Source organism: Patagioenas fasciata, chromosome 1 (genome assembly GCF_037038585.1).
Source record: "Patagioenas fasciata isolate bPatFas1 chromosome 1, bPatFas1.hap1, whole genome shotgun sequence".
Taxonomy (NCBI): Eukaryota; Metazoa; Chordata; class Aves; order Columbiformes; family Columbidae; genus Patagioenas; species Patagioenas fasciata.
In genome coordinates this window covers 207,104,856-207,249,034 of record NC_092520.1, presented here as the reverse complement: position 1 = coordinate 207,249,034, position 144,179 = coordinate 207,104,856, and the positions used below count along the sequence as shown (strand labels likewise).

At 43.2% G+C, this 144,179-nt stretch overlaps 1 protein-coding gene and 1 long non-coding RNA gene across 3 annotated transcripts; one reads left to right on the top strand and one right to left on the bottom strand.

Moving 5' to 3' along the window:
* Nucleotides 1-12,517: 12,517 nt before the first annotated feature.
* LOC139827109 (uncharacterized) lies at nt 12,518-13,579 on the bottom strand. Its single transcript, XR_011737305.1, has 2 exons — nt 13,332-13,579; nt 12,518-12,796 (listed from the first exon to the last, which is right to left on the bottom strand). It is a non-coding gene; the product is annotated as an uncharacterized lncRNA (long non-coding RNA).
* A 21,336-nt stretch (nt 13,580-34,915) lies between these two features.
* Nucleotides 34,916-143,483, top strand: ELAPOR2 (endosome-lysosome associated apoptosis and autophagy regulator family member 2). Of its 2 annotated transcripts, XM_065857093.2 has the most exons (22): nt 34,916-35,249; nt 91,000-91,120; nt 107,961-108,156; nt 108,838-108,985; nt 111,760-111,846; nt 114,937-115,042; nt 115,688-115,840; nt 116,916-117,004; nt 120,180-120,360; nt 121,104-121,232; nt 122,303-122,393; nt 123,507-123,609; nt 124,817-124,954; nt 125,755-126,018; nt 126,911-127,084; nt 128,560-128,749; nt 132,611-132,707; nt 133,936-134,037; nt 136,290-136,416; nt 137,124-137,302; nt 138,300-138,465; nt 141,416-143,483. In XM_065857093.2, exons 1-22 carry the CDS (start codon nt 35,127-35,129, stop codon nt 141,473-141,475), a joined length of 3,024 nt encoding a protein of 1,007 aa, XP_065713165.1. In that variant the 5' UTR covers nt 34,916-35,126; the 3' UTR covers nt 141,476-143,483. The 2 variants fall into 2 exon arrangements, with proteins under 2 accessions (XP_065713165.1, XP_071659606.1); XM_071803505.1 differs by lacking the exons at nt 34,916-35,249; nt 91,000-91,120 and adding an exon at nt 102,362-102,426.
* The last annotated feature ends 696 nt before the right edge of the window (nt 143,484-144,179 follow it).

Below are 144,179 nucleotides of genomic sequence, written 5' to 3'. Positions count from 1 at the left end.
TTGAGGTTGTCCTGTGCAGGGACAGGAGTTGGACTCGATCCTTGTGGATCCCTTCCAACTCAGGACATTCCATGATTCTATAGTTCTATGAAAACATTAATTGCAGAAAGATGTACTAATTTCAGTGGACTGGATCTCACCAGGGAGGTTTTCATTTTTATGTCTCTGCCCTGACATCAGAAGGAGCTTTGGTGCTCACAGGGGAACGGTCCTTCTGCTCTGCCTTGGTATGTAAGATGTGTCTTCCTTAATGCAGTCTGGTGCACTGGTTCCAGTTTGGACCCTGGACTGGTTTACTCTTGTCTGCAGTTTCACAGAAAGATGCTGTCACAAGTTGTGCCTGTTCCCCCGGCTTGTTGCAATCTACAGCTCTGGTGGTTCTCTTCATTTAGATGCTTTTATTTATCTGTTGTGCGCACTTAGGATGAGATGCTCCCTCTCTCACTTTGGGCTGGTACAGTTGAACCACTGATTTGACCCACCAACCATCTGATGCTCTAATTTCATCCATTCCCAATGGCACTGACAGGTGTCAGGTTAGTGAGCAGCGGTTTTGGATTCACATTCCAAAAAGGCATCTTCATGTCAGCCATAAAAATATTCCTCCAAGCAAAAGGCAAGTCCACAGAGAAGAGCTGGAGAATCTCCTGACTAAGCGTTTGTACGTGGGTTTTTCCATCCTTTCCCAAGGAACTGTATCTTGCTGTTGTAGACATGGAGATGTTACTCTCTAGGGCAAGGAATTTCTGAGTGGGGGTAGTAGTTGGCACAAGCTGGAGGGAACAAACCTGGAGGGAAATACACCTCTCCTCACTGCACCATCCTGCAAACAGTCTGATTCCTGTTTTTTTATGAGATTATTCATATTTACATAGATTTCTGTGTATGTATATATGTATCTGATTATGTATGAGTATAGCAAATATATTCATTACTTATTTATATAAAAATATCTTTTTCTATATAAACAATCTCATATTTGTATAACACATGCTCATTTATATGCTCACAGTTTGGTAGGTGCTGGCTCTGGAGGATTGCTCAGGCTCTGAAGAGCTGCCATAGAAGAGATGCCAGAGAAGGAGTAACAGAGCAGAGTGTGAGCTTGTGTGGCTTCCCCATGGCAGAGTGAATCTCCTGTAAGAAAAATTATTACCTGGCAGCCTGGCCTAAGAAGAATCCTGTACAGAGCAGCCACTCATTTTGAGACATTGTCTTTGGTGACAATCTCATACATGTCCTCACTTGCACCTGAGTGAGGCTGTAATGGACTGACCCACCTTGAAAGCCTCTGGTGATGTTTTGAGTGGCTGCTGTGCCACTTACCTACTGTCAGAGTTCTGGAAAATATTAGAGAATGTCAGTGTATGCAGGAGCCTCGATACACAGTCTGGAACTGGACAGGAGGGCATTTTCCTTTCTTTTTCTTTCCTGAAACCCCTACTGTGGCACCTGAATGGGGATCACAGACTGGGCCACACGGGCAAGTGCAGTTACCACCTGGGTTACCATCAAGAGGTACCCAGCTCTCCTCACAGACTGGGGCCATAGCAGTAGTGATCCCACTGAACCTAACCCAAGCCTGGCAATATTTGTGTTGATACAGCTAAATACAAAGAAGAAAAAGGAACAGAGTCCCAGAGATAGTCAGAAGAGGGCAAGCTACCAATCAAGGTCTACATGGGGCTGAGCTGCCAGTGGCATCACGATGATGGAGTGGGTCTAGCAGAAAGGGAGCTGCACAGTTCACTGTAAACATAAAGAATTTGTTGACTGGAGGGAACATCCAGGAGAACAGGATGGAGGAACCAGTTTCTGTAAGATGGGTGTATATGGGCAGTAAGAGAAGAAAAGGAATGAGGCTTCACAGAATCCCTGGTGGAAGAAAAGAGAGAGAAAAGGACAGAGCAGATGGGAGGAGCAGATGGATCCCGGTTGGGAAGTGACTGACTGTGTGCCACCGAAATCAAAGGCGCTGATAGCAGGAGAAGGCATGAGGAGAGGGTGGCAAAATTTAGTCCTTGCTGTAGGAGGGACGGGCAGAAGCGGACAGATGCTTTCTGCGTGGCATCCCACACTGACTGTGCGCAGGGGCGGTGGGTGGGCAGGGGACCAGCAGCTGTGCAGGGGAGGGAGGGACAACGTAGGGGACAAGAGCTGGTCCCTTGGCCTATGTAATCCATAAAATTTCAATAATCGGAGATATATCACCATGGTCTTGAACTCTCGGAGGAGACTGATGTATTCCACTCTGGAAAAACGCATCCTGTTCTGGAGTTGCAGGTTGATTTAGCTTTCATGTGGGTTCAGCTTTTTGGCAGTGCTTGCCAAATGCTGGTTACCATGAATGCAATAACAAAGCTCCTGTGCATTTGAAGGGGACAAAGTCTTCAGGCAAAATGTACCACTGATCATGTAATTCTGCTCATTGCTGGCAGATGGTGCTGTGACATATCCAGGAACCTGGAACCAGCTTCTTCAGCCCTTAGATGAGAGCAAGCAGCATCTACTTTGTATTTTCATTCGCGTTTCTTCCTAAATTTGTTTTACTACAACACCTCTTTGTTGTTCTGCTTCCAACTTCAACTATCAAAGCATGTCAGCGAGTGTTATTTTTATCACTTTGGATTAGCACAGAACTGGCAGGCAGAACTCAACTCCAAACCTAAATCTTTCCATTGGAAGAAAAGTGATTCGTGGCATTATTCCCCTCGATGCAGGATTTTTTTGTGTTTGTGAAACCTGTCCTTTGGGCTGATGTTGGTCTTGCAGCCTCCCTTCAATAGCCGTCTGGAACTTCTGTTAGTAGATACACCAGAGACACAACCTAAACAACCTCTGAGGGCCACTTCTGCCCCAGTTTTTAATGTTTCTTTTTATCTCGCTTGATACTGTGGCCCATTGCTGATTGTTTTTCTTGTAACGTACAGTGTGATTCAAAGTTTCTCTCAGCGCTTTCTTTCTGAGAAACAAAACCAAAAAAAAAAACAACACCAAAGCTTTTTTTATTGAAAAAAAAGAATATTTGAAGGAATTAGTGAAGGATGGGATCAGTCTATTTAATCTCTAACTTGTAAGGTCTATAAAGCTACCGAAGAATCATTGATAGACCTCATCTGCTTTTTGGAACTGCTGTCCAAGAGGTGCTTAAACTCTTCACATGTCTCCTTGCTTTGCTTGAGATGTCCTTGCAGCGCTGCACTCATGTTCTTGGGGAGCGGCTGAAAATACTAGAGCTGAATACCAGAAACACCAAGAAAGAGAAAGATCCTGTTCCAGCAGACTTGGAACCAAACAAGGATTTTTGTCACTGGCCTCAGGTTTCTCTAATACGAGTTTAATGTAAAAGCCCCACACGTTCCAGGGAGCTGGGTGGGAGACCGCAATTTTGTCTTGCCCAGCTGAGCATCAGGCTTCCTACCTCAGGCTCATCATCTGGTTCCACATCAAGAGAGAGGGAGCATCTATGTCCCCCCCAGCCTTCATCGCCCTTGCCAGAATGCAACATGGCTGAAAGGATCTAGGATAAGAAAAAAAGTCTAGAATAGGTGTTTTGCTGTTTTTCTGCTTTTCCCTGCATCTTGTCAGTGACCCAGTTTTCAGCACAAACCCACAAAGCTGTTACAAAGCCACAGGAGAGGGGCTGCAGGACATGCAAGCAGAAGCAGTTGCAGGAGGAGTAGCTTAGAAACCTCTTTAGGTGGCTTCATTGTTGATGAGAACATGTCCATGGACCTACATCCCATGTTGAGGAGGTGCCCGGACACAAGCCTGCCAACTGGGACAGGAATTGTGGCAGCAACTCTCACGCAAAAAGAAGTGAGCACCAGTGCTCCTCTCACATGCTTCCCTTTTAATAAGAAACCAGTCCATCAGGGACCTGTTATGAGGTGATGACCAGGTGGATGGGACCTCTTAGGATGTAGGTGCCTGACACTTCCTGTGGATGCCTCGCACTCAGGAGACAGAGACCAACTTAGGCAGACAGGAACATCCTCCAAATATCTTCACAGGCATTTTCTCTCTCCTCCAACATCTTGAGAAACATCTGCATTTACACCAGAGGGACCATGGAGAGGCCTCTGACGTTTAAGTACATCTGGGCCTCAGGTAGTAGTTTTCACACTTAACCCTTCATAAATAACATCAATAATGTCAGTCAAATCCCGCAGGACCAAGTTCTTCACATACATTTGTCATCTTGCTGATTGTAATTCCACCTGAAGTCACAGCTGACCGAGGAGGCTCAGTGCAAGTCCCAGGGCCAGTGCCCAACTTTAGTGCTGATTTGAAGTGCCCATGTCCATCATTTGGGGCTCCCTGATGTGTTCAGAGCAAAGCTTGGACATGCCAGGTGCTCTAGAGAGTGGACTTCTGTGCCCATATGCCGATGTGCTGATGCCGGGGAGGTTGGATACAGGTGCAAAAAGTTTATGTCTTGGGAAATTCATTGCAGGGTAGGGCTTGGAACCCAAGCCCCAATCAATCCACTTTTTCCTGTCGGAGATCACAGGATAATTTGGGTTGGAAGGGACCTTCAAAGCTCATCCAGTGTCACTCCTGCCATAAGCAGGGACATCTTCACCCAGATCAGGTTGCTCAGAGCCCCATCCAGCCTGGCCTGGGATGTCTCCAGGGATGGGGCATCCACCACCTCTCTGGGCAACCTGGGACAGGGTTTCACCACCCTCAGTGTAAAAAATTTCTTCCTCATGTCATGATGTGTAAAACCCGGTGAGAACAATTTTCAGAAGCAATCAAAGCAGTAAATGAAATTTGGCAATTTACAGTGCAGTGGCCAGGACATCATTATCCATTTCCAGAAGTGACAGAGTGATATGTTTCCAGACCTTAAAAAGGCCTGTATTTTCATGCAGTTTAGCAGAAATATATTTCACATTCTAATCTGATTTCCTAGGCTAGAGAAAAAGTGACTAAATGAGCTGATAATACTACCTGGCAGCTGTCAAATGACGTTTTGCTGTCTAGAGAGAAAACGGAAGAACATATGTTCTGAACTCCTGCTCCTTAACTTAGAGGATGAAAGAAGTAGACGGGGTTTAAGCTGGAAATGAGATCATGCATTATGCCCTTTGGACAGCATGTAATCTGGCTAATGGCATCAAGGAGCTATATAAATAACTTCATTAAAATGAACTTGTTTCAAATGAGCTAAATAAATCAGACTCATTTGTCAAGGGCCTGGGGTGAAATAATCAGGTTAATTTAAAGCTGCTCACTGTGGGGGATGATTCCTGAATTTGTTCCACCAGTGACGTTGCCATCAGTAACTTCAGTCACCAGTGGGAGCCCTGAGCCCAGTGTGAAAATGCAGACTGGGCTTCCACATCTGCATTTGCAGGAGCCTCTCTCTTGTGTCTGTGTCTCAATCTCCACAGTCCCACAGTTGGCAGAATGTGTTCCAGGGCACTTAAAGGATTACTCAAGACCCATCAGGTCTAAATCCTTCAGTGGTGGTTGTGAACCCTTCAGTCCCTTAGTCCGCACTCGGCTGTCAGCTCTCTGCCTCTGAAATAAAGGTGGAATGAATTTGCTGGAAAATTTATGGCTTTTGGTACCTATTGCTGCCTTGGTGGGGGAACTACATGATGCAACAATCTTGTCCCCACACTTACTCCAGTCCTTTGTGTCTATATTTTCCCTTATTTTTCATTAAGCCCTTTGGTTTAGCACTTTCTGCAGAAGGAGAAATTGAGTTCTTCAGGCTACAGATGGACTTGCTCCCCCATGGTCCCAACAACCCTCACATTTCTTGGGACAAAAAAAAAAAATTAACTGTAAACCCAATCCACTCCAGTGGAATTGGTCGAGATGTGCAAATTTAGATGAACTAAAGATGTGACTCCATAGGGACTGAATGAGTTGGAAGTTTGTCCCATCCACATGCAGCGTATCTGTCTGTCTGCATATTCTTTTCTGGTTTATTGCAAATGTCATCTCTGACATTTCTGACATGGAGCAAGAACTGCCCATGTACCATCATCATGCACTGTACATCCCACCTTTACCATATGATTGGTTTTGCCTTCTGTTGCACTTTGGATACTTTTACATAGTGGAAGGAAGGGATGGGGACATGAATCTCATGGAAAATGAGTTTACAATCAGCATTTACGCACAGCCACGTTTCCAACAAAGGAGTGAGAAACTGATTCTTCACATTTATATCTGCCAAGATCAGAGTTGGAAGTACAGCACATTGTGCTTTTACGCAATGAACCTGCCCTGAAATATCTGTTGCTGAGAGCTATGGATTTATCAAATGAGAAACTGCACTGCAAATTCAACTTCCAGCAATAAAAAGCCTTTCAGATTTTTAATATATCTCGGTCCTGCCCTTTGGTTGTGCTCCAGCAATGATCTCCCAGCTCAGGTAGAGGGTTGTGCAAATCACTTTAGACTGCAAGAGAAATTCCTTATTCCCAGAGCACTGATTTATCCAGCTGGGTTGCTGATAAGAACCTCTGGGCTGCTCTAGCCCTGTGAGATGATAACAGCTCTAGGGATCTGTTGACATAAGGGACAGTGGATTCTTCAGCTCACTCCCTCCTACTGTCTCCATCAGCTCGGTGACATACTGCCCAAGGACTGTCCCAGTCGTAGAATAGTTTGGGTTGAAAGGGACCTTCAAAGCTCATCCAGTGCCACCCCTGCCATGAGCAGGGACATCTTCACCCAGATCAGGTTGCTCAGAGCCCCGTCCAGCCTGGCCTGGGATGTCTCCAGGGATGGGGCATCCACCACCTCTCTGGGCAACCTGGGCCAGGGTTTCACCACCCAGTCACAGTTTCTCCTCTAGTTCCCAACCCAGTCTGTACCTGGAGACACATACATAGCTCTGCTTTCCTGTGGAGCACTCTGGCCCTGTAAGGTTTGATTAGTTTCTTTTTTTTTTTTTTTTTAAGCCCAGAAATGTATGCTTTTAGCAATTTAGGAACTCATGGTTACGATGAAAGACGTGCACTCACCACCCACCTCTCAGTGGGGTCAGCTCAGGACCAAGCATTGGGCAGAAGTTATTAATAAAATGCCTTCCCAGAGTCTGGGGTACAGGGAGCATGGCAAAGAGATCCCCAGCTAAGAGCTGCAGGACTCAGCTCACAACCAGCTCAAAAAGGGATAAATTCACAGCTGCAGAATTCATGCAAGTCCCATTGCTATCGAATAGCAACCATATGTGTGGGGCCAGAGGTTGTGCTGCCACGGTATATTTGATGGGATGCCGAATGATGTGCTAATCCATTAGTAAATGTCAGCGTGCTGTCTGCAGTGGAAACCAAATCACAGCCAAGCAGAAAACTTTGCTTCAAGTATGAAAATGATTTGTGTTATTATGAGTTTCCTAGTTACAATAATTTTGATAGTGGCAGTTTCTCTCTGAAGGACTGAAACACATTATTCTCTCACTTTAATGAGCAGTAAGGAGTGATCCTCTAAGGGAGTTGGATGCATCTGGAAGATCTTTTCATTATGTGCTCTTTTTATTTTTCATGCCAGGTGGGTCATATCCTCCTGATTTACACTGCTGTAAGTCTGGGTTTATCCCACCTGGCTGATTCTTGTCAGAGTCTTTCCAGTGCATTCTAACAGATTTTTAGTTTAAACTGCTGGATTTAGCTAGTAGGACCACTCTTACTAGTTAAATGAGTAGGATTTATGTTTCAGATATCAGACTCATTCCTTCAACTAATTTGTAAAAGCTTTCTAATCATCTTGAACCAACCAGAATTAAAATAAAACACAAAATATTACACTTGCAAACATATGGCTGATTTCCTGTCTTGTAGCAGTGACTTCTATACTGCAACCTGCATCCTGGTTCCCATTATAATTTTTCTTTTCATTTGCTTACTGGATTTTGAGATGAATTTGTTCTCAAATTAAAACATCACAAACCTTAACTATGGTACGTGGCTGCTGGCAGGGCACTTTTCAGTGCAACTCGTTATCTAGGAGTGGGACACAGGAGAAGGAGGTGCTGGTGGTGACAGAGGTCAGTCGGTAACACCAAGGAATTCGGAAGTGACATTTCAGCTAGAAGCAAAATTTGTATTTCCATCTCCTTCTCTCACCAAATCCAAAATGCTTCTGAATCTCAGAAACACAGCCTTTTCAAATATTGATAACAAGGCAAAGCTACTGGCAGAAAAATGAAGCATTATGTCATTATAAAACCAGTTTTAGCCATCAATCTAATGAACAGTGAAAGGATACCTGTCCTGCCTCTAACAGGTGATTCTGAGTTATCTGTGTAGCAAATTCTTCTTTATCTCTATGTCTGATGAGCCATGTCACTGGGCATCAGAAAAATCTATATTTGCAGAAAAAAAAGCATCTTTACTTACAGAACTGACAAGAAAAAGGCAACACAAAATCACTCTTTATTCCTTCTAAATGAACAATATGCCAATTAAAATATTGTGTCATCAATCAGCTAGTTTGTAAAGAAAGTCAAAAGTCATCGATGTTAAGATCATAGCCTTGAGGTTGAATTCTTGCACGTTCTTCCATTTAAGACAATGTGAGCGTCATGCACCTGGGTCGGGACAATCCCGAACACAGATACAGGCTGGGGATGAAGGGATTGAGAGCAGCCTGGCTGAGAAAGACTTCGGGGTGCTGGTGGATGAGAGATCGGACATGAGCCAGCAATGTGCGCTTGCAGCCCAGAAGCCAATGGTGTCCTGGGCTGCATCACAAGGAGCGTGGGCAGCAGGTCAGGGAGGTGATTCTGCCCCTCTGCTCCGCTCTGGTGAGACCCCACCTGCAGTGCTGGTCCAGCTCTGGGGTCCTCAGCACAGGACACACATGGACCTGTTGGAGAGGGGCCAGAGGAGCCACAGAAATGGTCCGAGGCTGGAACAGCTCTGCTGGGAGGACAGGCTGAGAGAGTTGGGGTGTTCAGCTGGAGAAGAGAAGGCTCCAGGGGGACCTTATTGCGGCTTTTCAGTGCTTAAAAGGAAAGATGGGGAGGGGCTGTAGTGATGAAATGAGAGGCAATGGTTTTAAACTGAAAGATTTGAGGTTTAGATTTGACATGAGGAAGAAATGTTTACCATGAGGATGGTGAGGGGCTGGCACAGGCTGCCCAGAGAAGCTGTGGATGCCCCATTCCTGGAGGTGCTCAAAACCAGGCTGGACGGGGCTCTGAACGACCTGGTCCAGTGGAAGGTGTCCCTGCCCATGGCAAAGGGGATGGAACTGGATGATGTTTAAGGTCCTTTCAAACCCAAACCAGTCTATGATTCTGTGAACAGGAGGAAATATGTGCATTCAGCATCTGTAGGATTTTCACCTTTTTCAGCACAGTCCTGCTGAGAAAAATATCAGCCTTCAGGATTCTCAGCATGTAAATACTGAGTTACGTTCTTAACTTCAGTCATAACTGTTTCTATGAATATACATCAGGAACATGCATGTTGGGAGCCAATACTATACAATGTTTTTAACTGATATTTGGGAATTGAGGACCCTTTTCAGAATGGCTGGAATCCAGGGAGTCATAGAATGTAAAAAGCCTGAAATTGAGGTCCTTGCACAAGTATTACAAATCCCTTTTAGGCTTTTATTTGCAAATTCCTGTTGAGATATATTGTCTTTTGTGTCTCAGACAGCTGTGGCAAACAACCCTACAATTAGAAAGCTGAGCAACTCCTAATTCTTTCAGAAAAAAATTCAGTTCTGGTTACATACATGAAAACATCTAGGAAAACACTGAATGCATGGTTGAAAGAATGTCTGTTGTAACACTGTCCCTTTCAGGTATTTCATAGCACCTCAGCCCTCTTGAAAAGATAGCTTTTAATAATTCACATATGCCTGTGGTGTGTATGGACGTCACTGCCATTGTGAAGAGTAAGTGGAAAAATATGGAGACAAAACCAAGAGATAGACGTTTAAATAGACGGTAAATATTGAAGTTTTTCATTCAATAAAAGAACAATGAAATAATGGTGATATAAATGCAGTGATGTGGCTGAGATCAGTGTGGGTTTTTTTCGTTTATTTGTTTTTATCTGCATTTTACTTTTCCGTACTGTGCCTTTAATCTCAGAGCTGTTTGCTGCCCGCTGCGGCAGCTGTTGTGAGTCAGGCCAGTCCGTCCACCAGGTCTGATGCGGGATGCTGCACATCAGCTTTTTCCTCTCTGCTTCCCTTTCTAACGATGATTTTCTACAGAAGCCCTTCTAATTGACATTAGAGAGGATCCAGCCTTTTACATCCTGCTCTTTCAGGCTGATGGAATTGCCTTAGCTCTCAGACACTGTTTGTTGGCAGGAAGGAATTTAGATTCTAGCATTAAAAAGTAGGATTTGGTTGCAGATTTCCTGTGTGCTCCAAACGCAGTTCTGAATATTTCCTAATTTGGAGCTGCTTATATCCAAAGTCAAGGCTGAGAGCTGGCAAAGGCCACTTGGAGAGATTGTATCTGCATCTAGCCTTCTCCTTCTTTTGGTAGGATTCAGAGGAAGGGATTTGCATGTGGACATCTGTCAAAATTCAGTAGGATAAGAGTACTTGAGTACTCTGAGTACTCAGAGTACCCTGAGTACTCTGTGAAATTGTGTGAAGTCCCTCTTGCTCTGTGACCTTCATGGAATCTGCCGGTCAAGTTCAGTTGTTTTCTGTGCAACTCTCTTTAAACCTTACAGTGTGTAACAGCTTCATAATGTCCATAAAGAGCTGAGATGTGAACATTGCATGAATGAATTAATAAAAGCATGATTTGTTTTCCCAAAAATTATTTTTATGCAATGTCATTATCACAGTATCACAGTATCACAGTATGTTTGGGATTGGAAGGGACCTCAAAAGATCATCCAGTCCAATCCCCCTGCTGGAGCAGGAACGCCTAGGTGAGGTCGCACAGGAAGGTGTCCAGGCGGGCTTTGAGTGTCTCCAGGGAAGGAGACTCCACAACCTCCCTGGGCAGCCTGGTCCAGTGTCTGTCACCCTCACTGAGAAGAAGTTCTTTCTCAAATTTAAGTGGAACCTCTTGTGTTCCAGCTTGATCCCATTGCCCCTTCTCCTACCATTGTTTGCCACTGAGAAGAGCCTGGCTCCATCCTCATGGCACTCAGCCTTAATATATTTATAAACATTAATAAGGTCACCCCTCAGTCTCCTCTTCTCCAAACTAAAGAGACCCAGCTCCCTCAGCCTTTCTTCATAAGGGAGGTGCTCCACTCCCTTCAGCATCTTTGTTGCCCTGCGCTGGACCCTCTCCAGCAGTTCCCTGCCCTTCTTGAACTGAGGGGCCCAGAATTGGACACAATATTCCAGATGGGGTCTCACCATGGCAGAGTAGAGGGGAAGGAGAACCTCTCTCGATCTACTGACCACCCCCCTTCTAATACACCCCAGAATGCCATTGGCCTTCCTGGCCACAAGGGCCCAGTGCTGGCTCATGGTCATCCTGCTGTCCACCAGGACCCCCAGCTCCCTTTCCCCTGCACTGCTCTCTAATGTGTAATTTCCCAACCTATACTGCAACCTGGGGTTGTTCCTGCCCAGATGCAGGACTCTACACTTTCCCTTGTTAAATTTCATCAGGTTATTCCCCACCCAACTCTAAAAAATTGCAAAGAGAATTAACTTATTAGTAAATTAAAAAATATATCTATTTTATGCTTTGGCATTAGGGAAAAAGGTGAGTCAAGTTTATCACAGCGGCAAATATGAGAGACAGATTCCTTTAGAAATTTCTCTGTTTTCTGTTTGCTCATTGCAGGTAATCATTACTTTTTGACTTGAACAGCTCTGTGCAAATTCACTTAATCCCATGTAGGAAATCCCTGGCTATTGTAAATATATGGAAAGAAGCGCAGTATAGGGGTAGGGCCACACACACAGCATGGACCCAGGAGTTGTGTCTCCTCACTTCACTCCTGCCTTGCTGCTTAACCTTGCATGAAGTACTTATGCCTTGTCCTGGTTGAAAATTAGAACTATTCACTTTTCAATTCACCCTTTTTCCAAATGTGAGGCTTTTCTCTCAAAAAAGTTGTTGATTAAACTGTTATGGGTATCATTTTTTTTTTTTTATTTGATCACCAAAAAAAAAAAAGGTTTTAAGCTTTATTTTCAGTAAGAAAACCCAAACCAAAATATCCTTTAAAATAATACATATTATTATTTTCCTTTCTCTCAGAGTGAAAAGGCTGAGCTGTCATTTTAAAATACATCAGCCTGTGGGGTGTCATCTCTTAACACAGCTGTTCTCGTGGTGTGACATATCCCAGTTTGAGCTCCTATACAGGTTTTCACAGTTTCATAACATGGTTATAGCCGAGTTTAGTTCCACTGAAAGGTACAAGAGCAATTTAAATTCCAGTCCAGGCACTGCTATATTATAGTGTGTTTTAGCATCTTTTTCCTTCTCTCTCATCATTGTGAGCCTGACAGGTTTTCCATTTTTGAGATAAGGAGAATGTTATTTACTATTTAAAAATGCCATGAAGTTTGATCAACATTGATGCAATATCCACAAACTAAATAATTAGCAAACATTTTTATTCATTTATTTCTTGAATTTGAAATTGACTCATTAATTTTGCCTTCTAACGTGGCCACTTAGGTAGCCATTGCTGGGTTGAAGTCATTTCCAGGGCTGAATAACGTGTGGGTTATACTGCGTGGAGGTTGTTTGACTGCCGTTCACTCATTCACCCATCACAATTTGGGAACCACAATCCTCATTAGAGCACAGGAAGCTGGAGAAAAGCTCCTTTACCTCCGGCTGCCTTTGCCTCCCAGTTTCAAAAGTAAAATTTCCCTGTGGAAGAAACAGGACAAAAATGGTAGAGGAAGGAATAGATGTGTGACAGCACCGGGCTGGAGTCCTGACCCAGGGTGGTGATCTGGACCTCAGCCGAGCTCCTGCACACCATGGCACCACAGCTCTGGGCTCCCTGCATGATCCTCGGTTTCTCCTGTGGGATCCTTTATGCTTTTTCTGATCAATTAATTAATCCTTGGGTCAGCCAGAGATTTCTGTGCCTTGGTTTTGAGATGGTTTTGACTCAGAGATACATTTTTCCAGCCCAAGTGAACACATTTAATACAAGGTTCTTGGCTATGCTGATGGTTTTCTTTTCCTCCACCTTTTTTCTGCCACTGTGCAGAAAGCAAGCTGACAACAGACCCCAAATGTCACATGATGGAAAAATATATTTCCTTGGCCATCTGTGTTCAGATTACTGCACTGGCAAACAAAGAAATAAATAATGGGACAAATTGTTTATAGAGCTATTAAGACGATGATGGGACTTCTCTTGTGATAAACACGATATCTGATTATTATTACTTACAGCTATCTGAGGGCTAATGCTTCTCATAGGAGCTGAGAGTCTGGATCAGTATCGACATCCCCGTGGCTCAGCATCCTGCCCCCGGTGTGTCTGCACAGCTGCATCCGAAACCTCACACGAGCGGATGGGGAAGAAATAAACTCCAGCAATAACCTCACCGAGACCGACCTTCCCTGGGTTTTGACCTGCAATAGATGAATATCCTCAGTATCTCTCTAGCTGCTGAATCTCTTCCCTAAACTTCAAAGCCAGGATACCAGTGTGAGTTGTTCTGTTTATTTCCAGGGGCTCTGCACGCATTAGTAGTTAAGGATGAAATATTATCGATTACTGTTACGGCTGCTTCCATAGATTCAAAGTGTCAAAGGCAAGACCAGAACCCCCTTGTGTGACCCACCACACAAAGAAAGATGAAAAGAGATGGTTTTGCTCTGAACAGTTTGCAGTCTGTTTATCAGAGAAGAGATAGCAGGCAGATGTGAATCAACAGATCGAAAAATGCTACGAAACAGGGAGCTTGGTCAGCAGAATTGGCAGCAATTTCAGTCTCCCAGGTGCCTTTTTGTTGCCAGTTTGTTTGGAGGCACCGCTCCTGTACATGCTACGAATAGGAGGACTGCAGGGATAAAGGGCTCTTTTCGCTACTCACAGTATCAAATGCTTTTTTTTTTATTTTTTGTGGACCAAACTTTCATTTTATTTGTTGTTTTGAACCAATCCCTGTTGTTAAAAAGCAGGGATTGATCTTTGCTCTCACTTTATTAGCATCCACAGCTCTAGCCTGTTGTTTATGACCATTACCCGAAATTCATATTTGTTGAACCAGCTGGTATTTACTTTGGCTCTTGTTTGCTCTTTTTCTGTTATAGTTTCAGTGGAGGTTTTATCGACCTCCCCTTTTCACAGTGCTCAGAGAGAGGGGCAGAGAGAATTTCTTGACTTATAAAGTGGAGGTAGGCAAACAGTCACCATAACATACAGTATCCAGTGTGCTGAAAATAACCTTTGCTGGCAGGTTTCTTGTTTTCCCCATCAAGCCTTTTGCTTCTGGAGGGATGAATGCTGCACCGAGTGTCATCTTCTGATGGATGAGAGTTTATGAATTAGACTTTGAGACCTCACGTGCCTGTTGTTAGCAGTATCATTTTACATTCACATGTACTTTTCAGCAGTGTTGCAAAATCAGGTTTTAGCTACAAGGGTCTGTTGTTGCCTCCAACTCACATCTTGCACAGCACAAACTTCTGAGTCCCACTTCGTAATTTCTGCATGGAGCGGGAAATTCTGCTTCAGCTGTAGCAGACCTTTCAGAATAACATCTGGCCGTGATTTAAAGATTTCTGATAATATGCAACCAGCACAACCCTATGCATATTGTTCCATGACTCACCTTTCCTGTCACCTTTCTGTGCTTTATCTTATTTTTAATGTGAAATTATTTAGCATCAGCTTCCAGCTGGAGCTGGTTCTCATTATGTCTTTTTTGGGGGGGAAGAAACTGCCTAGAATCCAAAACACATTTATTGAACAGGCTGTGACCAAGGCATCTGTGCACAAAGCACATTTTAACTTTCTTTGAATAAATGAGGAAAAAGATATATTTTTCCCTCTTGCTGCAAGACCTGCTTTCCAGACTTATTTAGATTATTTCCTTGTCTATTTTTTTTCAATTTCAGATAGGATTTGGTGTCTTAGATACCTGAATTTTGGCTCCACAATTTCACAGCCTCAGAAAATATCTGTCTATGGATGACAGAACAGTCTCACCCTATAAATATTCTGTGGAAAGGTCCATCCATTACATCTACATCTACATCTATTACAGCCACGAAGAATCAGGGACACCTAGCACTGCAGCTCCCATGTGTTGCTATAATTTTGATTAAGTACGTAATCGCCATGCTGAATCAGAATTAATTTGAAGAGCTGTGATTTCAGGAGCTGCAGAAATCCACTTCTTTTTTATCAGAGTTTTGTCAGTTGTATATGGAGAAATCAATCTCATCAGGAATATACTTGCCAGAATGTAATTGCACATTTCCATTTTCTTCAACAGATCTCAAGACACCTGCAGGACCTCTTTTTGTTCCAAACAGCCCATGGTTTGACTTGAGACCATGAAAGAGCTTCCTCCAAAATGCAGATTATCTAGAACATGTTAATACATTTGTCAAGTGAATAAATAGTAGCTAATGTAGGCTTTCAGAAAAGCATTAAAGAATCAAGAAAGAGAAACGGGAAACAAGGAGTCAGAATGCTTCTTTAGTGATTTGTCTATAATCTGATAAATTCTGCTCTGACAATCCTTCATGCAGAGTTACCTCTGTTGCCTTTACCAGTCACAGTCTGTCCTGACCTGACGCAGTCCTACCTGCTGGCTGAAGGACAGTGGTTTGGTTTCTGTTTCCAGGGCACATATCTTAGAATCATAGAATAGTTTGGGTTGGAAGGGACCTTCAAAGCTCATCCAGTGCCACCCCTGCCATGAGCAGGGACATCTTCACCCAGATCAGGTTGCTCAGAGCCCCGTCCAGCCTGGCCTGGGATGTCTCCAGGGATGGGGCATCCGTCACCTCTCTGGGCAACCTGGGCCAGTGTTCCACCACCCTCAGTGTAAAACATTTCTTCCTCACGTCTAATGTGAATCTCCCCTCCTTTAGTTTAAAACCATCACCCCTTTTCCTATCACAACAGGCCCTGCTAAAAAGTCTGTCCCCATCTTCTTTATTGGCCCCTTTTAAGCACTGAAAGGCCTCAGTAAGGTCTCCCCGGAGCCTTCTCTTCTCCAGGCTGAACACCCCAGCTCTCTCAGCCTGTCCTCCCAGCAGAGCTGTTCCAGCCTCGGATCATTTCTGTGGCTCCTCTGGCCCCTCTCCAACAGGTCCATGTGTGTCCTGTGCTGAGGACCCCAGAGCTGGACCAGCACTGCAGGTGGGGTCTCACCAGAGCGGAGCAGAGGGGCAGAATCACCTCCCTGACCTGCTGCCCACGCTCCTTGTGATGCAGCCCAGGACACCATTGGCCTCTGGGCTGCAAGCGCACATTGCCGGCTCATGTCCGATCTCTCATCCACCAGCACCCCCAAGTCCTTCTCAGCAGGGCTGCTCTCAATCCCTGCATCCCTAGCCTGGATTGACACCGGGGGTTGCCCCGATCCAGGTGCAGGACCTTGAACTTGGTCTTGTTGAACCTCATGAGGTTTGCATGGCCCCACTTCTTGAGCTTAATCCAGCAACAGATTTATATTGAAAATTTACTAAGTCTTTCTCTCCTCCCCTTCCCGTCCTCTTCTTTGTGCTGTAGCTGCTGGCTGGATCAGACAGAGCTGCCAGAGGAGCACCTGGTTCAGAGGGAGGGAGATGGGGTCAGTCCCCAGCAGTGGTAAAAATTTTTGCAAAAATGTCTGGATTGTCACTCTATTGCTAGGAGACAAAATAATAGCTTAATTCTCTGGTAAACCCTGGAGTGAACACTCACTTACAGTCCAGGCATTTATATCCTATTTAGAGTATTAGCGATTTAGAGGAGGATTTAGGGAGGAAGGAAGGGAAGGGAAGGGAAGGGAAGGGAAGGGAAGGGAAGGGAAGGGAAGGGAAGGGAAGGGAAGGGAAGGGAAGGGAAGGGAAGGGAAGGGAAGGGAAGGGAAGGGAAGGGAAGGGAAGGGAAGGGAAGGGAAGGGAAGGGAAGGGAAGGGAAGGGAAGGGAAGGGAAGGGAAGGGAAGGGAAAGAAGGAGAAAGAAAAAGTCAGGTTTGTGATTGAACCCAACCTGGATCCTGCAAGAGCCCTGACATACATGAAGGGACAGTACTCACTCACTAGTTGTGTTTAAGTTTGATGAGTGTTTTAATGCCATAGAGACGTTTTACAGGGTCAAAATACTAATAAAATCTCAGTATCTAGCCTTCACAAAATCACAGAGAACCTGAGCTGGCACGAAAAGCCCTGTGATACTTCAGCTCTGTAAAACGAGAGATGTAAAATCAGCCCTGAATAAAAGCACATATGCTTGTTTTACCATTGCATTCTTTTAATTTTTAATGAGGAAGTTTCCAATGCAACACATAAGACTACGTAAGAGCAAGAGGGAAACAGGTGAGGGTTTCAGAATGGTTGCACCAGAGGGTGATTTTCAGTATTGTGCATCTCCACTATCTCAATAGGATTGCAGAAGAGCTGGAAGCTGCAGGTTGTCTACAGAGCTTAAGGAAACTGTAGATTATCTATAGAGCCAGCACTCTGCTGGAGACCTCATCTGCAATGGACTGAATCACCCAACTCACATCGTCAATACTCCAATGAGCAGAGATGGGCAGAATCACTTTTTTGAACAGATGCTCCCTCTACACAAATTAGCTTTCGTACCAAAGAGAAATTTCATGCTTGGTGTGCAGCTATTTCAGTCCTGGTGTTCAGCTTTGTGCTTTATTCCCTAAGGAGAAAATGACTCAGGCTTTATTTTGCCAAATGGGGGAAAGCTTGCACAGCCAGGAGTGCCAGAATGACACACAAAAAGGCCAGGGATGACAGTGCAACTCTGCCTGCTTCCAGACTTTGCCTGCATTGATATTTGAGAACCTCCAAAAGGAAAGATAAAAAGCAATGAGGAACTGAAGAGGGAGTTCCCCTCTAACCTTTTCTCTCTCTCATATCAAAGCTTTCACTTGTGTCTTTCTTAGCAACACTCTCTGCAAACTTCAAGTTTCACTGCTTGACAATATTCTTCTGAATTCCTATAGGCAATTCCAACAAGTGCCTTAAAGATATGTGATAATTAAATAGGAACCGGCTATTTCTGTGCAAACTTTGCCACTAATTTAGCAACCTACAAATTATAATTGCAAACCATCACCATGAATATTCATCTGTTAATAAAAAAAATAAGGTGATGTGAATGATTTATTAGATTCTAGGCAGATTTGGAAGCAATTCTGCAGCCAGCACAGATTATAAGAGTGAGTTTGTCTTCATGAGGCTACAGTCATTTACAGACTGAAATAACCTCAGCAGATTCTATTTGTTCCCTGAGGCTTTTATAGGAAGGCATTCAGCGTTTCGGGAACCCCAGACAGAGGTGTATTTCACAGGAATTAAAGATGACATTCTTAAAAATTTCCTTATGATTGCATCTGATCAGCTTATTTGTCTTGGCAAGGGTACATGCTTTTCCAATCCAGGCGCATCACTTCACTGATATGCACACCTCGTCTAATTTTTTCCTGTACAAATTGGGCAATACTGAGAGAGTGCCAAGTGTACAAATTAAATGGAGAAGACAGAAAGAATTGGAATAAACCTATGCTGGTCTGATCTGTGATATTTTGATATCTAAGTATTAAATGCTGTAGCAGCTGGATGGTTCAGGGAGTGGGTTTTTGGGGGTTTTTCCTAGCTTATGAGCATCACAACAGATATGACAGAAAATGTCTGGTTTTGGGGTGGAAATGGTACTGGAGATGAGATTTGAAGGTAGGAGCTGGGCATCTCATTTCCACTGTAATCTAAAGAAGTGGCTGTTTCTTCCTCATCATGCACATCAAGCGTAGATGAAAGGGGAGGATTGCTGATATCTTCAAGATTTAAAATGTACTTGTGTCCACGTGCCTTTAAAATAACGTAACCTGAATAATCTAAAAGTAATCCGATTTCAATTAGCACTTAATATAGGTTAACAAATCCTAGGGAAAACCATATGGCATTTGCTTTTTACTGTAACGCCTCTAGAAAATGAATTTCGTTTACCTTTTCCTTAACTGGGTAAAGAGAATAAATGCATTAATTACTCTTTTCCTGTGAAAGGTTTATTTGTCCCAGAATTGGGTAGGGCACAAATGTTTGATTTTAAGTCCTTATTTTCTAGACAATTGCAGAAAAATACATAAAATCCAAATAGTAATGTTTTGGGAGCCTGGCATTTTAGTAATTTAGAGTATGTTTTCTAAACTCTTCTTGAATTTCAAATAATAAATACTGACACAGCCATAATTTACATAGTTTACTGAAGAAAAGCAACTGTTTTCAACAATAATAGAGAGGAACTCATTGTTTTTACCAAAACTGACAGGGAAGTTGCCAGCTTCTATGTTACAGAACAGTTTTGGACTTGTTTTTATATATACAGGGAAACACACGAACACATACAAATCTTGCATTTTTAAGTGGGTATTTTTAAGGGCACATAGGTATCTTACAGTAGATTTGAGATAAGCAAGGTTACAAGGAACATGTGCCATGACTTGCTCTGGAATTCTTTTTGCTATTTTGCAATTTTGTTGTTACAGCTTTTTGCTCCATTGCTCTCTTCTTTTTGGGGTACAAGTAATGGGTTTCGTCACTGTACTGTGTCTTATTTCCTTATAAATCTTAGGGAAGAGCAAATATTTCTGCCACAATGCGAATTCTAAGTCAAACACTCCATGCTGTCAGGAAGAAGCTAAAGAAACCAACAGTCCCGAGTGCAGAGTTTCTGGTGCTCTCTCCTGGATCCCTCACCACCCCTGCCCAAGTAAGAACAGCCACGGGCCACTCTCATCTACCCAACCCAGCCCATGTTTCACAAGCTTTGGAAAGTTTGCTGTGACCTCCAGAGATGACCATGAGGTACTGACCATGGAATATTTAAAGACAAGAATATCTGTGTTTTTCCTATGAAAGGGCTGTTCCTCTCTACCAAAATGGTCAAGGAAATCTGTGTGTGTCAAAACCCTCCCTCTACTCTGCTCTGGTGCAACCTTGCCTGCAGTGCTGGACCTGCTTGAGAGGGTCCAGAGGAGACCCATGATCAGAGGGTTGGAGCACCTTCCCTATGAAAACAGGCTGAGAGAGTTGGGGTTTTTTAGCCTGGAGAACAGAAGGCTCCAGGGAGACCTTATTGTGGCCTTTCAGTACCTAAAGGGGACCTACAGGAAAGATGGAGAGGGACTTTTTACAAGGGCACATAGGGACAGGACAAGGGGAAATGGCTTTAAAGTGAAAGAGGGTAGATTTAGATTAGATATAAGGAAGAAATGCTTTATTGTGAAGGTAGTGAGGTACTGGCACAGGCTGCCCAGAGAAGTTGTGGATGCCTCATCTCTGGAAGAGTTCAAGGCCAGGTTCAGGCAACCTGGTCTAGTGGGGGCTGTCCCTGCCCATGGCAGGGGGATGGAACTAGACGATCTTGAAGTCCCTTTCAATCCAATCCAAACCATTCTTTGATTCTATGATTCTAAATGCCTGCCCACACTGTGTATTGATTTCCCATCTTGAAGACTGGTAGAAGCTTAGACACCTCCCATAAATTGCTTTACAGAAGGGCAAGGCTGGGCCATACCACCACCCCAAGGGCAACAGGATGTGCTGGTGATGCTGGAGAAGACGGGCTTCACCCAAAACAAGGCTCTGCTTAGTCTGTGGCTAAGGACGATGTCTTCTTAAGGTGGCTCCTCTTCCCTACCTTTGCCACAAACCAGTATCAGCCCTACCAGTGTGACCTTGCCTTGGCCTTTTGTTGCAGCTCTCTCAGCCTGTTGGTCTCTGAAGTCGCTTCACTCCTAATTCAGGTCCTTCATGTTGAGCTGCCTCACCTGCCTGCCTCTGATCGAGTCCTGAGCCCTTTCTGAGTTGTTCCTGAGCGTGTCTGGTGTCCTGATCCAGACTAAAACAATACCAGATTTTGTTGTCCTTTCCCCTGGCCATGTCCTACCATGGTTGAAAAAAATCCCTGCAAGGTCATAGTGATGCCTCTGCAGCCATTTATTTTGAAATGCATTAAATTGTATCTGAGATTCTAATATTTTTTGGGGGGTTAGAGAGACATCCTTCTGCCATTTTAATTTTCTACTCAATCTTCATTTTGTGGCGTATTCATTTTGCGGTCTTACTATGCTGGGATGTTAAATTCCAATTTACAGTCTATAGGAAGAGACTCTTAAATTCTCCTTAAGTGGGTGATTCAGAGTAAGAGCCCTTTCATTTGGTCTGACCCAAATCTGCTGTTTATAACTGTGTACATGTCAGAGTTTTCTTCTGTGTTTGTAACAAACTCATCCATTTGTGGGGAAGTATTTTTTTAATTGTTCTCAGAGAATGAAATATTGTGTTTTTCTTTCTCGGTTGCCACGGGAAGGAGCTGAGAAGCAATTTTGGTGCCGACAACTTTTTGCAAGGCTGATCTGGAATACTAATTCAAAACTTTTAAAGTCTCATTAAACATCTGATCAAAGTGTTTCGGGTTCCATTATCGTGGATTTCTTAAATAGAAGCAGATGGTGTTTTAGTGTGTGAAAGCACTGAAATTTCTTTCCTTTCAGTTTTATCTAGGGGGAATCCTATTCATATGAAATCTTGTGTAATTCCTAAAAAAACCCAAAAACAAACACAAAAAACTAACCCAAAAGAAAAGAAAAGAAATGAAATGAAAAAACTAGCTTGATTCACATCACTCTTCTTAATGAGGTAACTTGTCCATCTCTGTACCACTCTATTACATCTTCCAAAAGAGAGTTTGGAAGGTCTCAATCCCGTGATTAGCACTAGCATGTAAAAAGGTTTCACGTGATTTACATCTTTTGATTCATCCACATTCCCCTTAGAATAAAATTTGAGCAGGAAACCATGACCGTCTATTAAGCACCACTATAGACAGGGCTTAGCTAGGAAGCAAATCCCAGTTAGCAGGGTCACACTGGAGTCCTTTCTCTTATAATTTTAATAATAACCTGAAATTATGTGTAAGCTGAATTGTCCCATGTAAATGACAGTGGGGCTCCACCCAAAATTAAAGCTCTGCCCATGTAATGAGTTGGCTGTGAAGGGGCAAAAGATCAGTGTTTCTGTATTTTTCTCCTAGATAACACTATTTTATCGAACAAACAGAGCAGGAACATTGCTCCCTCCCCTTCAGCTTTGCTTCTGCTTTATTTATTCTTTGCCTCAGAATTACAACTCAGTAACTTTGCCTCTGTTTTATGAAGAAATGTTGTTATTATGCTCCAGGGTTACAATGAAGACTCAGAGAGCAGTTTATGCTGTTTTCTGTCCAAAGCCGCTCTCTGAGGCAACCCAGAGCAGTTCTGCGTTACAGCGGATCTGACGGGTGATTCTCCTAATGACCTGATTAAAGGCAGAATGTCTTTGGGTAACAAAAGTGGGTTCTCAGGGGATGATTTTATGAATTAAGCAGGCAGGACTGGTTCTGAAAACCAGGATTTGTCTTCTTTGGTCTAAATCAAAATGAAAACTGGATGCATATATTTTTATTCGCTGTATGGAATAATAAGGACTTCAGGAGCGTCAGACTATTACCATGAGTGGTATAAAGTGAATCCTGGCTCTGAGCGCTCTCCTTTCCTATGAATTTTGCATAGAGGTTAAAAAAGATAATGATCTTCCTAAAAGCAGCTCCCAGAATGGCTGCACGAGGCCGGGTGTTTCAGTGCCTGGAATGTGGATGAGGTATCCCCTGCCCTGGAGATTGCTTCCAGACCTACGCTTCTAAGATTAGCAAGGGCTCTGCTTTCAGTTATTCTGCATAATGGTACCATGTCAATGGGGCACGTTCGTTTAATATAAATCGTACATGATAGCTTTGCATTTCTGCTGAAAAAAAACATACCTTTTTTCTTGGTCAAAAATCAAAGCAGTGTTGAAACTTGTAAAGCTGTTCAAATTCAGTTTTATTATGTAGAAAACTGCACGTTTTTACACTTTTGGAGAAGAGGAATTCCACCCAGAGCTGGGCCCAGGGCACCTTGGTTTCGCCAGCATCACCCTGCTGTGACTTGTGGACCGTCACTTGGACAAATAACCTTGTGTTTGGATACAAGCTGGGTGAAAACAACAATCCTGATTTGGGCTAAATCATTTAAATACTTTGTGGGAGCTTTGTAGGGTCGCATTTAATCCTTATTGTAACAAGTGGAAATATTCTTAGCAATGTCAGCGATTTTTAATTATCTTCTGAAGCTAGCACTGGTTTGGAATGCCCCTGAGCAAGTGTGTTTCTACAGCACAGGCACCTGCATTTCAACAAGCTGCCCAGACCCTTCTAGCCAGTGGAGAGAAACAGGTATCTGTTGGATGTCATTCATCCTATTTTAGTGCAGATGTCTGAAATAAGCCATGTGAATCCAAATGTGCAACAGATGGCTCTGAAATGTTTGATATTCCGGCTGCTGCTCCACCTTAAAAATCAGAGAGCGCTTTAATCTGTTTTTAGCAAATCAGTGTAACAGGACAAAATCCTTCGATAACTTAATGCATAACAATCATCCCATGATCTTCTTCAATCAAAACTGCGGTTGGTACAAAACACTCATACTCTTACCTCACTTACTAAATATGTCTTATAAATTCAGTCCTACAATTGCATGGAGACCCCACGATCTCTCCCCTCGCAATTGCTGAATGTTACAGCAGCTTTGGTTGACATTTGCTGGTGAGAGTCCCTTCTCCATAAGCTCAGTCGCCAGCTTTGCAGCAGCCCCGCAGTTGCCAGCTTTGGGGACTCCTGCCACCGTTTTGGGATGTTTGGCAGAGCAAGCTGGGTTTGTTTTAATATTGCTCTTCCTTAGGTGACACTCTGCCAAGAATGTTGCAAATTTCCCAAGCAATTAAGGAATATTTAAGGTAAGAGTAAAATGAGCATCACTGACTAACATGCAAAATAAGAAATCAGTTTTAGAGTGACATATCAAAAGATAAACAATAATATACCTTACAGTTACCTCTGCACTGGCAATGGGATGTCTGAAAATCAGGGGTGTATTACAGATGGAGATGTATTACAGATGGAGAAGGTCCTGGCCAGCTGGCCTGGTCCAAGATTACAGTCCATTAGCACAAAAACTCAAGTGTGCTGGGTGGCAAAAAGTGGAATCAGGCTTCACAGCAGCTGTGCAACTTTTAAACCTTCAGGATTTGGAGGATTTTTGACCCCATTGTACTTCCACTGCCACCAGGTTACCGGCTTTAGGCTGATAATTTATTTGTGAAATCCCATTTACCTGTGTTTACTGGGGACATGCAAAGGGGTACCTGTGGAGCTGGATCTTACTGTAGGCAGAGGACAACTGCAACTGGAGCAGGATGAAACACCCAGTTCATCTTACACAAGTGCCAAAAAAATGGCTATATTTTACCTCACTATTGGAGACACAAGCCTCTGGTTGGTTCTCCTTGTTTTCTTCCAAATGGGGGATTGAATGTTTTCCTGTGATTTCCTGGGGAGAGGAAAAGAAAGTCCTTGGCAGTATGACTAGTATGCATTGACTAAGCAGGGAAATGTTGCATTTGGAAAGAAATTATGATTTACTCATTTGATATTTTTGACATAGGACTTCTTTGCAGTTTGGCTTCACCAGTTTTTGTCTTCTCTATTTGTATTGTGCTCAGCAAATTAAAGACCTATTGTCATCGGCCTCAGGCATTAATGGATTATCTATACAACAGCAGCCTGCACATTCAGCCGGCCAAATCATCGCCTGTGCCCGCGCGTGGGGAGGTGACGTCTGTCTCTGTTCAGCCGCTTGTGACACAGCGGGAAGAGGGCTGAGTCACCTCTGTTATCCCTCCTGCTTAAAGCATCTTTGTCTGCCGGGTTGTCTGGGACGTTTGGGGGTCAGCTGGGCTACCTCTGTCAGGCCACTTCAGTCACCAGAAATATATATAGGTATATGTTATATATTAAATACAAATATAAAATAAATATATGTATATTTAATTAACACTGAAGTCTAGCAGAAATATGCTGTGAAATAAGAATTAGCAGGCTGAAGGATTTCCCTATGTGGAAAAGTGGTAGAGAAATGAGTTGTCCAGCTATGGCAAAAACACCTGGTTATTATGATGGGTGAGCGGGATACAACCTCTCATCAGCTTTTGAAAAGGCTTGTAGTATTTTCATTACCTTGATAAATATCAAGGGTCACTTTGAGTCTTAAAACAGAGATTGCTTCGACAAAGCTTTTAACTTCAGGCTGACATTTTGCCTTACCTCCATGGTAAAGCACATTTTCAGACATTAATTCAAACACACTATTCAGTTTGCAAGGTTAAGTTCAAATTCTCCCAGGCTGATCTCTTGCATGTCTGTGGGTTTCTAATGACAGTCATGTTTGTATGTTTTAAAGCTGGAGGTACTAAAGATTCACCTTGCTGTCACCTTCACTATTTCTTGGTAATATCTAGTCGTGAGTTAATACAGAGCCTCACCAGGGGTTTAAAAAATAATCTTTCCAGCCCTCAGTGGGTAATGAAACACAGGTAAAACAGAAACACTGCTCTTTTTGATCTGGGTTTGTGCTGTCTGTTTTGATTCCATCCTGAGATGCCTGATGCTCCTCTGGAGCCCTGTGGAGCTTATGCCAGGACCAGGCTCCTCATGGGTCATCCTGTATCTCTCCTTGGGCATGTCTAGGCAGGAATGAGCATCCATGTACCAAGAAGAAGCAACGAAGTGCTCTGGCATGAGCGTCTGTGTTCCTATAAGAAGCCTGGATCAAGGAGACTTGCATTACATCTTAATTTGCTAGATACTGCACTTTTTTGGCCATAATCAGCTGGCAGATAAACCACTCCTGTCCTGCTGTAAGTCCTTCTTACCCAAGCATCTCAAAGGCTGAGTAAATACTGATTTACAGAGAAAAAAAATGAAATAAAGAAACCTAAAGTGGCTTCCCTGAGAAAGCAGAAGCTACAGTTCAGTCTGGGGCGGAAGAAAAGTAAAATCATCATTCAGTTCTATTGAAATCCCACCTTGAACCTTTAACTATAGCCCAAATAAGGTCTAAGTTTCGAGCTGATATTCTGCAGAAGAATAAACTGTACCTGGAATGAGTCAGTGGCAGTGACGAGAGTGGAAAACACGTCCCTGGAGAGCTCGTTTTACCCACCAGTCGCATGTCTCTTGCAGGGACCCGTCCTCGCTGCTCTGCTCTACATCTTCATAACCAGCGGGGCTGGCACGTGAGCTGAATCTCTGTTCAGAAAGTAGGGTTTAAAATGAGCCAAAGTGTCTCACAGACTTTTAATTCAAAATATTTTCTTTCAAGTGCGCTTGTAGGGAGAGGGGGCATTGGGAATGACGTTGGGGAAATGGCACCTTTGGGTAAGGTAATAAGTTAAGCAGCAGTTTAAAAAGGGGGAATAAACCTGACACCCAGAGAAGTGGTAAAGAGGAAAGCAAATCCACGAGGGAACAATTAATAAAGCATCAAAATTACCTTTACAAGTATTCTACTTATCCTAGTGCCACTTGAGCACTCTTATGTTAATGTGGCAGGCTATTTATAGTGCAATAAATCACTTCGCCCCCTAAACTGTAAATTTACATTTGTGTATTTTGAAGGCTGTGGTGTGTTACCCAATTTAAAGGTGCTGACAGAGCAATCGGTATTTTCTGGAGCAAATCAAACCGAGACTTTATGTCAAAACAACATCACTCTGAGGGAGCTGGGGAAGTGAACACGTGTAGCCAAAGGTATAATCCCTGTTCAAATACTGCCATATTCCCTGTGAGTGAAACAGCTGGTACTCCTAAAGACATCGTAATACTCTTTAATCTATAGGACCCAGAGCATCTGCTTCAGAGACAATTCACCCCAAAACCACTTGTGGAGCAACCAAGGCTGAGTCTGAGGCATCTCCTGAAGGTGGGGACAGGGTTGCTATGGTACACAGACATCTGCTCCCTCCTCCTGCGACCCCAGCCATCATCCAGATCTGTATATCCGTTCCCCCAAATGAGTGTTCCTCTCTCTGGGGAAGGGGTGAAAGCTCCCAAGCTTGGGGGCTGCTCTTCTGTGGGGTTTGGCCCCAAACCTCCCTCTTTCCCCGAAGATCAATAAAGAGAGTTTGGTCTAATGAATGAAAAAGTGTCGGAGTCTCAGGAGAGGAAGGCTGGAAACTCAACAAGACAGGCAAAGGGTTTATGTGATCTTTGTTTTTGAGCATGCAGGAAATTGTTTTCAGAAATTAAACATAACCGAGCCCAGTGTGCTGGGTAAATACTCTGTGACTCATACAGAGCTGAACTACAGAAAATCCAGATAGTGACTGTCGCAGTGTTGGGACAAAATAACTTCTGAAATACATGACAAATGTGGCAGTTAGATGTGCTCATCTAATTGCAATAAGCGACAGAGGGAAGAAAAGGTCGTTATGAAGGTTTTGCATTAGTGCAGATGTTTGATGGTATTTATTGCTTCAGTGACTGGTGATGATGGAGGTGAAAGCCTCCCCAGATATCGAGAGCGCTTCTAACAGCACTGTGCATCTTAAACTTTCCCTCTCATAGCTGCAAAATCATCTAACACCACATGCTCTGCTTTAACTCAGATTCTTACCCACAGGAACACGCTTTCACAGCATTTGAGTCAGGTGTAATATGAGTGGCTGTAGCCTCCTTACAGCTGAAGCCCCACAAATATAGGTGGGACTATACACTGACCTGTAGATCACCCTGTCAGCATAGGTCAGGCTGCTTGGTCACAGCATCACCTTGGAGCCACCTTGAAAAGACCTATTTCAGCTGTGTGGTCATGTAGGGTCATTGCAATTTCACACCTGCATATGTGGGATCAGAGTCAGTCTTCTCACATGACAAATTACATCTCTGCCTTCTACTGAAATGACTTCGTTACAGTCTCTGACATTTGCTTGGGTGCTTTTTATTTGGAAAAACTGGGTTTTGAAAGTTTACAAAGGCTCTCCTGGGAGCAGAAAATCAATACTGTTGTTAACACTGAGTTAGAGTTGTTTGCTGCCATTGCGTGTGTCAACGCTATTGGCAATGTCAGCTCAATTAATTTTGCTGCCAACCTTAGCAACAATACGGCAATAGAATATGTCATATCTACAAAAGTTCCTGTTTATCAAACAGGTGGGACATTCAAAGCATTTTAATCTTGGCTCAATGTGGCTCCCACCAGTTTGCCTGGGAGAGCCCAGCATTGCTTGCTTTGAAGATCATGAAGAGTAAGGAGATGTTGTCATTGATTCAGGGGGAGCAGAAACACCTTTGAGAAGACCTTTGAAAATGCAGCCTTTTAATCACAAAAGCCTTCATCAAGATCAAACTGGTCAATAGAAAATATGAGACCCTTTTGCCTCCAGGGTACACTGTAAGTCATAGAATCATTTTGGTTGGAAGAGACTCTCAAGATCATTGAGTCCACCCATAACCTGACACTGTCACTAAATCATGTCCCTAAGAACCTCACCTCCACATCTTTTAAACCCCATCCAGGGATGGTGACTCCACCACTGCCCTGGGCAGCCTGTTCCAATGCCTGACAACCCTTTCTGAAATAATTTTTTCCTAATATCCAATCTAAACCTCCCCTGGCACTACTTGAGGCATAGAATGGTTTGGGTTGGGAGGGATGTTAAAGGTCACCTAGTCCAACTATGTGAAAGCCTTGCGACATTTTGACTTCTGTTTTTCTGGAGGAGTAAGATGCTTCTGGTGGGGTGGATGGGAGAGGGAGTTCTCTCCACCACACCATGGGATAGTGGTGATGGTGCAAAAACCAAATTGTGGCTGGAGAAGTTGGATAATGTGGGGACCCTTTGGGCAGGGATACAGCACTGTGTGGAAGCCACTCTAGCTTTTGCTCTTTCCCAGGGCCAAGCATGTGCATCTGCAGAGCCCTTGCTAACCTACAATGCTGGTCATGAGCCTCAATATTCCTGATATTCCCATAAAAATGGATACAGGATGAGCCCAAACAACCTTTCTTTACTGCGGAGAACTATTTATTCAGTGTCATTCATCCTAACTTAGTTCACACACCAAATCGTCACAGCCAGAACATATAGATTTAGCGGTCTAAGAGTTTGCACTTGGTGCTCTATAGATAGAGTTACGTTAAATTCTCACCTAACCGCCCCCACCCAGACTGTGTGTCCTCTTTGGATGTAACCATGTTGTGATGGGTCCCTGACAGTCATCTAACGAGGCTCAGTTTTGCACACCAAGTCAAGAGAATCATCATTACTCAACACATTCCTGCTACATGATAGCAGATAAGTAAGTCTGCTGGGAAAATGCATCTGTGGATGAATGGCTAAGAAACTAACAGCAACAGTAAAGGGCTTCGGATGCTGATCCTGCTGTTTATCATCAGTTATCTTTGAAATATTTACCACTGCTGTTTCTCCTTACTCAAAACAAACATGCTGATTTTAATGCAGTGAACGCTGCTTTTTATTATGGATGCACTGGGGAAAAAAATCAGCAGGGCTATACATTTTAAAACTGAAAATGCCTATTTTCCCCTTAGTCTGGAAAGCAAAGAAGGAACTGTGAAATCATGTGGCTACCTCAAAAGCAGAGAAATTCTTCTCTTATGGTTGAATGTCTTGTGATTCAGATTGAAGCAAGACAGCTGAGCTCTCTAACCTCTTCTCCAGGACCATAAGATTAAAAAGATGCTTTGGATCTTTTATGTCTAACCTTTGCACGGCCAATATGAAATTGTATGTATTCAAGGAGCTCCTCTAATGTTAAGCCACAAGCAAGATTTATAGGAAAATTCAACTAAAGTCACAACTAGAGAAAGGATGAACAAAGAGATCACAACTGGAAGGCTCCCAGAGGCTTTAAGGGGACGCAAAAGATGAAGTTTGGCACAAAAGCAAAATACAGGCACTCTAAGCATCTTCAGGGAGAAGATGCGAAAATACAGCGCTCAGAAACAAGGATATTAAGAAAGGAGGGGAAAGAATAAATCCTGAGTGTTACATATAGGAGTGAGAATTACAAAAAGGCAGTACAATCTGATCCTGGCTTTTCTCTAGCCAGAAAGCCTTTTCCCAGGGTTTTGCAGGTGTGGGTTTACATAAGGACGTGTATCACTTAATACACACCTAAAGCTGGAGAACATGAACCTCATCTAAAGAGGACACCAGGCAGCAGAAAACTATCTGAGGTGGGTTTTATTTGACCATGTGTAGGTGTCCATATCTGGGCTGCCCATGCAGTCAATGGAGAGAAAAGACATTGAGCTCCTCCTAAAATAGGTGATTAAAACAGGTTGGATGAGTGCTACCATCACTTTCAGCTCAGAACACTTTAAGGTATCCTTTAAAATGTGTATCTGACATGTTTATAACTTCTTCTGGGAATTCAAAACTAAGAATGTTTGCATGAGCAAGAATGTATCTTGAACAAATAGAGCACCAGGATGACCAGATGTCTTGAACATTAATTTTTATCTCAGATAATGTATACCATGGTGCAGGGTGCACAGATGAGCAGGTTATAGCGGAAAGTATATGGTCCATAAGAAAAAGGAGATGTCTGAGCAAAACACACTGTGGTAAAGCCCACAGATGGATGTGTTCGCAAATTAAAAGAACATGCTATCTTCTGTGGAAAAATCAGTTACTCTTGTAGAGTGAGCGTGTTATTTAACCACATGGAGAGTCACCAGTGTTGGAAAATGAGTTCCAATGAATAAATTCCAAGAAATTGCTTTATATTGCCTCCCTTTTCCAAAAGTTGCAGTGAAATGTAGGCAAAGTCTTTAAAGAGCTTTCATCACGAGCAGGCAGAGCAAAAAAGGGTTAATAGTTTAATTTATCCTATGATGTATTCCCACGCAAGCCAATGTCAGCCTACAGGCCTGACTAATCCCGGGTGTAGTTACTAATTGCTGTCATCCAAACAGTAGCTGGCAGCCATTTAATTTTCCCTTTCACTTGTTGTCATTAACATTAGCGACATATGGCTGCTTCCCAGCCACGGCTAAATGGCAACTGAGGAAACCTATGGCTGGAGCTCTGCAAACATGAACGTCCATGATTAACTTCAAACATCTCACTGATGCCAGGAAGAAGCATCTACAGACCTGGATCCTAAATGCCTGAAAGCTGTTGGTTTTTTCTGGGTACAGCTTACAACAATAGTACGAAGATACACTTTTAAGGGCATCTTTAACTTATTCAAGAGTGATGGAGAGGCACAATAAAGCACAGGATATTCTGGAGATGTGGCTTGAAACACATCTCACAGTTGTTGCAGTATAAATTATTACTTACATTCTTTCCTTTTCTTTTGTACTTTAACATAGTAGAGCAGGGCAATTGTCTTTAACTCAGCTTGAATGAATCTTCTGAATTATTTTTGCATCCTCTCACTTGAATCCAAATACTAGGTCAAGATTTCAGATAGAGCTCTCAAACCTGACAAGTTAACTGACTGTCATCTGCTTTTACTAGATTTAAAAATCCTTTAACTCTGCTGCCTTATATATAGGTGTTACTTTTTGTTTTGTTTTGTTTTTTAGTGCTAGTTACATGATGCTCCTCAAATTCAGCACCACTTTCCTCTACCTCATTAGTTCATGTCTATCTAAACTGATTAATTTTTTAAATAGTATATCCTTTTTTATTTCGTTTTCTGGCCTCATGCTTACTACGCACTGCAGAATTTTTGCCATGCTGCCTTCAGGTAAGCTTTGCAGGATTTAATATCACCGGGATTTCAGATCCTGTTCAAATAGCACAGCAACCAAAGTGACAATATTGCTTTTAAAGCTCAAGAAATTTCTGGGCCTTCTGTCATTTGGAAACATGAAGCAAGACAAAAATAATCTCAGATCATAGTGATTTTTCTTGCTAGGAAGACAGCAAGTCCCACAGAGGACAGTAAATAATTTTGGGTAATATACAGCGAGCACTGAAGATGAGTATCCAGCCTTTTATTTGTAAATTGAGTTCTTCCCATTCTGACTTTTAAAATAAATTAATTTAGTGAAAAAAAAGGGTGTCAGAACAGCTGACAAAGCACACTCTGGTACTCCCTTTCCTGGCCATCCCTGTGCCATATGGGAGATCTGCTCCCTTGGACCACGTGCTGTTGCTGTGTTAGTGGCCCCATTGCCTCCTTGAGAGTGCCTGGGATCAGTAGAGCACTGGGGCAGTAAACCTAATATTGCAGGAAACAATTCTGCAAGCAGCCCCTGCCTCTTCTACTTCCCAGTCTCAATTCTAATTCAAGGCCAACAGCTGCAGAAAACAGTGCACTTTTCTGGAAGCTGACCTTGTACCCATATTCCTTGTATGAAAGACATGCTGAATCCAACCAATATAATTCTTTCTCTATGTATTTGCAGGTTGAGTCCCTTGCTGCCTGTCTAGGAGTGCCTGCAGCTTTGTGTGCTTTATTTTAGCAGATGTAAAGAAAACTGCTGCTCCAGCTGAAATCAGTGTTCCTCAAACACTGGATTTTATCCCACAGTTAATATCAGCAATGAATCCTTGGGAGTGACTTTGTGATCTAACTGCTCCAGGAGCACAAAACATGAGGAAGCACCACAGTTTCCACCCTGTTCTTCACTTTTTCTGGCAAGATAGGTCAACATTTTTTTTGTTTAACAGTTGACACAAGCTGCTTCATTTGGCAGCCTGGTGAGGAATGGGGACCATCACTGGAAGATCCGATAACCCATTTTCCTTCCTCCAGCTGGAGCTAAAAGCAGAGCAAGGCTTGGTATGAGAACAAAGGGAAATTTCAAATTTGTCTCTGTTAGCGGAGGATTGCAGAAGTCCCTCCAGACTGTTCCACCAAGGTCCTTAAATGACATAAAATGAGAGAATTAATCAATTTTTGTGTTAGCATACAGTCACAGTGATGACACCAGCCAGGGATGGCAAGAGGGCTTACATGATGCAGGCAAAGATCTGATTCTACCTTTATACTCCTCGTCTCTTTTCCAGAGATGAATAAAGGCTGAGTCAAACCTGGATCACGATGAGCAGGAATCGCAGTAAATTGCCAAAAAACAGTCACTCGACAAATTAGAAGTACCAAAAAAAAGTGCAATGTGTTGGAGTTCGAAAAGGTAGATCAATAGGGAGAGGAACATGCTGTGCTAGCGATGGGGAGTGCTGTGTCTGTGCTGGGTTTTGCTGGTTAGAAAAGAGGAGGCAGAAGGGAGGGAAGAGATGGGGAGCCGGAAAGTGAGCAGGTTTGGCAGAGATGACAGGGAGGCAGAGCACCGTCAGCGCCGCAGGCGGTAAAACGCTTCATGAGGAATGAGTAACTGGACATTGCTGGGGAAGGGGAGACAAAATCCGAACTGAAAGGCAACCACTGAGGGAGAAATCTACATCATTGTTCAGCCTGGAGATGCGAAGGCTCCGCGGAAACCTTCACAGTTAAAAGGGGGTCTATAAGAATAATAGGGACAGACTTTTTAGCAGGGCCTGTTATGACAGGACAAGGGGAGATGGTTTTAAACTAAATAGAGGGGAGATTCAGGCTGGACATGAGGAATAAATGTTTTTACAATGAGGGCGGTGAGACACTGCCCCAGGTTGGCCAGAGAGGTGGTGGATGCCCCATCCCTGGAGACATCCCAGGCCAGGCTGGATGGGGCTCTGAGCAACCTGAGCTGGTAAAGATGTCCCTGCCCATGGCAGGGGTGGGACTGGATGAGCTTTGAAGGTCCCTTCCAACCCAAACTATTCTATGATTCTATGATCATTCTGGGATAATAATAATTTGGGTCAGGCCACAAAGAAACTGCTGTCCCATGCCATGGAGGAGGGTCGCTGTCATGGTCTGGTGAGGAGGCGAGTGGTCCACCACACATCCCAAATGGTGGGATCCCACCTTAAGGGAGGACATGGACATCCCAAGCACTGGAGGAGCAGGGAGATGGGTGCAAGGTCCCCTCATTGCCTGGCGTTGCCATGCCCAGGGATGGGGAGCGAAGGTCCTCGCAGCCAAGCGGGGACTGTTGGGGGCTGCACACCAGTGTCCCGCAGCAGGGCCAGGGCTTGGGGATTTCACCCCCCAGAACCAGAGAATCGTAGAATGTTAAGGATTGGAAGTGACCTCAAAAGCTCATCCAGTCCAATCCCCCTGCCGGAGCAGGAACACCCAGATGAGGTTACACAGGAAGGTGTCCAGGCGGGTTTGAATGTCTGCAGAGAAGGAGACTCCACAACCCCCCTGGGCAGCCTGGGCCAGACTCTGGCACCCTCACTGAGAAGAAGTTTCTTCTCATATTTAAGTGGAACCTCCTGTGTTCCAGTTTGTATCTATTGCCTCTTGTCCAACCGTTGGTTGTCACTGAGAAGAGCCTGGCTCCATCCTCGTGACATTCACCCTTTACATATTTATAGACATTAATAAGGTCACCCCTCAGTCTCCTCTTCTCCAAGCTCCAGAGCCCCAGCTCCCTCAGCCTTTCTTCATAAGGGAGATGCTCCACTCCCTTCAGCATCTTTGTTGCCTTGCACTGGACTCTCTCCAGCAGTTCCCTGTCCTTCTGGAACTGAGGGGCCCAGAACTGGACACAATATTCCAGAAGTGATACCAGATGCCATTCCCACCTCAGACGCTTTCGGGGCCGGGGGTCCAACCTGCGCTGCTGTCGTACTCCCCGAGCTTGGCCGGGGCTGCCTGCAGGATTTCACCCCTCGCTGCTTCTCCCACCCCAGCGCCTTTGGGGTCGTGGGGGTGCAACCGCTGGGTGCTGCTGCTGCTGCCCCGCTTGCCACACCGGGGCTGGACGAGCCTCGGCAGCATGCGCCTGCGCTGCCTGCCTTCCCCCCTCCTCCTCCTCCCCCTCCGGCCCCTCCTCCCGGCTTTAGCGGTACCGGCAGCCGGAGCGGGCGGCCGGCGGGGCCGCTGCGGTCCGTGCCAGCCCCCGGGGTTATGCTCGGCTGCAGGCGGGGCGCAGGGCCAGGGGCAGCCCGACCCGCCGGCCGCAGCCGGGGCAGGGAGGTCTCCGGCAGGGCCAGGGGGCGGTGATCCCACCCCCCCGGCCCCTGAGGGCGGCGGGGAAAGGGGTGCGCGGCGGAGGATGAAGATGAGGATGAGGATGCGGCGACACGGAGCGGAGCGGGGGTACCCGGGAACAGCCTGGGTGTGCTGCTGGCTGCTGGGCTGGCAAGCGGCCGCCCTGCAGCTGCCGCCCTGCGAAGAGGTGAGATTTTTCCTCCTCCTCCGGGGGTTTCCCCATCCTTAGGGGCGGGAGGTGGGTCGGGGGGGATGCACCAGCTTGGTTGAGGGGTGGCAACTCAGGAGGGGGCTATTGCTGGGTGTTGCTGGCCCCCTCAGGGCTGTTCGTGGGACGATAGAGGGGTCGGAGCCGCGGAGAAGGAGCCTCCACCGCGGTGCTGCTCGGGGCTCTGAGCCCGCCCCTCATCGCGCGTGGATCGGCCCCTTTAGCCGTGGGTCGCGAATTGTCCCCCGCACCCTCGGGTTGTTGCTGCTCCCTCCAGTGCAATGGAATAGAAGAGCCCCCCCCAAACGAGGGGGACTCGGCTGACCTCGCTGGTTTTCTAAATACCGCGGTAAATCCGTGCAAAAAAGGGACAGCAAGGAGGGCCGGTGGTGAAGCTGTCCCGACCCCCCGTGTCAGCCTGGGGTGTCCTAGGCTTGAGCTGTGTGTTTGACAGGGGGAGAGAAACTTTCTGTCTTCCTTCTACTGTAAAATACCTGAAACACGAGGGATTCGGTGTTTTGGGATCAGGGACCGATCTGCAGGGCTGTGCGGGATGCAGGAGCTGAGGCTGCTGGACGGGGATGCCCAGCCCTGGGCTGGCTCCAGGTGGCCAAGAAGGAGCCCTGATGGAGGAGACCAAGGCTGACACTCCTCTCCAGGGTTTCTATCCTCACTCCTAACTGCAGGGTGATCCTCTCTGCTACTTTTAAAGAGAAAGTGGACCTATCCTGTGTTTCAGATCCAGGTGTAGGGATGGTGAGGCTAATACCACCTACCCAAACAGATCTTGGTGGCCAAGGCAGTGCTCTAGCAAGCAGAAGCCTCAAGTGTTTTGGCAGTAGCTGATCTCCTTTCTCCTACCCCTCAATAATGGTCCTGGTACAGGGCTTCATTATCTCTCCTACTGCAGTTGCACCATTTAGCAAGAAATAATTTGTATATTTTCACTCTGAATTGGAGGTAAATGGCTGCAGCCAGATCACAGCACTCATTTGTTAAGGGCTCCTGATCCATGCTTGGAAGCTATTGCAGTGTGGGACCTCCTCAGCTGGAGCTGTAGAAAACCATGTCTCCTGCCTGTGGTGAAAGAGGGCATCCCTGACCTGGGGAATATTTCCTTTTTGCCTATTGAATCTACTTCTTGTCTTCCAAGTAGCAGAGCCTCAGCACCAGAGCTCAGTGTTGGTGTTGCAATAGAGGGATACCAAATTCAGTGGCTGTTTGGGGTGTGTTTCTCCTAAATGTTGGTCATCCACAGAGGGGAGGATTTATGTAGCCACCTGCTTTGAATTACCCATCTCTTTTTTTATCTAGTGAAGGGAAAGAGACCGTTCTATTATAGAGCTGGTCCTAAACTCTTTGCTTAAAAAAATGGACCTTTGCAGACAGTTAAAGGTGACAGCTGAATCTCAGCAGAGATACCAAAGATGTAGAGCTGGTATTTTGAGCATTAATACTGTGCTTTAGGTGTGCAAATTCTTTCCTGAGCTCTGCTTCTGTGTGCCTTTGGATCTGAACCTGAGTGCTTTTGGTTTCATTTCAGAATGATGGACAATGTTGTTTTACTTTATTTTCCCTTGAATATTCTTTTAGACAGAGGTAATTCTCACTCACGTGGTTAAAAAGCTGTATGTAACTCGTGCTGTTGTGTGTGTGCGCATCCATGCAACCATATGTCCCAGGGAATATAATTACAAACATGTCTGGATGGAGAGAAGAAAAAAAAAGAGCTTGAAAAGAGCCAGGATATCAGATCAGCTGATTTGAAAAAGGAAAGAACAGAATAGTTCATGTAAAACATGGCTAATACCTGACTATTATGTGTTGGTCTCAAAACTTTGCCATTTGCCCTAATTCAGCCTCATTCAAGTGATCTGGGTGTATTGCCATTGAAATCACAACAGCTCTCACTGCTTTGAGCAGATTCAGACAGGGATGAAGTTGATAAATGAAAAGTACAACCTGTGCGAGGGTATTACAGTCCTTTGAAGACTTAGAATCGTAGAATCATTTCGGTTGGAAGAGACTCTCCTTGGTGAAGGTCTTATTGTTTTTGACTTAAAAAGCTTGAGAAGCACAAGGCTTAATGCACTGGCAGGTAGTTCATTTTGAATCGATAGGGGATCTTTCCTTTAGCTGCGCTTCTTGTTTTCCTTCTTCCTTCACAGCTTGTTTTTCTGTTTCCTCACTGTTATGAGAAATATGGTTATCTGCCAGTTCGTGAGATTTCTGTGCTGGTACAGCGTTTGGAGCAGTGGGATCTCTGACTATGCCTGAGGCTCCATGGTGCTCTTATAACATAGATAGTAAAAATAATAATTCATAGCAATGTCACTTTTCAGGAACCTTTTTCTCATTGGTTTCTTTCATCAGGGACTGCAGTTGGATTTAGGAAAGGTGTGTTTGTGCTGCAAACCAAATGTACAAGCAGCTTGAATGAATGTTCCCATGGGTTTTTGGAGTAAATTGACACAGGTATAAGCTTCTGACATAATAGTGTTCAGTTCGGGGTGCGATGCCCATTCACATCATGAGCTTTTGCTGAGCTCTGCAATGCCAGCAGCTGGTTTGAAGGTGAGTTAGGTGCAGCTCCAAGAGATGGAGAAGGCTCTGGGCTTGGGTGGCTGTGGTACCTCTGGGATGCAGAAGCTGGGGAGACCCACTGCTGTATCCTGTGCTTCTGATGACTTGACAACTCAATTAGGATGGTGGGAGCAGAATAACTGCTTGGTGAACTCTGCTTATGCCATTGATGAATGGGATACTAATGCAAATGTTTCGTGTGTTGCATAAATTTTGACTTCGAGTGGAGTTGATGACACACATGCTTTTCACTGTTCTTAATTGCACATTCAGCAATTATGATGGAAATGATGAGATATTCACGCTCACCCCACTGCCACTGGAGACAGCATCTTTGCTACACCCTATTTTCCAGTGTTTGGTGCTGTTTCTAAACTTTCCAACTGAACAAATCTTCTTTGTCTTTGCCTTACAGATTCTTCCATATATGAACAGATTTTGCTTTTAGGGGGTTTTAACTGATACTCAGTCTAAATGGATCTTTTCTTCATTTCATTATTCCTTTCTCTCTGTTGTTTTTGAAACCATAAAAATATATCACAGTGACACAGTGACTCTTCTGTTATTTCCCATTCAGTCAAATTATTTGCAAAGAGAGAGATGGAATATCCAAGCTGCTGTCAAAAATGTTTTCTTTCATATACCCTGTTTGACTCTCAGTTACTAAGCAGATTGCAAGCGAACACATATGTTTTTGATACAGATAATAAATGTGATTCTCCTACACTAGATGGTTTACCTGGCATTCCAGTAGGCAGGTAAACCCAAAATAGAATTATAAAGTGACTAAGTGAATAGTAAGAGTAATGCTAAATGCCTTCTATAAGGGAAAGTATTGTTATACTAGTCTGCTGGAATATTTCTGGAGAAGATAAAAGTGATAGAAGAAATTTATTTGGACAATGAAAAAGTCTTTTATAAAATCACATGCAAGACAAAGCCAAGGAAGTCTTAAGGAGAGTGGAGAAGCATGAACTTGAAAGTAGGTCAGTGGATTAAGTATATTGAAATAATGTCAATTTTCATTATGAGAAAAGGTTTGAAAAATGGGGTGTGTCTACGTTAAGTGCAAGGTATTTTAGGTATATTAGTATATTAAATCAAGATAGTATGTATTAAGCCAAGCAGCCTGGGAAGCAAGGTGAAGTTGTGTCTTTCCATGTAAAGGATGGAGAGGAGATACATGTCAGTCGTGGAAGGGCATTGCATGGGTGATTAAAAAAACCAGACACAAAACCAAAATCCAAACATGTAAGAATGTTTTTTGTGCCTAATTATTAATACTCAGGAACTGCGAATGTTGTGTTTGAGCTCTAACTGGTCAATAAGCACACGGTGATCACAGCAGAGGGTTGTGCTGCCTGAATAAGAAGGGAATAACTTGAGGAAGAGAAAGAAGAACGTGTGTTAATGCATGGGGTAGAGAAAATTAATGAGATGCAAATCTTTAGGACAAGGTAGAAATAAAAAGGCTTATTGTGCTCTTGAAAGGCTAAATGTTACTACTCTTAAAAGGTAATACTTTTTTGTTTTCATGTAATTGTAAACAGCCTCTGGGACATCTTGATGTCTGGGATTCATTTAGTCTCTGATGCCCTTAAAATCTCTGCAGAGATTAGCTCATTGCTAAACATTTAGGAGGGAATTCTCCTTCTAAATTGGTTCCCTCACTGTCCCTTATTTGTACGCTTGTCCTGTTCTCTGAAGCATCTGCACTGGCTATTTTGGCAACAACACAGCCACTATCTGCATCAGCTGCTGGGTGATTCAGTGTTGTATTCCCTGATTTCTAAACACCCTAAAAGATCTTGAACTCTTAATTTATGGATGGTTCATAGTCAGCAGAAGAGGCTGCAGAAAGATTCCTAGACAGACCGTATTATTTTTATCACCTCTTGCTGTGCTATGTGTCTTTGAGGCGAAAAGAGAAATGTGCAGCTTCCATTTGCTACCGTGATGGACGGTCAGAAAGACGAGGAGAGAAGCACAAAACCCTGTGCTATAAAACTGCTGACAATAAAGTTGATGGAGTGGAAACAGGTGCACAAAAGGTGAGAAGACAGATGCCGAGACACAGGCACCGCAGCAGAAAGCATCACCACTGAAACACGTAGGCAAACCAAGGCGGGAGGTGGGGGTAAGCACGGGAGAAACTCGTGAGGTGTCAGAATTTGGAACCTGAGAAGGAGGCAGGTGCTGGTATAAAAAATGGAAAGTGAGCCATGGTCATAATGATTCAAGAATAAGTAAATGAGGCACGGTGGAAACTGCTATAACAGACCATCAATTCGAAAGTGTAGTAGACATTAAGCCAAGATGGGGTTACATTTCTTCCACCATCAACCACCACTTGATCATTCAGGGTGAGTATTTATTATCTATAAAAAAGCCCATGGTTTTATTTTCTTCTTTTTTTCCCCCGCCCTTTTTTCACAGAATCACAGAATGCCAGGGATTGGAAGGGACCTCGAAAGCTCATCCAGTGCAATCTCCCTGCCGGAGCAGGAACACCCAGATGAGGTTACACAGGAAGATGTCCAGGCGGGTTTGAATGTCTGCAGAGGAGGAGATTCTGCAGACTTCCTCATAGCTTGTGTAGATTTAGAGAGGGTGAGTGAGGACAGGAGCTCTGCTGGGGTTCCTGACACATCTGCCCCATCTCTGTGGGCAATGGAGAGATGCCATCATGGCAGGCTTCCCCTATGTCATATATGTAGTTGCTATTGACACCTACTGAAGGAAGTGGTAAGCACCAGTTACATAGGAAAAAAATTAAAAAGTGGAGAATAGGTAATGGTTGGTAACAAGAAAGGCAGCCTTGAACTCCCCGTGCCTGAGATAGGAATGAGAGTGTTTGGGAACAGGTCCTGTGTTATCTCCCAAACATTGCCAAGGTGTTTCTAGGGACTTCTACTGCAAAGGTCTTGTGCTGGTATCCAGAATGGCCATGTCTTTCCTAATTCATACACCTACTTGAAAAAGTGTCCCTCCCACTCCCCCTTGATAATATTTTAGCTGTTATCCCAGACCTGAAAATCTCTTTAGGTTTTGGTTGCTGGTAGAGGAAACATTTTGTTCTTCAGTCTTCTGAAAATCTCTGGTTTTGAAGAAGAGGAATAGTTAAAAACCTTCTTCTCGATAACCTGTTTAAAAAAAAACCAACCAGAACTTTCAATACAAAACATTAGCCAAATCTAATAGTGATCTTATTTCACAAGTGTTGTGATGCTCACTTTTATAAATAGTGCCAGACAATAAGTTCTATGTACTTGGGGCATGGGCTCTCAGCTGATTGAAGGTGATCTGGGAGGACACATGGAGTTGAGCTGCTGGCTCCCCTGCCTTGGTGCTGGTGTGAGATAATGGCAAGAGGGTTTTATTTCCTGATGTAAGGAGAATAAGAGCTGTATGTGTTAAAGGTGTGAGAGAACTGGATTGTTGCTCTCCGTTGTGGAGGTCTGTGCTCTGGTTCCAGAGATACAAATGCTCTCTCTGCAAGGAAAGGGGTGTTCGCTGGCTGTAAGACAGATTTTCAATGAAAGAAAAATAAATCAGATGAAGGGCTATTCCCTATTAGAAAATTTCTTTGACAGGGAATTTTTACTGCTACAAAGAGAGGGCAGATCACTCATCCCATTTTCCCTTGCCAATACGGCAATAACCTCTCTTATCTGTTAGTGTTTTATGGTCAAGAAATACGACATGTAACAGAGAGGGTAGTATTTGAAGATTATTGGAAAGTACCTACGAAAAATGATAGGACCTTTGTTATTTGGTAGTGAAAATGATGGGAAGCTCAATTTTCATTTAGATTTTGTTCCACCTTATAGGTACAAATATTTTCCAGGGATAATCCGCAGAAAAGTGGCTCAGGGTGCTTGAGGTTGGTTAAAAGGATATGCCTGTCCTACCGAGTACAGGAGCATCAGGAGAAGAGGTTCGTGTAAGGAGGGGGAGATGATCCACGACACTGCACAGATCCGTGGCCCTCTTCTAGTTACCAAAAGCTATTTCTGTATATTATAATAATTGCCACTGTGGTTACTGATGCTAATCTTATAATCCATTTGATGAAAAAGCCCTGCTTGGGGAAAAGGGTGAAATTTCCCTCTGAGGTTGGAACGGACCTGAACCTGCTTAACCTGCTTATAGGTCTTTTTGATGTAATGAATATGGTCAGAAAATTGAAAAGCATCAGATAATGAAGCTAGAGAAAGATGCTATGGGGAGTGCAAAACCTGAAGATGCCATTAACATAATGGCTGCTGGCTTGATTAAGTACAGTATACAATTAATAGTAGAGAAATCAGTGTCTAAATTGTTCGTTCTGTCCCAGAAAACTAAAGTGCATTGAAGTAGTGACTTTTAGCAGCAAACTCGAGGGTAAAGGTGATTTAGACCTCAACTGTTGACGCTTAAAGTGTTAATTTCGGATAGTGTTTCTTGTGGTGTGTGAAATACTTCTGGTTTTGTACTTGCTCTCTGAAGTTTCTCAAAGGAAGATCTTCACACAGGCCATCCGTGTTTAATAAAAACATCGGGCTGGTGCCGCGTCTTTTGGGAGATGTACATCAGAAACGGATCGCTGGTGATTTTATTCCGAGGCTTTTACATCCGTGGCTCCCTCCTGCTGGCAGGTCAACAGTGCTGATCAAATGCTGCTTGTTTCTGGTTAGCTGCTTTTTATCTCCCGCTCTGTGGTTCCTTAAAGCAAATGAAGAAAAAGTGCTATTTCCCAAGACGGTTCTTTTCTTCTCTCTTTTGTTTGGTCTTATTCAATCCTTTTTTTTTTTTTTTTTAAATCTGACTTATCTTGAAAGGGGCCCTAGCCAGCAGGATTATGCTTGCGTGGAAGGAATCTGAGCTGACGTGGATCGTAGGGATGCTGGGGGAAGGCTGCTCACAGAATCACAGAATGTCAGGGGTTGGAAGGGACCTCGAAAGCTCATCCAGTCCAATCCCCCTGCTGGAGCAGGAACACCCAGATGAGGTTACACAGGAAGGTGTTCAGGCGGGTTTGAATGTCTGCAGAGAAGGAGACTCCACAACCTCCCTGGGCAGCCTGGGCCAGGCTCTGCCACCCTCACTGAGAAGAAGTTTCTTCTCAAATTTAAGTGGAACTTCCTGTGTTCCAGTTTGTACCCATTACCCCTCGTCCTATCATTGGTTGTCACTGAGAAGAGCCTGGCTCCATCCTCGTGACGCTCACCCTTTATATATCTGTAAACATTAAAGAGATCACCCCTCAGTCTCCTCTTCTCCAAGCTCAAGAGCCCCAGCTCCCTCAGCCTTTCCTCACACGGGAGATGCTCCACTCCCTTCAGCATCTTTGTTGCCCTACGCTGGACTCTCTCCAGCAGTTCCCTGTCCTTCTGGAACTGAGGGGCCAGAACTGGACACAATATTCCAGATGTGGTCTCACCAGGGCAGAGTAGAGGGGCAGGAGAACCTCTCTGACCTACTGACCACCCCCCTTCTAATCCACCCCAGGATGCCATTGGCCTTCCTGGCCACAAGGGCACAGTGCTGGCTCATGGTCATCCTGCTGTCCCCAGGACCCCCAGCTCCCTTTCCCCTACACTGCTCTCTAATAGGTCATTCCCCAACTTATACTGGAACCTGGGGCTCCTCAGTAGAACTGTAGCGGAGAAACCATTCAGCTCTTCACACCGCACCTCTCTTGGCAAGTACCTGACCTGCAGACCTGCTGATGAGCAGCTCACCTGGCCTTGTGATGAATGTCAAGTGTCCTGGTTAGTAGGTAATGACCGTATCCCCCAGAGGTGCTCAAGTAACAGCTGAACCCAGGCCAACTGTCTTCTCTTCCAGAAGAGCAGACAGGGTGACTCTGTTGATTAGCGTCTGTTTCTGATGCTGAATAAGGATTCACCAGGATTCTCCTTTGTTTTTTTGGCTGGAAGCTGACTGTGCTCTGTGTTAGCTTCTGCACGGCGAGAGGAAGGGGACCCAGAGGAGCTGCTCAGTCCTGCACTGAAGCATCATGTCCTGTTAGTGTCACAGCATCCTTCTAGGGACACACAGACCCGGCATCACAAATAGTTCAGCACCGAGCCCTGCACTGCTACTGAAATAGCTGTGATCGATGACCCAGTTCCCATTCACCCTAGCTAAGAGGGACCATAATGTAAAAAAGAATCAATTCCCATATCTTTTTTGTTTTGCAGTATTTTTAACTGCACTTAAAGCCAGCCCTACGTAAATGTTTGCTGGTTTTTCTGAAGAGTCATCGCTTTTTAGTTCCAGCTTTTAAATTAAAAATAAAAAGCTGTTTTTCAGCATTGCCCACGGCAATACTGACCTGCTAATCTCTTGAACTTCTTTGCTAAACTAGGGAAAAGATTTCCTTAAACCCTCATCATGTGGTTATGCAGGAATCACAGCTTTCATTGAAAAAAAAAAAGGGAAAAGAAAAATAATTCAGCTCTTCAGTATTGCAGAGAAGAGTTCGAAAATGTGAACCTTGGAAACAAAAATCTGGAAAGTTAAATGAACCAGAGGTAAGTTTTGTAGTGTTTTAAGGTCCTGTAGCACTTAAATAAGTCGTATGAATTTGATGGGGCGGAAGCAAGGATGCCTGACTCAAGGTTTTGGGAGTCTTTATGTCACTGTTACTGAAAGTACAGTTCAATTAACAAACTTTGCCATTATTCAGCTTTGGCATCTACACTGTAGATGGTTTGATGGGGAGACCCAGTGGCACCACACATGCTGGAAATAAAAGTATTGGGGCGATATTACTGGGGTGATATCCTGCTTTCATAGGCAGTCTCTAGCCTGCTAAGCATGACAGACCTGAAGAGCTCTGGTCCTCAAACTGTCCAGATCACCTCAGGGTTTATTAGTGGCGTCCCTAGCGTGGGTTTGCCCATGAAAACTGGCATGAGATGAGATGTTGCAGTAGAAGCTGTGGATAAGCTCCCTCAGTCATCCTCTGGTTAGACAATAAAGGTGAGCGGAGGCAGTTTTGCCATGGGATGACAACTGGGTACAGTTACTCAAACAGCACCATGTTAGGAGGACTACCCTGTAGTCCTCCAGGTCAGCAGAAGATCAATTTGAGCTGAAAACTTGCTCCAGTGATCCGTGCATAGTCCAAGCATCAGATCCTGGTGGTATGGAAGTAGCTGAGCACTGGGCAGAACCAGCCTTTCATACCATGAAAGGACTTTTCTCACTTTTAGCTGTACAAGTTAGGCATCTAGTCTGACCTAAATGTCTTCTTGTTAAGATAGAGACTAATTATTCCCATCCTGAAAGGGTGGTGTGATTTTTCTACTGGATGTATCAATATTTTTCTATTGACTACAGAGGGACTCTGGCTTATATCAGGTAGGTGTTCAACTTTTAGTAAAATAAAATGAATCTGGACCCATCAGTGGAATTAATCTTACTATAATAACTGGTTAAATTAGATGTTACACAAACTGCAAGGTTGAAGGTATTTTGATAAGGCTGGGACATGGCAGTGGAGGAGCGAGGTCTCTGCAATGACCTAACTACACTGGAGAAGGGACCTAAATCTTTGCCTCTGGACTGCTGTATTGAAATGGAAACGCAGCAGGAGCACAGCCTTGGTCCTTAGCTCTGGAGAGCTATTTCTATTGTCTATTGTCTATTTGGTTAAGAGACAATTGTCTATTGTTTTGCCTTGTAGCAGCTTCCTACCAAAGGTGCATTATCACACAGCAGAGACCCTGCCTATCTAGGAAATAATCAACACCACACTCATGCCAGTGTAAATTTTTGTCTATGACATATGCAGGATTAAACCTAACATGTAAGCTTGCATGTAACGGTCAGCTTGTAATTTATAGCAACTGTTTGTCAAGTGTGCTAGACGTTGTATTTGGATTTAATTTCCAAAGGCGGGTGGTCAGCTTATGATTGCTGACAATATGCATGATTCCAGACTGACTGCAGGAAAACCAGGAATGAATGCGTTTCTTTCTTCGTGTTGTAGACTGGACGGTATCTCGCGGGTGCAATCAGTAACAAGGAACAGTGCCTGAGCAAAACGCTCTTCCCTGTCCTGTCCTTCCCCTGCTCTGTGGGCTGATGAGTCGCTGCTGATTTATTTGACTGACACAGCCCTTGTGATTACACATTACGCTGCCCCCCGGACAGGGTTTAATGGAGCTGCAGCCAAAGCTCTGCCTACCACTCTCACCCCCAGCTCACACCTCAACCCAGCCTTGGTCCTGCATGACAGAGAAGCTTGTAGCTCCAGGCACCGTCTGGCTGCTAGAAATGCTAATAAATTTGGATTTGTAGCTACCTAAAAAGCTGCCTTAGCTGTGTGGGTAGATCTGGGCTTGAGAAGAAGTGTGCACTGGGCAGGGCTTGGTTAGACCCTGATGCTGGAGATCATTTTGAATGGGATTAGCAGCATGCGTACAGAGAAGAGTCTAGGAGCTGAACGCAGCTGATGGCTGAGTTAAATCTAAGATGCGTTTTCTCCATCATTTGCTTAGCTCAGGCTGCCTTGGGCTACTAGCTTGTCCTTGCTTTTATGTATTAGTTATTCTTGCAATGGAAATGGACTCTGTGGGCTTGGAGGCAACCCAAGAGGGCAATATTGGATGAGGCTTCCTCATAAGAATATACAGTTACATATTTTTCTTGTCAGGCTGTGATTTAAGATCTTGCTTCTTTCAATGAACAGGGTTATTTCAGACACGTAATACGTTAAGCACTCGCAAAGGGCATGGTCCTATCCTGAGACAAGTGACTGCAAATCAAGCAGAAGTCCCTGAGCTAAACCTCCCAAACGTGACCTCCCTCTGATGTTACAGGTGTCATCAGTCTCTTTTTTCCTTCTCCCTCCCCCCCCCAAAAAAAAGGAATAGTCATGAAAACATGCAGCATTCACAAAGCTGAATATTGATGAAGATTCAGCTAAAAGTTGTAAAAAAGGTCTTATTTGCTACGGGCTGCTTTTTTTTTTTTCCCTGTTTGAAAATATTCAGCCATCTGGTCAGCAAACAAATAAAATGCTGCATGATATTGGCAGAAAAACAACTAATGGGAGAAGGAAGCAGTTCACAGTCTTTCTGTAGTCTGGTGGGGTTTGGTTTTGCAATTTTTTCCCCACACAGAAGACTGCTGAGTTAAATTTGTGTTTGTATAAAGCAGAATCTGGTCATGATCTTCATATAAGCAAACACAGTTTTGGCAAAGCCTAAAGTCAATAAAAATATTTCTGTTTTTACTTCCCACCCCCCAGGATTAATTAGACTCAGTGAAAGAAGGACACCTTTTCTTCATTATCGGAATCCTTACTTTGCAATATTATATGTAAGTGTAACAATTAGAGTCCTGGTTATAAGTACGTTTTCGCTCAGTGTGACCACTTTGGTTAAAATCCTGCCTTGAAGAAATTATTCGAGTTCAAGTTGTGTTGCAAATAATTTATACTGACACAGAATACCTGTAGCTCTTGTCTCTTCTTCTGGGGGCTATATATATATTGGTGGAGGAGCCTTTGTGTTGGGGTAATAATGGAATACTCTCATGTTGAGGTTTGTTTCATTATATATCTGGCTGTACCTAAAACTCATCCTTTGAGGGAGGCATGGTCTGAAAGGGAAAAGCCAAGCTCAGAATTAAGCCAGACTTATCCGTTGCCATGGCCTAAGTGAGGAACGCACCAAGAGGACACAGACCTGGGTCAACAGTGATGAGGCAATGAGGGATGGGCTTGTCACAGCTGGACTTGGCTCCTTCCCTGTCTGAGCCAAATAGGTAAGCAGATATTTTTTCATATAGAAACTCTCTCAAGAGAGAAAAGGAAATGTGGAGCGAATGCATTTGGTAGGAAATTGTAGAGGAGGTGACAGGGCAGAAAAATGATACAAGGTCAGATGAGCGAGCATCACCCAGACTTCCCTCTAATAACAGCGTTGTTCCTTTTCTAATATTTTTCTGCTGCCTAGTGCCATATGAAAAAATCACACACCTAATGGGAACCGATAACCGGCAGCAGAGGGGAAGGAGCGGAAGCTTTGCAAAACGCTCGTTCATGTGCCTGGTTTTAAGCACATGAATAATTCCACTGAGTTTGAAAACTGATGCCTTATTTAAGATGAAGTTCATGCTTAAATACCATGCTGGATTAAGATCAGGGAATTCTGAGAATTGCAGAGGGTCAATACTCTGACATAACTGAGATATATTATTGAATTTAAACTTTCTACTTGCAGTAAACTGAAGATTTTCCTTTAGGTGCAGTGTTGAAAAAAATGCATTGACTGATGTTCTTTAGAAATGTTTAAATGTTAAGTCAGTTTAGTGCCTATTTCATGCTTTCTTTTATGGGTTTTCCTAAAAATACTTATTTTGTTCTGTGTACATTAAGCAGACTTTTTGAGACTAACTGATGATGTCCTTTTATATGCTTTTAAAGATTTAATTGGTGTAGCAGATTGGACAAGATGCTGCTGCTGGAGGTGAAATGGCAGGGAATGGGCCACATGGATTCCTCAGATGATTAAATCTGACCATAGTTCAGGTCCTACCTGGATTCAAGTGGACGACTTGTAAAATCCTGTTACCTTTATACTACTCCACATGAACCTTCTGAGATCCCCACGAGGATGAGGTGGGAGGTTTGGTGATGATTTGTGAACTGAATCCTTGAAGATGCGTTTTTCCTTTTGAAACTGTAGCTGCAGAAGTTAACCTTGGTTCACAGTGGTGGCTCAGTGAGGTAGTGGCCACACCGAAGGAGATGCACAGGCTCCAGGATGTACTGGGACATGCCCCAAAATGTTTATGTTGCACTAAATGGTCCACTCAGGTTGGAGGAGCCTCATAGATAAATATGCTATAATATTTACCTTAATGTTTGCTCCATCTGTCTCGTTTTTCTCAAGTACATAGGTTTTCTTTTTCTTTTTTTCCCCCTCTGAAATTCTCAGCTCAGGTCCTCATCTGAAATAAATTATTTTACTCTACCTAGCTGTTTTATGCCTAATGTGATTCTAATTTGTTGACTACACATCTCAGGAACACCCTAAGTGAGGTTTTTTTCCGTGTCCTCTATTTTGAGAGTATAAAAAAGGAGCCAAATTTATCATCTTGTCTTGCATCTGATATAAAAAAGGACATGATAAGGCATAACGAGAAGTGAGTTCACTTGTCAGGTGCTTAAGTAACTGCTGAAATTGGGCACGGAATTGATGTGGGTGTTCAGAAAGAGGGCAGGGGGCAGAAGTAAAAAGGGAGAAGTCTTGTGGGCTGGAAAAGTGACTGTCCAAGGGAAACCTGGGGAAAGCTTTGTATATCTGTTGAGCAGAGGACACCTGGGACCAAGATCAGTTCCCTCGCCTTGAAGCACTTGACTTGGTTGCTCTCCATCTCATGTCTGGAACCTCCTGGTGGCATTAGTTCCTTAACAAACAAAAGCTCAGCAATCCTCCATGTGGCTTTAATACAGGGTGTTTCAAAAAGATGGACGCAATTTCACGGTGGCAATGTGTAACAATTACACAAAAATTTGGAGATGGTTTGATGAATTACCAAGTTTTAGTAACCTTTTTATAAACGTTCCCTCCACCTGCTGTATGGACAAGGTCGAGATGATAGTTGAATTCGTATATTGTGTTTTCAAACTGGGTCCATTTTATTGAAACACCCTGTATGTCAGTTGGGATGCTGTGGGTACCTTAGGTAGTTGCATTCTTGGGATTTGCTTCTGGGTTATTAAACAGTGATACCCTGAGCTCTTTTTGTGCAGATTGCCTTCTGAACAGGCAAGTCAGCAACATCTGTACTCAAAGAAATAGAAGCTTCTCTTTGCATTTATGCGTCTTAAACCTTGAATAGCTGGGAATAAAACATCAAGGTTGAAAAGGAGAAGAAATGAATAAAACTCAGCATATTAGAAGTTATAATTAGAACTGCGATCAACTTTGATGCTGTCAGGCCTTCTCAACTGTAATAACTGCACAGCTCTGAATAAAAAGCCTAACCATATTTGCAGTGACATATAAATCTTGTTCTTGGAGAACGTTTTGGCTTATTACACAGTGCCAGCATGTGTGAATTAGAGTACGCTGTACTGAGATGCCGTGGGTGGCTTCATCTAGTGTCCATATGCACACAATGTTTGCATAAGATGTATCGTGTACTTGATGTTTGTGAATAATAGGCACTAAAATTTGCTTTCCTGAAAACAAAAGCTGGTTTGTGTGCATGGAAGTGACCTTGTGCGAACAGTTCTCTGCCGATACATCTGGACGCTGCTCTGTTAGTTGGTAGAGAGTAGGTGAGGGGCACCCGGCCAGCTGGGGACTGCCCATCCTGGTGGCACCATGGCACACGGGCTGTGCCCGAACACCTGGTGTGTTGGAACACTTTGGGGAACATCTTCCACTTCTACCCAAAGCTTTCCTTGCCATAGGGAAGACAGATGATCATCATCATGTGGGTGGTCTTGGAAGACCCTTCAGTATTGAGCACGGACATCACCTGCAGCTCTTGGCTAAAGCGGGATGTGGAAACTCCTCGGAAATGTGGCACGTGGAGTAAATGTGTCATTGTTCCCTCTGCATGGCAGCTTATTTGGCTTGTTCTCTGACTGTTGAACACCAAGCAATAAAGCATCAGGATTTAGTGTGTTTTCTCCTCTATAGTTTTATAGGTAGAAATTTATGACAGTGGGGGAGGGAAAATGCTATCAAGTCAAAAGTGTGAGGCAGTACACCTCTTTTTACCTTTTTTATTGACATAAAAGAGTGGATAAGGGATAGATTCCCAGTACTTAACAAAGCAAGTGCTAAAGCTGTGAATAGGATGCTTAAATATTGATAGTTAAAAAGCTGTAGCCCATTGATTCGACTTTTGAGGGACCTGCATGAGATCGTGAATATTGGCATTGAACCTGAGATTTTTTCCTTAAGCCTAACATCTCTTTTAATGTTTCATATTTCAAAGTAGCTGGCTTCAATGCTGCATGTGTAAGCCCTGAGAGCTTATTTCAGCTTATTTAAGGGGTTGATCTTTTCGGGTTGAGGTGAAGATGTGCCCAGTACCACTGTGACCCCATTTTCCGCCACAAACGTACATGTGCAGTGGCCTCAAAACCTCTTGTCACAAACAAGAACAAGTGAAAAAAATGTTATTTTCCAATACTTTTATTGACTGTTGAAATAGGGCTTCCTGCTTTGGAAGGGATAACCTCAGGAAAAGGGATTATTATTGAAAAGGCTGGAAATGGTGGGATCTCATAACTCCTGGAAAAGGTGATTTTTGCTATGTGGAAGAAAAATGACATGAGGCAATGGAGTGAATATTTGTAGGGTAGTGTAAAATAATCGCAAATGTACTGCCATGGATAGTGAAAGTATCACTAAAGAAGTTTAGCCTTGTAGCAAGTTGTGTGTATGTGTTTATTAAAATGTTATTACATTTGCATTTAAATGCTTGTAGCAAGCGATACTCTTAGACAAGAAAAACCCACAAAAAACCACTCTTCATGGTTAACCCTTAAACTGCAAGATTTCTTGTCATGATAATAAAGAACAGTTGTGTGTAGACTGGTAGTAATAAAAGTAATTCTCAGTTTGACAAACTATGTTTATTTAGCTGTAAATATAAGAGGAAAATGATAAAAGCTCATAGAAAGCTCATTGAAGTTAATGGAAGAATACTCAGTTTATGGAACTGAATTAAACCTGTCCAAATATTACTGCTGGGTTACTAAAACACTGGAGGACTCAGTAGCATTGATACAACAAAGATAAATATAAATATCTTAATGTCTTTTACCACCATGTTCTTCACTTCAGTTTTCTCTGTAATCTGACTGGGTTTTGTTGTTGTTGTTTTGTTTTTATTTTTTTTTTTCCCAGAAGATTTAGGAGCTTACTGAAAAAAAAATATATATATTTCTTGATCACCCTTGTCTAAAATATTTTTGAGAAACAGTAGAGATTTGCAAGTGAATTTGTTAGGTTTTGAGACTGAAGGGCTAAAAACCCCACAACCCAACCCTGAATTTCTGAGTTCATCAGAAATGTCCTCCTGATCGCTGGGAGACCCTGGCAGTCTGGAAGGACACGTGGGTCAAAGAGAGGTTCTCCACTTTTCTGCTCATACTTGCCTTGATTTAGATCTTAATTTCTGTATCACAGAATCACAGAATGTCAGGGGTTGGAAGGGACCTCAAAAGCTCATCCAGTCCAATCCCCCTGCCGGAGCAGGAACACCCAGCTGAGGTTCCACAGGAAGGTGTCCAGGCGGGTTTGAATGTCTGCAGAGAAGGAGACTCCACAACCTCCCTGGGCAGCCTGGTCCAGGCTCTGGCACCCTCACTGAGAAGAAGTTTCTTCTCAAATTTAAGTGGAACCTCCTGTGTTCCAGTTTGAACCCATTACCCCTTGTCCTATCATTGATTAGGCCTTAAAGTCTCCACTACAGGCTGTGTAGGAAAATTGGTAGTTATAGGAGGGAAACGCTGAGGAGTGGGGAAGTCTCGAGTCCTTCCAAGCTGTGTAGCCTGACTGGGTGGATGTGTCTCACCACAGCCCTTTCTGCTGCGGTCTGGACCCAGGTGTGAACATGGATGTAACGTCACATTCAAACTTGCCCACTTTCTGTCCTCTGTTGTAACTCCATTAGGATTTTTGCTTTGTTTGTGGAGTTAACTTCAGCCTGTGTAAATGACACCGAAGAGCTTCCTGAGATGAAAGACTGGTCAATTGAGATGAAACTGGTATGTTGTGTGTTAATTAAGGTGTGAAGCAAGCTTTCAAAGCGGTGTTTGAAATGGTCATCCACTTAGAATCGTAGAATAGAATCACAGAATCGTTTTGGGTAGAAGACACCCTCAAGATCATCGAGTCCAACCATGGCTTCTACCTGTTCAGAATGGAATGGTCAGGTTTTTCTGTTAAACAAAACCGTTATCTAAATTAGTATGTGCAAATAGCATGTTTGGTTTTTTTTTTCAGAATCTGAGCTGTTGGGCTTTCAGTGTATGAAACGCAGTAGTATTCATATTGCTTTGTGGTGCTTCTCCAGTGGGCAAGTGTCATCTCCAACCTGTGTCCCACCCTATCCTGTACTAGGTCCACCCTCTGCATCCGCTTGTTGACCACACGAGAAGTCCCACCATGTAGATGGCTGAAATCCAATGAGATAAATCCATCCCTCTTCTGCTGGTCTTCGTCCAGCAATGATGGTGGGCAGTGGCAGAGTTAGAGAGCTGGGCAAGTTGTGTCTTGGAGGTGAATGCCCTCAAGAGCCAAAACTGAGACTTGGTGTTGTCTGAATGGACATGAGGCTTTCCCTCCGTCTCTGTCCTCTCTGGATGGTGGAGTTGCCATGTTGAAGGATTTAGTATTTGCTTTCCAAGAGTTCTGGTGCCAGGGACTTTCAATGACACACTCTGGGGAAGAAAATGGAGAAGTGAGAGGGATTTAGCCCCAGTGAATTCACCTTCATGGAGGTTAATTTTCCAGAGGAAAGGCTCTGAACTCTCCTTTGAGCTCTTTTAGTATTTGTAGGGCTGTATGAGGATGAAAGGCTGTGTAAGTGCTCAGTGTTACAGCAGATGACATGTCGCTGCCCTGCAGTAATCAATGTGCTACTGACACATCGGTGAGGTCTGACTGTAGCTTATTGTGTTCAGCATATTTTTACAAAGGATAAAGTGTTTTAAAGAATTTTTGTGTGAGAACCGTGACAAAATGATGGCACCAATTTCTTTGCTCCACACCAAAGACAACACTGGTGTCGAAGTAGCTGACCTCCTCTCAAGCAGTTGTTATTTAAGGCCAGAAATGGTAAAATCTGGCCTTAAAAATCAAATCCAATGTGGTATTTAGACTGTAAAACCCTTTGAGAAAGGTCCCCTGGATCAGGAAGGAATGACTCCAAGTGCTTTAAGCATTGTAGCTGTGTGAGTGTGTATCAGAAATACATAGGGTTAGTGCTGGGAATTCTGAAGGGCACATTGATGCACACCTCAGGTTAGCACAGGTTAACAAAACATTAGGTGTATTCCAGGGGCTGAAAAGAACAATAATTAAATGTGTGGTGAAACACTGACAGGTGAGAACTGGGTGTAGCATGTCCTGGCTGGAGCAGGGGCTGCAGAGGAGGAGGTGGGGATGGTTAACACAGTCCAGTGCAGCATCTGAACTGCTTCCTTGTCCTGGAGACTGGATGGCTTGGCTGTTCTTTGCACAAAAATTGTATAAATTTATATTATAAACTAAATTGTATTATATAATATTATATGTAATATTATATAATATTACCTGCAGGTTGGACTTGACGATCTTAAGGATCTCTTCCAACCAAGATGATTCTATGTTCTCCTAATTAGGCAGCTCCTTGTTTCCTGCTTGTAAAGTTTCTGTAAATCCAACAAATGCTGCTGGATTTCAAGGCACTAGTTATTGCAGAAAGGCTTGTGACAAGCTTAAGGCTTCCTGGCTGCAGCTGTAGGGACTGGAAGGGGCATCGCCACCTCTGACAGTCCTTCTCCAGATGGAGTTTAAAAGTGTGTGAGAGCTGTGTTGTCCCACTTCCAGTGGTGCAGGTGAAGGAGGGATTGGATGAGCTGGTTGGTCATCCTGTGGGTGGGAGAGGGGAGCAAGGGGAGTGAGCTGGGGCGAGTAGCAGGTGTGGAGAGTATAACCCTGTTCACTTACCACAGTGGCATTCGAGACATGGTGCGTGATCACACTTTGGTTAGAAGCAGAAAGTCTTTGCCATTTGTGCAAAAGGATCCACATTATTGCTGCTGACCAATATTCGTTGAGTTGCAATCAAAATTAATTTTTTTTAAAAAAAACAATGGATTCTTGCGATTTCAGAGAAAAACCTTAAATGCTTGTAGACTATGTGGGAAACTAGTTCTTGACTGTCTGTGGTCCATACATGGGGATCCATCCTGCAATACTCCCATGCCTCACAGTACGCTATACATGTTCTCCTGTGGTGGCTCTGTAGCAGAGCCAATATCTTCTGGCCTTATTTTACAGATTAAAAATAACAGTGGATGTGACTGGTTTATGTGTATCCAGCTGCAGTTCAGAGAAGATTGTTCTCGTTTGATTCTGAAAAATGCCCATTTGATCCCTCTTTGTAACGACTAGATGACCTTTGAAGGTCCCTTCCAACCCAAATTATTCTATGGTTCTATGATTCTATGATATTCCCGTGTTCCAGGGCTGGGCTGCTGACACGTGTTACTACAGGGTTCCTGCTCACAGCTGAGATCTCCACCTGTGAGATGGAGAGAGGTACCAGCCTGGACCCCTTTCCTGCTCCAGCCTACAAGGCTTCATCTTCCCAGCACATTGTCAGAACAAGATTTGGAGTTTCCTCAAGACCTTTTCTTTGGCTTGATTATGGTGGATTTCTTAATGATGGAAAAAAATGACATCCTGAGTCCTAGGGAGGTGGAAAGGGTTTTACAAAGGATTTGATGATGGTCTGGTCTGGTTCCCATTGAAATCAGTGGAATTTTTGCTGCTGATTGAAATGGGAGAGGACTTAGACTGTTCTGTGAAAGTTTGATCCTTGTTTTTTTTTAGTCTGTAGTTATGGTGTGTCCTTGAGGTTTCCAAGACTGTAGTGTGAAAGTCTGCACTCAGGTGGAGCCATGAAACTGGGCTTTACAGATGGGGCTCTCTGGTGGCGGTGTGACTGGGCACTGTGTTCTCCAATGTACTGGAGCTGCCTGTAGCCAGCACACAGATGGGAGCCAAGAGGCACAGGCAAAATTGGTCAATTTCTGACTTGTATGTCTAAACCAAGCCTATTCGGGCAAGTTTGCAATTTCACAAATGCTTGACTGCTGTTAAAATATTACTATGTTAGTTTTCATTTGGAGAAAAGCCTGAACTGCTATCCTGATCCTGACCATTTGTAGGACAAATTCTGAATTTTTTCAGAATTTATCAGTTTTTAACTCAAGTAGATTTTCATTTTTGCCTTCAGAGTGAGTAAAATAAACATGACTACAACTCCTGTGGAAATCCTGAACGACCAAAGCTTCTTCAAAGCTTTGATTTTGGTTACATTTCCCCGCATAGTTGATGTGTTTTTTTAGCTTTAGCCATGCAGATGTCGCCATGACTGACATTAACCTCCGTGCTGGGCCCTGATGGGTGGCATCTCCTCACTGCTCTCTCCACCACCCTGGGTGCTGTGCCATGGTTGTTGCCTGTCCAGAGATGTGTTGTGCCTGAGGCACCATCATCATTCTCTGAGCCCCTTTGGTCCATGAGGTTTGGGCGGCCCCATCACCATGTGGGGGTGCTTAAGGAAAACACGTGAGGGTTTGTGTGCTTGGGGGCTACCGAAACATCTCACTTGGGTGGGAAGATGTTTAGGATATCTACCATAAAATCATCCTAGTGCTCCCTGAGCCCTCCAGCTAAGGGGATAGGTAGTAACTTTATACCTTGCACTGCTTCATTAGGGAATTAATTAGCTATGATTTAAAGATATGTTGACAGTCTGGAGGTCTTCGTCTGTAATTATTATGGCCTCACTGTTTTATCTGAAATGTTTAACGTTTAGAATTGGGCAGCATTTTCCCACCTTTGTGCAATTTCAGTGTCAAAGCTGTTATTTTCACTCAATGTTATGACCTGATATAATTTCTTCCTCTAATTCTATGAAAGAGGAAAATTGACATCTCAGTTTCTCAGCCTCCTACACAGAGTAGCACAGTATTTGCCTTTTACTCCCAGAGCAACAGAGTTAGTGGTAAAATCTGGTCCTGTTCTCTGTTACTGCAGAAGTAATAAAAATAAAATTATAGAGGAAATTGTTTGCTTGTTTGTTGTTATTTTGCCTTTAGGATTAAGTGATGTGGTACTGAAACTGTAGGCTTAACAATGGCTAATTCTCTCTTTGTTATTACATGTTGCCTTTTGAATCAATCTCTAGGTCTTTGAGCTAATTATTTTGAGGAGATATGATGGTGCATAAGTGTTCCCTCCGTTCCCCCATGCTAGTATGGCCTGTGAGGAGGGAAAGGATTTAAACAAGGTCTGATATAAATACTGACCCTGTCTGAGTAAGTTAAGAAGGAGCTGGAATTACTGATAGGCGTGTTGGGCACCATAATCCGAATAACAATGAACATTCAGATAAGAAGTGCTTTGGATACTTAGGTGAATCCCTAGTGAAATGTTAATTATACCCTTTTGTGACTAAGCCTCAATTGTTGCCTTAACAGCTTTCCAGTCAGTAAGGTTAGACCAAATGGTGTTAAATAATGTTAGCATTTTATCACTAATGTTTCTTAGGAGCAAGGTTACTGTACATTGATTTTCCAGGAGAAGCACAGTGTGTTTTCCCCTCTGACACCATTGGGAAGGCGCTCGCCCACCAGAGCAGGAGCTGACTGTGTGCTGTGGGCAGGCAGCTGCAGCCACCGTGGGCACATGAGTGGCTGCCGTGATCTTGAGAGCAGAGGGGTCAATTCAGACCATCAGATGTGCAGGGGAACCCACGCTCCCAACACAATCAGGACAACTGCAGTCTTACCTGGTTTTTTTATTTTAGGTACACGGTTTGGGTTTTGCAGCTACTTGTGTAGGGTAATGGATGGGGATGAAACCTGCATTACTGCTTGGAAGTTAAGCAGCCTATAAATAATTGTGCCTTGCTTCTGAGTTTTCCACCTTTCCAACAGTGAGGCATGATCCAATATTATGCAGTCCTTAACCACTGGAATATTAAGACATTACAAACCTCTGTGTGCACATATACTTGTAATCACAGAATCATAGAATGGTTTGGGTTGGAAGGGACCTTCAAAGCTCATCCAGTGCCACCCCTGCCATGAGCAGGGACATCTTCACCCAGATCAGGTTGCTCAGAGCCACGTCCAGTCTGACCTGGGATGTCTCCAGGGATGGGGCATCCACCACCTCTCTGGGCAACCTGGCAGTTTTCACCATCCTCATTGTAAAACCTTTCTTTCTCATGTCTGGCCTCAATCTCCCTTCTTTAGTAATACCTGTGTCCTGTGAAAAGGGCTTTAAAAGAGCATGCTTTTAAGGTATTAGGGATGCAGAGATTTAAGTCTGAGGCCCAGCGGTTCTCTCAAAGCCACAAAACAGCTCAAGCTTCTGGCAGAAGGAGGATCAGGAGCTGTAAAGCCTATTCCCAGTGGTTGCTCTAAATACTGATGAACGTGCCTTTTCCTAATGCAAAGCCAAAACCTAAAGTCTGTGTTGTGAAATATCCAAGAGAGTGAAACTCAGGATGTTTATAAGCCAGTTATCTTCAGCCCTCCCAGGCATTTAATACAGAGTCACAGTCCTGACTCACTCTTCTATACCATTATGAGTAATCAAGCTGCTGAAATGATGGAAATAGCTCTGATTACTTATAGTAGTTTCTTGTGTTCAGGGAAAAACATAACAGCTAATGTACAACTTAAGGTGACTACCAAAGCTACCTACAGCCTAAAGAACAACGTCATTCATTTTTAGATATACATTTTCATTGTGCTTACTCATCACAGGACTCCTCAGGAAGAAAAATAAAATGATACGTTTGGTTAGGTGGGATACTGGAGAAAAGTGGGTGGAAAACTAGTCAGTGACTTGCTAGCTGTTATGATACCCAGGTGTGCATATTGTGGACAGGTCTAGTAGTTTCATTTGGAGACATTCCCTGTTCCTTTCTGCCATGCAGAAAAGAGCATCTGTAGTCTCATTTGTTATTTATCTATGAGCAACGTTTTTCATTTAATTAGAAATGTCATGATAAAAATGATCTTTTCTAGGAATAGAAATGACTCTTGTATGTAAAGGGTAATGTGTGCTCGGAAAATGTTAATACATTTTAATTAATGAATATCATGTTAAAACCAGTGTACTGCGCTAAGCTTTGTAGAAACAATGTTTTGGAGGAAATGGTAAAATCTGATTTAAAAAACCCCATTACTTTTGGCCAACCTAAGCAGTCATTTATTGGTAATTGAAGCACATTCTTTTTATGTGGTATAATGTCATCCCTGCATGTTATAAAGCTCTTTGACTGTGGATGCACATGAAGTGTAATGTGCAGGAAGAGATGCATTGCTATATCATGCCTATGCTTTGCACTAACCCCTGTTTCACATTCAGTCAGTTCTCAGTTTGCTGTGCTTATTGCTCTCCATCATTAAATTCTCAGCAACAAATTCAATTTCTGAATGGGTGTGGGGTTGAACATGTTCCTCCTGCATCTTCTTGCATAGTATTGCAAGGCAGCATGCACAAAATGTCAGGTGCCTCTAGTAGGAGTCATCAAGGAGGGAAGCACAGAGCGGGTAAGGATTAGTCCTGCCAGTCCTACAGACCTTAAGAAAAAACACTCCTGAATTCATGGAAAAGGCATCTGTCTTTTTGGGATATGGTCTCCATTCCCTTTCTCCAGGCAGCATAGCTTTGGGAGAATGGATGCTGAGGGTGCCAAGTCTTTAGTTCCTTGACAGAAATATGAGAGCAGGGCACTAACAAAAGGGATGCTATTTTTAGTGTTAAATGTCATCTGGGGACCATATCTCTTAAGGAAGGATCTGCCCTTTCATGTTAACCTGGGGATGCTCAGACCCACTTGTGCTATAGACAGACCTTACCACGTGGCTTCCCACCCATTTATGTGGCCAAAGGAGAGTCCACAGCCTTTAGGTTGTCAATCTTTGCTTGATAACCCAGTTGCGCCAGCAGTAAATCTTTTAGCAATGTTTAACAAGAAGCAGCTGTAGTAAGATTAATATGTTTGAAAGCATCAGTTGATGAGAAATGGTGTTTTTTGGCAACTCTGGCTCACACGGGTAATTTATCTGGAATCAGTGGGATGACTGGCTTGAGCAGAGGCCATTAGTCATTGTGTCCAGATCTGTATGTCCTTAATGAAGCGGAGGCTGGTAAAGGAGGGTTGCTGCTTCTAGGAGAATGGCTCAGATGCAGCCTTGCTGAGTAGATGGTGTTATGAGCAATCATCGCTTCTCAGTAGTTTCATCATTTTAGGAAACATGACTCAATAAATTGCTTCTGTCAAAAATTCCTATTATATTTTTATTTGGATAAGGTTAGATGCTTTTGGGTCAGTGGGGAGAGTCTCCATTAGTCTAGAAGCTGTGTACATTCTTGCCATGAATAATAATCTCCGCCATATTAATTTCCAAGCCAGTGATCAGGTCTTTGATAGATTTGGTAGCCTAACTCCACTGATTTCACTAGTCATAATTTCTTTGGCAGGTTAAAATAATGCAGACAGACTGGGATATAGTAAAACTGTTATCTATAGATGTTTAAAAGGAAAAAAAAGTGCTAAGATAGCCACCAGTTCAAGTAATAATGTTTCCAAATTGTTTTCAAGTTCCAATGCATTTTCCATGGTGAGATGTAGGGTGGGAATGGCTGGAAAAGAGTCTGCAGCCTTAGTTGTGCTGCTTTTATCATTTGGTGTTTTTCCTCTGGTGATCTAATTCAATGGACCTTTTGATATGGGGTGTTGCAACATGCAGTTGATAGCACAAAAATATTACTTTCCTATGAGCTGTGTATGCAGCGGGGCTTGGAAATTCTTCTGAAAAAAGAAAGAAAAAAAGATTGACCAGAGCAAAACTGGACTGCAGAACCTGATCCGTGATGACCCTGGTGGTGATTTTGGTGGTACCTGAGCATGGCCAGAGTCTTCTGCTGGGCTGGTAATGGTGCTCTGAGGGCAGCGGTGCCAGGACAGAGCATCACAGAATCAGAGAATCACAGAATGTCAGAGAATGAAAGGGACCTGGAAAGCTCATCCAGTCCAATCCCCCTGCCGGAGCAGGAACACCCAGATGAGGTTCCACAGGAAGGTGTCCAGGCGGGTTTGAATGTCTGCAGAGGAGGAGACTCCACAACCTCCCTGGGCAGCCTGGTCCAGGCCCTGTCACCTTCACTGAGAAGAAGTTTCTTCTCAAATTTAAATGGAACCTCTTGTGTTCGTTTGTATTGATTGCTCCTTGTCCTATCATTGGTTGTCACCGAGAAGAGCCTGGCTCCATCCTCCTGACACTCATCCTTTATATATCTGTGAACATTAATGAGGTCACCCCTCAGTCTCCTCTTCTCCAAGCTCCAGAGCCCCAGCTCCCTCAGCCTTTCCTCACACGGGAGATGCTCCACTCCCTTCATCATCTTTGTTGCCCTGCGCTGGACTCTCTCCAGCAGTTCCCTGTCCTTCTGGAACTGAGGGGCCCAGAACTGGACACAGTATTCCAGGTGTGGTCTCACCAGGGCAGAGTAGAGGGGAAGGGGAACCTCTCTGGACGTACTGACCACCCCCCCTTCTAATACACTCCAGTATGCCATTGGCCTTGGCCACAGGGGCACAGTGCTGGCTCATCAGGGGTTTCTTTACAATGTGCCTGTGCTCTTATTGGGACTGGGACTACTGGGGAGTAGCAGAAAAAATCCAGTGGTAGTAAAGTATGTAAGGTTTTTCTGGACCAGCTAACCAAAGCTTTTCAGAAAAAGAAATGAAAACAACAGTATTATCAGAGCAGTGAGGATAAAAATATCTGCACTGAGAAAGGTAAACAACCAGATGAAGATACAAAGAGGCATCTCTGACTAATATGGGGAAAATAGCAAACAAAAATGAGGAATTCTGGGTATTATATAAAATAGGTGATGTTGGCCAAAATATATCAAGGAAATAGAGAGAGCTTTTAGAATTCTAGAGAAGAGAGAATAATGTTTGCTTTACACTAACTCCATTACTGTAATGTCTTAAGTATTTTAAGATAAAGGGATAGTCACCTGTGAAATACCTTTATGGGAAATAATTAGAAAGTGGCAAAGAACTTGTACAGTAATTGGGAGGATGATCTGAATCTAGAAAGCAAACATTCAATTAATGTATATAAAGAGTTTGATACAATAATTAGTAATGGAAAATTCTGAGAAACTGAAAAAAGATAATGCTGTGCTGTTTTTCAAAGAAAAGGCAATCTTGGCTATCACTGGCCCATAAACCAGACTAAAACAGCGTAACAAATAACAGAGGAGAGAAAATCATTATCTAGCAAATGGCAAAATCATGGATTTCACTGGAACAAATGATGTCAGACAAATTTAATTTCTTTTTCTGATAGAGACAAAGCAGTAGACGGGGGTGACTACAGCTCATGTTTAATATTTATGTCTGGCCTGTGATAAAGCACTTGCTGTCGTATTGCATTGAAACCTGCTCATAAAACAAATTCAGTGTGTGCTTGGAATCCTACGGCGTGGATTGATAAGTGGCTGAGGAACTCTAAACAAAGCAATGACTTGTCCAAACAGATTCATAGCAGGGTAACTAGTTCATGGAGAAAACCCACACATTTCTATTTAGCATTTCCATAGATCAGGGTAAGTCTCAGAACTGTCATAAACTGTGTAGGTGGTATAAACAGGTAGGTATAGGAAATGCTGAGGAAAAGGGAATAATTAATGGTCTAGAGATATCTGATTGATAAATGTGTGACTTAGTGACAGAGCATCTGATGAGTTATTTTTATGTCCTCATTGTTTGCTTTAATTTTTGTTTAGAATTTCAGGTGTACACAAAGAAAAAATACATGAAACTCTTCCTTGTTTCTGTTCAACAGAAAGAATTGTCCATATGCAGTAAATCAATTGGATATGTTTTAACAGCAGAATTGCATTGCTTTACTCGGGAGACTGAGCTGATGTTGGCCAAATTTGCGATGGAAATCAAGTTCTTTCTTACATCCCTTTCAAAGGCCATCACTGGATACTTATACAGCTTTTTGTCCACATTTATGTTTGATCATTTTAATTTTTCCATCTCTCCTGTAGAGGATCTGATACAACACACACCAGGGCATGCAACTGGTAAGAGTGTACAGATCCCAGCCCCTGATTCATCACCCCCTACAGATACATGCTTAGTTCTAAGGCTGGACTGGATACTAGAAGAATACTCTATATTTTGGGTTGAAATGGGGGATATGGAAATGTTGACACATGCTGGAGTGATCCACCATGTAACTGCAAGTGAGAATGCTCTCCCAGATGACTTGGTTCCTGCATGCTCGCTAATATCTACTGATAATAAAAAATGACTTTCTAATGACTTTTTAGAGAAGGGAAGAATATATTAACCAGACTTCCAGTGAAAAATTCAAGTATCTGTAGTAAAAATAAAAGACCTGTTCAGTAGAAAGCAGAAACCTGGAAATAAGGAGTGTTTAAAGAGATCCAGGGTGACAACATAACAGACTAAATTTGTCCAGTAGCATAGTGAAAAACATCAGTTTGGTGACAGAGAGTGATAGTCTGTCTCCAGGTGGCTTTTTTCTGAAGAAATAATAAAAGATACCAATGATGAGGGGTGTAAACAGATAGCTTAGGGAAAATTTTAATCAAAATTCAAATTTTATTCAAAGTCAATTCAAATACAATTAAAAAATTCAATTCAAATTCAAATATGTTCTAAGTAGTTATAGTGGAGAGGGAAAATGCAACAGGAGTTTTGATCTGCTGTTTATGGCCCCCCCGAACACTGAGTTGAAGCTGAACTGTGTGAAATACTGACAGCATGAGATGAGGACATCTCACTTCTAACAGGGTGACAATTTGAGATGAGCAAGGTGGCCAGGACTGGTTCCAGGGCTCCTGGATCCATCAGCGATGGAGGCTTTCCAAGGCTCCTTCCCCTGGGGAGCAGAGGTGTGGCAAATGCAGGTAGGACAGTTACCAAAACAATCTTGGCACAGCTTTTGACTCTTGTTCACGACTCTTTTTGCCTTATCGAAGCACCTGTGTGTGCCGTGGTGGATCCAGGGAGCCGGCAGCATGAGGTGTGCGTCCATTTAGGACCAGTTCTGAGGGCACCCCATGTTCTAGGGCTGCTTGAGGGAAAGCTTTGTCCCCTCCTGATACGCGGCTCCTGACAGTGCCTGACGCCAGAAAGACTTTAATGAGTCTGCCTCGCACAATGGTGGAGATGAAGGGCCAATTATAGGCAGTGTTTAGGTTTGAGGATCATTAGGTTAATTAGGAAAATGCATCCTAGTTCCCGTGAGGATGTTGTGTTTTGCAGCTGAAGAGGCTGTTCTACCTGCTGCCTTTGTCCGCTGCCCAGAAACAGTGAGAAAAGCCGAAAAAAGAGAAAAAAAAAAGTCATGTTGGAGGAAAAACAACCCAATTTAAAATTCGTTATTGTAAAATGAGGCCAACCATGAATGTGGTCTGTTCTGTTGACTTCATTTAACTGTGCTGCAATATTATCTGCTGGTGCTTTGTTTACTCCATGAATATATAACATGGTAACTAATATATTTCTTTCTAATATATTTCTTACAGTTAAAACAAGCCCCTACCTACTCTTTGGCAGTGATAACCTTGCCTTCTGCCTCCATCCTAATTCTTATTTCTTCCCTTTCCTTATAATCCTTCCATTTATCTCCTTTCTGTGTTAGCTGTGAGCTTCATCCCCTGCTATAGCACAGTCGGGTTTAGAAATGATTTCATGAACTGAACTTTACAGAGATAAAGAGCCAACTCCTGCAAGTCATCTGTACATAAAAGACCAATTAACCTTGAGAATCAATCCTAAAGGAAGCCAGGGAAGATTTCTGCTATTCATAAACCTATGGGTTTTCCACTCTCCCCTCCATCTTTTCTTTGAGATGTGTCATTGGCTCAAGCTGTAAGGAGACTCCATAGACTTAGTGATGAAAATGAAATTGAATTTTGATACTCAGTTTGACTCAGTAGTTTCCTTTGAAGAATGCACGTTCTAGGGAAAAAGCCCTGTGACAAGCTGTAGCTTCACTAAAGATGTAGGAGGGTGACTTTGGAGCAAAGACATTTCTTTTAATCAAGACAGTTGTAGAAATCTTTGTGATTTTACGTTTTCACTGCTTGCTCTTTGGAGCAGAAATTTAGTTTTGTGAAGTTAGATGTAAATACACCAGGGGTCATTTTACAGACCGTTCTTGTAGATAGATAGAGCCAGTCGTTTGTTTAAAGAACAAGAACACATGCAACAAAGATAAAGACAAATATTGGCAACCAGATTCTATTCCGTTGAAGGATAACTGGGTGATAATACCAAATATTTATGTGAGACGTGGTTTCTAGATGGGGGGTGAAACCTTTACATTTATACTCAAGCTGTGAAATATGTTGGAAGGTCTCATTTCTTTCTTAGAGCATTACATTTACAGAGCATTTACATTTTTTTAATGTACAAATGTGCTATATATAGATACATGTGATTTAGTAAACAATTGACTCTTGTTTTAGAGAACACTTTCACCAGTCTAAATAAGATCTCAAACCTGACACGCGACAAGGTGGGAATTTTGTTGAATTTATAATTTTCTCTCTCTTTAACTTTTACAAGACTTGATTAAAATCAAGTTAAAGGAACAGAATTATCATTCGCTTATTGAATTTGGAGTTAAAAAAAAAATCGCATTAGGGAAATCCAAGGAAGGAAACTCTTACTACTAACAGGAAACTGATAAGAAACCACAAGTGAAGCCAAATTGGACTAGGCGCCTGGAAATTCATAGATATTTGCAAATTGCAGTGTGGCAATCCTGAAAAGCATTGAAGTTGTCCTTGAAGTCGATAAGAAATGAGAAAACCTCTCTCCTCAGCTGAACTCCAGGACGGTTTTGAGCTCTGAAGTAACTTTTTTTAGGTTTTTATTTAAAATATGAGTCTGAAATGCAAATTCTCCTCAATTTACACTGAAGGAGGATGGATTCAAAGTGTACTGAAGGCAGGCGAAGTTTTTCCACTTAATTCAGGGGTTTCTTGAACTTCTCCATGTCCTCGCCTCCCTCCATTTGTCACTTACAGCCCATGCTCTCATTTCTGTATCTGTGTCTTAGCTGTGTCACGATGAAAACACAGAGCTGCTCTTTTTATAGCTGGCTTTGCAACAGTGTCATAAGATGCTGTAAGATTAAAATTACCTTAAAATTATGAGGATGTATGAGCAGTTCCAGGCTATAATAAACCTCGTCTTCAGTCTGTCCTTATATGTCTAGCCATGCTGTATATTCCCAGCTAGACAAAGGAGTAAGGGTGGCTGATAGACCTGGAGACTTCTATAATTTGGATAGCACAAAAATGTGACAGCAATGAAGATCATGTTGCTATTAAATCTTTTCACCAGGGCATTTCAGGAACAGTGAATGAGGAAGGACCTTTATTTCCTCCTCTTCAGCCCTCTTGCCCCAGTTTTGTGGTTTCCCTTGGAGCTTCCCCAGAGGGATCTCTTCTTATGGAGGGTGTTGGGGAGAAACGGGTCCCACTGGTCCCTTTTTGTTCTCCCTCCAGGGATGTGGATGCCCCGGTCCCAGATACCACAATAATAATAATAATAATGTCTTGGGGGTCGTATTCCTTTTGTCTGTTACTAATGCCACAAACACAGTGTCTTTGGAGAAAAGGAGGCTGAGGGGACACCTTCTTGCCCTCTGCAACTGCCTGAAAGGAGGCTGTAGCATGGAGGGTGTTGGTCTCTCCTCCCAAGTAGCAAGTGATGGGGCAAGAGGAAATGGCCTCAAGTTGTGCCAGGGGAGGTTTAGATTGGATATTAGTAAGAATTTCTTCATGGAAAGTGTTGTCAAGCACAGGAACAGGCTGCCCAGGGAAGTGGTGGAGTCACCATCCCTGGAGGGGTTTAAAAGACATGTAGATGAGCTTCTTAGGGACGTGGTTTAGCACCAGAGTTAGTTTATGGTTGAACTGAATGATCTTGAGGGTCTCTTTCAACCAAAATGATTCTATGATTCTGTGTTTCTATGTTTCAGTGAGACGGGGTGTTGTTGTAGACTGTGGGAAGGAAAGGAGATGTGGAATGACAGGATTTCTCGTTTCTTGGTGGGTGCTGGGCACGCTCAGCATCCCAGAATTACAGATCACAGAATCAAGTGAGTTGGAAAAGACCTCAGAGATCATTGAGTCCAACCCTTGGTCCAACTCCAGCCCATTTACTAGATCATGGCACTAAGTGCCATGTCCAATCTCAGTTTAAAAACCTCCAGGGCCGGTGAGTCCAGCACCTCCCTGGGCCGCCATTCCAATGCCTGATCACTCTCTGTGCAAAGAATTGCTTTCTAATAGCCAGCCTAAATTTCCCCTGGCAGAGTTGAAGCCCATGCCCCCTTGTCCTATTGCTGACTGCCTGGGAGAAGAGACCAATCCCCACCTGGCTAGAACTGCCCTTCAGGTCGTTCTAGAGAGTGCTGAGCTCACCTCTAAGCCTCCTCTTCTCCAGACTGAACAAGCCCAGCTCCCTCAGCCTCTCCCCATAGGTCTTGTGCTCAAGTCCCTTCCCCAGTCTTGTTGCTCTTCTCTGGACCCGCTCCAGCACTTCAATCTCTTTCCTGACGTGAGGGGCCCAGAACTGAACACAATACTCCATGTGTGGCCTCCCCAGTGCAGAGTACAGGGGAAGGATCACTGCCCTTGTCCTGCTGACCACGCTATTTTGGATACAGGACAGGATACCATTGGCCTTCTTGGCCACCTGGGCACACTGTTGGCTCATATTGAGCTTCCTGTCAGTTAGTACCCCAGGTCCCTTTCTCCCTGACTGCTCTCCAGCCACTCTGTGCCCAGCCTGGAGCGCTGCAGGGGGTTGTCGTGGCCGAAGTGCAGCACCCGGCACTTGGCCTTATTGAACTTCATCCCATTGGAATCAGCCCATTTTTCCAGTCTATCCAGATCCCTCTGCAGAGCCCTCCTGCCTTCCAGCAGGTCGACACTCCCTCCCAACTTGGTGTCATCAGCAAATTTGCTGATGATGGTCTCAATCCCCTCATCTAAATCGTCAATAAAGATGTTAAACAGGACAGGACCTTTCCCTTTTTGCAACTGAATCTGGTTCCCTGTGAATGCCAGTGCTGGCGGGTTGCTATAAATGTCTGGACAACCTTCCCTGTACTTGTCACTTTACAGCTGATGATCGCTGCGGCTACATCTCGGTCCTCAATTGTCCACTTAAACTCCTGGTGACATTAATAGCAAAATATGCTGGGCAAGGGGCTGATAAGGGATGATGCGATCACGGCGTGTCAGTGGGCACAGTGGGTACCAGCCCCTGCGATGCTGGGATGCTGGGATGCCGTAACCTTTGTCTCTGCTCTGGGTTGCTGTGATACAGAGCACCAAAGTGACAGGTACAGAAGGCTGTTAATTACTGATTTCTCCATCAGTAGATAATGGCTGCCGCTTTTCAAGGCAATCCGCTCTGCTTTTCTTTGTGGCTCCAGCTCTGTCAAAAGCCCAGCTGAAGTCTGGGCTGGGTGGTTTGGTCTGTTTGGATCTACTTTTAAAATATTTTTGCTGTTTGGAGAACCTTCCTTTTAGAAGAGGTTTTTCCTTCTCTCATTTAATTTCTTTGTCCATGCTGGATTTATAGGTTGACAGAGCTGGGATACTGCTGTCAGCTTCAGTCTGCTCGCTTTGGCTTTACTTACAAATCCATAAATGTGGCAAATACATTCAGACAGAAAATAGCAAAGCATGAGCTGCTTCTCCAGCAAAGCAGAGCACTCTTCCAGCCACTGGAGAAACAGATAACACATATTTTACCAAACACTGTTTTTCTGTTGAGAGATTATATTGCATTTTTTCGTTACTAATTGATGGGAATGTCAAATGCCCATTGGCAGGAGGATCCATGGATCAAATCCCAGGTGCCCTTTCAGAGCTTCATCTTTTGAAGACAGCAGCTTTCTTGCATCGTGGAAATGAAGAGAGTTTGGTGTATTGCAGGGTTTGGTCCTGAGTGAATTTTTTTTGGTTGACCTGCTTAGAATTGTTTAAAATAGAGTTACTGACTTAGTGGATTTGGATGCTGGCCCTTTTCTGAGTCATTTAAAGCGCAATTTCTCTGGATTCAGCTGTTTCGCTGCTCAGCAAAAGCACTGGGAGCTCAGAAGAAGTATGCTCCAGTTCATTATGGAAGTTGAGCTTCCTTTTCTGTCTAAAAAGTGAAAAAAAGTCTGGAAACGACAAGATTTCAAGATGTTAAGAGTTTGTCTTCTTGGAGGTTAAAGTGCTCTGTACCATTTGAGTGCAAAAGTGGATAATCTATATATAAAATTACTAATGAGCACATGTGGACAATACAGATTTTCTAAAATGGTTCCGTTTAAAAAATTTACCAAAATGTGGTGATTTCCCACAAAATATCTCAGGGAACTGATGTTTTTCCAAACAGCAATTTTTCATCCAGAAACGCCTGGGCAGTTCCTGTCCATACGTACTGACCTTTCTGAGCCAGAGCTTCTGCTGTGCTGTAAGGTCAGATGAGGTTCTCCTGGGTAAGAAACTTGCCCCAATGTGGTCTGGAGCATCTCGGCAGCAGCAGGAGCCCTGGGGTTGTGTCTCCCTGAGCCTTCTCTGTATTCCTCATTTTGCTAGGAGGACAGGAGAGGGTTTGTGTATCCTAGACGTATTTATGGAGTAAGAAGATGTTCTCTGAGGGGTGATCATTGTCTCTGGTAAACGCTAAGCACCTCCTTTCCTCAGTTTAAAAACTTTTTTTCACCTATAGTTCTCCTCCTGCCCTTATTCCCAGAACAATTTATTTTGTGTCTTTTCATGTATAGCCTTTTAACATTAAGCTTACACATGCGCTATGTTTGTGCTGAATATAACCTATTTAATAGAAAATAATTTCCTGAGGCTACAGTTCTTAACCAAGCATTAGGCAGACCTAATTCATCCACGGTGCCTATTGGCTTGCAAAAACCATTTTATTTTTAAAATTCTTTTTTTTTTTTTTTAATTTATTTTTTCCCTTTCCTGGCTGCTCAAATCTTCAGAGGATCCTTAGTCGTGTGTTAAAGCTTGTTTGGCCTGAGGAGTTAATCCTTTCTAAGACAAGTCTTTTCTCTCTCACATGCATGGATGTTCATGAAAGCACGGTCTAAATCCAGAAGGGTTTTATTTAGAAACTTGTGGCCTTCTGCTAAGGAAAATACATTATTCACCTGAAGAAGAGACCACCAAAGCTGCTGTCTAGCATTTTCCTTATATACCATAAACTTAATTTAGTCTCATCTCTGTCATCACTTGGGAAAATTCAATTGTTTAATTGCTAGAAGTTTGATTCTCTCTCTAAACAGGGATCACAGACTCATCTGCCTAGTGTTTTTGCATTTACTCCCCAGCCTGAGCACTAGCAGTTAAGAATTATTATTCATTCCCTGACTTTTAGATGGGTTGCATATGCCAGTGAATCTGTGTCTCTCTCTCTTTCCTGCCTAGATTTCTGCTCATGAAAAATAATGTTTAAGCTTACATTCATTTCCGTGAGTTCACCCTGGTTCATCAGGACTTCAGGGGGAGACTGTTTAAATGTGACTGAACGTGCTTATAAAAGAGCACTTTTTTTTTTCCTGGGGATAAAAGGATTATGGTTATGTGAACTACAATATTGAATAATGAGACCATTTGTAACAGGAAGAATTATATGTGAGATCCTTGTAGGTAAAAGGACAAACATTGCTTGCATGCAAGTACTAGAAAACCTTTGTACTTTGAAGATTACTTAATTAGATCAGAATTTGTCCTCTCTGAGACACCCAGTTAGAGTTGTATTAAATCCATGAGATCCAGACACAAATAATTATATGGCAAATGCCCCAGTTGTGTGAACAAATGTGCTAAACTCTTCCCCTTGAGAGCCTGTGTAACCCTACAGTCCTTTTTGTTACCCCAAATACAACTCTTTTGGCATTTTCTTCCCCTTCAGCTCTACATACAGCCTCACAACTCAAATTCCCCAGCCCCATGTGTGGCTGCCTCTAAGCCTTCAAACCATCCTACCCAAGGCACAGCCCACAATATCAGTTTTGCCTGGTTTTCCCAAGCATGTTGCTCTCTGCTTGTTGCAGAGGTATAGATATTCAACTGCTAAGTAAAGATTTCAAGGACAGGTTGAATGAGGCTTTGACCAACCTGGACTAGTGGAAGGTGTCCCTGCCCATGGCAGGGGGGCTGGAACTAGGTGCTCTTTAAGGTCCTTTCCAACCCAAACCATTCTATGATTCCATGACAATCCACAGTCTGCACTACATGGGGTATCTTTGGATGGTTTACACATCTGGGAGCCCTGTTACAGCTACCCCAGGACCCAGGTGCGTGAAGCATCTGTCTGTGGAAATGTCCTAAATAAGCTGGGTGGTCGACTGTGCCTCACGAGCTGTGGGTTTCTCACCGCTAACCCACAGGTGGGACCTTGCTTGGCGATGAGTTTCCGATGGGCAAGGAAAGACATCAAAAAGCTGCTTTCTGCTCCATGATCTAACATGACACAGCTTATGATTTAGGTAGCATGTGTTTGGAGAAGAAGAAAATAGTTAGAACTTGATTATGTGCCTGGTAGCATCAGTTGCACAATTTTTCCTGTCTTAAAAACCTTGCTGAGCGTGTAAGTGCAATGGCCCTGTACAAATAGCTGTTATTCAGCTATATTGTAACTATTTCAAAATATAGAGGCTTGTTCTCTGTGCAGGATGAGGGAATGGCATTTAATGTTCTGCTTACACCCACCTCTCTCTACAAAATTTAGCCCCTGGCTCTTCAGAGCATTTCTCCATTTGGGAGCACTTACGTTGGAAGCCAGGGTGCAGGTGTGTGGCCACTGGTAGCCAAGGGGCTGTGGGCAGGGCCGAGCCACTGGCATTAATGAATTTCTTCTCGGCACGGGATTATGAGGATGTGAATTGTCTGTCTGTGGCATGATGGGTACAGCTGCACAGCTGCAATGACTGAGGGAGATGGAGGGGGGTCAGGATGTGCACCAAAATGCCATTATCTCCACCTTCAGGTAATGATGGACATTTTCTGTGTCCTGTCTGTGAGTGGGACAAGGGCATCTCCTGCTTATAATGATAAGGTTTGGTGATGCACCTCTAAACCCCATGTGAGTGGTGGCTTGGTTGCATCTCCATGACATGCACTGTCAGTATGTGGCTTTTCTCCAGATACCTTCTTCAAAGCATCCATCACCCACCATGGCTATCACACAGCCCTGTGGTCTCCAGGCGGAGGTGGCCCTTGACCAAGCCATCCCCAGGGGATGCTCATGCCTCTCCATACCTAAACGCAGCTGCATCCCTCAGTGACTCGGCCACGGCTTTCACACCAAGCAAACAGCCGTGTTGCTCTGCCAGCACAGGGGAAACATCTTAACTCCTCTTCTGCTCTCCGTTGGCCTGACTTCTGTGTGCCCCACTGCTTGCTGATGGCCCTGCCATGCTCCATATGCATTTTTATCTCTAAAGGTCAATTAAATCACTAATGCTATCATCTGTCTGCCTGGGATGACTCCCAAGCACCTAACGTTTTGCTGCATAATAACACAGAGGCACTTATATCTTTGAGGCTGTCTCCGTGAATCACACTAATGTATTTGCACAGTGAAAGGGATTTGGAATTAACGCAGCCCAAATCATGGCTGTTGATTTAACCCCCCCTTTCTGTTTGACACTGCTTATGTTTTTAAACAAGGACACGTCAGCTACGCAGTTCATATTGTGCTGAATCATGGTTCATAAATCACCGGGTTGAGGTTTTTTTGTGTTTTTTTATTTTAATCTGCCTGTCCCGTGGGGTGGGGATAGCAGTGCTCCAGCGCAGCTCAGCGCCAAAGGGACCGCTCACTCCTGGGTTTAATTGTGTCATGATTTACTGCAGCATCATGCAACAAGAAAAAAAAAGCAAGGCAAATCCCCAAGCTGGGGCAGATGGCCTGTGTTGGTAATCCTTCATCGTAATGGCTCCTGACAGAGCAGCTGTGGTTCTCTGCTGGTCAGGGTTTTCCAGCAGAGACAACAGTTTTCCTGGGATATGAAACTTGGCTCTAGCAGTTTGCTTCGCTTGAGCATCTCTTACCCAAAGACTAACACACAAGAGGAAAGTACTCTTTTGGAAAGCGAAGCAACCTCATTCCCATCAAGATAATCTGCTGGCACATGACCTTTTCCCTCCCCTGTGCTTATCTATTTTTAAAGAAATGTCTCAGCCTTTAATTTGTGGTGTGGGGAAACTTTTGTAGAGGCTTCACATGGTCACAGATCTTCATAAGAGACCAATGGGGAGGCTACAGAGAATGAGGGAGTGGTTGCTAATGGCGGATTTGATTTAGTACTTTATTCCTTCTCTTAGTGAAACCCATGGATGTAAAGCTTTTGTTATTTTTTTTCTGCAGGAAAGCCCCAGGAGCTTCACTGACTTTGTCACCTCTTGTGTTGGATTTTCCAGCCCTGCCTGAGGTATCAGGCGGGTAGAAAGGCTGTAATTGAGATTTACTGTGTTTGGTTCCGTACCTACACATACGTGTGTGAAATACTTAGCGACAGAGGATTCATAATTATTTCTCTCCCTCTCTGTGCCTAACGGTGCATAGCTGTATATTGATTTACTGTAGTCAGGATGAGCAGACTAATTATAATGATTCATTACAAAGACTGAATTATGGCATTAGGCAGACAGTTGTTTGGTGTGTGACAAATTGTGAATAACTAGGATAGAACATTGCACAGAGAAAGGCCCGTGGAAAGTAGCAGATTGGAAAGGCTTTGGCTGGTTCAACAGGGCTGCTCCATCCCTGGAGTCTCCCTGAATGCTGCAGGAGACCCTTAAATCATGTTGATTTGGGTTATCTCTGCATTGGGTGTTACGACTAATTAGTACTGATGGTGTCTTCATCTGACACAACAAAGCTCTGGCTGGGGTCTCTCTGGCTCACATTGAAGTGGAACTGTCGCACAGGTTGTGCCAAGGTCATATTCTGAATCCTCACAAAACTTTTAGTCTGCAGAATTTTAAATGAGTGAAATGAGAGGAAAATATCCAAAAATCCACTGGGTTTGTTTTGTGTTTTCTTTTTTATTTTTTTTTCCTTAGAAAAAATGTTTCAGTGAGTGAAATTTGAAGACTTCCACATTAAAATTAATGTTTTCTAATGCATTTTGACAAACATGCTTTTAGCTGGAATGCAAGCCATCTCTTGTTGAATTGATATTTCAACTGAGAAAACCTCACGACTCAAACAATCTTCCCTCCTTCCCTCCCTCCTTCCAGCCTTCAGAGTGAATGACTTGGACATCCTGAGTTGTTTCAACTTAAAGACCCTCTGGTGGCAGAAACCCTTCTGAAATGACATGTATTGTCCTCTGAGGGACCTACCTTTCTCCTTGCACAGTGAAGAGAGACATTTAGGCTCATTTAAATGAGGACAGCAAACTTCCAGACGCCCAGCTCAGGACAGATTTGATTCTGTTGAAATACGAACAGTTTGCGGAGAAAAATGAAAACATAATCATTCTATGCCTGTGCTTAATTCTGATCACAGAATCAAAGAATCAGCTGGGTTGGAAAAGACCTCAGAGGTCATCAAGTCCAACCCTCGGTCCAACTCCAGTCCATTGACCAGATCATGGCACTAAGCGCCATGTCCAATCTCAGTTTAAAAACCTCCAGGGCCGGTGAGTCCAGCACCTCCCTGGGCAGCCATTCCAATGCCTGACCACTCTCTCTGCACAGAATTGCTTTCTAATATCCAACCTCAATTTCACCTGGCAGAGTTGAAGCCCATGCCCCCTTGTCCTATTGCTGACTGCCTGGGAGAAGAGCCCAATCCCCACCTGGCTAGAACTGCCCTTCAGGTCGTTCTAGAGAGTGCTGAGCTCACCTCTAAGCCTCCTCTTCTCCAGACTAAACAAGCCCAGCTCCCTCAGCCTCTCCCCATAGGTCTTGTGTTCAGGTCCCTTCACCAGTCTTGTTGCTCTTCTCTGGACCCGCTCCAGCACTTCAATCTCTTTCCTGAACTGAGGGGCCCAGAACTGAACACAATACTCCATGTGTGGCCTCACCAATGCAGAGTACAGGGGAAGGATCACTTCCCTTGTCCTGCTGACCACACTATTTTGGATACAGGACAGGATTTTCTGGGCCAATTAAGAATGCATTTGGTTGCCCAGTGCAAGGTCAAAATGTGTTGCTCATATGACATCTCTTCATTTCCACTTGTTGGTCTTTAAATGTTGAGTCTTGCTTAAAACTTCAATGCTTGCGAAGTGCGATGTGGTCAGGGCTGGGAAGATGCTGTGGAAACCCACACCAATGTTAGCCAGACAAATGCACAGTATTTGGAAATCAGCTGCTTTATGTGCGCATTGCCTTTCAGTGTATTATTTTTCTTCTTTTTCTTTTTTTTGCATCTAGACTACATTAACCTTGTGCTGGCTGCATCATGCTGGCTGACATGAGATGGATGATGTTGGTGGCCTGGCATAGCACCCTGCCTGCCAAGTGCCTTTGAACGGCACCTGCTGCCTTCCAAGGGGGAAGCCTGTTTGCTCAATAAAACCGTGTTTAGCAGTGCTATCTGCCTAATTGGCTGGAGAAGCCCGTGCCCCCGATTTTATGTGATGAGATTTCCTTGGCAAGAAAACAATCAAGAAGGCTTTGCAGAATGAAAAAAATGGGGCCAAGTGTTCCTATTGTCCTGATTTTTGGATCTCTGCTGAGGTGCTGAGTGGGATTGCCATGGTGGGGCCTGCTACAAGATTTCCTCCGACCGTGAAAGCACTTCATTTCCACCAGTCCCTCAGGCAGGATCGACACTACAGATTTAGGATGCTCTTAAGGAAGAGATTGATCCAGTCTTTAGACCCTCAGGAGACCTGCATTTGACTTTCTTGTCTGGTACCTTGTCTTATCACTTGGGGCATGACTGTAAGCAAGTCAAGAGCCCAGCTGCTGTAGAAAAGGTGCCTGGATGGGAGCAAGGCTCTTGCGTACCTTTTGCAAATATTGGCCTGATTACCCTGGGTCTGAGCTCTTGTGAAGAATTAAATTTGGGATTATGACACTTGTCTCCCCTAGAAAGGTGCTATGAGGATAAAGTTTGCTGATGACACGAAGCTGGGAGGAGTGGCTGACACGGCAGAAGGCTGTGCTGCCATCCAGAGACCTGGACAGGCTGGAGAGTTGGGCGGGGAATAACCTGATGGAATTTAACAAGGGAAAGTGTAGAGTCCTGCATCTGGGCAGGAACAACCCCAGCTTCGAGTATAGATTGGGAAATTACATATTAGAGAGCAGTGCAGGGGAAAGGGACTTGGGGGTCCTGGTGGACAGCAGGATGACCATGAGCCAGCACTGGGCCCTTGCGGCCAGGAAGGTCAATGGCATCCTCGGGTGTATTACAAGGGGGGTGGTCAGTAGATCGAGAGAGGTTCTCCTTCCCATCTACTCCACCCTGGTGAGACCCCATCTGGAATATTGTGTCCAGTTCTGGGCCCCTCAGTTCAAGAAGGACAGGGAACTGCTGGAGAGAGTCCAGCGTAGGGCAACAAAGATGATGAAGGGAGTGGAGCACCTCCCTTATGAAGAAAGGCTGAGGGAGCTGAGCCTCTTTAGTTTGGAGGAGACTGAGGGGGTGACCTTATTAATGTTTATAAATATATAAAGGGTGAGTGCCATGAGAATGGAGCCAGACTCTTCTCAGTGGCAAACAATGATGGGACAAGGAATAATGGGATCAAGCTGGAACACAAGAGGTTCTACTTAAATTTGAGAAAAAACTTCTTCTCAGTGAGGGTGACAGAACACTGGACCAGGCTGCCCAGGGGGGTTGTGGAGTCTCCTTCCCTGGAGACATTCAAAGCCCAGCTGGACACCTTCCTGTGCCACCTCACCTAGGCGTTCCTGCTCCAGCAGGGGGATTGGACTGGATGAGCTTTCGAGGTCCCTTCCAATCCCAAACATACTGTGATACTGTGATAAAGACCCCGGATCACCCAAGGTATGCTTTGATATTCTCTGTTGTAAGAAAGCAGATGTAAGCTAAACAATGAGTGGTAAGATTTTTCACAGTCTCTCATTTCTGATCTCAGATCTAGAAGCTGAGAAGAGCAGTGCAGAGCAGGTATTGACATCAGGGCTGTTCTCACCTGTTTCAATGGGTGCCACTTCAGAATTTCACATTTTCCAGTTAGAGCTGGAACACGAACCCTTGCAAGCAGATGCTGCTTTGGACATGAATTTTCAACAATCCAGGGGAATGTCAATGTGTGCGTCATGAGCTGGTCAAGAACTCAGATGCTGAACTTCAGCGTGCTCGGAAGACTTTTGCTGAACAGAGATTGACTTGAGCACGTACTGTTATCTTCATACTTGCGCCTCAGGTGATGCTCCAGTTTTTGGGAGAGGTGTAGATTTGCTTTGTTCTTATAATTGCAGACTTGCTATGAATTTTGCCATTGGTGCTTTTTTTTTGGGTTGATTCCTGTACATTTTAGCATTAGGGTGTTACCTACAATTCCTTCCCCAGCTGTGTGGCAAAGGCACGGAGCCTGATGATCTGTCACTGGTGACTGTGGAGCAGCACAGCGAACCTGAGCCTTCAGTTCTATGAATTCCTGTTTAACAAGGAGGCTCTTCTGCTTTTGACTCATAATTAATAATGCTTATTTACTTCCTCCTGCCTGATAAACGCAGAGGGATTCATATGCAAACTCTGCAGCCCCAGGAACAAATATTGTGCCTTTTTTAGCTTTGCATGCAATCAAGCCCTTGCGACTCTTTCTGAGCTCTGTTGTAACAGTCAGCACGGTCTTGTTTCTATTTTGGGCCTTGACTGAGCTTCTGTTTGCTGAGTTTTGGCTCCGTTGCTCCATGCTACCTGCAGAGGAACTGAGGGAGCAAAGAGGTTTCCTGAGCTATTGTTGCTGCCTGGAGCAGATCTGAGCAGCTTGGCCACCCCTCACAGGCACGAGCAGTGACAATGAAGGGTGGCCGAGGGGGCAGGGACAAAATGGGGACTCTGGCATCTGTTCTTTGCTGGGGGATGAGTCTGCTCTGGCCTGGCAATGACACAAGACTAGGAAAAATGCTCATCAGCATCTCCAATGTCAAGAGAGGGTTGTCACTACCCCAGGAAAAGGGTTGTAAGTTGTTTTTTCTGCTCTGCTTGCTGAAGACTATCTCTGTCCAAATCTTTTGTGACCTTTTCCCATGGGAGTTTTGCATAGAAATAGTAAATAGAAATAATGAAAGGTGGAAAAGTCATTATGTGGATCTTATAGGGAAGTATTACTGCAGCTGTTTTATCTGGAGCTTTAGGTCACAGTCCTTAAAGGAAAGGGAAGAGCCTTTAGTTGCTCCTGTGGGTCTGAATGCCTTTCTGCTTTGTCACAAGTTACATTTCTGTTCTCCTGTTTTTTGGGGCACCTTTTAGAGGTGATGGTTTTAAACTAAAGGAGGGGAGATTCTGGTTAGACATGAGGAAGACATTTTTTACACTGAGGGTGGTGAGAGCCTGTCCCAGGTTGCCCAGAGAGGTGGTGGATGCCCCATCCCTGGAGACATCCCAGGCCAGGCTGGATGGGGCTCTGAGCAACCTGATCTGGTGAAGATGTCCCTGCTCATGGCAGGGGTGGCATTGGATGAGCTTTGAAGGTCCCTTCCAACCCAAACTGTTCTATGATTCAGCTCTGCAAACGCCTGCATGTGTCTCAGAGCAGCATGTGCTTCATTTGAAGCGTGATTTTTGTCTTATTGGAGTCACGGCCTCGTCTCCAGGTGGCTGAGGTAAAGCACACACTGAGGCACTTCATGTTCTATGAACAGGCAGTTGCGTTGCCCCCCTGATGTGTTTTCCTCTCACTGTCCATCAGGATATTTTCTATCCAACTCTACAGACCTTAGCAGCTCCGATACTTGTTTCCTCGCTGTTGGCAATCCCTTGTCAGGCTGATCTGAATCCCCATGTAGAGGTAATTGGTGTCAAATGTGTGTATGTGCATATTTGTTGAGGTGCCACGGAGACAGGCTGCAGGAGAAGGTATGAGGTTGCAGTAGTGCAGGGTAAGGAGAACAGATTTGTAAGCGACAGAAAGGAACAGATGGCTTTGGTTGTAATGCCTCTATTTATATTTAATGTTAATATTCCTCTTGGAACAGCAGCACTTCAATGATGTGTAACACAACATAAAAGCATCTGGGGAGGGAGAGGATGAGGGAAATGGGTTTGTCACATCCCAGGAGGAAATCCAGCCATGGACTTTGCCACAGTATTTCAATGACTGTGAGCAAGCAGAAGGCAGAAGTTACCTACAACCCTCCTCTGGAGCTCTGTGGATGTTGCCTTGACATTCCCATGCCATGGACCCTGAGAAACCACTGTGGGACCCCAGAATGGAGCAGCGTTTGTGCCCAGCACCCCAATTGCAGTGAGATATGCATCGTGAAATTCCAAGAGCATTTTTTTTAATTCCAAGGTAGGGAAAGACATCAAGCTCCTGCTTTGTCATCCTTGCCATCTGTGTTCTGGCGAGGTCAGTTCCACCTTGTCTAGCTCCTTATAGAGTCTCCTCGCACTGGCCCATGGTGGGATTTACTGGAATGCTTGGAGTTGCTTTCTGATTCATTCTGTGAGTGCAATTAGTCACCACCAGCACACAGGTGGAAGATAAAAGGTGATTCTGTGGCACCTACTTAGCTGTCGCTGCTGGAAGGACTTGAAAGCAGAGACAAAAAGTTGCAGTTCTGGCTGCACGATCGAGGGTTCTCATGGAACAGCAGCGAGAAACATAAAATTCCACCTATGTGTACCCTTAACAACCTTTTGTCTTTCTGTTAAAAGATAAACCAGAAGCTCTAGTCTCTGTGGGTGTAAATCAGCGTAGCTCTGCTGCAGACAGTGGAGCTGTACCAACATTTTTCAGCCAAGGAGAGATGGAATCTGTGGGTTAAATGATGACAGAATTATCCTTGTGTGAGTTTTTTTGTGTGTGTGTGTATTAAAAATGCACATGCAGGTGTGTATGTGCCCACACACTAGTTAAAGGTGATTGCGTTTTTTATTTGTTTGTATTTAGTGTACCTTGGAGGCCCTACCTAGACAACAGTCATAAATGAAATGTCATCAGATCGTTACACATCGCTGACTTGTTAACAATATAATTGCATGATTTGTAGTTAAAAAAAGCCAATTGAAAGACTTGCTTGAGTAATATTCCATGCAGCCCCCTGACATGTGCATATATTAGAAATCCATCAAATAGAAAGCACGGGACAAAAATGATCGATAGCAGGTTACAGCGCTCTTTATTACAACAAATTAATTGATCACATCTAGCAGATTTTCCTACCAGCGGAAGCTCTTGGTATTGAATGTGTCTCTCTCATTTCTCTTCTATCCTTGCTTTTGGAAACAGGCCAGACAGTTTCATACCATCATTTAAATTTATTTGTGACCTGAGAAAGTTGTGCCACTCCTGAGACAGTCAACTTTCAGCTAAGAGGTTTGGTGACATTGTAGGAGGTACAGGAGGTACATTACAAGTTTTCTAAAGAGAAGATGGAACTCCTTATCCCAGTCCTGAACCAGCAGGTCCCACCTGAGAGCTGCATTGAAATGTTTTTCCTGATCCTTGAAACACTCTTATTTGACTGGCATCCTATTCTAAAACCAGCGCACTCCACAGGTATTAACCAGCACTGGTTTTCATAGTCTCGGGCAGTGAAGCCCAAGAGTGAATAGTTGCAAGAATATCCCTTCAGCTTCGAGAGGAGACTTCTTGTATCAGACGATGACAAGGATGTTTCAGTGGAGAAACGGGGAAACTTCTGCTTTCTGTGCTATACTATTTGACAGCTTATGCCCCCTTTCTGCTATGTGTTTGGCAGCTCTTGTACATGGAATGACCCCTCAGAGACACAGCGACAGGTCATTAACCTGCTGTTTGTATAAGCTCTATCCTGACACAAGCATCATATTTGAGGCTTCTGTATCTGGCCTACTACAGAGTCTTAAATGTAAAGAAAATAAGTGCCCTAAGCCTTTCATTCTTCTGGAGCTATGCAGACCATGGGTGAAATGTTGTGGAATTACATTAGCTGAGATCTGTTTTGTGGGTTTGCCCTTTGCCTGTAGCGTAAGAAGTATTATCAGGTTAAGGAATCAGCTTCTCTATTCCACTCCTGACTTGCTGTATAATTTGACTTTAGCTGATACACTCAAAATGGACAGGTTCCCAAAATACTCTTCAGATAAGTGTATCCTCTCCAGGTGTGCTAAATGAGATTATACTTGTAGGGCAGATGAGTGAAGACTTCTTTGAGACTCCACAGCAAGCCAGCACTTGACCAAGGAGGATGACTTCTGCCTCTGGTCCAAACTAACCTACCTGTGCATTGTAAAAGAGGCCTTATCCTCATGTTTGCTAGGGGATTTGAGATCTCCCACCATTTTTATGAGGTGCCATTTACTACTTCCATCTCACATACTTTATCTGAGATGGCTCTACAGCCCTCACTCCCACAGCTCCAAATTGCTCAAGTCAAGCTATGGGGAAGTGATGGAGCACAATGGGAGAGTTTAACTCCTACTTTCTCCTTTAGGAAAAAAATATTTTAGGATTTAAGATACCATGCAAGCACGTGTCATCATGTCTGAATTTCTTGCTGATGGCTTTCCTGAAAGTTATTTTATGTAAAGCAAGGTGGGAAATACTAAAACTGGAGTCGGCATTTCACCAAAGATGCAGTTAGAAAACAAAGTCTGTTCTTTAACTCTCTATTTTAATGGCCTGATTTGCATTAGAAAAAACTCTCTTTGATGAAGACTTATGAGATTTTGTTGCTATGAACCAGAATATGCATTTGGAAATTGAGTGGCTGAGGAGATGTGTATCCCTAGACACTGTTTTAATTTCTATATTCATTAAACTGTTCTTTGGTGCCCAAGAGAGACCCAAACCTTTGAATAACACAGCTTTGAAAGCTGGGAGAGGAGACATCAGGATCAAGAATGCATTTTCACCATCGGTTTAACCCAGTCTAAGTCTTTGTGGCCATTAGGTCCGTTCTGCTCCCTTCTCTTCTGCTCTCCATCTTTCCACCTTGGCTGATCATTGCTGCTTTCTCCTCGTGGGTTCACAGCAGCACTCACACAGCGTGCAATGAACTGGATCAGGAGCTGTTCTGGCTGAAAGATAGTGAAGAAAACCCAAAGACTTTATGATGGATCGGGTTGTTCTAAGCTGTAGAGCTGACACAAGGGAAGAGAAAAAATGTGAGTTAGGACAAGCAAACTGCCCTATACACCTTATAAAATTAATGAACCATCAGTGGAGATGCCACCACAGATACAGTTTGTCTGGCTAAAAATAATCTTTTGAGGGCCATTTTGCACCATCCTATAGAATTCTGTATTTGGCATCTCCACCCATTAAATTCAGTTGAATGATCTTAAGAGGTAGAAACATCTTTATTTTCCTTAGAGTTTTACTTGCAAGGCTGTCAATGCCCATCACTTGTTATTTAATACTTACGGTGATGAATAAATGAGCTCGTTGACTGGGGCTCATCCTGTTGTCCTATGGAGTTGATGGATATCTTGTATTGACATAGCTGGGCAACAGATGGGGCCCTGGATGAAAGAGCCACTGTTTTAGTAGGAACTACTTGTCTCTCTATGTTGCAAAAACAAATAATCTCAGAGATTATCAAAGATGGCAGGGCTAGTGCTGCACATAGCTTCTTTGTGAAGTTTTATATAAAAGAGAAATATATTTCTTACAGTCAAAGGGCCACTGGCTGACCTGACCTTTTCAGACTGGAAATGGTCACTGAAAGGGTAAATAAGATAATGATAATAAAAACTCTCCTAGTCGTTACTGGACTGCTGCTGAAAGAGATTTGATTGAAGAAATGTCAGAGTGAAAATGCACACCATCCCTGCTGAAAAATGATTGTGTGAGACCCTGTCCAGTGCCCAGGAAAGCTGGAGAAATCTCCACCATCCTTAACAAACCATATAGTAAATGTATAGTATAGTAAATGCAGTTTCTTGAAGGAGGCAGCCAGCCTTTGGTGCCAGCCCACTCTCTGAATCTGTTTTTGTGTTGAAATGGGCTGTGCTTTTCAACAAATAAACCCTTCACACCCACATATTTCTCCCAGCTCTTGTGCTCAGCCTCCTTGATGACAATAACTGCTTCATTAGCTGCCTGATGAATAGTCTGTGCACATTAGCATCATTTTATCTAGCCAATAGCTATGAGCTTCACCCTGGGAAGCTACAGAAGATCTATCACTGGGGGTTTTCTAAGAGGCTGGACAAACTTCTATTAGGAATGCTTTAGGTATGGGGGACAAGAAGATGGACTAAATCACTTCTGAAGTGCCCTTCTAGCCCTGCTGTCTCTTACTTTCAAGCTCTGCCGTAGTAATAACATGTAATTTCCATGGCAGGCACCTATGGGAGGCTCAGTTAAGAGGTGGATGCCTCTTGGACTAGGAACTGTTCAGAGGCTGCACCAGCGCATTCAGCCCAGTGTGTCACAGCTGGGTGAGGACATACACAGGAATGGACTTGTCCCACCCAAACTCAGATGCTTGCATGGAAACTTATGGACAAGGAATTACTGGAGGGAGTCCAGCGATGGGCTACCAAAGATGGCTAGGGGTCTGGAGCATCTTTATTATGAGGAAAGAGCTGGGTCTGTTCAGCCTGGAGAGGAGAAGCTGAGAGGGTATCTTATCAATGCTTATAAATATCTCAAGGGTGGGTGTCAAGAGGATGGACCAGATTCTTTTCAGTGGTGCCCAATAACAAGATGAAGGGCAACAGGCACAGACTGAAGCACAGGAGGTTCCATCTGAATATGAGGAGAAACTTCTTCACTTTGAGGTGCCAAAGCCCTGGACCAGGCTGCCCAGAGAGGTTGTGGAGTCTCCTTCTCTGGAGACATTCAAACCCACCTGGACACATTCCTGTGTGACCTGCTCTGGTGAACCTGCTTTAGCAGGTGGGTTGGACTGGATGATCTTCAGAGGTCATTTCCAACCCCGATTATTCTTGTGATTCTGTGTCCAAGCTAAGCTAGTTAACTCCTCCAGCTCCAGGGGGAGAAACAAGTACAGTTCATATGCCCTGCTCTGGACACCTGAGATGTACTGGAAGCACCTTCTGCCTCTGCTGACCATCATCCCATGATGCAGTATGTTCACCAAAGGCAAAAAGAATCCTTTAATCCAATTGGCATGAGAGCTCAGTACCCTTCTCACTGGGACACAATATTAATCCAAACACTTTTTTATCAGCTATTTGTTTCTAAATATTGATAAGGGTTGTCTCTGTCCTCCTTCTGCTGATGGAACTGCTCATGGTTGTCGGAACTCACCCCATGATTCTGCAGAGAGCTCTCCACTGCAGGTCACTCTGCTCACTGGCCTAGGACTAGACATTTATTTTAGTACATTTGGGTTAGAATCCTGCAAATTGTGTTTAAACAGGTTATATAAAAACTTACCTAAAGTGTAATTTATTCTGATTCCTCACAAATATTGATGATATATTTTTGCTGAATTGTGGCTTACATTCAGCAAACCTCTTCAGTTCATCTTTAATTTGCAGATGGCTTTGGCAGTGTTTCAACCTTAGCTTCTGGTGGCTGAAACCTAGTGCTTGAATTAGGCTCAAGATGCAAATAGCCTGATTTTCAGAAAGCCCAAATATATGCAGCTGCCTTGTGGGGTTCTACATAATGCAATTAGGGCTGGGTTTCTCCTTGCCAAAAAAGCCACAAATGAATAAGGAGTCCGGAAAGAGAAATGTGATAGAATACACATAAGTGTCTTAAGGAATTCAGGGATTTAGGACTAAAGACGGAAATAATTAAAAGCCCAGCTCAATTTTTCATCTGAAAAGCACTAATATAGGTAATTTCAAAGGAGATTTAAGAAGAATGTGTTCACATTCGGGAGAAGTGTAGATTTGGGCATTAGGTCTGGATGAGTGATGTGACAGAGCCTTGGTGATGGACGGGTCTGCTGCTGGCTCATGGGCTGGGGATGATGGCAGCACAGAGGGGAAGCAGGAATATTTACTGATGCCAGAGGATATAATTAGAAATAATGAGTGCAGTAAAAGAGGAGAATGGGCTAGAAGCCCGAAACTTATAATAAATGGCAAGTTACATCTCCTCTTTTAAAGCTTGAATTAGGAGAAGTGACTGATAGGCAGCACTTGAAAGCACTGGAGTGGTCTGAAAGTGTTGAAAATGTAATTCCTGAGTGTGCAAACGATGCAGAGGCCAGACATGGGATAACAGCCAGGTAGAGACATTGCCAGGTTTTTACATCTTTTCTACAGCTGATGTCTTTTGGCATATCACATCTTGGTGTCCCAGGAAAGTGAAAGCATTGTCTCCTATATTCATTCTTTCCCTAAAGAGGCTTTTATTTGTGTGTGGGTCTTTTTTTTTCTTTTTTTTTTTTTAAATACACAGCTAATCCCTGTTGCACATGTAAAAACAGGTAGCACATGGGTCTGTGAAGATTATGGATACCCCTTTTGGCAAACAATATCTTTTAATAGCATTGTGTGCCGTAAATCGGGTTAAGCAAAAGTATCAGTGGAACAAGCAGCGTGAGTTCAGGGAAGGAATAAGTGATGGACCTCTTGAGAGTTGTTGTTTAGTAATGTTGTGGCAGGTAGGGTCAATTATTTTGTTTTTTTTTTTTGCTTCAGTGATGTCTGTGTTTGGAAAACAACATGAGCAGAGCAAGCTGTTAAATTGCAAGAGACTCTTCTATTATATTTCGTAACAGATATAGCAAATGTTTGTTGCTCCGGGGCTTCATCCATTGTTTTCTGCCCAGATCAACCACTGGGAACTGGGTGAAGGACGTGTGACCTCTCTGCCCTTCAGTTCTAGTTGAGTGGGGAGGGTTACAGGGCATCTCCAGTCTTCAAAAAGGGCAAGAAGGAGGACCTGGGTAACTATAGACCGGTCAGCCTCACCTCCATCCCTGAGAAAGTGATGGAACAACTTATCCTTGGTGTGATCTCAAGGCATATCAAGGAGAAGAGGGTCATTAGGGGCAGTCAACATGGCTTCACCAAGGGGAAGTCATGTTTGACCAACCTCATTGCCTTTTATGAGGACATAACGAGGTGGATGGATGATGGCAGAGCAGTGGACGTCGTCTACCTTGACTTCAGTAAAGCCTTTGACACAGTCTCTCACAGCATCCTCACAGCTAAACTGAGGGAGTGCAGTCTGGATGATCGGGTAGTGAGGTGGACTGCGAACTGGCTGAAGGAAAAATGTGTCCTACTCTGCAGACATTCAAACCCGCCTGGACACCTTCCTGTGTAACCTCATCTGGGTGTTCCTGCTCCGGCAGGGGGATTGGACTGGATGAGCTTTTGAGGTCCCTTCCAATCCCTGATATTCTGTGATTCTGTGATTCTGTGATATAGGTGATCTAGGTGAAAGGAGGGAATGAAAAGATTGGTGGATAAAAGTAGGAAAGGCATTGAAGTGGATGTTGGTCTTTGTCATGGAGACAGCTCAGTTCTACGGAGCCTGTGAGAAAGCTCTCAGCCATTGGAGAGGAAACTGATACTTCTAGAGTTTCAGAAAAGCCCGGAAATGGACATTTGAGAGGAGCTGTGCCCTGTGTCTGTCAACTGTTGTAAAGGACCATGAGGTGACTATCTCAGATGCAGAACTCTGCACTGGGGACATCTAACACTACAGGCACTGGGTCTGGGTACCCGAGCAAGGAGGACCACTTGGTGCCACCTGAAGTCAGGCCAAGGATTGTATGAGAAGAGGGGCAGTGGAGTTGGAGGAGACGCTGAAGGGAAATGCCTCACTGAATTGTCACTCAGCCAGCTCGTGGTGGTCTGGGAGCTGGGGAAGGGCTGCAGAGCAGGAGGTGCAGGTGCTGCCACAGAGCCAGGAGGTGTCTGCTGGAGGTTTGCACAGGATGTGTACAAGGGTGGCAGACCCACGCCATCAATCCCATATCGATGCTTTCTGAACATAGGATGTTGGACATATTCTGTCATTTTTTTCTCCCCCTGGCAGAGCTGTGACCAGTGCACCATCTCTTTGACATCGTGTGCATGCATGAGGGCATCTCTTTGTACACAATGTCCTTCAAAGAGAGCATACGTACGTCAGAGAGTTTCCTATAATGGCTTTGCGTGGTACTGCAGATGTGATTTCACTAATTCTTCAAGAACAATAACACAAGATTCATTGTAGGGTAAGCCAAATGCACTTGCCTATTTTTGGTGACGTTTTTCAGGTTACTGTTAACCTTTCATTTGAAATTTAATGCTGAGGACTACACATTGATTCTGAGCAGCTTCTTGGAACAGCATCAATTTTCCATTTAGAAAATTGCTTTTATTTTAAGCTTAACCCTATATGTGGTGGTGTTCATTTTTTTCCTGAGAGATATTTTACTATGGAAACCTACTCTCTGAGTCTGAAACTCAAACCTTTTTTGCCAAAGCCTAGGAATTATGAGCAATAAAACAGGAAATGTTATAGGAAATAACAGCTGAACTGGGGGAGGGACATGTTTAGAACATTAGGGCCAAGCCCAGGAAAGTAATAAAACAGAGTCAGAACTACAGTTAAAATGAAAACAGGCCCATGTCCAAATTTAAAGATACTATATGTCTGGATGATAGTGGGGAAAAAACACTGAAAGCAAAAACAGAGTAATAGCTGGCAACAGATAACATCTGGCAATGGGTTTGCAATGAAATTCATTTCAGAGAATGAGTGGGTGAAGAAATTTCTCTATCCATCAGGGAGGAGAAGAAATCCCAGCATAATGGAACAACACTTTTCAGTGAGATGCAAAGGTGTTGTAAGCATCCCATGGTGCTGAGGAGGCTCCTGTCAGCCTTCTATATTTGGAAGTTCAAATTGCCGAGGCAGATTAGAAGTGCTGAGCCTGGTAAGCCAGCGTTAATGGGCGATTTCCAGGGCTTGCATACATCATGTGTGTCTGTGCTGCCGTCAGGGCTGCTTCCAACTCATAGGATGGACCTGAGCTATGCTGGGTGCTGAGGACGGCATCACTATGGCTGCTAAATCAGCTTGAGATGCTGGATAATTTAGCTGAGTGAAAGATCTATGCATTTATATTCACCTGCTATAAGTAGCCAGGGTGGTTAATTTAAAGCTGGCAGCCAGAGCTATGGTGCAGCCAGAGCTATGAGCTGTTGTCATGTCTGTGATGCAACGCAGTATTTTCTGGTTTTAAACAAGAGATACAACTGTACCCTCAGTGGTTGTTTCTAGGGAAAACTATAGCATAAGGGAGAAGATGGTAGCTGGAATGGATTTTGGAGTGGTGTATGTGTGACCAACGGCAGAAATTAATTTGCAAAGTCTTTATTACAGTCAGTTACTAGAGGAACAAGCAGGTCCATGGAGCAGTTTTTAGACATAAAACTGAGTTGGAAGTCAGATAGAAAACTGAAAAAATATTCCCCCTCTTCCATAAAAGAACTGATCATGGTAGAGGAAAAAGCAATGGAAAGAGGCCACGTAAGAACTTAGTTCAGCTGTACAGCCTTCCTAGTGAGTCTGGAGACTGCTCGGTGGACACAGCGAGCTGCACACAGGGATGGGGTGCTCAGAGGAAAGGACATTTGCTGGGTCTGTCTCCCCCGGAAACCTCATTTTGCTCATTGAAGTTGGAGAGATTTCCATGAATAGGTGAAAGAGCAAGGATGGAGACCTGACTCTTCCACCTGAATGTGGAATGAGAGCAGAAACCCTTTTTTTCTTTATAATTTTAGTTACTGTCCTGACTTTTTAATCTCCAGTGATAGCTGACAGTCATTCACCATTAGAGGGGCCATTTCTGCACAGCATGGGGTGTCTCTGCCAACCGCACCACTTCTGGGACCTCCTGGCCCCTCCATGGCTGCAGAGGGGTTGCTGGCTCGGCGTCCCTTGAAGTGGATTTTGAGAGGGTGGGAGGCCGTGAGAATGACCTGGATTGTTGGTACCAAACTGCTCTCTATAATTGTTTTGACCTGATATGAAATAGAAATGAGATCTGAAAAGGAGTCGCATTCAGAGAGTTTCTATATCTTTTTCCTTACTTCACTCCAGTCTTGCATATTTAATTTAATAGATCATTTTTTCTTATGTCATATGAACTATGAGGTGGATCTTTTACAGATATGTTATTTATATATTCTGGTTGTCTTACAGGCAGATTTCACATGAAGATGATTAAAGACTGTTTCTTTTCTGTTTGTTGAAGATTATATAATGAAAGAGGGAAAATGTGTATTTTAATTGAATATATTCATAGAGTTGGGAATGTGGTATATTATATTTCATATATAGCTCTGAGTTTGATAGTACCTTCCTATACTTGAATTTATTTTTGAAACAAATAGTTTTTCTTTCTGCTGTGCTGTTAGTTAAGTTTGTAAACCACAGGCTGAACCACAAAGGCATTTATTGAACCATGAAAATATTAATTCCAGAGAAATCAGAATATTATTTGCACTCGGAAGCAAAATACCAAAGGCTTTAATGATATTTAGATAGAACTATATTAATGTCTGAATATCTCTGGAGAGCTATGGTAGCAGTAAGAAAAGTATTAAACTCAGTGTTGTTTGTTTTTCTATAAGTAAATGAGCAGAATTGCAAGTCTTCTTATGAGCCTGCTGAATATTTGCAGGGATTAACTAATCTATACCAGACCCAGCATGGACCGACCTTTTTCCACCTGATTCCCCCTGTTCTGCTCCATCATGTGGGATGCTGGCACTGCAAGGGGCCGTAGAAGGAGAAGATCTCCCCCAAAATAATCCTTATGTGCACAGAATACCTCCTCCTCGGGGCCCATAGCTTAGGGACTGATGTCTGCAGTTGTGGCAGCAGAGATCTTCAGGAAGGCAGATTTATGCTGCCTCATGGGAGAGCTATGCCAGCTAAGGAGCACTTCTCCTTGTCTCTTGGGTGGTGGACATGACCATTGCCTTTCCCCACTTCGATTTGTGGCCAGTCCTGCCAGGACAAGCCAGCTAAATTGAAAGGAACCAACACATTTTATAGATCCACCACACTAGTCTACCCTAAAGCTGTGTAAATCTTGAGCCTGTGGCTAAAGCTCTGGTCCCGTTTTCCTCAGTCCCATGATTTTGTGTTATTTCTATGGGCCACACAGGGCTGTGCAGTGTCAAAGGTGGGGTTCCCCTGAGGAAATGGGGAAGTCTCCGTCCAAACCAGTTCTGCAGCAGGTGTCTAAAATAAGCATGTGGCCAATGCTTTCCCTCTGTTGGCCACAAAGGGAGCTGGAGGTGGCCTTGCCCCTGTGGAGCCACCTCATGGAGCTTGCCATTTTTTTGTGTCATTTTAATATAGGTCTGTTCCCTTTGAAGAAAGGTATGCAACAATTCTGCTAACTTCATCCAAACTCCCTTTTGATACCAAACCAATTCTAGAATGAGATGTTGCTGGGATTTATTTAAGTACTAAAATTCTGGGCCATGAATTTGGAAATAAAGCTACAAAGACAAAACTAAAAATGTGAGTAGATATGAGTCTTGATTGTATTTAGGATCTGAATCAATATTATTCATAAGATAACTAGCTAATGTTCTCTTCTAGCTAGTGCTAGGAAGTTTATAGCTTTTCCATTAGACTACTCAGGGTTTATCTTGGTCACAGAGACCATGGGGATGATCTTCCCCACGTCATACCTTGAGGCACTCCTCAGAGTTGAACTGGATGGCATTTTCAGAGGTATCCCAATACTGGGTTTATGTCCCCTAATTTCTCTGGGCTTCCTCTGAAATTGGAGAAGAGGGGAAGGCACTTGCAAAAGATTATTCATCCCGTCCATCTTAGACATCCAGCCTAACATGGGATGACTTGTGCTCTGGGTACATCTTGCTCTGTTGACCAAAGAGGAAGCCTGGCTGGCTGCTGTAGGTCACATACCATGATGGCCAGAAGTTTGGAATCAATCCTGCTTTAAGAGACTGGGAAAAAAATTCTAGTGGAATCTGTGTCCTGTCTCTCAAGTGCTTTTGCAAATCCCACCCTCTGCTTTAACATTTGTTCTGCACGATGTCCAATGTGCTTTGTGCTTGCTCTGTCATGATACACGGTGATCATCAAAGCAGTGAGAGTGCTGCACAGTATGTTCCACTCCAGTTACTTCCTTTCTGGTTTAATTATAACTGAATTTACTAATCCCAGTCTTGATTAATGAGCTTATTATGCAAATGTTATGATGAAACTGAAACTCTTTGTAATTGCTTGCAGACAGATTACCACTTCGAGTACACCGAATGCGACAGCAGTGGCTCCAGATGGAGAGTGGCTGTCCCGAACCCATCGGTGGAGTGCTCTGGACTACCCGACCCGGTGAAAGGGAAAGAATGCAGTATGTTGGCATTTTTCATGTTACAGACTGCTGTTAGCTGTTTGTGCTCTTTACCCTTGTGTGGCTTCTTAGCTCTGTCTCTGATGTCCTGAGCATCCCTGGGCTAGTCCATCCCCTCCAATCCTTCTATTCGCCTGGAGCTGTGGAGCAGGGATTGTCTTTGTAGTGTAGTTGTATAACTCAATATCTGCTACAGGTCTAATTCATAGACAAGCTACACCTCTTAAAACACGACTTGAAAAGATGTGGTTGCTTGTCTTGAGCTGCCGTACTCTTAAGTTCTGCAGCTCTCCAGTTCGACTGTAGCTGTGTTGGACAAAATGGTGACCAGGAGTGGCCAAATTATATTTGCATAGTGTTCATATTCTCATTACCTAATTAATCAGCTAATTAATAAGCTGAATGCATAAGTAGTGGCAGATATCTTATTTGCCTGAGTCATTTTCATGATTAAGCTTTTGTATTTTATTTATTTATGTATTTATTTTTAACAACTTGGAGTGTTCTCATATCATGTGGTCCTGCATTTTTTTTTAATGTTAAAACACTTCTTTGTATCTGGGGACATAAGTGAACTGCTGCTCTGCAAGCACTTTTGATCTGTTCCCTCACTGATTTGTAGCTTCCCAAGCTGAACGCCCGTTCCCATTGTACTTCCTTGCTCTAGCAATTCTCTTCACAAAAGATCCTATAAGTGCTTTACTTTCTCAGTAGTTTGTACGAGGGTATAAATTTTTGTATCTGACAAGTGGGATGAACAATGGCAACATCCTTTCAGTTGTACTGCAGGAATGGTGAGATTTTATTCACTTCTGATTCTCCTCCTGTAAAGGTTTATTGTTCATTTCTTTACAGCATATGTTCCAGTGTAAGGCGTATAAATGTTTTCTGTAGCAGTGTTGACCACTGGAAAGATATCTGATTGCTTGCAAGCATGATTTATAAAACTATCTGTGTCATTCCTAGCATTTGGGTTTAGTTTCTAAGGTTTTAAATGTGGCATCTCTGTATATCCTTAGGATGTGTTTTTTAATTACAGAAATACAGAGCTGGGAAGCACCTCAGGTGATCCCATAATTCACGCCCCAGCCCAAATAGCTATAGTAGCAATGACTTTGTCATTCATGGCTGATGCTTGGCTGTACTGTTTTCAGAGACCTCTGGTGATGAAGGGCCTGCAGGCTCCCCAGATATTTGGTCATCTATTTTGTTCTATTCATTTCCCTCCTGTTACAGCTTTTTCTGCTGCTGAATCTCCCTTGTTTTACTTCAAGCCTGTTACTTTTTGCTGTCTGCACTATAAAGGAGCACATAGTGTTATTCCTTCTGCTGGGCAACCACTTTTGGTGTATGCCAGAGAACATACGTATAACTCATTTTTTCACTTTTTCTTCTTAAACCTTGTGATAAATGGTTTAAGGTTCAGCAGTGTTGCACTGTCCTCAACTTATTGCCACAGATTTCAACAAATGGTGCGCTTCCCTCTTCATCTCCTCTTATTTGTGTGTCTTTTTGGTCTTAAATCAATTTCAATGAAAATTCAACTGTTCTATAACAATAAATTAATCTCTGGCTTCTCCATATCTGGCCCCCTGCTAGACAAGGGGAAAATTCTGCCCAGTCAATTGTCTGTGATATTATACACCAAAGTAGAAGATTCAGTTAAATACACTGGAAAACTCATCTCAGTTATGTTTCTCCTCATGTTGCTGTTAAGTCCCATGACAGTTCAGCTGGTTTGAGAAGCAATTGGGTATTTGACTTTTTTTACTGAGCCTTTCAGATCTCATCTCTCTGGGGTCTTAGGAGTGCAGCAGTGTTAATGTAGTTCTGTCTTTTTTTGTGTGTGTCTGCAGTAGATTATCCGGCTTCAGGAGATGTCTGGCTGTATTCTGATGGCAAAAGTCATTTTAGGTTTCTTGTCTCATAGTCTTTCACCTTTTGCTTTAAGAACAGCTAATCTTTCAGGCTGAAAACATGAATCTGTCAACAGCAGTCAATCACTGCAGGAATGTGTAGGGAACACCCCTCCCATTCGGCTTGGCTAACACTGTGGCTTTTACTGCGAAATATTTGAACCAACGTAGAGTTTGGCTGACAGTCCATTCTGCAGTGGGTGGGATATACTGGGAGAGGCAGCTTCTGGAAATTATGTGCCCTTCAGCTCTTCAGAGTTTGTACAATAGGAGTTGTTGATGGTGAGTCGTACTGAAAATGTTGCCAGATAGACCGTTCCTCATTGTCTTGTCTTCTCTGAACTGGTGGCTACTGTCTCATCTGACAACACAGGAGCTGGACCAAGGATGTCTTATACTAAAAAGCACAAAATGCTATAGCCTCAGGAAAATGAAAGTTTTTGCGTTTGGGGCTGCTACAACATATGTTCTCAGTGGATCATGTGTAGAGCGAGAGCTGTGCTACAGGCTTGGCCAGGGGGTGCAAACACATCTCACCAAGTATTTAATGATTCCATGGGATGTCTTCCTTTTCTCTTATGTCTAGAGTTATTTTATCTTGAAGCGTATCAGGAAATACCGCTAAGCATGGCATATCCTTTGAGATGAGTGATGAGTCTTTCTGGTCATTCTACACAGTTATTCAGTTTCTACTACATCTGGTGGATCCTACCCTACACTAGAGCATCGGGACACTAGGGCTCATCCTGATGATTGGTAGAGTCCTGGCCTCCCTTAGGTGTCTCTTTCAGTTCTTCAAGCTGCGAAGCTGGGGACCACAGTACAGTCACCACAGGCAGATCTGTTATCTTCAGAAGTTTTGGTTGTTATCTACTAGTCCTGAGATATAGCTGAGCCAACTATGTCTTTCCTCTTAAAAAAGGGTTTCAGTTGTATAGCAGCATGAGTTCTTAGGGCTTTTTTTTTTGTCTCCTTGAGGCTGGCAGAGCCCTCAGTGGTCCTTGGCGGCAGTTAGGACACTGGATATGGAGGAATCTGGGTGAAAATGTGTGTTTTTTTGGAATACATCTATCTGCCATTGCTGCTGACTTCATGATGCACTATTTTCAGTTGTTTTCATCTATTCAGAAATGCCTGCCGCTTGAGAATATCTGCTATTGATCTTTACTGCTCCCTGAAAACAGAAGTGACTTGCAGACTCTCATTAATTTTGGATCCTGACAACACTATGCCAACCTCTCCTACTTCCAAATGCTCAGCAGTCATTCTTTTTAAATTGTCCCTGAACTAGGAATTTGAAAGACGGTATAACAATGTGTTAAATGTCTCCAATCATCTCTGTAAATATGTCTAGTCTGTGGTCTCCAGTGGAGCGGAAAGACACTTGAGACTACTAAAAATGTACCAGCTCAGGTGCTTCACGTATCTGGAGCAATCTAACTGTGGCACTGGCACTTAGCCAGTGTCTCGAGATGTGCTCATTTTCAGGATGTTGTGTTTTATGGCTTTTCATTCGAATGAACCCATTTCAAATTAGGTTGGGTATCTCTGTGCTCTGCTGCATTTTGAAGCACACGCCGACCTGCAAAGCACAGCTGACTGTGACCTGCCGAGAGCAACTGCCCGAAACGGCTGTAGGCTCCCAAACATGCCAGGATTCATCCCGTTCTGGTCTTCAAAATCTTAATCAGCAAAGTTTACTTGCAGAGAACAAAGGGTCCTCTGAGGATTAGTCATGAGGTTCAGCATACAAAAGACTGTAATATTTTGACTGCTTTATGACCTGAGTATTAGATGAAGGGTTTTTTTTCTTACTTCATCTTGCACTGAGCAGAGAGCAGCGTGATGAGACCACCTTCCCCTCCTGCCACTGTCCCCACAACACCTTTACCATCCAGGGAGGTAGGAGGAAAGAAGGAACCTCACCTGGCAGATATTTGTGATGCTGTAGGAGGTCCTGCCATGCAGTGACCCCAGAAGTGGGAGGGAAGGTGCAGGAACAGCACAGTAGCTCACTTGCAATGAACTGGGACAACATTCCCCTTTCCATATTTCACTCTCCTCTTTTTTTTTTTCTCCCCCGATCTGCTTGGCCCTGTGAGGCTGTGGCCATTGCCGCTTTCAGACCCCACATCAAGGTGACAGCCTGCATTTTGTCATTGGGTGCAGTACCTCAAGGTATAGCCATGCCAGACTGCTCGGCCACCTCTCCTGCTTGTCTTTGGTCAGAGATGAGCCATATTTTTGACACCGGCACGTGACAATTGCAAGGAATCCTGCAGAGAGATATGTTAATAGTGCAGCAAGGATCTTGGCCAGGAAAAACACAGTATTTATGACTCCTAAAGCTACTCTCTGTGGCTCTCCTTTGATGGTTAAGATGTCCCCTCTAGGCATCTTCCCAGAACCTTTTTGGAGGCAGGGTAGCATTGTGTTGGGTGGGTGACAGACAGATATCCTCCCTCAGCAAAACCCCGACTTCTGAATCACTACATTGCAACTTGAATGTGCTTAACTGATTTGGTCTTGTTCATTTTTAATTACAACAGATCTCGCTATGATCTCCTCATGCATCTCATAGCAAGAAAGGAATTTAGCTGATAAGGACTGCTGCCACCAGGGCAGTGTGCCTGGCTTTTTAAATGGAAAATATTTATGGCAGTCAATGGGAACAGTTTACTTTGGGAGCTAAGCCCTTGCCTGCACCCCCATATGGCTGGTATCTCTGAAAACCCTCTGTTTTGGTGTGGGGGCTGTGTGCTGTGTCTAATGGGGACCATTCAGGGCCTGGCAGTGGGAACAGGAGTTGGCATAGACACTACACTGTGTTTCGGTGGCCACAGTCAGGTTTTTCTACCAGCCTGACCATCTGCTGCATGTTTTACAGTCAAATTAAAAGTCTGCATTTGGACACTTCCTTCCTTCCAAGTCTCCTTTCCTTCCTCCTTTTTATCTCGCTTTACTCAAGTACAACCCAAGTATCTGGTTCAGAGAGTGCCCTTGTTGTGCCCAGGGGCACTGATAAGCTTCTTTCAGCAGAGTTTGTGACCAAAGAGGGCTTAAAAGGTTCACATTTGTCCTCTAACTCTTTTTTTAATATTAACTATCTTAGTCCACAGAAAATAAGTTATTTTTGCCATCCTAAACAGGAATGGGTTGCACCTTATTTCATAAATATTTGTTAATTTTAAGGGTGCCATGTGCATAATAAAGCAACTGTAGAGAGAACAATGGTGCAACTTCAAAATGAGCTGAATTTGCCATGTTCAATGGGGAAAAGTGCTGATAGGGTCACTGCTATAGTCAGCATCTAAATACCAGCTAGAATCAGCAAGATTTCTTAAGAAAGGAGACACAAAAATACTGATAATATGGAAGAACTTGACCAAGTAGAGTGCTGTGGAGTTGTCAATGGCTCTGCTTAGCAAACTCCACCTTTACTTGGTGCCACTAAGGCGGGAGCAACTTGTTTGAAATCAGAAACGTGCTTCAGTTTTGAGGCGAGGCCTGTGAGCCTGTGCCAAGAGGTTAGCGTGTGAAAAGCTCCACTGACTTCAGAAAATAGACCGTCCTTAATTACAATGGGCTTTTCTGGGGCAACGGACTTTACTGGGGACTTTACCGAGGGACTTTGGGGTCTTTACCGAGAGCAAGATTTGCCCAGATTTATTGCTACGGAGCTGTGTTTGTTGAGTTTATTCTAACGTGTGTAATCTGCTCCTAGGATACCACAGGAGGAGATATGGATCTTCGTGCTAATTGCTGTGCACTTTAGATACAATTAGGGCAAATGATCTTTTTTTTAAGACTTGTGGGTTTTATAACACTTCAAGGCAATATAAGTGATCTGCAGGAGTTTTAACATTATGCTTTTGTAACAGAAAACTTAAATAGAAGGTTTTAAATTGTGTTCTCTCAGTCTCTGGTAAGACTGGGTATCCCAAGCCAGTAAGAAGTGGGTCTGCTCCTAATTCCTTTGAAGTCAGTGGGAAGCTGGCAATTTTATAACATATGGTGTAGAAGCATACGTACCTCTGTAGTGGATAATATAAAATCAATGTTATACATCTGGCAAAATCTGTGTGCTTGTGTTATGGCCTTCTGACATAAAGTTTACACCTGTTCATTTTCAACTAGATTTGTATTCAAGCAAATTCTGTGTAGTCTTTGTGCTAAAGAATTGATTCTTCTGGAGTTTTACTTAGAATTTTCAAATTTGGCTGAAAATTCCAATTATAAATTTTAGTAGTTTCTTTAATGTTTACTTTATTACACATGTGGATATGAATGTCCATACAAATGCTCCCATGAGAATGGTGTTATTTATTAAATAGTCACATTTATTTATCTTAAATGAGTATAGAGTTATGGCCTCTTGAAGCAAATGGGAATCCTAAGAAACCATCAGAAGGTTTTTTTTCCTTTTTTTTTTTTTTTAAATTTTTTTTTTATTTGACATTCACTGAAGATTATTTTCAGGTCTCATTAATGGTCTTTGAAATGATTGGAACTTCTTTGGTTCAACTGAAGAGAGGAAATATGGTGACACCAGCATAGCTCTGAGGACTAGACATGTATCCATTCTCATTTTCTCTCATGGCTTGAAAGCACTGGATCTTATCTTCATCAACCTTGATGTACTAATATTTTTTTTTCATTTTAGTTGTCATTCAGACTTTGCTTCTTTGAGTATTCACCTTGGAGGAAGCAGTGAGGTCAAGCTATTAATGGTTGCTGGTGTTTAACCACGTCATTTAGATCTGACATGTGCACACAGATATACATACATAAGGTGACAGATGCTGTTGGGTATCCTGAACTGCAGGGAAGTACTATTTTGAGATAATGTTCAAAAAATGTGTTCAGAAGATCTCCCAATTTGTTCTTCCATCCTTGAGATTGCTCACTCGAATGGTAGATGCTGATGTCTTCCTTCATTTTCACTAACACCTTCTCTTCTCCCCTCTCTGTTGAACAGTTGTACGGCTCCCACGAAACTGACTGTCAACATATAAGAGTCGGATATGGAAGGTTGCTCTTTCAAACCTTAGTATGAAACAAGTAGATTCTTAGTGGGCATGAAATCCAGGGAATCTGAGAATTTCTTCATATGCTATAGATTTGGCCCTTGGCTTGTCATATATTACCTACCAATTAAGGATGTCTGACAGAGAAAACAACAATATAACTTTGGCTCTCGAGCCACCTCTGACGTGAACAGCAAGATGCGCAAGAAGTAGATTTCGAAGTCCTCAGCTTTATAGCGGCACTTTTGTGTGTAACTGGGCAACTCAATTTTATCTGAGTCTCTTTAGTACCCATAGGAAAGTTTTAATGCATTTTCTGGAAGGAAAAGCCAAGTCTAGAGCACCCTGGGTGGGGGACTAACACACATCAGCAGAAGCTGCTCTGAGGAACACTTTGAAGCTGAGAAATTAATGCAAGGCTGTCACGTAGCAAAGATGTTTAACCAGCAGTGGTGTGCATGGCATAGTTTGAGAGTTGCTGCTAAAAGGCTGTGATTTAGCAAAGCACTCAAGCAGATGTTTATTTCTATTCTTAGAGCATCCCTGCTTAACGCATGTTCCTAACTCAAGTTGGGTGGATAAGTCCTATTGATGGCATTAGGTTTCTCACCTGAATTGAGGCTCATGGCTACATTTTGACATGGCATTTCCATCTGGATGTTTTCTTAATGTGTATTGATACCCTGAGAGATACCCCAGTTTTACAAGTAATTTTTTCCAGATTTTGTCCTCTGTGCATGAGCAATACATTGCCTTTGCAGAAAAAGTCCCATTGTTGGCTTTTTGAAGCAAAGATTCTATGATGTAAATAGTTAAAAAAGCAAAAGAGCTTGCACTGAACCCACAGAGTTTAATTCCTGGAGAAGAATTACTGCGTACTGCATGTTGATGTGTGTATAGAGACTTCCAAGAAAGGAGTTTGCCTTAGTATCCTTTGATGATTTTTTCACCCTATTTGTGTAGACGATGTAATTAAGTAAGTTAAATGCAGCTTCCTCTGAGTCACTGATTTCTCTTTCAACAGGAAAGCAGCTGGAAAGACCTTGAGATTTGCTATGACTTGGTAGAGGGATGAGAGGTGATCACTGTGTGTATGTGTGTGCAGAGGACATTTCGGATGGCACCAGAAGCAGTCAAAATAAGCCTGATGGAGTCAGTGGGGTCTGGAGTTGCCCCCATATGTTTTCCTCTCACTGTCCATCAGGATATTTTCTATCCAACTCTACAGACCTTAGGAGCTCAGATACTTGTTTCCTCGCTGTTGGCAATCCCTTGTCAGGCTGATCTGAATCCCCATGTAGAGGTAATTGGTGTCAAATGTGTGTATGTGCATATTTGTTGAGGTGCCACGGAGACAGGCTGCAGGAGAAAGTATGAGGTTGCAGTAGTGCAGGGTAAGGAGAACAGATTTGTAAGCGACAGAAAGGAACAGATGGCTTTGGTTGTAATGCCTTTATTTATATTTAATGTTAATATTCCTCTTGGAACACCAGCACTTCAGTGCTGGAGAGATACTCACTTTAAGGTATTTTTCATACCATCTCCAGTGCTGAACCATTAGGGTGGTTGCTGCAACCCTGGCAGCAAATGTGCTTGCTAACCTCTTTGTGATGACTGTTTTCCTCCACTCTGCACCCGATTTTCATGAATTTATTGAGTATTCCCATTCCAAAACCACACCTTTCAGTGCAAATGATGAAATAAAAGTGATAATAAAACTGTCCTATGTGCCAGGCCAACTGGGGTAAATGTTCCTGTCAAAGATGTGAACTGGAAAGATCATTGCTCTTTTTTTTTTGTAATTTCTTGGATAAAAAGAAAAATTATTTGCTTTTCCCCAAGTTACATCAGCTTTCAGTGTGATCACATTTCAAGCCTAAACGGCCTTGACAGACTTTTTTTCTTAAATTAAGATTCAGTCTGGTTCCTGGTAACACATTGGGATATAATGACTGAAGAAAACGAACATCAATTATTCACAGTCTATTGGAGAAGCCTTGTATAAATTATTCACGGGAGACATTCTGAAGCTAGCTGAAATTATAGGAAACATCAATAATGAAGCAATGATTTCCTCACGTTCTTTGGCTTTCTTTTTTTCTCCTCATCCTGTATTTCAGTTGGTCCTTGGTTCCATGTTGTGTGGACCTTGACATCACAGGGTATCACTGAACTCTATGTACTTGTTTTTGGCCACATCTTCCCATCCAGGCTTGTGGCATGTGTCTGTTAAATGCTGCAGCTGCTCAGAGGGACAACTATGGGATGCTGCCCACCTCATATTTCCTTTCTGAGCTACAGTTTTTGTCTCTGCTCATGAGAGGCTGAGACAATTCAGCCCAGACCCTGCCTGCAGGAGATGGCAACATCTCACCTGCATCCCAGGCAGTGGGGCTCTGGATGAACAACGTAGGAAGTGAATAGAGAGAGATGGAAAGCCAGTGTCTGAGATTATTTTTCCTTTTTTGCCTTAGGGCAAGAAGGAGGACCTGGGTAACTATAGACTGGTCAGCCTCACCTCCATCCCTGGGAAGGTGATGGAAAAACTTATCCTTGGTGTGATCTCAAGGCATATCAAGGATAAGAGGGTCAACATGGCTTCACCAAGGGGAAGTCGTGCTTGACCAACCTCATAGCCTTTTATGAAGATGTAACGAGGTGGATAGATGACGGCAGAGTGGTGTATGTGGTCTACCTTGACTTCAGTAAAGCATTTGACACAGTCTCCCACAGCATCCTTACAGCTAAACTGAGGAAGAGTGGTTTGGATAATTGGGTAGTGAGGTGGACTGTGAACTGGCTGAAGGAAAGAAGCCAGAGAGTTGTAGTCAATGGGGCAGAGTCCAGTTGGAGGTCTGTATCTAGTGGAGTGCCTCAAGGGTCAGTACTGGGGCCAGTACTGTTCAATATGTTCATCAGTGACTTGGATGAGGGATTAGAGTGCACTGTCAGCAAGTTTGCTGATGACACGAATCTGGGAGGAGTGTCTGACACACCAGAGGCTGTGCTGCCATCCAGAGACCTGGACAGGCTGGAGAGCTGGGCAGGGAAAAAATTAATGAAATACAACAAGGGCAAGTGTAGAGTCTTACGTCTGGGTAGGAACAACCCCAGGTTCCAGTATAAGTTGGGGAATGCCCTATTAGAGAGCAGTGTAGGGGAAAGGGACCTGAGGGTCCTTGTGAACAGCAGGATGACCACGAGCCAGCACTGGTGCCCTTGTAGACAAGAAGGTCAATGGCATCCTGGGATGTATTAGAAGTGGGGTGGTCAGTAGGTCGAGAGAGGTTCTCCTTCCCCTCTACTCTGCTCCAGTGAGACCACATCTGGAATATTGTGTCCAGTTCTGGGCCCCTCAGTTCCAGAAGGACAGGGAACTGCTGAAGAGAGTCCAGTGCAAGGCAACAGAGATGCTGAAGGGAGTGGAGCATCTCCCGTGTAAGGAAAGGCTGAGGGAGCTGGGGCTCTTTAGTTTGGAGAAGAGGAGACTGAGGGGGTGACCTTATTAATGTTTCTAAATACATAAAAGATGAGTGTCACGAGGATGGAGCCAGGCTCTTCTCAGTGACAACCGATGGTAAACCAAAGGGTAATGGGTTCAAACTGGAACACAAGAGGTTCCACTTAAAATTGAGGAGAAACTTCTTCTCAGTGAGGGTGCCAGAGCCTGTACCAGGCTGCCCAGGGGGATTGTGGAGTCTCCTTCTCTGCAGACATTCAAACCCTCCTGGACACCTTCCTGTGGAACCTCAGCTGGGTGTTCCTGCTCCGGCAGGGGGATTGGACTGGATGAGCTTTTGAGGTCCCTTCCAATCCCTGTCATTCTGGGTTTCTGTGATTCTGTGTCTTTTCACTGGTTTAGGTAGAATTGCTCCATTGCTAGCCCCTTCTAATGATGTTATAATCTGGCAAAACTCAGTCCTTTGTCTTTTTTAAAAATGTAACGTATTGAAAGCGAGAGGGACACAGAAGGATGCACATGAATGTGCACATGCTCAGTGGCAACAGAATAAACAGAAGAGCTGAAATAGTTCTAGGTGTCATAACTGAAAAATGTCTGGAGAAAAATGTCTGCTGAGAAGACTGATTGTGGTAGAAGTAGTGGGTCCAAGTGATGTGGGATGGGAAACTACCTGAGGGAAGATATGAGACTGAGCAGCCAGGGCTGCATAAAGGAGGAAAGCAATTTAATATGTTATGGTTTTGATGAAGGGCACTGAGACAGCTTTGATTGATCTTAGAGTGAAATCACAAATATTCTGATCCCTCTCACAGGGTAGCTGTATCTGAGAGATATTTGACATAAGAAAACACTCCAGAGGAAGGTGTCATACCTCAGAAGAAGTTGAGTAGTAATATACTGGTGAGTATCTACTCTGTTAGTCCAGGTGTGCTCATGATAAACCTGTCCTGACTGCCAACATCAGAAAATTAAACAACGTGAGATTGTTAGGGTCAGTGAACAAAAGAGAAATGTGTCAACTGACACTGATGTCAATCCATCAAAATCACTGGGAGGGCCACAGCTGTACTAAAAGCCAGAACATGACCATGGAACCTTGCAGTCAAAGGGCAAATGAGGCAAGCCGATTTATGGTCTGTTTTGCCCTCTGGGGAGCGGTTTCCATGCCTGCAAAGTGATTGGAAAGTGCAATCAGCTCTGCAAAGTAATCTGTTGCAAGCACTCCTTGGAGGTGGACGTGCAGTGGGAAGGGGTTCTGCTTCAGGATGCCTCACATCTGTGGTGTGGCCCAGAAGGGAGGTGGGAGACCATCCCTCTCCACTCACAGAGTTTAAGAGGAGGGAGGTTAATTGGATCCGGTAGTTTAACCTCTAAGATTGAATATAAAGAAGGAAATTGATATGAAGGCGAGATAACACCATCATATGGTGTCCAGTTATGGTATGAAGCACTTGAGAGACAAAGGGTACATCACATGCCATGACAGATTGTTCCAGCAATCAATCATGTGGGTTATATCCAATTGGAATTTATCAGGGTTCAGTTTCCAGAAGGTGGTTCTTCTTATACAGTTCTCTTCTTGATTAAAAAGTCCAGTGTGATCCTGTGTTTTCTCCTTCTGAAGCTACTTATATATTAATCGAGTTGACTCTCAATCTTTTGATAAACTAAAAAGACTAAGCACTTCAGATCTCTCACTGCAAGAGATTACCTCTCATCTTAAAAGCACTTGAAGTCCTTTTCTTTTGCATTAACCTCTTAAAAATGCTGAATCACAACTATATTCAGTATTAGAACAATCCACTTGCCTGCAACGTGCTCTAAATATATCTGCAGATCTCATTAACACCTTTTTGCATGTCTTGATGAATAGTGGATCCACTCTGACCTTCAAGTTTTCTCTTCTCCAGGATACATTCCTGCCTTCTGCAGACTTTGAGTGGGCCCAGGCTTGCTGACAGATCCGAGTCGCTCATGTTACTTCAGGGTTTATCACTCTATCAGTCTCTCACCAACCAATTTTAATACCTTTATTTTTTCTGTTAGCCTGCAGATCATTGATAAAAATGTGGACTTAGTCCTGGGGCCGGCAGAACTGGCCCCTTCCTCCCTGCTCAGTGATGGTTTCCCACCGACAGCCCTGTCTGAGACCTGTTACTCAGGTGGTTCTTAATCCATTTAAGATGTACCTTACTGGGGTTGTGTGGTGCTACCTTCATCAGCATGACGAGCAAAACTAAGTTAAACTGTATTAGAAACCCTAAGTCTATTACATCCGCTCAGTCGCCTTTATCAAGTGACTTGTAATCCTTTTAAAGAATGAAATGAGGTCTGTTTGACAAGACTTATACAATGGTTTTGGTGGGTATTAGTACTGTAACTCATGTTAATTTTTTATGAATAGAATCTTGTGTCAGGTTTATCGCGTGCATGTATGAATGCACGTGGCTGCCTGTGGCAGTGTCGATCTAACAGTACTTTACAGCATCTTTTGTGACCAAGACCAGTCACCTGTACAAACCACAGCATTTTTTTTTCCTTCTGTATTTATTTTAAGAAAGCTACAGCTACAAATCATGAATAATTGCATCGGCTTCACTGGAGCTAGTGAAGACATCAGTGTATCCAGCACCACAGCATGTTGGGCCGTTGCCAGCTGCCTCTGTAAATGTTCTTCCAGGTCATGAAACCTTTTGAAGCATTTCATAGGTTTTTTCACAGAAAGAAAGAAAATCAAGTTCAGTCATCACAACGTGTGTGGTTCCGTGTAAGTTGGTGTGTACTACCCAAACTGATATTCGAAAGGTGTAACAGGAAAATATGGAGCTGGAGAGGGAGAAGAATAGTAATGTCCAAACAGGATCAATAGTGTCAGTTCTGGGAAAGATTTCAGAATTGCTTATGTGATTTAACAGACTTAATTCTGTTTTCTGAAACATGTTAGACATGTAAGGAGTTATTCAATAGAGATGTTTTCTCTGAAAAGTAGGTATCAAATGCTTAAACAAATAGCCTCTGGGGCTGGGGACAGGTGGTGTTCACAAAGGCTAACTCTGAGCCAGGAGGCTAATTTTCCCTCTGGAATCTGAAGCAAGAGGGAGGGTTTAGTGGGCAATGAACCAGAGCTTTACATGCTTTAGATTCCTGAAACTTCACATTGCACCTTAACCTCCCATGTGGTGATGCTGTCCTTCCTGTTGACAGCATCTTGCGTGTGTCACCCCCACAAACACAGCGGTGCTGCGATAGCGTCAGCTGTTTCTGTAGACAAGGTCAGCCCTGGATCTGTGCTCAGCTGTGTATAAGTGAGATGGAGCAACCACAAGTAAGGTGCAGTGCCTGTGCCCTGTCCCCACCCCAGGCAGGTGCCTTCTGGTCCATCATGGGGGACATCTGTTCTGAAGGGTCCCTCTGGGCACAGCCACAACCTGCCCAACTCCAGCTGGGACAGACTCCGAAATTGATGCTGCTTAGATTTAAGAGGGTTTAACCTGGCTTTTGGTCTCCCACCTTGCTGGAGGAGGAAATTATGTGACTCTAGGAGATGAGACCATCTCGGTGCTTGTCGCACAGTGTTTCCCCCCCATCACCCTCCAGCTGCTCCCAACTGCCTGGAACGAGACCAAGCGGTGCATCTGTTCCAGTGTCGAAAGTGGTTCATGTTGCCATTAGCCACGTTCAGCCCCAAATTGAACCTGGCAAGCAGCTGGCATGCTCAGAGCTTGTTTGCTTGCAGACACATGTGTTTTGATGGGAAATGCTTCTGCCTTTGAAAGACTATTCTTAGAAAAGAGAAAGAAGGTTATTCCCACTTACATAAGAAAAGGGCTCATCTCTCTCGTGGAAGGTGAGAGTTGGATGGCAGTGTCCTGTGCAGCAGCCTGTTTGATCTCTTTATTTCTCTAAAATGATCAGACTGCAAGGAGTTAAAACATATTAGTACAGTTAAAGCAATAATCTCTGCTCATCCTCACTGGAATTGAAGAGGAGGCTCTGCTGCCTTCTGCATCTTCATTATGTCACGAATCTCTCGCAGTTACTGACTCCTTATTTGAAACTCACAAATCTGGAACATGTGGTTAAGCAGCGCTCTCTATTTCTTGATATTGAACTTTCTTTAAAAAATGTTGAAACTGTTCATGAATTTGAATATGTCATGAGAGAGCTCACTTTTTTTTGACTTTGCTTCCTGATGGCTTCCCTGTGCACTCTTCAAAAGGAAAAAATAAAGCAGGATTTATCAATAATGCTAAAGCAGTGAGTCAGGACACTTTTGTGTATTTAAGGTGAAAAGCTTTATAATATCTGGTCCCAGGTGGGACACACAGGGAAGTGCTCGCCGTTTTTCTCAGGGTCTCTGAAGAAAGCTGGGCTTCTGACCTGAGTGGCAGGTGCATCCTATGGCTTGAGCTGAGGTTGCAGATGTAGCCAAATGGGATGTTGGCCCTACAGCTCTGTCATCACTGCCTACAGAAAACCGCTTTCCCCCTCTGAGGGTGGGTTATTTTCCTGTCTGTCCATCTTTCACAGAAATCCATTGATATCCCCACCCCAGCACCCGTCCCTGCAAGGCTCCTGCCCACTTTCCATCCTGATCCATCACCAATGAGTGATGGGGTTAGAAAAACAGATTTGTTGGCTGAACCAGTCCACTGATTCAAATTCAGAGTATGTTGATATGACCAAGAGGGAAAAATGACCCTTTGGCAGATCTTTTCATCAAAATGGACCTTTTATCTGGATTCCATCAAGGGTAATTACACAAGAAAATGCTGCAAGAGCCAGCACAGAAGTGGGAACCTGCACTGCAGTTGGATTCAGATGAAAATTAGAGTTACTCGGTCATGACTTCATCAAAGTACTTACAGCCAAACAAGTTTTTCTGCAGTTAGATAACTATCAGCACATCTGTGAAACTGCATATGCTGGGATTTCAGCCGGCATCAGTTGTTTTGGGCCAGTTTCACCACTTTGCCTGGCAGTCTGGTCTCGTCCTACTGTCAGACTATGAATTTATATCTCTTAAAGCAAGTGTATGAAATATCCACCATTGCACAATGTGGCATGCATGAAACAGTAAAAAATCCCACCATCTCTTGGTATGCGAGTTGTCTGCATTGCTCTGAATCCTGCTTTGGCTAAACTGGCACAGTTAAGTTTAAAAATCTGCAAGCAACATAGGAAATACTGTGTTCCGCAGAAAGCGCTCATTTGTTTTCCATCCCGGATGTTCAGTCTCAGAGAGAACGTGGTGCAGCATGGGGCTGGGGAAAACTTCTTTCCTTTGAGGTGCCAGAGCCCTGGACCAGGCTGCCCAGAGAGGTTGTGGAGTCTCCTTCTCTGGAGACATTCAAACCCACCTGGACACCTTCCTGTGTGATCTGCTCTGGTGAACCTGCTTTAGCAGGTGGGTTGGACTGAATGGTCTCTAGAGGTCCCTTCCAACCACAACCATCCTGTGATTCTGTGAAAGCAGGATGGTCTGTTGTTGCAAAGAGCATCTGGGCATGAGTTACGATTCCTGGCACAGACATGGGTCTCTGTGGTCACACAGGACTTCAGCCACTGTCCAGGTTTCCTCTGTATAATGAGAATATTCTTCTCTTGGCAGGTAGAGGTGATCAGACTGGAACATGGGGTGTGTAGTTACTTGGGGCAAATAATTTTAGAGGCATCAGTAAAAACACTTTGTGGACATTCCTTCTAAACTATACTTCCCCTAGTTACATATGCTATTACTGTCTCTGCTGTGCTGGCCACCAGTGTTTATTTTCTCAGCATGCTAGTATCACCCCATTTGCAAGACACAGGCCCATTAGTGATCGTTTCCAAGACCACCTGGTCTATCAGGCAAGATGTTCAATGCTTCGTAGGCAGCCCATGTGAGGAGAAATGTGGGGAGAGCCTTGGATTAGGTCTGCAACTCTCAGCTGAGACTTGTAGTATTTTATTACAGTTTGCGTGCTGCCATATGCCCTTCTTAGCTACTCTACAGGTGGGTGATACGAGTCTACTCTGGCTCTCAGGTGCTGGTGATTTTAATTGAGTTCAAATTATAACAGGTGGGGGAGCAAGGGTGAGGAGAACTGGATTACAAACCCTCAGTCTCATGAATTGCTTTTGGACAGAGTCTGTGGGTAGAGATTTTGTTTCTAAAATCTTGTTTTGCCAACAGAGACAAGCTGCAAATCAAGAGCCGCCATCTGAGATTTGGTTTCAGTGCTGTTGCGTCAGGGAAAAAACAGGCACTGGGGAACATCTCAATTTTGTAGCCAAAGTGGAGAGTTCAGCTTTTGTATTCCTGGTGCTGGGGAGTTCCCGTTTGATTCTCTTTAGTCACAGTTCACTCTTAATTAATTAAGTGGCAGAAAATTAATGGAAATTAATTTGGATTAATTTCTCCTTTCATATGTTGGAAATTATTGCCTCCCCAGCTTTCTCCTGTGCCTCTGGCGAGTACCTGGAGATGAAGAACCAGGTGTGCAGCAAATGTGCAGAAGGGACCTACTCACTGGGCAGCGGGATCAAGTTTGACGAGTGGGATGAGCTGCCAGCAGGATTCTCCAACGTGGCGACTTTCATGGACACGGCGGTGGGCTCGGCTGAGAATAAAGCCGACAGCTGCAACAAGTAAGAAGTTCTGTTTGTGTCTGGGTTACGGAGCCATGGGTGAACCTGAGACAGCTCAACAGCACAAATCATAGAATTGTAGAATCAATTTGGCTGGAAGAGACCCTCAGGATCATCCAGTCCAACCCAGCTTAATGACTCACCCGAGCTCTCTGGAGGGTGATCAACCCCAGTAATGGCCAACAGCAGTGGCTGGAAAGCAAAATTTTTAGCAATCTCTTTGCCATCATCATGGTCTCCTCAGGCTCATCAGCAGCTAGTGAGTCTAAGACCAGCCTGAGTCTGCTCTTAGTTGTAACTGGAAAGCTCCAGGGTCATGGTGGCTAAAATGTGGCTAAAAGGTACTTTCACAGCTTATTTAGAGACACATGGTAGTTGCAGAAGGCTGTTTCTGAGTATAGTTGAATGTATGTTGGGCCTATGGATAATGAACCTTTCCTATGTAGGCTGAGTCCTAAATTTCTAGAACCATACCTTTTCCCATGCGCATTTTAATGAAAAGTATTATATTTACATGCAAAATAAATGGGATTCTAGTAATAAATTTATAAATTCACTGCAGTTAGCTACTGTGGGATTCTGGGTTCTTTATTAAGTAACAAGTTTTTGAATAGTAGTGTAAGAAAAGTCTCCTCAGTGTCTCTGATCTTAGCTGAGGCTTGTTTTGTTTATGTTCATCAGCTCTTCGTGGACACCTCGAGGGAATTACATCGAGTCGAACAGGGATGATTGTACAGTTTCTCTCATCTATGCTGTGCACCTGAAGAAATCTGGTTCTGTCTTCTTCGAATACCAGTATATTGACAACAATATCTTCTTTGAATTTTTTGTAAGGCCTTTTATATGATGAATCCAACCTTATATTGTAAGAATTAAATCCAGATAAAGACCATCAGAAACAGCTTTTTCCTCCCTTTGCATTCCCCGTATGCCCATAGCTTGTTGCAGCTGAACCAGATTTTTTTAAAAAAACCCCTTTTCTTTCTGCCGCTTATGCTGCCTTTTGGGAATGAATTTCAGCTTCAATTTCTATTTACCATGTGGTGGGATTTTTTCATTAGGAATCATGACTGTCTCAGTTACTCCAACCTTTTATAAGGCAGCTGTTGGTGGTAGATGCTTCAGTTTGGGAGTGGTTGACTTGAGATGCCTTTCAAGGCACTTGAAGTTTTAAAAGATTTCTTCCAAGGTGGACATCCAGAGCCTGAGGTGCTTCAAGGCATTAGTATTAGTAGAGGCTGTACCTTTAGTTTTAGGTCAATTTGGGTCATAGCAATTGAGATGAAAAGAAAAGCAGGAGAAGAGACAAACTGGTGATCCTTAAAGAAGAGACAGAAACAACAGTTCTCAAGAGAGATTTAGGAGTAAAAATTCAGATGACTTTTAGTAGAAATTACGCTTTGAGGACGCGTCCCCACTGCGAAAATGAGGGGCTGGGGATCATTAGCTCTGAAATGGGAGCAGCCTGACTGGGCTTGTACCATGCTGTACCCAGATTACTAAAGCAGTCTGATAAGCAGGGATCTGAATGGGAAGGACATCCCTGCTCTGCCCACAGGGACTTGTTGGGGTCCAGAGAGCCAGAAGCTTCCCAAATGCCCCACATCACTGAGATGCTTTGGAAGTTTCTACCAAAAGCTACATTGCTTTCCCTGACAATATTGTACCTGCCACTTGGGACAGAAAAAAACATGGTGGGAGGGCAGCTCAGAGGAAATGACTGGAAATTTTCAGTCTTCTCTGTTACTGCCTTTCTCCCTGCCTGGTGAGTTCTGCTTTTCATCCAAAAAACATCCTGTGGTATCTCACAGGAGTGCCAAACCTCAGCCAGTGTTGGTTAATGTTCCTTGAAGCTTGGAGAAAAATGCAAAGTATCCTTATCCTTAGTAAAGATGGGAAAAGAAGAAAAATAAGCTGCTGGAGGAACCCTATTGCTGCTACATCAGTGCAATCTATTACGCTTTGATAATGGACAGTGCAGACAATATTATTTAGCATTTCAGTCTTATATTAGACTATCCTGCCTTCTTCATGGGGAAAAAAGCAGGAAATATGATTTCTGCTGTCAGATGAATGCACCAAGATTACGAATCCTAGCTCCAGCTGCTTGACTGACTGATTGCTCTGCTTTTGCAATGGAGCCAATATATTGTTTCTCTGAGCACTGGCTTTAAAAATGTTTTTTTCATTACTGCTTTTATCTATACACCACTCATTCAACTCTGTAAATTTATCATTCCCTGTTCAAGACGCAGTGAGTGGTGCAGTCCTACATAGAAATGCCTATCTCAGTGACTCCTTGTCAACCTCAGTATTTCAGGGAAACCATATTTAATGTTGCTCCCAAAGTATTTTTTCTTCTCCAGCATGTCTTTGTACTTAAATATATTTAACAATGACACTTCAGCTCTGGACAGTGACATTTCAGTGGCAGGTTGCTGGGAAAGGGTGGAATTTTTGGGCTTGCCAGGCACAGGTGGCTGTACTGCCAGTCTGAGGATAAGCGAGGAGATGCCCTCAAATGTGGGAAGCAAGTGTGGATGCTTCTTGTTAGATACCCAGTACCTCTGCATTCTGCCCTTTCCAGGTTCTTTTTACACATTGATGCCCTTTACACCTTGTGGAGAGCAGACTATATATTCTTATCTTCATTTTGCAGATGGGAACTGAGGAACAAAGATGCTGTAGTTCAGATTGCTCAAGATAATTAAGCAAATACCTTCTACTTAGATACTACTTCTCACCTCTTTTCCTCAGATCTGTTGATCTAGGTGGGAATTAAGTGCACAGATGCTTTGGAGGATATGGGGTTATGTGACTCAGACTTGATGTGGAGCAACTTTGAGGAGGATGCTTGACCCCATGTCTTCTGAAAGTGTTGAATTGGCCTTTCTCCCTGGTGGAATAAAAGCTGAGCAACTGAACTCGTACCTCAAATGGACTTGACACTTTTTCTTCAGAGAAGACCATGATGAGAAGAAAGAAGTGGACCGTTGTGAGGCCATGCATCCAACCCTTCTGCAAGGAAAAGCTGCTGAGCTGCACTGGACCTGGGCAAGGGGCAATTGACTTCCCACCTCTGCCAGGGCAGACCCTCCATGGCATGTTACCTCTCCCTAGATAACATTACTCTCATCCCTAGTGAGGTCCAGTTGCAGGGAGATAAAGACATAAGAGATACTGGCTGCAGAGAAAGCAGCTTGTCCTCTAGCTTGGCCTGTCTATTCCTACCTCCCCTCTAATTTAGAAGCTTGTGGCCTCTGGATTTTAGAGAGTTTGGTCTTGGTGGGCTCAGAAGACAGAGGCGGCAGCCAAGACAAGATGCTCAGCATCTGAGTCTGACCAGATAGTGAGAGGACAAGCCTGAGATCTTCTCCTCCTGCTCTTTTTTTTTTTGTCTGCCTCAGAGGTGGTCATTGGAGTCACTGTTAAGCTGCTAGCAGGTTTTGAAAGTTGAGATTTTTCTGCCAAAAATAAGGCAACTGCTATCCTAAATATGTAGACAACAGGAACAAAGCTGAATCTTGTAATTCCTTGCCAGCAGTGATTATGCTGACAGATACATGTGATTGTGGTCACTGATCTCTCATTTCTAATTAACAGATACAAAATGACCAGTGCAAAGAGATGGAGTCCACAGCAGACAAGTGGGTGAAACTAACAGACAACGGGGAATGGGGCTCTCATTCTGTAAGTGTGCAAAAAATTCCTTCTGAAACTTTTATTCCATTTGTAAATGTCTGTGATTTCCTCTGAGCAAATAAGGGTCAGGTCCTGTGAATGCATCTGAGGAAGCGCAGCTTTCCTGGCACTGCGAGCAAAGCCCCGAGATCTCTAAGGGGCTGATCCCAGAGCATATGATATAGATACAAGACTTCATATTGATTTCCCTGGGTGTTGAATCAAGTGCTTTGTGAGGTAAATACATTTATGCAAATCCACCTGCCATAGTCACTCTGCATGATTATAATTGAAATCTTACACAAAATGATCACAAAAACAGTCAAAGGGCTGGAACAGGTCTGCTATGAGGACAGGCTGAGAGAGTTGGGGCGTTCAGCCTGGGGAAGAGAAGGCTCCGGGGAGACCTTATTGCAGCCTTTCAGTGCTTAAAAGGGACTTGTAAGAAAGATGGGGACAGACTTTTTAGCAGGGCCTGTTGTGATAGGACAAGGGGTGATGGTTTTAAACTAAAGGAGGAGAGATTCAGGTTAGACATGAGGAAGAAATGTTTTACACTGAGGGTGGTGAAACCCTGTCCCAGGTTGCCCAGAGAGGTGGTGGATGCCCCATCCCTGGAGACATCCCAGGCCAGGCTGGACGGGGCTCTGAGCAACCTGATCTGGGTGAAGATGTCCCTGCTCATGGCAGGGGTGGCACTGGATGAGCTTTGAAGGTCCCTTCCAACCCAAACCATTCTGTGATTCTGTGATCTTCTACAGCAGTTGTTTGCTCACGAGAACACAAGATTATTCCCTGTTTCTCCCCAGAGCAGCGGGAGCAGTGTGTGTATGTGGAGAGAGGCAGGACGGGCATTTTATTCCCAAGTCTGTGCAGAGCAGCTGGACTGCACCCAGCTTGTGCTCTGTGGTGTTTTCCCTGGTTGAAAAGCAACTTGGCAGCCCTGGGATGGTTCCTGCAGCACCGATACGAGCATGTCCATGTTGGGAGCAGCAGCCCTTTGGCTGGCTTGTGATTGAGCTGGCTGAGTTTGCTTGGTGCACAGACCACGTGTAGACCAACTCACAGTGATGCCTGGCTGCCAATATACCATCATACCCTAATTCCCAGAGCCATACCAGCAAAGGCCCAACATATGTGACATTATGCCAGAAGGAAAAGGCTTTTTATGGGCATAGACAGCAGTCTGGTCTCTGTTTTCCATGGTCTGCTTGTTCTCCTGGAGGAGAAACCGTATTCCTGAGCCAGCTCCTGTTGGCAGTGCCTGTTATCTCAAGTGCAAGCCCTGCACCAGTCACATCAGGAGGCAGGAGAGCTGGGTGAGGAGGGGTGAGTGTCGCAGGCTGAGAGGTTGATCTAAGGCCAAGGCATCTACTTGCGTACGCTGAGAGATGTAAACAGTGTCTGCATGAGAGATGCTGCCATCTGAGCTCATCATCGGGGAAGTGCGTCTTCTCTGACTATGAAGGCTGTTCGGATGCCTGGCTGAAATGTAGACACAGGAGCTAAGTGAGATGACTATCCTGACTCCCCTCAAGGCTTTTGTCTTCACTGCAAATCCTGTCACGGTGGCTTCTTTGAGCCCAGTTTTCCAGATCCTGCAGCCTCTGCTTTCAGCATGTTAGTCCTGCTGCACTAGAACTGATGTTGGGTATCTCTGCACCACACAACGTGATGTTTGGTTCAATATGGCCCCAGTTCTGTTGTTACCTGTGGTAACCCAGCTCTCTTCTGCTCCCCTGGAGAGTAGCTGCTTGGGGAGTGGGAGATACAATGTGCTGTGTTTCCACTTTGCTGAATTTTTGGACTCTTTATCCTGGGTGAACAAAAGCTGTGGTCCTGCCAGGCCTGTACAACAACTGTAAATCTCGTTTTCCTGGCCCCCTGTGCTGGTGGAGTTTATCCCTCTCCTTGTATGAAAATAGAGGACCTTCAGTCCAGTATCACTATGTTGTCAGTAGGTATCTTGTACAGGTAGATATCATAGAATCATAAAATCATTTTAGTTGGAAGAGACCCTTAAGATCGCTGAGTCCAACAATAACCTAAATCTAGCACTAAACAATGTCCCTAAGAGCCTCATCTGTGTCTCTTTTAAACACCTCCATGGATGGTGACTCCACCACTTCCCTGGGCAGCCTGTTCCAATGCCTGACAACCCTTTCCATGAATAAATGTTTCCTAATGTTCAGTCTGAACCTTCCCTGGTGCAGCTTGAGGCCGTTTCCTCTCATCCCATGGTGCAACTTTGCAGAGCAGGCAGGGTCTTGGTAAACCTGCTGCTTTTAGTGAGCAGCGTGATATTGTAGTCACACAGGTGGGTTGAAGGCAGCAGGCACCAACACTGCTGCTGAAAGAAGTTGTCCTGCCTTCCTTCTGCCCCTTATCCCAGCCATGGTGCCACCAACCCACCACCCGTCCTGTGCCAGCATGGGGGTGGTGCAGCCACTTGCTGAACCACGCCATGAAGACGAGTAGGTCAAGACAGTATGAAACTGGGTTGTTTTCTGCATCTCATCTGCTGTTCAGGGTCAGAAATGAGCAGGAGGGATGGGACTGCTACTGGAAACATTAATGGTTTGTGCCTGGCTTCCTGATCATGATGCCATAGTGTTAGATGTAGGCAGAGCTTGATTTTTAAAGCCTATAAACAAAACTCACTTGTGAGCCTGGATTTTTGAACTCTGGGTCATGTTGGGTTTCTTTGTGAAAGTGTATCTCAAGGCTTCAAAAACAAACTGATTGACTGTATCTGATCGTAGAGCTAGAGATAAAAGCTCCTCAGTGTCAGGGGTATTGGATAGAGGCAGGAACAACTTTTTACCAGTTCTGCTTACAACAAGGTCAGGAACAGCTCTTGGTGTTTTTCCATGGAACTGGAGTGTTGAGAAGCATTTTTATGAAGCGTATGTAGGCACTCTGCAGAGATGTCTCTACCACATCTGCCTAACTGTCTCCCTGTTACTTCTTGGCTCACTAAGCAGCTTAGGAACAGCAAGGATTTCTGCTAGGGTGCAAGAAATCTGAGTAATGGAAGTAAGAAATAAATAAAATTATTGCTGAGGGGATAACTGCTCACTGTCATGTGTGTTGTTGCAGGTAACGCTGAAATCAGGTAGCAACATATTATACTGGAGAACAACAGGGATTCTCATGGGATCCAAAGTAGTAAAACCAGTTCTGGTTAAAAACATCACAATTGAAGGTAAGTGATATTTGCCTTTTAGGTCTTATCTCACTCTTTTGTCACAGTGTTTGCCCAGTGCTATTTCTACTGGTGTGCCTCCAGCACCAAAGTGGCTTTTTTTAGCCCCCTTATTCCTTGTCTCCTCCTCTGAAGTGTAGAAACAGAGCAGCAAAACTTCGCACCCTCAGGGAAAGCTGAAAAAATTATTTAGCTGGTAAATGATGCCATCTACTGGGGAACATTGGCTTAGCACATAAATAGGGAGAAAGATTAATAAATGGATTTTCTTTAATGTGGTAAAGACCACGCTTATTGATAAGCCTCTCAACACTGATAAATGGATGTATATATCATAACAGTGACAGCTAAAATACTATTTAAATAACTTAATTGATCTGGGATTGCTCTTTTGGTCCTGTTCTAAGTGTGATCAAACTCGAAGTATCACATAAGCTTCTTACATTGCTCAGACTTTCATTGAGGAGCAAAAATTAAAAACCTAAATTGCGACTCAGCAAAGCCAAAGTGTCTAAAGTGAGCGGTGAAAGTCTGTGATGTTTAAGCTGTGTTACCCAGCTGGCTTGCTTTCCCCCATAAGCAGGCAGGCAGTAATGGGGCATACCTCTCTGTATTTCAGTCTTTTACCTGTAATTTGCCTTACAGGAGTTGCGTATACATCTGAATGCTTCGCATGCAAGCCTGGTACCTTCAGTGACAAACCAGGTTCGTCTGGGTGCCAGGTGTGTCCAAGAAATACTTATTCTGAGAAAGGAGCTAAAGAGTGCACCAAATGTAAAGAAGAAATGTATTATGCAGGTACAGAAATCTAATGGGTTAAGCAAAACCAGGGGAACCTGAGTACATAAGCTCATAAACTGTTTCTGCGTGCAGACATGAGAATGGTTTTATCCAACAATGAAGTGTAGTCTTCAGTTGAGCTACTGAAACAGAAATGAAGATGGGGCTTCCAAGAAGCTGCAGAGGGCACATATGTGCATAACTGGACATACTAGATCTTGGCTGTCACCTGTGTTAGCAGAAAGGGATGGAGACCTTTTATGACCTCGAAGGGAATGGTTCTTCTGAGAGATAATAACAGTTGTGCTCTGCCCTCTTGTGGTAATTTGTGTTATCAGTTGGTGATGACCTGAACTGGCTTCAGCACTCTCTTCAGACTTGTCATGTTTCTAGGAGTCTCCTCTCTATAAATCATCTCCTGGCCTATCCCTACCTCCTGTGTGGTTGGAAGATGTGGTGATCTAGTTGATAACCCTAGTCCCCAAAGTTCTCTGCATTCCCAGCTGGTAATCATCAAATAACACAAGCACCATCCATCCCTCATGGTCAAAATTATTTTCTTTGTTGTAGTTGTTTTATAAGACAGTTTTTGAAGAATCATTTGTTGACCATAGCACCTGCTGTCACAGATTACGACAAATGCTTGGGGACCTATGCCTCTGCTCATGATGGGAATGGAAACTTTGCAAAAATATCTGGGAACAGGAAAAATTGGACCAGTGTTGTAAGGAAGTTTCTAATGGGTTAGAGAGTTTTTTTGTTCCATATCAAGTGAAAACAAATTCCCGTGCTTGGCAAACTACACAAATTACTGCTTGAAGCTGAAGGAGTGGGGTGAGGGTTTGAGTGATTCCCTGATTATACTAAATCAATGCATTTCAGTGTGACAGTACAAGCATAGCTGGTATTTTCCCTCTTTTGCCTCTTCATTTCAGGGGAAGGTTCATGTAGACTCCATTAAGAGTTTGATTTTTCATTCTCATTTTGTATTTTGCTGCTGACTCACCTTGATCTCCAGATTTTAAGCTCATTACGGTTGTTTCCAGGGATCATTTGATAGTTTAACATCCTGTTCTTTACCCTTTCTTTTTAGAGGAAGGATCCAGTGCCTGTATAGAGCGACCTCCATGCACAAGCAAAGACTTTTTCCAGATCCACACCCCATGTGATAAGGAAGGAAAAGTAAGTAGTAGGCACTATACTATTTTTAAGCTCATTGAGCTTACTGTGATCTCTTGATTTGAAAACAAGGTAGAGTTTCTAGGAATGACTTTCCCAACTGCTTTCTCAATTTTGCTTTCAGCATTGAATCTCTCTGATTTGGGCTTGTCCTTTAGCTACTTTCTCTCCAGCATTTCTTCATCTGCAAGAATCGGCCTGTCGTGGGTCTGCTTAAGGTATCTGTCGTGAAATGCTAGGCTTCTTTCACTCTTGATTAGTCTACCTGTGTCACTGGTGCTACCTCCACACTCATAAAAGAACAGGGTTGGAACACAAGCTGAAGTACTGTCCCAGAACAAACCATACTGTTTAGTTGATAGTGCTCTTTCCTGGCATCCTTTTGGCTTGTGACAACTTGCCCTGTCCCAGCAATGCCCAGACACAATTCAGGTGCACAGGAGAATGACCGTACCTGTTGCAGGTGAAAGAACATTTCTCTGCATAGGTATGATGTCCCCTGGTCATTGCATCAAAAAAGAGCCCATGGTCTGTTGAAATAATGGTATATACATAGCCTGTGAGTATCCATGTGCAGCAGCAGAGATTAGTTGATAATAATGTGCTTGCCTCATGAGATGCCTTGGAACATCTGGACTCTCAGTAGATTATTTCACCCAGAGATCTTAGATCCACTGGATCTCTCATACAGGGACCCACTGGTGGAGCAGCATGGCTTTGGAGCTCTCCTGCTCTTTGTCCCAGCAGTATTTTGGTGGGATTTGGAGAAGAAACTCCTAATTACAGGGATACAGAGCCCATAGAGGTGTGGACACATGCTCAGGCCTGTTTTATCTCTTTTTCTTCCCTTTTCCATCCCTCATAGATCTGAATGGGATAACAACTAGTCAAAATCCATAGCACCTGTAGGTTGCTGGCCCAATATTTGCTGGCAGCATGGAGTATTTTGGAGTCTCCTTGTCAGCCAGTTCTAAAATGCAGCTGAGAATTCACATGCTTTATTAACAAAGCATCAGTGAGTTTAGCCCCAGAGCTGGCAGGCTCTACAACCTGTTCTTGACTCACTGATTAACTTTCCTTAATGACTCAAGGAATCAGCAACAGTGTTCACTGTTACACCCCCAGGTACCCCTTTAATTGCAATCTCCTATAGAGTACCCTGTCACTGCTCTGTGCAATTCAAGGCATGCTGGCTTTGAATAAGCTCCTGCCATTGACCCTCTTCCTGTCTCGTCAGTGGGTTTTCCCTTTGCTGATGGGCATCATCAGAATACAGAGTGGTGGGTCTTTCTGCAGATCAGTTGCAACAACAACATGTGTCATAAATGCACAGATACGGGGTTTTCAGGACTGCTTTCACCACTTAGTGCTCTGCGTCTCTGGAAATCAGTCTGCGTTTGCTGTACTTGCCAGCCGTAGAATCATAGAATAGTTTGAGTTGGAAAGGACCTTCAAAAGCCATCTAATCCAACACCTTGCGATGAACAAGGACATCTTCACCCAGATCAGGTTGCTCAGAGCCCCATCCAGCCTGGCCTTAAATGTCTCCAGGGATGTGACATCCATCACCTCTCTGGGCAACCTGGGCCAGTGTTTCACCACCCACAGTGTAAAACATTTCTTCCTCATATCTAGCTTGTATCTCACCTTTAGTTTAAAACCATCGCCCCTTGTCCTATCACAACAGGCCCTGCTAAAATGTTTGTCCCCATCTTTCTTATCGACCCCTTTTAAGTACAGAAAGACCACAATAAGGTTTCCCCAGAGCCTTCTCTTCTCCAGCTGAACACCCCAACTCTCTCAGCCTATCCTCCCAGCAGAGCTGTTCCAGCCTCAGATCATTTCTGTGGCTCCTCTGGCCCCTCTCCAACAGGTCCATCTCTCCATGTGATGCAGTCCCATGAGAGGGCCTGACTCTGCAGCCCGTCTTCAGGTGAACAGTGGCTGTAAAACACCAACCTAAGGGCCTGTGGATCTGTGACTTACTAAAATCAGCCAGGTTTTACACTGGAAAGACATTGTTGTCTCCCATCGAGTCCGCCCATCAGTCAGGATGTGGATCAGCCAGGGTACGTGACCCGGCACAGGCATGGCTGCAACACAGCTCAGGCAGGGATCAAGGGTGAGACACTCAGCTTAATTGCAGCTCCCAGGAGCCCAGACCTGAGCCTGCACTGAGGCTTCTTCCAGCTTTTTTTCTGAACAGCTTCAAGACTGGTGAATACTTCTTGAGCAGCTCTGTGTTATCAGAGGGCTAACGTTGAGCACAAGCAGCTCAATATTTGATTTGGCAGGGGCACATATTCAGGGCCCTGAACCAAAATCGTAAGGTTAAATCTCTCCTGACAAGCTCTGTACCCATGCCTCTGGCCTCAAGGATGCCTGGTTGCACTGCTAGGATGAAAGGGTAGAACTACTTGGAGGGAGAGCTCTGGGCAAGTTAATCTTGCTCTGGAACTCAACTAATTTTTGTCTTGAGATATTAAACCCTTTCAGGGATAGACTCAAAGACACATAAAATTTAAAACCCAACACCATGGGTGATGCATCTCACCTTGTGTGTTGTCAAAGAGAGGTGATGGCAAAGAAGTGATCCTGTTGTACATGATCATGCCAAGGATTGACTCATGTTAGTGTTTATGGACTGCTCCTTGTGTAATGTGGAGGGACTGGGTAGGGGTTGGAATTGTTCCTGTGTGGTTTTGGCATTTCTTCAGTAGGTGAAAATGGCTGGAGAGAAATTGAGGACATTTCGAAGAACAGGCCAATGTAGAGAAAATGCAGAACTTGTGATGTTCTCTGTTAACAGAAGCCTTCCTGATAAAGGGATTTTATAATGCAGAAGTTATATTTTGGGTTACTATGGTTAAAATGCAGAGATTGCTTATGCTGTTGTTAGAATTATTTATCTGACATTCCTCAGAAACATTTTCATGGTAAAATCCATAAACATTTTTGCTCTGCTCTTGAGGCCTGAAATCTTGGAATCACCTGTGAACCCAGCCACTTCTGTTTCCCTTCACTGCCCTTCCCTTTATTGTCCTGGATGTGCAAGGTGTGTTTTTGGCCTAAAATGTTGGCAATACCTTAATTTCATTTACAAGGAGGACCTTGACTGGTACGTCTAGTTCTAAAACTTCCTAAAACACCATGTGAGCTCAGTGTCTTCTCTTTCCAGACTCAGATCATGTACAAATGGATTGAACCGAAGATTTGCAGAGAAGATCTCCCTGAAGCGTTGACACTACCTCCTTCTGGAGAGAGGAAGGATTGTCCACCCTGCAATCCTGGCTTTTATAACAACGCCTCATCTTCCTGCACTCCTTGCCCACCAGGCACCTTTTCAGATGGGACACAGGGTAGGAGTCGACAAAAAAACTGCTTAGTGTCCCCAAAAGCAGTTGTCAGCTTCCGTGTGACTTTGTTTAATGATCCATCATTATAAGCCAGAATTCATTTTGCATAAAATATTTATGTAATAATGTTGGAGAGAGGGAGTTTGATATCTTCTTTCTCTCTGAAGCCTTCTGCTGCTCTAATTTGACCTGCTGTGTTCTGGATACATTTCTTGGCTGGTATAAACATCCTGAGGGTTATTTAAGGAATTCTGAGAAAGGAATCAGAACTTTTACAGTCAGTAATTCCTCCTCACCCATTCTCCTGTCCATGCCAAGTTCTTCCCTCTGAAAATACCATTTTAAGCACTACCAGATGAGTACCTTGCCAACATTGTCTAGCCTAGACTCTGGCTTGCTGATTCTGAGATGTATTTGCCTAGTGGTCACCTACAGCATTTTGTGGGATCTCATGTTTAGCAGTATGATCAAAGCTTCAGCTGAAGCCATTGTAAAGGAAGTCCTGTTTGGGGATCACTTGCAGATTACTTACCACAAGGTTATGATCTGCGATTTATAAAATGCTAGTCTTTTTTCTACGTTTCTGGTCCTGATAAGTCTTTGACCATTTAATTATAAAGAAACAAATTATATTCTTTGCTCATTACTTGCCCCAGAGAGTAAAAAAGTAATATCTATGTTCTTTGAAACACCTTGAGATGCGCTTTGGCCATGTGATATCCTTTTCCTGCCCTCTCACCCTGTAGAGTGCAAAGCCTGCCCTGCTGGGACTGAACCAGCTCTTGGGTTTGAGTACAAGTGGTGGAACATCCTGCCAGGCAACATGAAGACGTCTTGCTTTAATGTCGGCAACTCCAAGTGCGATGGGATGAACGGTGAGCCAAACTCCCCCTGTTGTTATGTGCCTGTCTTTCTCCTGCGATGGTCACTGTTGTAATGGAGCACCCATCAAGATGTGCGTGCTCTTTGCTGCGTGCGTCACAACGCAGTTTCCCCTCTTTTCTTTAACTGCACCATGCTTGAAATGTCCTGTAGGAAGCAATGTCACAATATCACAAGAAATAAAAAAATCTCTTGTATACCAGAAGAGGGCAGGAGCTGCAGCCTGTGCGAAGTCCTCTCGGCCAAGGACCTATCTCACCATCGACTTTGATGCATCTGATTATCCCCATTGAAAAAAACACAATGATTTGACTTCTCTCTAAGTTCATCTCCTCTCATGTTTTGTGATAACTTTGCCTGTCGAGGTCACACATAATTCTTCTGGAAAACTTAAGTAAAATCTGTGATTTTCTTCATTTTGCACTCAGAACTTTCTCTCTGCACATATGCTAAGATTGCAGCAGAGAGCAGTCACAGCTCGCCAGTGAAAATGATCCCGTTCGGGACTTCTCTCACCTCTAGCCTTCTCTGCAAGGTTTTCCTCAGTTTGATCTGCCCTGTCAGGCTGATATTAACTCAAGCTTTAACTTATGTGTGTTGAGAAAAGGGGCACTGGAGTATATGCTTAAAATTTAGCACATAGATTCATTGATTCATCTGTTTTAAGTCTGAAAGAGATCAGATGGATCATCCCCAATGAGCTGCACAGCAAAGGTCAAGGAATTTCAATTGCTTTGCTGATTTCACGGTGACATTTGCCTATAAAATCATCAGTTCATACAATTACTACAATTTGTCATTCAAAAGCATTGTTATACTGCTCTACAGTATCAGGAAATAGTCTGCCTTAGCTTATTGAAGAATTTCTGGAATCCATGCCCAAGTCTCTGCTATGGGAAACCCAGGGAAAAAGGAACTTCCCTAACAACAGTGTATACCACTCATCTTTAAAACATACTGAAGTACTGAATCGCTTTACAAAGTGTGATAACAGATATTTTTTTATTTTCCATATGACCCAGAAACCATCCATTTCTTGATTTCTTTTTTTTCTTCTGTGAAGGTTGGGAAGTGGCCGGTGATCACATCCAGAGTGGGGCAGGAGGCTCTGACAATGACTATCTTATCCTGAACCTGCACATCCCGGGATTCAAGTGAGGAACAGGATTTTTTTCTTTTTTTAATCTATTTCTCATTTATTTGTTTCTCTTACACCTATTATGTATTACCCGTGGGATGAACTGAGTTTTCTTTTTTGAAGTGCAATGATGTAATGAATGAGAGACAAGAGGAAACTTGGATTTTATTCCTGTGCCCTCAGTCAACCCATTGCAGCAGACGATTCTCTAAGACCTTAGTTTTTAGCAGTGTTTGCTTCAGTCTGAGATGTCAGCTGATTGACTGTTTGGAACAAAGAAAATACATTCTTATCCCTCTGTTCCTAAATTATCCCAAGGTAACCAGCTGAACCTACCGTAGGGTGGATACTGGTGCCTGCCCTGAAGGTTTTTTACAGAAATCCAAGTTACTTCGTGCTGTATATCTGGAGAGGTCCAGGAGAGGTGGGATGTCCTGTTCTTCTGCGGTGCCTCCTGGACTTTTAGGTGAAATAGCTGTTTGAGGTGCTCATATCTCTTTGTCAAAAGAGTGAACTCAGACTCCTAGCTCAGACCAGGTGCCAAATATTGAGACACATAAGGTATGGCAAAATTAACCTCACCCTCCCTTTGCTGTACCTCAGCTGAGGGAGCTTGTGACTTCTTACACCCAGTGAGCAAACCCTGATTTTTATTTTACAGTATGGGCAAACAACAATTAAAATAGAAGCAAGAAATATATCCATGGAGAAGCTCAACATGTCCCAGTTTACCATTTAATGCTTTTCAGGGGAGCACACTGAATACTTCTGGTTTTCATTAAACTCCTGAAAACTGGTGGAGGGTAAATGCAATTAAATCAGTGTAGATCATTTAAAGCATGTAACGCATTTAAGCAATAAGATTCCCTACTGATATCATCAGGTTCAGGTGTTGATTGTAAGGAGAGAACTGCACCATAAAGGAGTCAGACACTTAAAATCACCCTGCTGTGCCCAATACCCAGCGCAGAGCCGCTGTGCAAACCTGGCTTCCGCAGTTCTGCAAGAGCAGGTTTTATGTGACAGGACTTTGATGGTTTTCCCGCTGTACGAAAAGCAATTTGAAGGATTGACTGCTGCCTGTCTGGAGAGCATCTTGTAAATGTTTCGTTCCTTCTCTGTTAAACAGACCTCCGACATCAGTGACAGGAGCGACTGGGTCAGAACTAGGACGGATTACTTTTATTTTTGAGACCATCTGTTCAGCAGATTGTGTGCTGTACTTTATGGCGGTGAGTGAGGCCTGTCTCTCCATGACTGAGGACTGAGCCTGGTATTCCACATGTCACTTTAATACCTCTACGTAGGCGTGATTAGTTGCGCTTGGTTTATTATGACTAAGTATGACATTAGTTTAATATCTGTGATGCCCTTGCAAGAAGGATTTTGTGAATGACTTAGCGAAATTCCTCTACCACATGAGTTGTGAACAATTCCTGGTTATCTGTTTACTTTAAAAGAAATCACTGGACACTAAAGAGCCAAATTTGCCCCTGTTAAACTGATAAAATTCTCAGTGTCTCTTGTGCAGTCAAGTTAACCTCCAGAAGTTTAGTGGAGTCACAAGTCAAGCCTGGGAAATGGAAAATTCGGAAACCTGGTCTTGATCCTGTTGGTGACCCAGGGAGTTCGTAGGGCAGCAGGCGGACATTTGTGAAAGCACAGTGGCATGTTTTTTACTTTCCTCATCTGCTTATTGAAAGTCCATCAGCTGAGGAAGGTAACTGGATCTGCGACAGCTCCCTTGCCCCTTCTATTGCAAAGTAAAGCTGGTTGTTTTTTTTTTTAGTTTGTTTTTGATTTAGTGGTACTTCACATGAATCTACTGTTAATTTAAAGAGATTTAAGTGGAAATTAGGTGGTAATTTGAAGAAATCTGCCTTTACTGGTAATTTAAAGGAATCTGTTTTAAAGGAAAAGCATCTTTCACTGGAACATTTACAGTTGATGGAGAATAAGAAGTACAAACAGAGATTGAACAGCATTTTCTCATGTAAACTTTGACACTGCCTTCTTGGCCTCGGTTCTATTTCAGTAGAGACGCCAACGAAGTAGGTGCCTGAAGATGTCATAAACTATGATTTTCTTTGAACTTGAGCCTTCCCCTTTCTGTGCTCTGGCACTACCCACATGTTTTACACATGAACAGAATTTCAAATCTGAAAGAACCACTGTACTAAATCTGTCCTCATAATGTTTATAACCTACTATAGGACTTTGAACTTAACTGTTGTGTGAATTAGAACATATTTTGGAATAGACACCCATTCTCAGTTGAAAAATTACTAGTAGTGGAAAAGAGAATAAATATGTTTGCTCTTCTTTATTAAACATTAAATGCAATTGTAAAGTATATACTAATCTCTATATTATTACTGGTGTTTAGTGTGGTATGACCACACTTTTGTTTTTTAAAAGAGATTCACATCCATTTTGTAGGACATTAATCGAAAAAATACCAATGTGGTGGAATCGTGGGAAAGAAGTAAAGAGAAACAATCCTACACTCACATCATCTCCAAAAATGCTTCCTTTACATTCACCTGGGCCTTTCAGAGAATAAACGAGGGCCAAGATGTAAGTACTTGTTAATGTACATGGCTTTATAGCACAGCCTTCCTTGGACACTCACTGCCAGAGCTCTTGTCCTCCACTGAAGCTCACAAGTTTTTTGTAGAGGGTCAATGGCTGTCACCTCACCCCTGGGAGGCGTCTGGGGATGAACCATATTGAAGAAAGATATAAAAGGATATAAAGCTACTGGAGAGTGTCCAGAAGTTGGTGAAGGGTTTGGAGAGTGTTTATGAAGTTGGTGAAGGGTTTGAAGGGGAACCTGTATGAGGAGTGGCTAAAGTCACTTGGTTTGTTCAGCCTGGAGGAGACTGAGGGGAGACCTCATGGTGGCTACAGCTTCATCACAAGGGAGCAGGAGGGGCAGGAGCTGAGCTCTTCTCTTTAGCAATCAATGACAGAACCTGAGGGAATGTCAGGAGGATGTGCCAGGGGAGGTTCAGGTTGGACATTAGGAAAAGGTTCTTACCCCAGAGGGTGCTGGAGCACTGGAACAGGCTCCCCAGGGAGGTGTCACAGCCTGACAGTGTTGAAGAAGAGACTGGACATCACCGTCAGACACATGGTGTGAACTGTGGGGTTGTCCTGTGCAGGGAAAAGAGTTGGACTCGATGATCCTTGTGGGTCCCTTCCAACTCAGGACATTCTATGTTATTGTTCTGTGTATTTTTTTTTTATTTTTAATGAAAGTCAGGTGAATGCATAAGCCAATCCCGGAATAGTTGCCCTGGTGCACAGCACTGGTTTTAGTGTCCACATGCAATGGTGCAACGGCACTAGGGTGGTTTCCTTGCCTCTTGTTTCAGAGCAGACAGTTCATCAATGACATGGCAAAGATCTACTCCATCACGGTGACCAACGCAGTGGATGGAGTTGCCTCTTCTTGCCGGGCCTGTGCACTGGGTTCTGAGCAGTCTGGCTCATCCTGTGTGCCCTGCCCAGCGGGGCATTACATCGAGAAGGAGACCAGCCAGTGCAAGGAGTGTCCGGCCAACACCTTCCTGTCCATCCACCAGGTCTACGGCATGGAGGCCTGCATCCCATGTGGGCCTGGCAGCAAGAGCACTAAGGTGCAGAAACTGAGTGTGTCTGAGATAGGGCAGGTTGGGATATAAGCACTCAAAGGGTCAATTTTAGTGCTTTCCTGCAGGTATGAGCATTGTGAGCATTGAAGTATAATTGTAACCAACGACCCCATTCTTCCAAATATGTCCCTGGTCTAATTTCAGTTTATAAACATGCAATAAGAAGATAAAATGGATCATGCTGGCTCAAATAAAGGTTCATTTCAAGAAGCTACATTGAGGACAATGTAATAGCACATGTGTTAGTTCCACCTAAAACTGTCCCAGACTTTTGCTGTTTTAAACTCAGAGACTTCCTCAGCTGGATAACGTTTATGTGCCTCTAGAAACCTGTAACAAATTCCTCTTATATGAAATTGCCCTGAAGGCTAGATAAGCATTTATAATGTGCAGCATCCTTTGGCAAGGAGCTGCACAGGGGCTTAAAGAACTGCTCCATTTGGTTAATTTTCTGCCTTACTCCAGCTGGGTTCATATTTTGTCCCTGTTTCTTGAGCTGTTTCTTTTGTTTCCTTTGCAAGATACAAGTGTAACTGAGGCCATGTTCTGGTCTATCTATGGGGCTTTAAGCTGGGATATTGGGATCCTAAAAGCACCCACACAAAACAAAGCAAGAAACTGCATTTTCTTGGCTAGTGCAGGGGACAACAGAAAGGCCAACTTTAGGGAGTATTGAAGTCCTGATGTGTGATTACAGGGGACTGAAACAGGAATGAGAATTCTCCCAAGGGAAAGGTGAATTACAGGAATAGGACAAGTTCTCCTCCATCCTTAACATGGAGAGCAGTTCTGCCTGTGCCTGCTTGCTTTAACTCCCGGGTGAATGGTTTGCTGCTGGCCCATAACTGCTCTTTAATGGATGCTTCTTCTTCTGAAGGATCACTCTGCCTGCTTCAGTGACTGCCTGGTGTCATACATCAAGGATAACCAGAGCCTGAATTATGATTTTAGCAACCTCAGCCAGGTGGGCTCATTGATGAGCGGACCCAGCTTCACCTCCAGAGGGACCAAGTTCTTCCACTTCTTTAACATCAGCCTGTGTGGGAATGAGGTGAGCTCACCTGGTGTCAAGTGTTGGGGGGCATTGACCAATTTACTGCCCGTGTTGTTGTTCTGTGGGATCACACTGAGAAAGGACAAGGACTCCTCTACAGCTGAGCTGTCACCAACACTGTAAACACTTTTCTCTGGATCTTGCTCGGCAGTGCAGGGGGGCTTTTGAGCAGCCAAGTGATTTTCCAGAAAAGAGATGAGAGTGTTTTAGGCGTAAGTGATGGTCAGAAGAAAAACCCTATCACATCCCTACCTTTTCTTAGTTCTTGTGCCTTGAAGTCACTTGGGTCACAACTCTGACCTTTTGTGCTGGCACCAAGGAACTCAACTGAAGAGTCTGAGTCTTTTGGTTGCCAGCTTCTTTCCATATTTTTCCCTCATGACTTGGCTGGAGATGTTGCTGTCAGCAGAGCACCTGGTGCCCCTGCTTTCTGCCAGCGTCCGAGGTGCTTGTTGCTGACTTTGATTATAGCCTTATAGAGTGGTGGAAACGTTTTTACTTTGTGAATGCAAACAGTCTTTGCCCCAGAATCAGAGTTTTTACATCTGGGGCTTGGACTGTACCAGAGCATGTTGTCACATACATTGAAATTTCAGAGCAGTACCAACAATGTATATTGTCCTGCAAAGGTCAGTGCGTGCAGTTTACATTGATGTTCAGCCCTGTAAAGTTCTGAAGTCTCTCTCCCATGTTCCAAAGGGTTTGCATGAGTTGAAGCAAATGAGTAGTCCCATTTCTTTACAGTGTTTTGCATACTTTTGGACTTAACCATGTTTTTACATACCCTTCTCAATTAAAGCTGCTGACAACTAGACCCACAAAGGTACAGCGATGCGCTCTCCCATGTGGTCTTCATTTGCCCAAATTAGTGCAGGTGTGCTACAGTACTACCAACCGTATGAGTGGGTCCTGAATGTTTGGTGTTCTATCAGGACAACTGAGTCTGCTAATTCATCTTTCCTTGCTGTTGCTCTGAGATTCCAGCACTGATCTCAGCATGTGACATTAATGCAGCCTTGAAGACTATGTATCTATTTAGGGGTTTTATGTATTTGTGATCTGAGAATATTTGATCTGGATTAAATCCCAAATAAAGAGGTATTCTACAGTGTTTTAAAGGCAAGGGAAACATGGTTTTCCATTGCAAGCCATTTTATTATGCTCTGCAAGTAAACACTATGCTGTCAAGATAAAAAAAAAGAGTGCTTTGTAGCACAGGTTTCTGATAAGACACATACCAGAGGTGACATCGTGTTTATAGGTCTGTAAAAGACTTTAATTGGAGGTTTCAGAGTGGCACAGTTTGTTGTTGCAACTTGTCCCTCTCATGACAGAAACATCAAGTTGTTTCTAAGGTGCAGGGAAGAAACTCATCCATCTGCAGTCAAGAAGTTTGCACTCTCTCCTTTTCCAAACTTTTTCGCATCCTATCAACAGCCGACAGCTTCCTTGTTTTTCCTGGTTGTCCACAGGGGAAGAAGATGGCTATTTGCACTGACAATATCACAGACGTCACTCTGAAGGACATGGTTGCGGAATCAGAAGATTTTTCCAACTTTGTGGGAGCTTTTGTCTGTCAGTCCACCATCATCCCGTCGGACAGCAAGGGTTTCCGAACAGCCCTGGCTCTGCAGTCCAACAGCCTTGCCGATAGGTTCTTAGGTACGTGGTTTGTACTCTCAAGTGTTTAGGGGCACAGAGTAAATCCTTCCCAGCTCAGAAGTGCTGTATTATCTTGAGAGAAGAGCAAAGGGGCAGCCCAAGAGTTAGTCCCACTTTGTTCTGTGAAGCACGTGTGAACAGATGCTTTTTGCTGCTGTTTCAGTACAGCTGATGGCTGGAGAAGAGTATGGAGTCCCCCCATTCTTTGCTTTCCATGCCCATATTACTCACTCCTCCCTGTGTTTGGTCTAGTGGGTCCCATGGTGCATGGAGTTTCAGCACAAAAATCAGGAGGATGTAATTAAAAAGCATTCATTTTCTTTCATATTTCCAACTCACCTCATGCAGGACAAGACCAATCACTGCTGTAGTCACACTAGTCCAAGTGTTTCTGCCCATGCCAAGTCCCCACTTGGTGCTGGGGCACAATTAAGTGAGGAAGCTTAGGGCAGCATGGGGCTGTGCAGATCGTTAAGTCTTGCAATGCTCTGGCCCAAAAGTTCCCAGAGTCTGGGGCCAGATTAGACAATGAAGTAATTTAGTCTGCTCACCTATCCATTACAGGCACTGAGTGTTTGTTCTTGCTCCCTGGCACTGAGCCCAGAACCTCATGTTTGACAAAAGCACATCTTTAGAAGAGCATTCAATCTGGACTTTTAAGACTGCCAGAAATAAAAGCTTTGCCACAGTGATTGGTATTTTTTTTCACTGATCAAACAGTGTCTCTGTATTTTGTTTTAAAGCAGACTTGTTTCCTGTTTTAATTTGCTTGGCTTCAGTTTTCAGCTCGCTCTTATTATTATTCTTTCTCCATTTCACACCCACATTTTCCTCCTTGGAGAAATATTTTGTGTACTGGAATCATCACACCCTCCCTGGTCTGCTCTTCTGAATGGACTAATTAGACGAAGTTCTTCTAAGTCTCTTGCTATCATGTATTTCTCAAGCATCTGAATATTTTCTGAGGTTCTTTCTGCAGCCTTTGTAACTTGTTATTAGGTTTTCTTAAAGCATGGACATCAGTAAGGAATAGTATTCCAGTATTTAATTCAAAAGGATGGCAATAAAAATCCCTTCTGTATTTCTGTTTACATGCAAGGATAGAATCCCCAAGTCCTTCTTTCTCCAGTCTCATGGGATTTCATGATGGCTTCTTGGATCTGATGTCCACTCTAGATCTTTTTCAGGGTTACAGTTTCCAAGGGAAAATCTCCCTTCCTTAGGACTGACTTTCATCCCTTGGTGCACTTGTCTGCACTAAAATGTGTTTGGTTTGATAGGGACTAGCTTACCAAGTGAATCAAGTTGCTCTGTATTTTATTACTGTTCCTCTTAATCTTTGTCTTATCTACACACTTTACCACCAGTGATTATATAGTTACTTGCAGATCCTTGATGATAATCTTGCATTTGGGATTCCAATATCAATGCCTAGAGGAGTCTGGAGATGTACCACATTTGACGACAATTTTTCATGGCCAGATAATTTTATAATTAGTTAGTTAAATAATTTTTAATCCAGAGTGATTGATATTAATTGATATTACACTGCTAAAGTTTTAATGAAAATCTCATTAGTAATTAGTGAAACACTTGATAAATTTACATAATTTTCTTTAGCAACCAAATTCATCAGTGTTCAAGGAACATAATCGGATTTGCTCAACAAGAGTTGTTCTCCATGAATTCATGTTGACAGCCACTCATTATCTATCTATCCATCAACTGGACAGTCACTCATTAGGTACCTCTCCATTAACTGAAACTCTTCTTCCACTTACCATTCCTGTTTCTTTGCCTCGTCATGTTAACCACATTGTCATTTGGCTCACCATATTCCCTCTCCATTAGTCTTCTGACATTTCGCTATCGTTAAAAGCTTTATTAAAAGCCACTTTTTGTGCAGGTTTGCCAGTTTATAAGCAGCACGCCAAGTAGATGCCAATATCCTCTCCTGCCACTAAGACAATGGGGTGTTCAGTCATTGTCTTGGAAAGCAAAGAGGTAGTCCTGATTTTTTCCCAAGACAGAGGGAAGATTTCAAGCTCTTCTACAGCCTTTTCTTTGTCATAAGTGTTCCATTTTAAAATGGCTGAAGTTTGTCTTTCTTATCCATAAGATGTACTTTTCTTTCTGGTATTTCTAAAAAAGCTCCAAACTTAGAATTATTCTAGTCCTGCCAAACATAGGCTTTTCCCTGAAGTGTTTAGCATCCATTATAATTTTTCTGTAACTTATAACTTTTGATTTTATTTGATTCTGTATTCCCCCTCCATTAAGCTAGTGTCAATATTTTTATTTGAATTGTTCTTTTACCGCTGTTCTGATCCAAAGTGGACTCTTAGTCAAAACTATCGTAATTCTCCAGAGAGTCATTGTGGGTTTTTAGCTATATAATTAATATCCTCTGAAGAATGACATTTTTTTTTTTTTTTCCACACTTGATTTTGCTTCTAGTGTTCTCGTTTTTGAGAAACTGCACTTTGAGATGCCATTTCTACAGTAGTGCATATTGGTTGGGAATATTCTCTCATTGCCTGTGTTGAATATAATAAGGTCCCTAGGAGCTCCAATCTTCCAGTCTAGTGAGTAACTAATCTCCGTCCCTTGTGTCACAAACCAAATTTAAGTTTCCCTGAGTTCAATGCAATGTCTTTGACGAGAGGAAATGATCGTCTCTGCTGATATCAGCATATGTTCTCAGAGGCCCCTCCACAATAATCTGACATCTTCCTGCACATGTTCCTGGTGGTTACTGCAGCACAGCTCATTGTATTCTGTTGATGGGATGCTCTGTAGCTGTCCCTCATATGCAACCCTCCTGAGCAATGTTACTGAGCACATTGACCCACAATCCCAGTCTCTAACTTGTTCTATACCAGGTAGTAGTGTCTAGTACAAACTGTCACCTTAGTTATCTACTATGTTTACCTAAAAGGGTTATGACCAGACGTGGATTTTCCAGCTGTGTGAATCATCCTCCCAAATGTAATGCCAGCCATGTCAAAGTCCTAAGAATTCAGCTAGGCTGTCTAGACTCTTGCAAGAACAAGGGGAAAACTTTTCTTCAGTCTTTCTCATCTTCCCACCTATTGCTGGCTGATACCAATTTTTCTTGTCATTCTAGGAATTTTTCATCTCACTGAAAGGATGCAGCCTGTCCCATTATTACACCTCCATGTTTTTCTGAAATATTGCAGTAGAGCACCGATATTTTCTGTCTTCTTTGGTTCATGGGGTTGGAAGGATCTTGAGAACTTTGGTTACTTGAATTTTCCATTTTCAGCTCCTGTCCAAAATCCATACAGACCTGCGTAACCTGTGTTGTTCCACACACCAGCCTGTCGTTTGTTCCAAAATGTGCCATCAGGGCTTGCCTATAACTCCGTAATCCTGAATCTCGTCATTACATCTTTCTGTTTTTCTCCCACAGTTCTGCAGATTGCTTAGGGTGTTACATGGTTATAGGCATTGGGGCTATATGTTCAAGGCATATACTTTGAGCAGTTGATTGGATCAGACATCTTCAGAAGTTATTTTCCAACCTAAACTATTTTATGCTTCTGTAATATCCCTTGGTTGCTTTAAATTATTACAAAAGTGTAAAACTTATTTACACTAGAATTGTTTTATTAATTTTTTGTTTTGTTATGTCTATATGAGGAAATCAGAGTGTATGAGGAACATAAAAATCTGCAAAGTTTACCTAGAATAGAAGAAAATGTATAATGTATAGTGATGTCATTGTATGCTATTAAGTGAGATCCGTGCCTTTCAAACTGAGAAAATGTTACACATGAACACCTCAGAAATCCATTCTTAGCTTGTTCCATTGTTTTTTTTTCTTCCTTCACATTTTAGGAGCTACTATTGAAACAACACTAGAAAATATCAGCATCAAGACAGATATGTTTCCTCCCTCTCCAAGCAAAATACCTGATGTGCATTTCTTTTACAAGTAGGTTAAAAATACTGTTTGTTGCTACATCAAATGTCTTTGTTTGTTTAAAGGAAACTAAAACTGTGAGGGGAGATCTTTAATCCACCTTTAATCCTTATCGCTTTAATCAGTATCTGGCTGATGTTGATTGGCATGTTGAAAAACATCTTATGAAATCAGCAAACACTGTTTAGTCAAATGTACATTACACTTGATCTGTAGAAAGTGACACCAGAGCTTTGATTCATCCAGATGCCACTTCCAGTGTTACGTTTCTTTCCATAATTTCTTGTGTGTGGCTTTGATATGGCCACTTCCTGTTGCACATTTGCTTTCACATTCATTTGTATTTAATTTGATGTTACGAAAATGAACTAATCATACTTAAAAATAATTGCTCCAACCTGCACAATTACTAGTGTGCTTTTCCTGTTCTTTGCTTTCCTCCATAAAATGAATACCTCAGCTTGGGTAAGAATCAGCTCAGAGATCACCTGGACTAAGATGTCTACATGGTGATGTCTTCATGGGAACTGGGTTTCTAAGCTTGGACTCTGAAGCCTGTGGAGCTATTCAGCTTATCTTAAGGCACATACCTATATTTGTTCTACTGACTGGCTCTCTAGATTGTGTTGGCTTTAGTGCTGGCTTTAGATCTTAATAGGTTGTAGCACTTCAGATATCAACACTTCATGCATATGTGAATACTTAAATTACATGTCTGATTCTGCAAACTGAACCTCACACCAGTGACTCTACATTCAGTAGTTTATGAACTTAGCTTGCAATGTCTATCCTGTTGGAATAAGGTCCATTTTTTGAATCCCCTTTGCCTTGTTCTCTTTCAGAACAGTATGTTTCTCAGATTACTGGATAAGGGGAGAGCCACCATAAACTCTCCAGCAGAGTAACACACCAACCACAGCAACAATTCTCTTTTTTTAATCATTCCATTCTGTTTTATGAGCAGGTTTATTCCTTGACTCAGCAGAGTTCAAACTAGCTAGAAAGACAGAGCAGTTCCCTGGGTGGCATCTCAGAGCACTTTGAGATTTGAGTTATGTGCTGAAACCCACTCTGCTTCTGTTGCTCCGTTTTTTTCCTACAGCTGACAGGGGCTAAAGTGCTGTGGTAAATGCTATTTCTTTAGTATTACAGTTGCAAGAAAGCACAGAGACCTATGAAAGAAAAACATGTATTTAGTATGGTGGAAATGTATTACATTTCTCCTCTCGTTTGACATTAGGTCTTCAACAGTGACAACCTCCTGTGAAAATGGCCGTGCAACTGTTGTGACAATGAGATGCAACCCAAACAAACCAGACCAAGGAGAGCTTTCTGTGCCCAGGTATTTAAGTATTTGTTTCCTAGTAGTGCCAAAAACCTTTTTTCCCTCAGGTGATCTGCACAAAACTAATTAGTAATCTTATACTTAACAGCAATGAGGAGTGCAGTCTCAGTCATTTCTCCTGGGTGAGGGATGTGTGTGTCCATCACCTCCCAGTAGACCAATTGCTCTGTGTTTAGGCTGTGTGATGAGAGAGGTCAGAGCTTGGGCAGGTTGTTCCAAGCTTAAAACAAAAAGAAAATATAGTAATGGTTTATTGGCTCCTCCTTTATTCAGTTCCTTATTTTGATCTTTGGCCTCCTGATTAGAATGACCTACTTGGTGCTTTGAGAGGTTATTTTTTCTTCTTTGATCTACAGCAGTGGCTGTGGACAAAGTGTTTTTTTTAAAAAAGAGCAACCTGTTCTAGGAAGTATGAAATCTGCTGTTGCAATGCTGATGTGAGCTTTGACTCTGTGTAGTCCAAGTTCTATATGTATTTATGTCTCTCATCACTCCAGTTTGTACCCTGGACCCCTCGTACCAGTTGTGTTAAATCTACCTGACCTTTTTTTCCCCTTCTGTTTCAAGTGACTTCAAAAAGCTTCTTTCTTCCAAAGTCCTGTTTATGCCTTCACCTGAAAAGTTGCAGAGAAAAAGCAGTAAAAGAATGAATTATATTACTCTTTAGCAACACCCTGTACATTCTTCAGCAGTTCCTGTTAACTCTGGTAACCCTCCTCTTTGGCTGTCAAAGCCTGTCTTTGTCTGGACATTACTGTAAATCTGCTGATAGCCCTCTCATTTATCCTCCTTCCTAAAAGTTTAAAGTCCTCTTCCCAAAAGCTGACAGCGTGAGAAGTGTGGGGGCTTCTTTGATCCCTGTCCCTCTTGGCACAGCTGAACTGTGCACATCTGATTGAAGGCAAAGGGGCATCTGCTTCACAGGTGATGGATAAGTGATTGATGTTTGAACCTTTGGAGATGCTTACCCCAGTTTCTTAGGGACCTGACACACTACGAATTATTCTGGGCAACAAGCCACTATCTATCAGCTGCTGAGCCAAAATCCTGCAGGTGTCCTTCTAGTGTTGTAGGTTAAACATGATATGAGCTGTGAGAACTCACCAGTAGTGAGGGAGGAATAACCTACCTTGCTTTTAAAAGTGTGAGCATGGGCAGAAACAGCACACAGCTGTCATGATGTACCTTATCTCAGTTCTTGTTGACTTCTCTCTTCCTAGCCCCCTTTGATTAGCTCAGCAGTCAGACAGCTGTTTTCAAATGATGAGGTATTGTCTGATACAAGTCAAATAATACTGTGTGTAACTGCTTGATCCTTCAGACATGGTGTTTAGTATCACATGCAGGTACAGTATAAGATGAAAGAGGTTGAGGAGAAAGATCTGTCAGTGCTCTTGCCATGTACATTGAGAAAACGTTCCAGAATCCAGAGAGGACAGCTGTCAGTTATTCAAATCAGAATAAGCCAGAATGGGCTTTCAGGGCTGTGGATTTTTCAGTCCTTCAGATCAGGATAACAGATTTCCAGAGGATATAGAAAAACCTTTAAATCAATTTTTCTGTATGGATATATTTCACATTTAAATGACCTAGCTTCTTGCATGGACTTTTGGCTGCTGCTGCTGTTAGACCTGATGTAATTGTCAGTAACAAATCCTACCTGAACGTCCTGTCATTGCCAGTACAACTGCCTTCTGCAGGCTGAATACAAAATAGCACCATTTGTCTCTCTTAGACTAAGAGAAGCTGTTATCTCTTCATTAGCTGGTGAACATCCTTCTAGTAATTAACAATGACAGGACAAGTCCATTCCATATGGAGAAAATCACCCAGGCATCATTAGAACAACAGCAGGAACCAGATAGCAGCATTCATGTGGAACAGTCACCCAGTGCAGAAGAACAGTGGTAGAGGTGCCTGCTGGGCTAGTCCATGCTGGTGTAACGCTGGAGTAGTTCTGCTGGTCTCCAAGGCTTGCTTCTTTCCCTTCTCTTCATTGTAGGTGTGTGAGTAGCACTCACTGCCAGGAACCGAGCTGTTATTTTAGACCTTTGACAACCCAACATCTGTTTTCATCTAAGAAAGCATTTTACAAACTGGGAAAAATTCTTCCCCCTGATTTTTCCATCTGGTGACTAGATGGAAGTTTTGTTGTACTTACCATTACCAAGCTTTATCAGCAGAATGTGGAGTGAGGATGCAAACCCCACTGTTTCGTAAGTGATAACTAAGCTTTGCTCTCCTCCTAGCTCATGCCCTGCGGGCACCTGCGATGGATGCACTTTCTACTTCATATGGGAAAGCGCAGAAGCTTGCCCTCTGTGCACGGAGCAAGACTACCATGAGATTGAGGGAGCCTGCAAAAAAGGATTTCAGGTACAGCAACCTTGTCTGCAAGTCAGATGGGTTTGTTTGGGTATAACTTGGACTCTGTTGAAATTCGCTGTGCAAAGCAATATGCAAGTGCAGGTGGAGTAGAGAAATCTCTGTCCAGGCTCTGAGCTGGCTGGGTGCAAGTCTTGCTGGTGAGGTGCTGTGTTGAGACTCAGTGATATTTGTGTCCATGGCAGTGGGGTTCCTGGGGGAGAGCTGGGTTGTGCTGAACAGCTGTGTGGATAGGGACCTGAACTCTGTATGCATTTGCACATACAGGCAGGTTATTTGTGAAGGACAGAGTGCCCAAAAGACTTCAGTCCTTTAATAGCCATAAACATAAGGGGCAGGCTAGGAGAGGATTCAGAGTTTCTGTTCAGAAATTCATCCTCCCTTGCTTACAATTGTTTTGGTTCTGCCTTCTCTAGTCAAATGTTAGGAAGTCCTATCACAGGTTCAGAACTGTTCTGTTGATCCACAGCTCCAAACCTCCTTTTGCCATGTCTGAACTTGTAGGCATAGTCAAGGGGATGATTGAGTAGACAACAAAACTCCACTTAGAGTCAGAAAACCTGAAGAACATGTTTAGGTTTGCCTTCACTGAAAAGATGTTTACCCTTTCTACCTCAAACCAGCTTGTTTTCTTCAATGCTAAATAGTTTTCTCTTTTCCTACAAGCAACTCACTTTTTGGTGTTTTGTTTTTGAAAGGAAACCTTGTATGTCTGGAATGAGCCAAAGCATTGCATTAAAGGGGTTCCCTTGCCAGAAAAAAGAACTAACACTTGTGAAACAGTGGATTTTTGGCTAAAAGTTGGAGCTGGTGTTGGTGCTTTCACAGCTGTTCTGCTCATAGCCTTGACCTGCTATTTTTGGAAGAAAAACCAGAAGTAAGTACTGCAAATTGTATGCCATATAAAAGTAAGCTACAAATTTGATGTAGTGAACAGAAAGACATGTCATGGATCTCCTCTTATGACAATGTTGATGAGAAATAACGTGTTGGATCAGTCTATCAGTCTACCAGGTTGAGGTTTCTTCTGCCAAATGTGACTATCAAGAATGCTAGTGAGGAAAGCATAGGAAATCCACAGTATTTTGTTATGGCATAATTTCCCAATAGGAACTGTCTTTTCATTCCCCGAGAGTTTGAAGTTGACCTTGAGTCCTGAAGCAACATGGCTTTCTTAAGGTCTGAAGACCAAAAGGATATCTCTTCAGTCTAATTAGTCCCTTTCAGCTGGGTTAAAATAAGGTTCTTGATTTTAGGTGTATTCTGGCAGGACATGTCTGGTGCACACCCAAAAGATTCCTGCTTCTCAGAATGAACATACTGAATATTCCCTGTCCCCATTGTCCCTTGCTTCCCAAATCTGATACCATTAACTTTCAAAAGGTGGTTCTGCCTCCATGGGATTTCATCACCACATAGCACATCCACCTTCATCAAATCCAAACTCCAGTATCATGGTCCCCACCTGTTGCTGCCTCCCGCCACACACTGTTACATGTCTCTCCTCTTCCCCAGAGCCTCCTTGGGCAGGAGTGTGATGCAGAGTCTGACACAGGCTGGAGTCAGACCTGCTGTTGCCCCAACCAACACACAAGTCACACTTCTTCATGCAGGCAATCGTCTCAACTTACTTGTGCTCTTCTGGGAAAACATGGTTCTTTTATAAGGATAGAGGACTAATCTGGAGAGCAGGAGCTCCGTGTGTCATTAATACTATTTTGGTTACATGTTTTTAATGATTGAAAAGTGTCTAATTTCCAGTAAATACCTCAGCAATAACTATTTGGAAGGGCTGCAGATAATCTAAATTACAAAAATATTGAATATGTGACATTTGTAAAAAGATCTATGCCTGTCTCTCTTTATATCTTCAGGCTGGAGTATAAATATTCCAAATTAGTGATGACAGCGAACTCAAAAGAGTGTGAACTGCCAGCTGCTGACAGCTGTGCTATAATGGAAGGAGAAGATAATGAAGAAGAAATAGTATATTCAAATAAGCAGTCACTGCTGGGGAAGCTCAAGTCCTTAGCAACAAAGGTGAGTAGTAATTACTACTATTAATACTAAAAATAATTATTACCTTTGTTTATTACTGGCTGTGATGAAAATCTGCACAGTGCTTTGTGCAGCCACCCACGTACGCATCACCCAGTCCATAGTCAATCTGCTGAAATCCGCAGTATGGATAATGGTAAAAAATGTTGCAGGGTACTGAGGAAACACTCCCTCTTCTGCAGAGAGATTTTAATAGTGTTCTCTATGGTGTGGGTGATACCTAAACGAAGCAGTTAGTGACAGGAGGAACCTCTCTGCCTGGATTCCTACTGGACACCTGCATTGCTGAGCCAAACAGAGGTATTATAGGCACAGAAAAATAAAATTTGGCATATAGCCACCAGCCAGCTGCTTGCAGCTAACCTGGGCTGGCTCCATAGCTGACTTGAGCACCATAATTCTGACTGCTATGGGATTCAGTTAAGAGGACGCATCAGCCACAGCCACAGCACAGCAACCTCCTCCATTTCACTGGGAAGCAAGAGCAATAAGCATTTTTTTTTCTGCAGCACAAGTGATGTGGGATGTTGCATGTCTGAATTCATTGCACAAAGGTGTTTGGTGTCCTTGGAACGTTCCTGAGAGGAGCAACAGAGGAACATCATGGCAGATCCTGCAAACACTGGTCTTTACTCCGAATACCTTGAAGCCAATGGGAAGGGTAGTGTTGTCCAGCTAGGGCATCTGTTATGATTTTGATTAGGATAAGGGTGGAATACATTTTCCCTTTCAAACAGATTTGCTGGAGAGGGTTTTTTCAAAATAAGGTTTCTTAAAAGATCTTTTTTTTTAAAAAAAATATCCTTCACTTGTTTCTTGTCCAAATAATATTTCAGAATGTTGAATGTTAAGACTTTTTTCATTTATTCCTTTTTTTATCTCTCTGTGACTGAGTGCAATGTGTGCCTCCTTTCTTTTCCCTTATTTTTCTCTTCTCTTTGTTCTTTTCCTTTATTTTTGTTTTTAATTATACTGCTGTCCTCCTTCCATGCTGCCTTCTCCCCAGGTCTCCCTCCTAGGAGATGTTACCATTACACAGCTAATATGCAGAACTTCCCCTTGACCCCAGCCTGCCTATTTGTCTTGCAAAATCAATATTGTTCCGTGTGGAAAGGAGCAGAAATTCAATACTAGTTCTTAATTCAATATTAAGAATATTGAAAATCTAAACAAAATCAAGTCACATCAAATTTTGTGGTGGTGTTGCAAAAACGGAAGCTGATGTCGTTTTGAATCCAACAGGGACTGGCTTTGAAATGATGGTTTTTGACGATGTTTTTTTGTCCATGAAATGTCTTGGCTGGCAATGGAGGAGCGTAATGACCAGTGCTGCTGGTGAGGGTCGTGTTTTGCTCTATGTCTGATAAGTATAAAAGCTTTACCGACTCCATTTGCAGCACCAACCACTGGCTCCTTCCTGATTAGAAGTATAGAGATGAGAGTGTGGGAGAAGTGGCTTTCTTTTTCTTTCTCTTTAAAGTAAGCTTTAGTACTTTAGTATTCAGACCGCTTGAATGCCTATTTGGACTCAAAAAGAGTTTTTTTAAAGTTCTATATCCGTTGTAGCAGACTCCCTGCGTATTCTCTCCATTTTAAACAAACCTGTCAGATATTTCTAGCTGGTTCCTTTTTTCCTGCTAGATAATCATAGCTGGCAAACTCAGCTTCCAGTACCTCATTAGCTTACTGAAATCTGTGTCCTGTAGCCCTGCAGATAACTGGAATTTAATATATATTTCTCCAAAACAAATGTTATAGACATCAGGTTTGATTTATGCAAAAGATGAGGAAATTAATCTCCTGCTGCATGTGTGTGTAAAATACATACAAAATATACAGAGGAAAACAGGGGAGAAAAAGAGAAGAAATGTAAACAAAGAAAAATCTGAAATATCCTAACTATATGTTCAAGCTTCAGACAATGGCATTTCTATGAAAAAGAAGCTATTAATGGTTTTGAGTACCCAAGGAATTCAGGGCTTTATTAAAGAATGAAATAACTGTTATTTTTAATGAGAATGTGGAAGTAAAAGAATTATGAAACTGTTTCAGGTTGGAGGCTGTTCTTGTTCCATCTGTTGTCTCCACCATAACAATACCAGAAACAGATACTTTGCAGTAGGCAGGTGTAGGACAATTTTCTTCCCTGGTTTTTCTCACATCTGCACCAGGTTGTCCTGGTCTGTGAGGCAAATGGCTTTAAAGAGCAGATCATGAGGTTAGTTTAGCATAGTTTCCAAACTGTTTGTGTACATCACGTGTAAAAGGTAGGTACATGAAGCTAGACCCAGCATTTTCTTGTGAGTAGTTTTATTAGAGCTTCTTCATTCACTGCTTCTACGTGGACCATTGGGTTGTTCACACACGCAGTACATACGTCCACGCTTCTCACCCTGATGCCTGCTGGCCAGATGGGCCAGGCTGTCACTCAGCAAAAACAGAAAGAAAACTCATCCCTCCAGCCCTGATTTTTAAGATGGTGGAGGATTTGTAGGCTCTTTTTGTCTTGTGAGTCTCCCAGAGAGGAGTTGGGATGAGAATTTGGGAGTGAGGTAGTGGTGTTCACATTCAGAGACTTTGCTCCAAACGTTTTATTTATTGTAGAAAACATAATAATAACCATAGATATGATTACCTTGCAATTCCCCAGCTCTGGCTACCTGTCTAAACTATGAGTATGAAATGCAAACTTTCCATGTGCCCTTTGAAGTAATTTCCATAACAATACATATGGCGTAATTTTGTTAATTTTGCAAATTTTTACAGAATTAGTAGTGTTATTAAAAATAAAGGGTCAAAATGTGCACTTAATGACTGTGGTAGAAATAAGGAAAAGGCTGCTCTGGAGATATTAAGAGGAAAGTGACTGTAGTAACTGTTGAAGTGAATTTGATGAATTCCAGTTGATGGGAACCTGTCTTTTCCATTGCAGGAAAAGGAAGATAATTTTGAATCTGTTCAGCTGAAATCTTCAAGATCCCAGAATATATGAAGAACTAATACTGCCTTCAAAGAAAGAAACCGAATTTCTATTTTTACAGGACCATATTTTAAACATACTCTGGCACACATTGTAGTGGTGATCTTGGTGAGAAGTGCTTACCCATTTAGGACAAAATAAGACAGGAAGCAAAACAGAAAATTGGATTGCCTTACCATGTGATTGAGTACCTTGCCAAAAAAGAAAGCAGTTGCTTGGATTCCAAACTGGGAATGAAATTCAACTCAGGAAGAGATATACATACTGCAAATAACATGATTTTTTTTGCATTCTCCTGGGCATTGCTCAGACATACCATATGATTTATAGGTACCTTTCATTTCCTATCACTCCTTCAACACGCATTCATGAGAAATGATTTTCTGAGAGGCCTGAAACCTCCTGTAAACGTTGTGTATTGTCCTTTAGTAGCATAACTATGAGTCTCTCTTAGAATCAAACTTGTGAATAGTACTCAGAATGAGCCTCAGGTGAGTTTTGAACTTTAGAAAATACTTTTGATTTTAATACTTTGAAGGGCTGGATGGTCTGTGCTGGCCTCTAGTACAAGAGGCACGGTGTTGCACCTGCAAGTTGAACCTGTTCTGATGCCTAAGTCATGGCCATCAGGGCTGAGGTAAAACCTGGTGCTATTAAATTTAAATGTGTTAACTACTGTTGTATGAATTGTAGGTCTTGGCCCATGAGTTTATAGGCTGTGGTAGACTCAAACTCTGTAAAGAGAAGGAAAGTGATGCCTACAGAGCAAACTGGACCTGCCCATCTCTGTGGAAGCTTGTCCTTTCAAGAGAGGTTGTTGGCAGTCTCAGAACCCACCCTTGGTCTACCAATATGTCACCTTTCCCTGGGTCACAAGCCAACAAAGCCTGAACTCTGTAGCTGAAGCAAGAATCTCTACTTCTGGAAACTAGGGATCAGCTTTGTCAGTTGGGAGGCTTGTTAGAAATCCTCGGCCATCTTTGGTCCTGGCCCCATGTGAGGAACAAGCATGGATGCCCAGCGGGGCTGAGTGTGGGTTATGTGTTTGTGCAGCTCAGCATCTAAATACTTTCTGCTGTCAATTCAAACAGAAAGGAGGGCACAAATGGTGCCTTGAAAACTGGAGGCTAGGTGGACTTTTTCATAAAATCAGCCACATTATAAGCATGTGACCCTCATAATATCTGCTGTAATAATTTCCTGAAATTCCCATTGAGGTTGTACTCAAAGGAATCTGAAACTTAGGCAAAAAAATATTTGAGTAAAATTATGCAAGACTTGTATAGAGCCAGGAGAAAAGGAGGAATGAATTTTATATTGACTTCTGGTCAGACTCGTATTTCCATTATAGAAGAATTATGTGAATTGTGGAATGCATCAAAAACCAGAAAAGACACATGGGCAGAAATGGTCTTTTTACTATAAGGAACACAGATTTTTGATTTTATACGACTGAGGTAGATCTATCAATAAAAGAGGGCCCACTTTTAAGTAAAATTAAACCGAATTTTCTGTGCTCCAAATATTTTATTATACTATAGATGTTGACAAAAATTTTATGAAGTTTAGATTTTTTTTTCTTTGGGGAAAATTCAGCCGAGTTATTTTATATCTCCAGTCAAAGAACACAGGCTTTACTCTTTTGATGGGAGATACTTCAGGCATCTTAACTGAAGTGGTGTATATTTTTTGTTGTTCTTGAAAAGGCACTTCGCTTTCCCAAAAAAGATTTTTATGGGGTATTGTTGAATGTATATTAAATACACATTCCTTTTTGTATATTTTGTACCATTGCACACTTATTATTGTACATTGTATTTGTCGCCATGATGTCATTTATATATGGTTGTCAAAGATTATATGCTCACTGAGTAAATGGTTACGGCTTCGGGATTTCACTTCTTGGATCTTTTATGAAGAGGGTTTTTATGTTGTTGATTTTTATTCAGCTAGTGTGCTGTAGCATCAAAGATATATATCTGATGGGCATTCATAAAATAAAGTGCAAATATATTTGAAATTTTGGACTTGAGATGTTTGGTGGAACTGCAGCCTTTCCTGAACACTGTGGGTCTGCAGTGGTGGCTCGGGCTTTTCACTGCCATCAAATTGCTTCTGTCTACATCTCCTTTCTTTATTTTTTCTTTCTCTTTCCATATGTTTTCCAAGGTATAGTTGGAGTTAATTCTCCAGAACATTATATCTTCTTTCATCACTGGACCCGTACCTCTGTAATGTCAAAATGCCTTAATTTTTATGAACGCTATTTAATTTTACTTAATACCACAGAGGGTTTGTTTAGTTTCTTTCTCTTTCCCTTTTATTTTCCAAATAAAGCAGAGAGTGAGGTTTCTTTTTTGTCAGCTCTAACAGACTTTGCTGTATGACCCTTCTCCGCTCTGTTTCAAAATGGTTTGTCATGATATTGTTCAAAATTGTTCCAGTCAATCTAATAGTATATCAGATGCAGTGCTAACCTAGTGGGATATAAACCAATACTGTAAACTTTATTTACCTCAAACTAAGAAAATTGCATTTTCCAACAATTAAGCAAGTTAAAACTGGCATATTTTAGCTGGCTTCTGCTGTTCTTTTCTTTCTGTTGAAGATACAGTACAGAGGGGAAGTTTCCATTTTCCCATAATAGACAAATTTTGGAAGCCTTTAATACTTCATTAAGAAATCAGCTTTCTGTGACCTCTTCTAGTATTCTGCC

What these genes read in the sequence shown, in the direction of transcription:
- ELAPOR2 (XM_065857093.2), top strand. Translation starts at nt 35,127, where the DNA reads ATGAAGATGAGGATGAGGATGCGGCGACACGGAGCGGAGCGGGGGTAC. An exon ending in GGGAATGGGGCTCTCATTCT is followed by an intron (nt 111,847 to 114,936) that starts GTAAGTGTGCAA and finishes GTGTTGTTGCAG; the next exon opens with GTAACGCTGAAATCAGGTAG. An exon ending in GATGTGCATTTCTTTTACAA is followed by an intron (nt 132,708 to 133,935) that starts GTAGGTTAAAAA and finishes GTTTGACATTAG; the next exon opens with GTCTTCAACAGTGACAACCT.